Genomic DNA, 144,179 nt, shown 5'->3' with positions numbered 1-144,179 from the left:
AGAATCCAGATGCAAAATTTAATTGGTAGAATGTCCAATTTGAAAGTAAATTCTACTGGTCAAGTAAAATTAAATGGTTGAAATGCTCAAAGTCACCTATAATATTTACATACATCAGTGTTGAAATGTAGCCAATGGGAGAAAATAGTCAAAAATATGAACATGCCGTTAAGCTAAATGCTCATTTAGTAGGAGGTGAGTATTACAAGCAACTAACAAAAAACAGCACGGTATGTAGATAGATAGAAGAGGAATGGAATATTTTCTGTGCAATGTGTTGTGGCGTGTCTGCTAGCTAGGGCAGCTCATAAGGCGTGCAGATGGGAGGCACAATCTTGGAGATCGAGGAACCAACTGCCTGGGCCATCCATTGCAAGGGAATTTTACTTACAAAAATGTTCTTAGGGCAGAAGTAAAAATGATTGGTTAGAGAGATAAACAATCAGACTGTAGTGGAGGTGAGTCCAATCAGCTAGAGGAGGTGGGTCCAAGACATCTGATTGGTTGGTCCCGTGTCCTCTAGTTGCTTGGACCTTCCTTTTCTACAATCTGACTGGTTACCTCTCTGAACCAATCATTTTCCCTTTTGTCCTCAAAATATTTCTGTGCAAGTAAAACTCCCATGAGCATCTGCCTGTGGGGTAGTACGTCAGAAGGTTACTGCCCATTTGATGGTGACAGCCTCCTTTTCAGCTGTGGTGCATCTCAGCTTGACAGGGCTCCAGTCCTTCCTTTCTGCCATGACTTCAAATGTATCAAGATATGCTTCCTCACTCTTATCTGCTGTGTGTGGTGACGATACACTGGGCAACTTTTTGAGCAATATTCTCAGGCAATTGCCAGCCGGGTAAGTCAAAGGGCAACTCATCAAATGCTGGATGTAAACATGTATTATATGTTTGTGGGCTCTATTTACTAGACAAGTTAAGTGTTTTATATTCTAATTAATGCTGTCAGATGACTTCTACTTCAATTTAAAAAAAATCTACCTCTAATTGTATTTAAGAAGTTTAAGATCATCTGTGTTTTTCATTCCACACAACACAGAGACAGATGGTATGTCAAATTTGACATACCAGAACAACGGTGTGTAATGCGGGATATATTTTTAGGGTTGTAAATTGTCTTAGTAATGGAGACAGTAATTTCTCTGGCATGTTTACAGGAGACTCTGGCAGAATGAAACCCCTTCAAGGAACCCCTTCGTGTACATAAAATCAAATTGTTTTTAGTTTTAACCTGAAGGAACGAGTTAAATGACCTAATTGGGTTTCTAATTGCATCTTTCAGCAACTTGTTTTACCCCTAAAACCAGAGTATTTAAACATCTAAAGAAGGCTCTTTTGAAGTAATCAGGGCAGAGCAGGAAATTAGTCTGATTAAGAATGCGAAAAAGCTTGCTATCTCTATCATGATATGACAGCTAAAATCTCAGTTTGGGAGCACAGTAAAGTAAAACTGAAATGCCTTACTGCCTAGTAGTGTGGGCAGAAATTGAAGAAATATTTTCAGAAGATTGCTTTGGCCTTAACCCAATCTGTGAAATATTGCTCTGCTCAAGTGAAGGCAAAAAAAGTTTTTATATTACCAGTTATCATTGATGCCACAATCCACTATTTGAAATAAGTACAGTTTAATTTACATCACAGCCAGGGGCATACCGGAAATCTATGAGCCCAATGAGACGTGGCCCCTCCCATAATTGTGACATCATCAGCCCATTTAGAACTGTAGTCTATGTAATAGTGACAGGCAAAATTACTCTTTTTTTGAGACACGGTTCGTTTGATTTAGTTTACCCTAAAGATCTGTTCACCAGCTCGATCATTGGCACTTCCTGTTTGCACAAAATAGATCTGAAACGTGTTCCAATATGTCAAAATAATAGTCTATTATTTAGACTAAATAGCGCTAAGGAATAATGATGTAGTCAAGACCATCTAAACTGAGACCAAGTCATTACCAAGACCAGAGTGTATCAAGATGGAGACGAGATCAAGAACAAGGCAGTGTGAGACCGAGACAAGACTAAGACCAAGGCAGGGCTAGACCAAGTCAAGACCAGTAACAGACTAATGTCTATTTTTAGCCATTTTGATAAATTTTGAGGCGTTTTGATGAATGGCCTTGAAATAAAACCTAGAATCCTCTATGTCCGAGACCAAGACAAGACAGAGTCAAGAAAAAGAATCAATTCTGAAACAAGACCAAGACCCCAAAAAGTGGTCGAGACCAAAACCAGTATTGAGTACTGCAACACTACTAGGAGGAAGCTAAATAACACCAATAAGTCATGTGAGAAAAATAATACTTGTTATTGAATTATCAGAATCAGTTTATTCGCCAAATGCATAGTATACAAGAATTTGACCTGGTGAGACAGGGCAGTAAAAACTGAGGATTAGAAGGTTAAAAATAGGTAATCAAAAAGGTAAGAAAAAGAGCAATAAATAAAACAGCAACAACAGAAAAACAGCAACAATAAACAGAACATAAAATGGGGTTAACGGTGTGGATGTAGCACAGTGTATTGTAGTATTCATGCCAGACTATTGAGGAGGTTTATGACCTTCGGAATATAGCTATTAAGGTGCCTGGTGGTCCTGGTGCTGATTGAGCGGAACCTGCAGCCAGAAGGGAGCTGTCTAAAGGTGCGATGGGTCTGACACAATCCTGCTGGTCCACTACCTGGCTTTCACCTCATGCAGAACAATCACGGGCACCTGCTCCTGGGCCATGAACCTCCAGACTGTTCGCACAATAGGTCCTGTGTTTTATTGCAGTAGTGCATGATAGGTACCATACCTATCATGGTGAAGACGAGGTGAAGACGCTTTCAGTATTGGCTCTGTAGAAGTGGTTTGGACATTGGGAGAGATCTTACACTTCTGCTGCAGTCTGAGGATAAACATTATTTGGGGAGCTCGTTTGTTGATGCTGGTGGAGTGAGTCTCCCATCTGACGTCTCTGCTTATTGCTGTCTTGTTATTATCATTGTTATTCAGTACCATGGTGCCAGTACTCCCTTTGTTATTCAGTACCAGGTGCCGTTACTCCCCTTGTTATTCAGTACCAGGTGCCAGTTAACGGGAGCAAAGAAGTGAAAAGATATTTGCTATACTATACTAGGTCTGAAGAATACTGGAAATAATTGAAATACTGCAATGCGTTTCTGTTGTACTACATACGGAGATTTATAATTTATAAAGCAAAAAGTGACAAAGTAAGAATGCTTTTAGTGAAACTAAAACCCCCATGTGATAATGTATGTTCATTATAAAGGTATGAAAAAGCCTAATCTCAACTGGCTGACTGATGTGGTCCTTTTGATGTGAGAATTGCATGCACATAACATGTGATGTTGGTATTAATATCACACATAGCCCAGCCCTGTAATATACTACAGCCATTTTTAGAATTCGGTACAAAATACCCTGCCTCACTCTGTGATGTCATTCAGCACTGGTACCAGTTTTTATTCCAGTGGAAAACCAACCCGGATTACCGACCATGGTCTTTGGCTCTGCTTCCCCGTTACCTTGAACTGAAGCTGATCTGCATCCGTGTCTTGCATCCTGCATCTTCAGGCATTCACAACACTGGTACAGTGGAAACGCACCTAAGGAATTGCCAGTACTGTGTACCAGTAAGTACCAGCACACATCGAGGACCGGGTATGAGAACAACTCCTCATTTATCTTGCAGGTACTGGTGAGACTGGGCTGTCTAGCTGTACAGATACTGCTGAACTAAAGGCTTCTTCCCTGTGCTCTCATACCACTGGCAACTGCATCAAAATCTGGTCTTATATCTATATGTGGTTGATGATGGAATAGATGTAGGATACTTGGAATAGCCAAGAAAATGTGGGAATCCCGAGTAACCTGCATAGTCTCCGGAGAGGTGTGTCCAACACAGAGTAGGGCATGTGCAGGACCCCATGGACCCAGCTGGGACTCATGCACCTTCATACATCACCCACCAGATTATCCATTGTGGTGGTCTGATGGAGAAAATCACTTAACCATCAGTCTGTGGCCAGTAGACTGAGGGCCTCCAATGTATCATGTGCAGCAGCTGATGCAGAACCACCATCACAATGAAGATACAGTAAACGGGGTCCAAACGGAGGATCTCCTTGGTGATGGCCATGGAGGCGGCTGACCGAGGGGAGGATCTCCTTGGTGATGGCCATGGAGGCGGCTGACCGAGGGGAGGATCTCCTTGGTGATGGCCATGGAGGCGGCTGACCGAGGGGAGGATCTCCTTGGTGATGGCCATGGAGGCGGCTGACCGAGAGGAGGATCTCCTTGGTGATGGCCATGGAGGCGGCTGACCGAGAGGAGGATCTCCTTGGTGATGGCCATGGAGGCGGCTGACCGAGAGGAGGATCTCCTTGGTGATGGCCATGGAGACGGCTGACCGAGAGGAGGATCTCCTTGGTGATGGCCATGGAGACGGCTGACCGAGAGGAGGATCTCCTTGGTGATGGCCATGGAGGCGGCTGACCGAGGGGAGGATCTCCTTGGAGATGGCCATGGAGGCGGCTGACCGAGAGGAGGATCTCCTTGGCGTTGGCCATGGAGACAGCTGACCGAGAGGAGGATCTCCTTGGTGATGGCCATGGAGGTGACTTTTCATAAGGGGATGCCCTGGGGATATCCGGGGGTGCAGCCCACCATGCTGTGGCTAATTTTGCTAGAGGGCCCACTGTAGTTACACTATTGTTTTAGTGTTTTTATTACTCGTAAAATGTCATTTTTAGTCAACGAAAGAATTGTTTTTGAATTAGTTTTTGTAATAGTTTTCATTGACAATAACCTTGATGGTAGCCTGCCAATTGATAGATTTTTGTGCATAAGACTTAAAATAACATCATACATGGTTTCATTCTAAGCCACAGAGGTGTTCATGCTTCCACAATTCCACCTTCCCCAAGGCCACAATGGTATAGATCGGTCATTATTTAATCTTGAAATGATTTAGAGTAACAGATTACACTCTGACACCTAGTTATGACTCTGTTATGTGATATTTATGGTGCTCACAAGAAAGTTTTGGGTCGCTTGCTTAATTCTGTAAAAATGTTGTACATTAACTGGATTCATAACAAATGTCCATTCACGAACAATGTTTAAAATTTTTATTCAGTGTCATCATTTTTTTGAGCAACTCCAATTCTGTTCTGGCAATGTGTAATATACCTGCACATATCTTCCACAAACTTTTTATTTTTATTCAGTGTTCATTTTGCTATTAATTGCAATTGTAGTCACAGGCTCCCAAAGGGTTACTAAACACAATGTTTTATGTTATTGCAAAGGTAATTAAACCCCCCCCCCCCCGCATGAGACTGCTTGTCAATTAACTTTTTTACCCAGAATAGCTCTTTCAGAACTGTAATTTGGGTTTGGATTTATTGTTGCAAATAAAATGTTTATTTCAAGTAACTACTATTTGTTTCTAATGTAACATATATTTCTACTAAGCAAATGAATAAAGTTACGATTTTGTTATAAAACCAATAAATTTGCAATATTTTTACTGAACTAAAACCTAAGGCTTTCTGTGAGTACTGTATATATATATACACTGAATGTAGCTTACAGGTAAATTCTTGTTTTTGTCTCACCAACCTCAATGAAGGGACAGTGAACGTTTTTTTCTCAATGATTAATTGATTGACGTCACTTTCTTCCGGAATTGCCATAGCTTCTTGGGAACTACAATTTGTATTATTATGGAAAAATACTGTTTCCTGTCTTTGAAAAATAAATTAATTCTTATTATTGTTATTATTATTTTGTTGGCGTTCATACACTGGAATGCATAAAAAAATATTGATATTCTCTTGTCAAAAGTGTAAATTGCACAGAAATGAAATTATACAGTATATGCCGCATGGCATATTCTGCAAAGTAAATACACCTCTATAATATAGCTTTTCACTCTCCACATGCACGTGTGAAATTACTATGGGGCTTCATCTATATTAGTTTTATCCTTATTTTTAATAAGTTCACACGTAGCATAGCACATTGCTGATGAGATCATATATTATTTAAATCTCTCATATTTATGTGTTCTGTTGTTCTGCTGATTTACCGGAAGGCAGCCTACTACACCCTTTAGTGTGCTGCAATGTGCAATATCCATATACTCTGCTTTGTTCTTATATTTAGGATACCATTTATTAGTAATCACTCTTACTTTTGCTGTTAGTAGCACAAGGAATTCATGTGTGTGTGGTCTCAGGGCCTGGAAGGCGGACCCTTGGGGTAGGGTTACGTTTGCTCTGGGGCTTCTTTTTGTTTGCTTATTCCTCAGAAGCTGCGTCTCCAGCAGCAGTCCTGAGTTCCTGCGCAGGCACTGATCCAAACCATTTCTATTGAATTCTTAAAATCTCTTGATGATATCCATCATATTCAAAAGGATAACAAGAGAAAGGGGCATATTGCCATGACAGAGTATCTCTGAATGAGTTACGGATTTGCCCATCATGAGGAGCCCTTTCAGTGACTCCTATCGCTTTCGTGCAGCTGGGTACCAGTCAGTCTGGGTCCAAATTATGTTTCTCTCATTTGCACACTGGGCAAAGTGCCTGTTGATTTTCCCAGGTCTAGAATCTCAAGCTGAAAGTCATGATAAAAGTTCGACTAATAACTCACTGCAGAGGACGTTAAAATCATAGCCACGGTAAGCCACTAAAGTGTCGCACACATTCACACAGCTCCCTTAGGATTGGGACCAAAAAGTCAGGCGCACCGTTTCACTGAATACAGATTCCGAAAAACAATTCCATGCCAATGGCAGAGAGAACAATGCATTACTCTTTCATTTTAAACTATAAAAAAATATATATAAAAACACGTAGCTCATCTAAAAAAAAAAAAAAAAACCAAAATAGGAAAACATCCATGCGTACTTCAAGCATTGGGACAGTACAAAGGTCAGCAACTAGATCCCATTTACCATGGGAGTCTCATGGACGTCATTTTCCCCACCCTTACCGGATGAGTATTTGTACACAAGTTCCATTTGGACATCATTTTCCCTGCCCTTACTGGACCAGTTGTGGAGTTAATGGAAGCAAAGTGAAAGTTTTCATTAATCACAAGATTGGACCTGACCATCCAAGAAATCTTCAGAATTTTTATTCAGTTATGACAGGAGCAGTATGATGACTTTAAACTCCTATTCTTTGGCTTATTTTTAAGGTCTGAGTTTTAAGATTAAGTTTTACCCTTGGAGACAGAACAACAGCAAAAATTACATCACAGACTTTTAGATGAATACTCCTGCGAAAAAGCGAAATCAACTGTAGAGCCAAAAAAGTTAGGTTTGCTAGAAGCAGAAATACTGCTAGTTTTTTTTCCTCACCACCCTCTAAGAGAGAGGCTAATTTATGGCTCTGCTACAGCTGAGAACATCTGGCTCTCTCCAAATTCTGGCAGAAGCTGCTATGAAGACAGGTTAAATCATCCATCCTTCTTATCCCCCATCGTGCCGTTAGTGATGACTTGTAGGCTAAGACACTAACGATTGTGTGTGTGCGCGCTAAGTTGTCCTGGGTGAGAAACAAAAACAGGTTCTTGTGTTGGGGAAACATGCTTCCATGGTGTGGGATGGGGGCATGGAACGTGCGGCGGACTGAACGGCAGCCAGATGATTGCTGAGGGAGTGTGTGGTGCACAGGACATGCCACCTCGGCATGTGATTCGCCATCTGGATGCACTTTTTAACCCATAAGCACGCAAATCCTGCTTTGTGACATCACCAGCAAAAAGGCAGGTTTCCTTGGTGACCAAGGCATATCAAAAATGCATCACATGGGATCAGCTTATGCTCATGACAAATCAACTAGCAATTAATGGCTGTGGGGGGGGGGGGGAAACAGGCTAACTATGAAATTTGCTAAATTAATGCTGTAAAAATTAACCAATGATTTAATCCAAACAAAAGTTAAGGGAGGATCTGAGACAATGGTTGGCCAGTGTCCCTGCCACAATCCACAGGGGCCTTGCTCAAAGGCCCAATGGTGACATCATCCTGCCAACCAGGGAATCTGAATTGGAGACCTTCTGATCACAAGCACAGAGTCCTACCTCTGAGTTCTGCTTGTTAAATTCATGCAAGGATACAGGACCATATTTTTCACTTCTATATTATCTCTTGCAGCCATCAGTTTTTAAAGCTTAATTATCTATTTCTGGTTACACATTTTGTTCTTGACAAAGAGTGATTGACCTAAAATGAAGTTTTTTTTTTAAAAAAGTACAACAATATATTCAATAAATAGCAATGCAGTATTTAGGGGCTCATTTTGGGAAGCTGTACTGACCAAACTTTGAATGGTGACAAATTTCCAAATAATTGCAATTGCAAGCAGACTAAAGAAGAAAATCAGGACTGATTTTCACACTATTCACACAAAAATGGAGCAAACCTAAATTATAGTCTGGTTTATGAGCTCAGTAACTAAATGTCTATTTTATAAGCACGAAGGTGAACATTGAAATTTGTCAACTACGCCACCTAGGGGATAACTACCACCTAGGAATTCATTAAGTACACTGTCTACAGACCCCCTACAGATGCACAGATTGTGCTTCGTTACATAACGAACTTGTGAGCCCTGACAGGATTCTATAAAATGTATATTTACTTTGTTACACTGCACACACAAGAATAAGGACAGAGGACCACGAAGCTAACGAGATAGCCGCTTTAATTTTAAGGTCAACACAAACCCACCGTCCATTCCCACTCTTAAGGGGGTAAGGCACCACACTAAGATAATTAACCAGAGTGGCCCTTAACAGAAGGGGTCCCCTGTAACACCCACACCTCAACTGGTTTAGCTGGCAATTCAGTGCAGACAAGTACAAGTAAAGTCACACAGATACAGTAATATGGTAGTCACACCAGACACAGCAATATCCCACCACACACACACACACCATAAACGCCACAAAGCAGTGATACACAGCAGATGTTAAAGCGAAGTTACAGGCGTGGCGGCAAACTAGCCACCGGCGTGAGTTACAAAAAAATTAAAAATAAAAATACAATAACCAAGAAAGAAAAATAAAATAAGCCAAATAATTCAACACAAAACTGATTCCGCCCTGATAACCTGGCCGCACACACCGAGCCACACGAGCCGCTGCACATGGAAACAACGAGGTTTACGTCAGAATACGTGAAACAAAACAGCAGCACGGCATCAACTGGCGCCCAGGAAGCCGATCCAATCAATCACACGCAGCCTATAACCGCAATCCGGGGAAAGATCAAACTAGATCACCATATAGCCAGCAAATCACAATGAGGCCACACAGCCCTCGCTGTTCACCACGAGAAGGTATCAGTTCGGGACAGTCTCGGGCTGCTTCCAACGCAACTTTAACAGCAGCGCCCTACAACGGAGTGGCACTCCGTGCTCATCAGCTAGACCATGCCGCCAAAACGAAACCAGCAGGAACCCAATGCAGAGGGAGAAGATACGAAGGAACAAAGATACAGCCCTTAAACTTGCCACTCACCTCAACATCTCAGCCGACTTTATAAAATAGCCCCCAGACCAATTCACCGAATATCACGTGACTAAATTTGCCTCAGGTGTAGCGCAAATGCCGCGGCTCATCCTTAAAGAGACCTGCACCCCATTTCAACCTACTATATATATTAATCCCCCCACACTTCCCAACTCCTTCATCTCAGAATTCTCACATTTTCTTTCTGCCAATTTAAAGTGTGAAAAAGTTATTATTGTTGTGAACTTTAACATTCATGTTGATGATCCCAGTGACCCATTTGCGTGTGAATTTCTGAGTGTCAAATTCATTTAATTTTATTCAACAGGTGTCTGGCTCTCTCCATATTAAAGGTCATACGCTGGATTTTATCTTCTCCTTGAGTTTGTATACACAGAAGGCCTTTTCAATTCAGTTCGAAAATGCACTTTATTGAACTGTTTTTAACATGGGTAGTCTTCCAAAGCTTGAAATTCCCTCACGTATTCTTAATAATCATTGTGCAGACAAATTTTCCTCACTTTTGCAAGATTTATTCAGTACTCCACTTTCTGCTACTAATTGATCTTTTGGTTCACAATTTTATGGTCTTTGCAATTCTATTCCAGATAAAGATGCCCTTTTAAAATACACATTGCTCTTGCTATAAATCGTACTTCCTGGTGAAATGAAGACACCCACTGTTGTAAATGGCAGTGTAGAAAAGCAGAGCGTAGGTAAAGGTGTTAAGCTGCGTATCACTACCTCCACCTAAGTGACCTGTATCTCAGGTACAATAAGATGATTAAGGATACGAGGGTTGCATAATTTTCTTCTTTTATCTTTAAAAACAAATGTAACCTTAAGGTTCTATTTAATTCTAATAACAAAATGGCGTCTCCTGTACCACTTGCCATTTATTCTTCAACTGTAACCATTTCTTTTCCTACCAACAAGATTGCTGATATTAGGTCTGGGATTTTGCCCACACCATTCCTCCTCTTGATGACTAACCCGATACACATTTCCCTCCATGATCCCATAACAGTGGTTGAGAGAATATCTCTGTCCCACCCTCCCGATATAATTCCTACATCTCTTTTGAAAATCTGTTAGAGAGCCATTGGACCTTTTTTAACTTAGCATTATTAATTGTTCCCTTTCCCCTGGTTGTGTTTTGGCCAGTTTCAAAAGAACTACAGTTAATCTTCTCCTTTAAAACTCTCAACTTGACCGCTCCCTCCCAGAAAATCATAGACCTATTTCCAAAGTTCCATTAATATCCAAAGTTACAGAAAAATCTTTGGCAGGACAATTGTTAGGGGTCATGGGGGCTCGAGACATTTTTGACAAATTGCAGTGAGGTTCCACAAAAGTGTAGAACAGAACCTGCTCTTGTAAGCAGGGCCCTAGCCAGGATTTTTTAAATACCGGGGTCAGAAGTGTTAGCCCTTCCTAGGTGCCCCATAATGGATCATGGCTATTGGAGCTGCGGGAAAACAATCCTGAGGACTTGACCTCGGTGTCCTCAGTGGTAGGAACGGGCATAGCTTGTAAGGGTTGTTAATGAAATAAATGTGCTACTAGTGTCTGTACATCTATCTATCTATCTATCTATCTATCTATCTATCTATCTATCTATTTATTTATTTATTTATTGCTGTCCTGCTGCTAGAATACAGTATATGCCATACTGCTCTATCTGTAATAATACAGAAAATGCATTCAAATATCTATTCAAACAGCACAGTTATTACTTTGTCGATTGCACTGGATGTTGTCTTGTCCTGTGATTTGCACTTGTGTAGTCTTGTGTTGTTCTGTCCTTTCGTTTTTTTGTGTAACTTGGTCCTGGAGGAACAATGTTTTGTTTCACTGTATACTGTTTGTATGGCTGAAATAACAAGTCAAGTCAAGAGGTTTAGATAGATAGATAGATAGATAGATAGATAGATAGATAGATAGATAGATAGATAGATAGATAGATAGATAGATAGATAGAAAGAACTTTATTAATCCCTCGGGAAGGTTCCTCTGGGAAATTCTACTTTATTCGTCACATGCATAGTTGTACACATACAACATGTAGTGGAATGTAACCCTGGACACTCCGAGCAGCTGTGCATGATAAGAGAGTAACAAAATATAGAAAAAATAAAGAAAAATAATAAGATACAAAAATATATTAAATGTTCAGTTGTACATAATCTATACATAAGTGATAGGGAAGAGGTATTTTGTTGTGCAATTTAAGTGCAATGTGCAACCTTGACGTGATTTGACTTATTACTGCTGATTCTGGTCCCTATGACACTTGTAGACCTTAGTATGGACCACAGTATTCTGACTGAGAGGCTTAAGCATTGTGTGGTTTAGGTGGTACAGTGTTTCAGAGATTCTCTTCCTACTGTACCTTTCTGATTGGTGTGTTTCTGTTGCAATGGGTAACATATCGGTAATATATCTTCAGAAGCCTCTCTTTGCCGTGGGGTCCACCAAGGATCAATTGTAGGTTCACTTCTTTTTAGTACAAGAAACGTCTTACAGTTAAATTTTAATGAGACAGACGAGCTTCTTCTCAGCCCAGACAGTGTAACCTCTGAGGTACAGCTGAGTCCCGCTAAAAATCTGTGTTCACATTGACAGATATTTAAATTTTAAGGAACTTGTGAAATTACTGTCTCACTCGTGTTTTTGTCCTATTTACAAACACAAATTATGTTACACTGTCTTTCCTTCTAATCTTGTGTTCATAATTCATGTTTTCAATTAATATTTTTAGTTTATTGTAATTGTCTATTCACCTGCATCTCAAAATGTCAGCTTGGAAACTTCTTTTAGTTGACACAGCTGCCACTACACTATGAAGCAGAACCTGTTCTACAGCACATGTACATCTTTCCTGATTAGTTTCTCTATACCGGCTCCCAGTAAAATGCAGGAAAAAATTTACAATTCCATCATTTATTTATAAGATTCTAAACAATCAGGCACTCGCATACAGTACCAGTCCAAAGTATTTGCACACACTGAGATTTTCTACATTTGCATGTTACTCACCTAACATTTATTAAAAATACACTCAATATGCTTTGCTAACAAATTAATTTACAGTTCACCGTTTGAGTACCTTTATTAGCAAGAAAATGTGATATTGTTGATTAATCAAAATAACCTTCTCTAGCAGTTATAACAACAGAGAAAAATTGAGAAGGGACATTAAATCCTGCTCTGTTTCATGGGATAAAACAGGTAACTAGTGCATTTAAAGTTAAAGGACAGTCTAGAATGTGACTCTGCCATCACCACATAACCACTTAATAGGATGTCAGACATGCACTGTTACACACTCTTTGCATGTTATAAAGGAAACCTGTTTTATTTGACTTATATTTTCATTTATAGTTCTTTACTCAACTTTCCAAAACTTAACAAGGATAAAAAAAATCTGCAGTTTTTGAAATAAATGGAGAAGTGGTAAAAACCTGTAGTGTGCAAAACCTTTTGACTGGTGATGTACATCTGTGAGCTTTTGATCCCACACTCAACAAACAGGACCCTCAGGCTTTCTGATCAGGGCCTTCCCGTTACGCTGGATCCAAGTTTAAGACCAGGGGTGTCACAGCTTATGCCGTTCTTGGCCCAAGGCTGTGGAACGGCCTGTCCAAAGGCATTAGATCAGCCGACGGTGTGGACTCCTTTAAATGGCGTCTGTACAGACAGACCTTTTGATGTATGAATATCTTTCTTTTATTTTGTGTGATACACGTTGTTATATAACTAAGAATGAAAATATAATGGAAGCGTGGGTAGTACTGTACCCAGGAAACTGCCTGTACTCTTTGTTTTCTGGAATTTCCTCCTTTTTGGCTTGATTGTCTCTGTCATCAACCACAATTAACCCTAGATGACCTGAGTCTGCATGCTTCCCAACTCCTCCTCTATCATAGACCCCCCTTAAACAGTCATTTCATGGTTTTTTCTCCTCTAGCAATGTGATTAGTTGCTCATTAAACTTGATTTTTAAAAGTTAATCAATGTGGAAATGATAGTCGAAATAAACACAATTATCTGTCAGACTTTACGAGTAATTGTCTTCATCAATTGATTATTTAAGATTTCTGATTGCAGAAGCTTCAGGTTTTCATCTTCTAAATAATTTATGTGTTTTAAGGCACATTCTATTTGTGTTGTTTTTAATTTTTTTTTTACCTAAGCAGAGACTGTTCTTCTTACATTTTATTTTTTTATTTATTTTTTATCTCAAGGATGTAAGTGGAACCCGCATTGTGTTTTGGGGGCATCTCAGCTTAATCCCAGGCATTTTAGCTGTTATGTCAGCCTTGTTTTGTTAGTGAAATTTATTTGCTGTGGATTTAATATTCATGCATAATGAGTCACTATTTGCATGATTAGTCAGCAATAATTTCAAAAGGGGAACATTTTTATTTGACCAAATGTTTCATGACAGCTTGTCCTAATACCACATGTTAATAGTTATACTGTACATCTGTAAATATATTATATTTAATATATAGTTCTTTAGTCCATCTACCCATTTTTTTGACACAAAATCAGTTCCCAGGTTACAAATGAGATCCACTCCTTAAGGCTGCCTTTAAGTCCAATGTGTCAGTAACATGGAATAATAATAATAATAATAATAATAATAATAAACAATAATGATAATAATAATATGAATGTTTTCATGCACAATGTGTTCACGAGTGTCACAGTAGTACTGTATGTGTGTTCAACATAACAAACCATTGTATGTAACTGATGTAACTGACATGTTTAATATAATAGGTTTTATCGCACTGCGTTCATTAGTATGGGTTATCAGGAGGTGGGATGTTCTTAACCCAGGGGTTGTCTGTACTTATCCAGTGCAAGGTCACAGCTGGGGCTCAGAGTCCATCCCCACCCAAATGGGCTATGGGAGGGAACCTGAGATGTTGATGTAAATACCAGACAGTTAGATGGAAATGTGTGCACAAGGAAACAGTAGAATCTAAATTCACTAATTTGTTTCCACACAGCTATATGATTAAGGAGAACTGTAATCTGAAGCTTGGCCCCTGAAGATATCGTATAATGATTGCTAATTATTTGCACCTGTTTTTGTGCATCTAATGTACATTGCAGTTAGTTTAACAGATGATAAACTTAGGGGTGCAGTTACTTTTTCTAGCATAGGAAAGCACATTTCTGTTTAACTGCAATGTGCATTCTCTCACTGTAAAACCAGTTAGTGGACGAGTAGTTGGACCGAATTTCAGTTCTGCCACCCTCATTTTCACACATCACTCGTAAGCACAAAGATTATGTTCCTTTACTGTGTCTTTAATATTTATAATGTGTATCAAAGGCGCACAGAGACATTATGCACAGCATACTAAATGAAAGGAGTGCAATCTTTATCATAAGAACAGTGAGACGTGTCTGTTTGCTGTGATGAGAGTCGCAGTACTTTACTGCACCGTCAGCCTCCCTTAATACTTTCTTCTTCCAGCTATGCAGGCTCTTCTACATTTGTGTGTCTGGTTTGTGTTTGGGGCGTCTTCTATTTGGAGCAGCTTTTATTCAGAGCAGTTTCACTTAAGAACAATTTGAATTTAATTTAGAGACAATGATTCTAATTTGGAAAGAAATATGGCCATAATAGTGCTTCTTTTGAGGAAAAAAAAAAACCGGTGGTAAAAATTTCAGCCACTCTGACCCCTATCAGCATTCGCAGGGGTGTGACTGCAACTAATATGGGCCTCAGCAGGGTAATTTCCATAGCTGGGAGCAGAGGGTAATGCTCTGCTGTGCGCCTCTGTTGCCGACTACCTCCTGAGTAAGTACCATGCGGGTCAGCACTCCCCCACCAAAGTCATCCATCACAGCACCCCGGGACTCTGGCACTGCTGTCATCCAACCGTTCCTGACAGCAGATCTCTGGAATACAGCCAGTGTCTAAGTACAGCAGATGATAAAAAAAGGAATGTAATAATTGTGTTCTGACAAGGCGTAATTTCACAGTGACTGAACAGGAGCTGAAGTGGAGCAGGCAAATGCTGCTGTGCTTCATGTCTACAATGTATCTCTATATTCTATGCATTCTTTGCAGTAGAATACCTGCTCAGAGGGACAACATTCCATTAATAAAACATTCAATAATTAAGTAAGTAAATAAAGTTTATTTGGTAACAATATACTTGAGGGGGCACAAATAATGTAGCATTACATTCTTGCTCAATGTATTAAATTAACCAGATACTGTTAGTTGCCTACTGACCCGATGCTCCTTTACCATTAATCAATCATAAGAGTTCATGTACTTCATGCAGGTACTGTATTTGCTCATGATTTGTATTTGAGTAGCACCTGAGTAACTAAGTTACCTGTGCACCATCCAATAAAATGTCACCATTTATTTATATAGTGCATTTTTACAGACACACAGTACAAAGTGTTTTGCATGTTAAAAGCACATACTGCACTGTGCAAAAATCTTAGGGAATGAAATGTTTAAAGCTATTCATCTGGGTAGTAGGTGTGCATTTGCTCAGAGCAAAAATCACAATTTAACATGAGAACATATAATAATTCGAAATAGCTAGAAGATCACCACTCCTGTTCCCAAACCTTAGCCATTTCACACTTTGTTACATTTCACAAGCAGCTCACTTAATTCATTAATTAAAGTAGTACGAGGTCTGCTATTGGGTAAGTTAAATATACATGGGAGTGTTGAATGGTTGCTGTAAATACTGGGTTGATTTTAGTTGATTTTGATTTGGTTTCTCTAACACACTTTTGCAGACATAAAACCATAGTTTTACACCAACATGAAGATCATTTCAACGTTTTCTTTGACTACCTAAGACTTTTGCGCAGTGCTATAAGTAAAATAAAAACTAAAACCAGTAAAATAATAAAACATAGAGACAAAAAAATACTGTATGTAAAACATAGCATTCTAATCAGAGACGTGTCTAAATAAATGAGTTTTTATGCAGGCATCTAAAACTGGCGAGTCTGCATATCGCTGGGCCAGAGGAAGAGCAGTCTGGGTGCTTTGACCTCAGACGACATGGGGAGAAACCAGAGGAAACCCCGTGAGGGCATGGAAAATATGCAAACTTCACACACATGGAGCCATGGTGGAGACTCGAACCCTGGTCCCAGAGAGAGGAAACAGTGCTAATCCTTGCATTAATAATAGCATTAATAATAATAATATAGAGCTGGTAGAACTATTACAACAAGAAGAAAGTTGATAATTATCTTGGTGACTTTTAATACCCCCTTTTCTATAGGCAGATGTTTTACTAAAGTGGTTTGGCTTACAGCGAATGTAATGTCCCTGCTTTGGTTACCTGTAGGGGAATAAGCCACATAACGATGCTACCTTTTCACTGGTTATGTTCTAATCAGTACATTTGAGGAGAACGCACTGTCACAAAGCTGCACTATTACTCCACTAAGATCTTACATTAATCATATGGCAATACACATAAAATGAACCAACCTGAAACAAAATGGACCCAGTATGAGCATCGTGTCACAATACTAAAGCAAAATGGCGTTTATAGCGTTATAATGCAGCCATCCATCCGTTACAGTCAGGGCTGGGGGGGAGACCCGGTTCCTCCCCCGGGGTGTCAGCCAACACTATGACTCTCTCCGCCGCTATGCTCCCCTTTGCAGTATTTTCTTACCATTACATTAACCCAGGAGTGACAGCTGGTTGCTATGGTGACAATAAATGCAAATACTTAAAATGGTCAACAACTGGAGAAAAATAAAAATCATTCAGTGACTTAATGTCTTAATTAGGATGTTTATTTTCTCTCTCATTCACGTGTGAAATGTTTTTAAAGGCATTGGGTGCTGCACCCACCGCCTCTCTTAACAGGACAAATAATAATTGCATGTTTTTATCTCTGCTTATTTTTATTTTAGATCAGAAATGATTACAACAATCAATTACCATACACAAATCTTGGATTTTGGACCAGGTCAAGGAAGGAATTAATTATTTGCCTCGTAAACGACCTTCAGCTACCTCCTGGCTGGAATCTGCATTTTGATTCACATTGACTTAAACCTGAAAGTCACTGACAGTTCATAATAACATCATGTCACATAATAAATAAACCATTGTATAAATGTGCATTTTTTTGTGTGCATGGTACATTCTTAAGAATCGGCTGTTTAACCTAGTTGCAGGCATCAAAATATCTAGAATATCCTCTGAAAATGAGGAAAAACTTTGATGTCCCTTTTTTGTAGATCTGCTGTCTGCATGTCTTCCTTCATGGTGTGTAGGAAAGCATCACACAGAAAATGATAGCTTCAAAATAGTTAACAGTCCATGAGACAGGAAAGCTAGGTGACTGCTGTTTTGGTTCTTGATTAAGTTAATCTGTTCCTTGTTTCCCACATTGTGTATAAATTCATGTGTTGTGTTTTTATTAAGCAGACTGGAGTCCTGATAGAATACCCTGAGGATGAACTTCTTACTAGGAGGTGACTGCTGGTTTAAGCTTTAATCTTCGTTTGCATCTGTAACAAGAAAATCTATTGTAATTCTCCGTTCCCGTTTACAAGACTGCAGGCCTTCGACACTGCTCCTGATGAGTCAAGGCTCTCTATCTCTTCATCGTTTGCCTCCAAGGGCATGATGCGCAGCAAAAATGTATAATTAGGCTTTATATTCAATTTGCTCTGCATTAGGCTTATCCAACATTTTCTTATCTGAGTCACAGCAATTCTAACAACAGGAAGAGAGGGAAACCTTGAATAGAAGATAGAAGATAATTACTGCAATAAGCACTTTTGCAGCTACCAGCAGTATAAATCCCCACCAATTTACTCCCCATGATGATGACAACTCTGGCCCCCTACCTGAAGCACTGATCATGACCCTCCTTCTGTTAGCCTCCCATGGCTTACAGCACACATGCACTTATTTGCTCTGGGTTAAAAACGTCACATACTTTCCCCTGGGTAAACCCTCTATTAGGCGAGTTAAGAGTGTCTCTCTGCAGTGTAGCCTGTGCAGATTACCGGAAGTAAGATTGCTACGCATTGCAGTTAGAAGTTAACAAGTTGTTGAGAGTTCACATCCATATGTGCTCGGGCATTGGCAAAAAAAATTGGTAAAAAACACACACACACACAGTTTAAGATGTGGTGGGAAATAAATTCTTATGGTGCTTTTCGACTGGCATACAGGAACCAAGCTGCACCCGAGCTACACTGCGAAGATAGCCAGTTATATCACAGTTCCAGCTCGCTTTATCTTGCCACTGGAGAAGGGTCGGTTTGGTATAGGTGTTGCCAGGTTTGGAGAGTGACAGTGATGTAAAACCAAAGGGACACGTGTTAACTGTTCACATAGTGCACATCATGATTTACTATGTGCTAATTTCTGCTAGCAAGTCTGTGAAAATCGTCATGTTACGCAAACATCAAACGCTTGCAGAATTAGCATTCACTTGCATAAATTTGCTTAATGAATCCATTCCATTCAGTATGGATGGTGTTTCGGGACAATATTCAATAAACGAATATGTCATTTCAATGCGTATTTAAATTGTTATTTAAAATATTGTTTAAATGACCATTTGATACCAGCAACTATTTGTCTAAGTCACCCATCAAACTCTGTGGGCGGGCTCTAAACAAAACAACATTTGATTGGTTCCATTGCAAACTAGGCAGAACAGATGGATCTTGCCTAATCGGTTGAATTCTCATTTATAACTATGTTTTGTCTGTTCTGTCCTGGAGCTGCATGGATCCCAACTTCCCAAAATCCTAAATACGATCTCCTAATTTTAGGATAACAGTTAAGCTGTCCTAACTTTCACTGACCATCACAAAGTTTTAGCTTAAGCAGTTATTTAATCTGTATAATGTTAATTCTTTTACATTAAATGTTGGGAGCCTCGCTCATAATGATACATAATGATACAAATGACAAGCTATCAAGAGTACATCAATACATCATGTTGTGCGATACTACTAAGAATGAAAATGAACATCGTACAGAATATGTCCTTTTTTCCTTCAGATAATACATGTATATTGATGAACAACACCCATATCTGCATTATAGCCAATCAGATGGTGGTGATGCAAGCAGCTGGGTTGGGTCACGCTTTTGGGCCCTGCTAGTGAGCAGGGGCATGTTACTGCGGTTACGGCTCGGGTGAGGTTCGCATACTTTATAATTGAAAGACATCAGCTGGCGGTACAGCTCAGGTACGGCTCGGTTCCTTGTGGTGGTGTAAAAACGGCATTACAGGTATTCAGGGCTCACAAGGAAAGAAAAAGAACGTGCAGTTAGTTGGAATGGTGCCTCTAAATGAACCATATAACATGTGAGGTGCCTTACGATAGACTGACACAGACTGACATCCGCTGCCTTGTGCCCCAGGCTCCCCGCAACCCTGCACCAGATATGTGGTTATAGAAGATGCATGGTTGTACTTTTACAGTAACACTGGCACTCCTTAACTTGCTTATCTTTTGCTGACCACCAATATACAACTTACTGTGCGGTTACCAAAGTAACACACTGTCATGACCTGCGCGGCCAGTCCGCGTGTGAGCCACGCCCCCCGATCATCCGCATGTGCTTCCCCGATTGTGATCACCTGTTTCCTGTTATTTTCGGCTTGTCTTGTGTATTTCAGTCCGTGTCCAAGTCAGTTTCCCCAGGTCTGTCATTAATGTTATTTCGTCGCCACCTGCCCTGTGTTCCTCCCAATAAAACCTCATATCCTGCACCCGCTGTCCGCCAGCCTCGTCCTCACCCGCTGCCTGCCTGTTCACCGACCGGCAATCACAACACACACATTGCATTACATACCATTCTCCTTAAACAATCCTAACATGCTTCTTATATTTTGTTCGAAATGTGTAATAAATAAGTTTGTATCTTTCTATTGTATGGAATAGAGTATTTCATTTGGTTTAACAGCTGATCCACATACACTGAATAACACCGAGACCTTTTGTCATTGCCTTCTTCATCGTGTGTCTCGTGAAATGTGTCCCTGATAAAGAGACAACTTGGTCTGGGTACAGGAGTTCCTGTGCGCGTTACAAGTCCTCACCTTGTTTATTCAGGGCTAAAGTCATGCTCCACACCCATATGTATATCTATTGTCCATGTACTTTATGACCTTTTGACATTTATAATTTGATTCCATTGGACTTAATGAATCAAAGGCCAGGGCTCTGTCCTCTGGCAAATGCAAATTTGTCTTGCAATGCAACATTTAAGGGGCAAGTCTAGACTCTATTAGAAGTCTGCACAGATGGGTTATCCAGAAGAGCGGCTAAGCTGGATTCAGGGGTCATTACACAAGGTCAGCCGCAGTGTCAGTTTTGAGCCTCCGTATCTTTGTGGGCGGGGGCATCGGTTTCGGCAGTAAGGCTCATCCTTTGTCCAGTTACCACTATCTTCATTACGGTCTCAATAGTCACCCCACTGATGTGCTGCGATAGTAAACAATAGGCTTTCTTCTTTGTATTGGTCATAGTACTACTTCATTCCTTTAACTGCATTAAGGTGAATTTTCACATCTGAAATAAATAAAATCAATATTGTATATACCTGTGTATTGTAACTAAATCCCTCACTGATCTGTCTCAATGAGAATTGACTCCCTTCTGAGGTTTAATAGCACTTTAAATTTGATAGCTTTGATTCTCCAAGGATGTTTTTTTTTTTCTAATAGAATTTTTAGCATGCTCTGGGAAAGCAAAGATTTAATGCACAAAATAGCCAGTGAAATAACAGAGGCTTAGAAAAGGCCGAGACAATTAATAATGTTTAGCAAATTAAAAAGTATGACCCCGATGAATCAAATCTAATGCACTGCATTGTTAAGTACAGTTTATTAATCGCCAGATTTGTGAATATAGTAGTGATGCCTTCTCCAGATATCATTCACATACATTTATATACAAAACTCCAAACTGCAATATATTATGTTCCTTGTATTTCTGCATATTTTTAAACTGAATGTTATAACGTTAAACTGTTGACGAAAAAAATATTTTATACATCTTCCACTGACATCACTGTCTTTCTCCAAAGAGTAATTGGCCCCTTTCCATCAACAGCGGATTGTACAGCTTGGTCAGCACACACTACAGGCACCCAGTCATCACTGATATAGTCATTGTCAGCCTATTTCAATACTAGGCTGAGGTTTTGACTCTTGCATCACTTAAGTATTACGTCAGGTGGTCTATAACCGTAAACTCCTTCTTTAGAATATTGTAGCAATATTTCTCAGTCTTTCTACTTGAATTGAGCAAATTGACTTGCTAGTGTTGTTTGTAGAACAGCAAGATCCAGATACTCAATTTAGGGCTTCATATTCATTTAAAAGAAATGGCACTTTTATTGATCCCTGTGGGGGATCCCCTATTTGCCTGCCCCATCTTGCTCTGCCTGGCAGGCATGTAGGCGAGAGTAAACGTGGCAGCGAAGGGCAGCCAGCTGCAACAGCATCCACAGAGCTGGGGGTTGAGGGCCTCACTCAAGGGCCCATGCAGGGGAGACGTTCCATTCACAGGCACAGAGGCCTGGGCTGCTGACTCACACGCTATAGTGCATTTCAACATAAAACAAAACTCCTCCAAGTCCTGTAGCAGCTAACCATGCATCAGCAGTTATGACAAACAAATGATAACGAACCACAGATATGGCATATTCACAGTAACCCGATGGCCGGACAAACACAGGCCAAAAATATACTTCTGACTCACCTGTTTGTTATTCCTGAACTCTTGGTCATACAAATCATACAGGTATTTTTGGTGAATTCAGTTGTTTTTCTATATATTTTTCAGATGCAGAGGTCATTGACCTCAGCTGAAGCACAAAGGCAGACCCTGCTCCAGACCCTGCTATCTTACCCTGCTCCAAAAGACCTTCGTGCTTGCAGACAAAATGGCACCGCCCATAGTCCTATACAGTCCCAGAGCTGCATTTGTAATCCCCTCCAGACTGAGAGGCTTATTCTTTTCTTATTATTTTGGCTTGATGCACCTGTGGAAGGACCTTCAATCATGTGTTAAAGGACAAATTTAGTCAGGTTTATTTTCATAGGGTTGGCCCAATTAAGCTTGATTGTTTACCAAAATATTAAAAGATTAGCATATTCAAAAACTTATCACAGCAAGGTATACGCTGGATAACAATGTGACTGCAGCACATGATGTAGGGGGACAAGAGAAAACCCACACAAACACACGGAGATCAGGAACATACAATAAGCACAGAAGGAAAATACAGAGGGAATGAAAATGATCAAGATATTGGATGAAAAACTCCCACTGTCGTTGTTCTGGACGTACTGCGCTTCCTTGGGAGAAAAAAAAAAACAATATACTGGATAATGAACCAGCAAAAGAAAATGAATGAATAAAAGAGGGAAAATATTTATGTAGTCAACATATAAATCACTGTAAACTGGGGGTAGTAGATTGTAGCAATGTATTATGAGTATTAGTAATTAATATTCAACTGAAAAATACTGTTCATTTCATAAACTCAAACATCAGTGCTTAAGGCAGGTGTCTAATATTAGTCATAAACATTTCCATTTGAAGAAAATCTGATTTCAAGCTCATTCAAAATAGCCAATAATTATGAAAAGTAAAACTCAAAAACAGAATACAGGAAAAACAACAACTATATTTTACAGAAAAATTAAAAGTATACTGCTTTGGGAAATGGTTTTGAGAAAGAACCTCGCGAAAAGCAGAACCTAAGCAGTAAAAAGTGCCGTAGGACTGCTAATCATTATCATCGCTACTGTAGGTATAGTATGAGAGTCTCTGAAGAGAAGAAGTGTTAGTTTATTGAATTATGTTTATTGGAACATTAGAAAAAATAGTGCTTGACATGGGAATTTGGAGTTCTGTATTAATAGTAGATTAAATTACAAAGTTAGATCCAGAATTGGGCAGACAAGGGAAAGTGTCAAGTCTGGTATCAGAGACAATGTGGGCCTGTTTGTTCTCTAATGACACAGCAAATATCTCTTCACTAAACATTTATTTTATGAGAGACTACAGCCTCAGAGGTCTGTGATTATGAAAACCTACTCAAGCTTGCCATAAATTAAATATTAAATTGATATTATTTCCTCTTTCCCAGGTCCTCATGCTGACACATGACCTTGGGCTACATTCCAAGTCGCGTCTTGTCCTCTCCTACCCGCATTAAATGACAGCTTGCCTGATGCCAAAGGTTCATTATTTGCCTGCCTGTTTTTTAGGAAAGGAAAATATATAGAGGCATAGATAGAATGTTCAATAAATATATGTTGCCCTTTATGCTTAAATTACTTAAAAATTTGCTTAAAAGTTTTCTTTATGTGGTAAAAGATGTATGTGGTAAAAGATGGTAAAACAGCTCATTATGCCTGACTTGCTGCTCTGTAAATAAGATTTGGATTAGCACTTGCAGCATGGACTAAGGCATGTACAGTATCTGGCCTTAGAACTCAACTGCTCTATTAGGAAATGCCATAATTTCCCTATCTGTATACAATGTTTAAGGAATTTTAATAATATTTTGCCAAGTAGGCACTTTTGAGGGGATTTAGAACTTTACGCAGCACTAAACTGAAAGGATAACGTTCAGACTTTTATGAATTTCTATGAGAGAAAACAGAGAGTGCCTATACTGGCGATGACTTCTCAAGCACTGCACACACAAGTCCATCCCTCTTCATGATGATTACCTACTCAGTCTACCCACAGCTGACGTACAGAGAACCGTATCCGGAGTCAATCCCTGTAATTAATGCGGCCAAAGCAGACAACGTACCATGGACATGTGCCCAAGGACTGTGCTGAGCAGCTTTCAGACACCTTTAACATCTCCGCGGAGGATAGCGTGAGCCTGGCAGTCATTTCACCATGCTTCACCACCATACTGTACCATTGTGCTTCATACAGTTAATGACTATTGAAGACCTAACACCAGTCTTTATGTGCGGCGAGTTACTGCCCACCAGCACCCTTCCAATAAAAACCTTAATTCCTTTATTTGCCATTTTCACCAGTACAGTTGAACTTTGGAATGTTCCCTTACACATATCCCACATTGCTGTCCTTTGAAACATACACACATAATCATATTTTTAATAAAATCTGAATTTGTAAATCCTGGTTTAATCCTTTGTCTGCTGACAAAAGGCTATGTTGAACTGCAGGCTGCTTCCAAGTTCAAAATTTCTAAGACGGCAGTAAAGAAGAATAAGGTGAAGTAGGAGACATTGGGAACGAGCAGAAACCGGCCAGCAAAAGTGTGGAAGTGACTTTCTAATCCCAGAGATGACTGTTAACTTATCTGACAGCTTCTCATGAATCGTAGGATGACATCAAGTGACCTTCAAAAGGAATGGGAGACATTAAGTGCAGGTGAGAGGTGCACTGCTAGGACAGTTCGTATCAGGCTCATAGAAGCCGCACTGAAGTCCAATGAAGTAAGGAAGAAGCCCTTCATCAATGAGAAACAGACAAGAACCAGGCTGCAGTTTGCAAAAAAAAATATGCATTATTCACGGACGCAAACCCATAAACTGAGAATTATATATTGTGTGTGTGTGTATATATACGTGTCCTATACACATAAATACATACATACACATATATGCGGGGTTAGATAATGAAGTTGAAACACTTGGTTTAAACCACAATAATATATTATTATTAAGCTATGCTACAGTATGGTGGTACATGTAAATTTCATACTGTACGGGAAATTAAAACCAGTATGCTGGATGAACTGTTATACTGCCCAGCACTAATATACAGCTGAAAGCAGAGCTGGGATCTGAGTTCAGGCCATGAATCTAGGGTCCCGGTAGTATTGTTTGGGGTTAAGGGCCTTGCTCAAGTACTCAACAGAGATGCAACAATTCTGCCAAGGCTGAGGCTCAAACCAGCAACCTTCCAATCACGGGCTCAGACACTTAACCCGCTGAGTCACACAATTCCCCCTACATATCGCCCCAACCACTGAGGATGTCATGCCCTGTATTCCAGCCCACTTGTATAAAAAAATGAATGTTGCTCATTAACTTGAGTTCAGCATACAGTCATCCACCAGAACCTGACAGGGGACTTCAGCTTGCTGGGTTTTAACACCTTCTGCAACTGGATTTTGGACTTTGTGATGGAATGACCTCATCCATGGATTGGATTGGCAATAACATCTCCTGCACCACCACGCCGAGCACTGGAGCCCCCTGAGCTGTGTGCTCAGCCCACTGCTGTTACATTGCTGACTCACTGCTGCACCATCAAGTGCAGCTCAATGCACATCATCAAGTTTGCTGATGATACAGGAGCGAAGATCCTCATCAGTTGCAGCAACGAGTCACTGTGCTGTGTGCAGGCGGGATAGCTATCGGACTGCGACTAAAGCAACAATCTGCCTCTGACTGTCTGTGTAACAAGAGAGATGATTTTTGACTTCAGAAAGTGCTGTGCTGATCACTCTTCACTCTCTATCAACAGCTCTGCCACTGAGGCGTTCAGAAACGCCAAGAACCTTGCTGTTCAAATCACAGATGACCTCACCTCATCACTCAACACCACCTCTCTAGCCAAGAGTGCACAGCGGTGTCTCCATTTCCTGTGGTGACAGAGCAGAGCAATCCCTTCTCCCTCGTCCTCCCCATCTTCTGCAGGCGTATCAGAGACGGTATCCTGATCAACTGTATCACTATCTGATTTGGGAATTTCAACATCTCAAGCCACAAGTTCCTGCAGCAGATAGTGAATACAGCTGAATACATCACCAGAGTATCTTTCCTTCCATTCAGGACACTTATCACAAACACTGTACCCACAGGGCCTCCAGCATCCTGCGCAACAAATCCCCCATGGACTCAACCCCCCATGAGGAAAACAGTGCTACAACATCCAGAGCAGTTTCAGCAGACTCGACAACAGCTTCTTCCCCCAGGCCATCAGGCTCCGGGACACCCTGCTGTCCCCCCACCTCCCGCCACAACTTAATATACATAATTCAACCCCCCTGTTTGCAGTACCTGCTTTCTGCACTCCTTGTTTACATGAATTTATAAATATGTAGAAACATTTGTATGTTTTGTATGCTTCTATATACTCCCATGGATCCCATGGTAACATGCATGGTACCTGCATGCAGTCCATAATGAGGGAACGCTTATGAAGCAGTGACAGGTGTTTCAGGACAGTCCATAATGAGGGAACGCTTATGAAGCAGTGACACGTGTTTCAGGACAGTCCATAATGAGGGAACGCTTATGAAGCAGTGACAGGTGTTTCAGGACAGTCCATAATGAGGGAACGCTTATGAAGCAGTGACAGGTGTTTCAGGACAGTCCATAATAAGGGAACGCTGATGAAGCAGTGACAGGTGTTTCAGGACAGTCCATAATGAGGGAACGCTTATGAAGCAGTGACACGTGTTTCAGGACAGTCCATAATGAGGGAACGCTTATGAAGCAGTGACACGTGTTTCAGGACAGTCCATAATGAGGGAACGCTTATGAAGCAGTGACAGGTGTTTCAGGAGAGTCCATAATGAGGGAACGCTTATGAAGCAGTGACAGGTGTTTCAGGACAGTCCATAATGAGGGAACGCTTATGAAGCAGTGACAGGTGTTTCAGGACAGTCCATAACAGAGCCCTGAAGTTTAGTCTGTGTGCTGTTATAAGGAATTTTAGCGACTTGTCTGCACTCTCTAATTCTGTACTGTCAGTCAATGCAGATATACCAAATTCTAAAAATGAGTGTAGTTTTAAAATACTCTACAGAGACAATGATATATTAAATCATTCTCAATTGTTCACAATTTATTCAATTACTTGCGCATTTCTTTTTGTTTTTTAAAGGTAGCATGGACTGAGTTCATGATCCTTGTTTTTTGCAAAACAGTTTATTAAACAATTTATAATGAATAGAAATCAGTTTATAGTTACTCCGCCCTTAGTGTGAATAGAAATCAGTTTATAGTTGCACTGCCCTTTGTGTGAATAGAAATCAGTTTATAGTTACTCTGCCCTTTGTGTGAATAGAAATCAGTTTATAGTTACTCTGCCCTTTGTGTGAATAGAAATCAGTTTATAGTTACTCTGCCCTTTGTGTGAATAGAAATCAGTTTATAGTTACTCTGCCCTTTGTGTGACTTGGCCCAGGGCCCATTCCGACTTGTGACATGTACATGTCCAGAGAGGCTCTGGATTATCACAACCTTAAATGTAGTTACTGACATTCAGTTAGAATGGAGGAACTGAAAGGAAAGCATAAAAGGATAACCGTGATGGTATCTTTTATGTCTCAGGTAAAAATAAACTGAGAAAAGTAAAGCCGTTTTCAGAAAACCCAGTCATGGAAGTTATTTAGAAATAAAATCGAAAAAGTTTGAAGCGGCAGCCCGTGTCTTCTGTCTAGGCCGGCTAGTCTTACGTTTTACAGGCTGATTGCTTTGCCCCAGAGCACAGGTACAAAATGAAGACGTGCTAACTTGAAGGTTGCAGCTGGGGGTATTAGAAATAGCACCCCCTTGTGGCGGGAAGGGTGCTGCGTCTCGCCCTCATGAAGGAGGCATTGCTTTGTCCCACATCTTCCCACCCATACTGTGGTCTGATTAGTGCTCTTAGGAAGGTGTGGAAGGTTCCTTTCTCAGCTAGCCGAAGATGGTAGCCTAGCTTCCTGGCTAGCAGTTGGATATTTGGCTCCCCCCAGTGCTTATCTATTGCTGAATTAAGCCAGCTACTGTAGGAAAGCCCCCCATCTTCCCATCGCCATGCTCTGGAACCTTTGGAGTCTCCTTATTTCAAACAGATTTTCACCATTTCTAAACCGGGCTTTTAGTTTCTTGTGCTTCATTTCAAACTTTAGCCCTGGTTTCATCCTGCTGATTTCTCATTTATATTTATGAAGAATGTTATCCTGGCTCTCCCACCGATGTATAATGATTAATACCGGCACTCATGTTCTCAGCAATCTGTTTTTGCTTACGTTGGTAAAGGGCACAACTGGGATGAAGAAATGTGATTCTGTATCAGTTTTACAGAGCTTACAATATCATTACTTCATAGTTAACTTTCAATAAAAGGAATCATTAGTCTGTCCATTTCTAGTGTTAGTTTGCAATACTTTACAGTGGCACTTCTTAAAAAACACCTTGAAGTGCCAAGAGCAGTCAAAAAAAACTTTCATTTTAAACTTGAAAGAACCTTTTTGTGTTTTATGTTTCCATTTTTAGCAGCATATATATGGCAGCAGGCTATTTCAGCATTTTCAACCTTGCCCCCTAAAGGTAGCTGAAACCTTGCTTCTTAGATTCACATTGAATCTAGCTTAATTAGTGATTTGACTTTAGCTTGACTTTTTATGATGTTATTTTGGGTTTAAAGTGATGACCCCAAAAGGAATGATTAATAAATTATATTTTTCTTGTGCATGTCATAGGTGACCCCATCATTCAAGTGCCTGAGTTTATCTAATAAAAAATGAAAATGGGTGAGTTTACGGATTGACGTTTTTACAATGATTATCAGTTTTATCGTGCTTTGAAGAATTATATTAATATCATAAATAAACACCCTCCCTATGGCACGCATGGCAGACCAAGAAAAAGGGCGTAGATTTGAGTGTGGAAGGCAGAGACATGTTCCTTTGGATATTGTGTGAGAACCTGTTGGATTCAGAGCTGATTTGGTCCCCAGCGATGCTGAAATCAAACCTACTCCCACGGTCCCGAAATACAAGCTCCATCATCTTGCAATTTAAGATTCATGATTAAGGCTGCACTTTTCCCTCAGCAGATGATCCTGTAACCTAGGTGCCGTCTTAGATACAAGCCCAATTCAAATCACATGTGGATGCAGTATCGAAGGTATGCTTCCTACGGCTATATAACACTGCCAAAATACAATGATTCCCATACTATTCAATCCACAGAGAAACTGATACATGCTTTTGTATACAGTAGGTCAGACTGCTGTAATGCTGTTATTTGACAGCACACACTGCCCATTAAACACCTTGGGGCGTATTCAAAATGCAGCAGCTTAAATTGTCACCAGGAGCAGGAAGAACACATAACCCCTGTTTCCTATTAGGTTAAGGACTGACTTCAAAGTTCTCCTATTTCCAAATAAGGCATTTAAAGGTCTAGAGCCTGCCTTCCTCACAAAATTGCTTCACGTTTACAAGCCACAGCATCCACTCACATCACAGAATGCAGCTTCCTTTGTAATTCCTCATATAAAGAAAGCGACAGTTGGCAGTAAAGCAGTCTGCTACCGGGCCCCTATGTTATGGAATGGTTTACCAGTCTTTGTTCGGGATGCCAATTCAGTCTCAGTCTTTAAATCTCAACTGAAGATCTATTACATCAGTTTAACTTACCCCCAGCCTAACACCGTGACTGTAACATGCCATTTTAATCTACTGTGCTTCCCATTAATGGACACTATGCATGTTCTGAGCACCCTTCCTCTCTGCATTCCTCCCACATGTCCGGATGGTACCCGGGGGGGGGGGGGGGGGGGGGCACCATCTGAGCTGGAGTCCTGGTTCAGTCCCATGGAAGGATGACACTGTGGATGTGACTGACGAACAGTAACATCATGGGTGCAGCCTTCAATTCGGCCACCCTGCATTGATGGACTTTGGCTTTGACCTTGATCACAGTTTACACCTTGCTTTTAGCAAGCAAGCCCCCTCTTTTATTCTCCCATACAGTCGTCCCACCGCCGCTTCGCGCTTCGACTTTCATGGCTTCACTCTATCACGGTTTTTTGTATATTCATTAAAAAGTTTATGGAGATGGTGAAAATGATACATCGCTACGCGTTGAAAGCATCTTTGCTCTTCGTAATTAAATGTAAAATAATATTATGATATTTGTGCAATATGTCTCTTATTTTGTCTAATATATTGGGTAATAGGAGTGTAATTGTAATGACTTGCCTGTATGATCCTCTTGTGTGCCACGCCCCCTAATTAACCACGTGTGCAACCCCGATTGTGACCAGCTGTTTTCTGTCAGTTTGATTTGTCCGGTGTATTTAAGTCCGCATCAGAGTCTGGAACTGATTAATCGTGATAAATGAGGGCCGAATGTAATTCAATTCAGTTTATTTTTATATAGCGCCTTTCACAGTTCCAAGGTGCTTTACATGGATGTGTTGTGATTAGAGAGAGTAATGCATAATATTAGTCTGCCCAGGGGGAGGGGGGGGGTTGTGCAGGTGACCTTGGACCCCCAGAGGTGTTTTTTCTCCCCACTTGGGAGTTTTTGGTTCCTCTCCTCCGTTGTCATCTGACTTTCTTTCTTTCATTTCTTTATCTTCCTCTTCCATGTTTTTGAATAATTCTGTATAAATGATGCAGGAATGTATCACCACACCCCCATGTAAAGCTCTTCGGGGTGACTCTGTTGTGAAAGACTCTATATAAAAATAAATTGAATTGAATATGTAAACAGACCAGAAGAGACACTGAAACGTCCCGCCTTGGAGGTAGGAGGTGACAGTGCTACACAACAAGCCACAATGCCACCCGTTACCGTGGCTGTTTGTAGAAGCAAATGAGTTACAGCTGAGTGGGAATTTATTAATCAGTTTGATTATGTCAACCCAGGGTTCCAGTTTGAAAACAAAGGCGTTTTAGGTTAAATTCTTTTATTGAACACATATCATCTTTGCTCCTACATCTTTGACCTACGCTTTTACTAAAACAGTAATAGGTTTATAAAGATGCGATACTTTTCAAAGCTCTCCCAGTGAAAATGACATTTCTCCATACACGGCTTCCATGTATTCTCTGCAATAAACTGTTAACAGGTTTCAAATAACCTTTTTACATCCTGGAGTTTTTAGGAAGTCTCTAGTTTCGACACCTAGGTGCCTCAACAAAACACTATCACCTATGTAATGAATAAGAAGTGCGAGGCGCTGTAAACGGGTGGGAAAGGCATCTCATTTGTTTCTTAGAGTTTCAGCTTATGAATTACCGTAATATTATGGTAACTGTCACATGTTGCAGGACGAAGGAGAGGTAGGGCAGGCGATGAACAGGCTGGGGAGGAAACAGGAGGGGCAGAGTAATATCTGGCTAAAAAGTATGTCTGTAGGTGCAGTTGATGTTTTAATACTGTGGTCCTATCAAAAAATAAAATGCAGTAACTTTTAAGATCCATTGAACAAGTTTTAAAGAGTTCCCGAATATACATGATGCATAGCCATCCTTTCTTTTTGAGTATTTTTTAATGTATGTTCATTTGGATAAATTATGCAAATTATTACCCCTCTCACCATTGTGATCTGTCGTGTTTTATGTTGCACTTATGGTGATGGAGAACGATATGTCGTCTCACTGTATATCAACATATTATCAATAGATTAATACCAATATGTTGTTCGTATGACAATAATGCTCTACTTTTTTCAGTTCTTAAACACCACGAATCCACCCTCCACACCTGCTAGCCCTGTACCAGATGCTAGAGGCAGGGAAGAGCCGCCAAAGGGCACCGGTATCATTTACACCTACAGAGAACATGGCGATGTCAGTTCACTGCAGCTTGTTTTTGGGCGGTGGGGAAAAGGACACAGGGGGAAACTTATGGAGCTACGCCAGGAACTCAAACCCTGCTCCCAGAGGTGTGAGGCAATAGTGCTAACCACTGCAACACCGCATCACGTGTAACTCAACACTTGATTATTTTTAAATAGTGTTGTAGTAAAATGGGTGTCAATAAACTAGTTTGGATAACAAAAATTGTTCAATAATTTACAGCCAGCGCATGCTTCTTCAGGTGCAGAATAGTGCTTAATTTTCTCTTGCTCTCTCAAAGTCCCACTGTGGTCTAAAAGGAGGCTGCTAGTTTACCTGCATGTTTATACCTTACCTTCTTTTCAGATGATACCCAAAGCTCAGAAGAACTTTCATCTATTAACCTAGAGTCCACGAACTGTGGTGTGTAGCCATTTACATTTGAGAGGCATGGACAGGTGTGTATATTCATAACTCAAGTAAGTCATTTTGCCTTCTTTTATTCACCTTAGTCAATCTTGGATAGGACTGTGTCTCAAATTCTGGTGCATGCATGCAGACACACGACCACGCACACATTCATTCACAAGTTTACAGCTTATACCATATGTTGAACACAATAAAGTAAAATAATAATAATAATAATAAAAACTCTCAAAGTGAGCTGATTTATTTTGCCAATCAAGAGCAGTGTGGGTGCATAATACCACATGTGATAGCCCCTTCCAGTTGGCTCGCTGTTAACTGAGCTGCAAATACTGCAAAAGCATAGACACTGTGGCACTTCAAACTCAAATGAGGAGCTGAATCTAGCTAATACTCAGCATCCAGGGGAATATGGTTGAAAGGTTCATTTCGTTTCATTAGGAGATCTTTGTATACCATATCTATTCAAATTCAGCAAAATATGGATGCCATCATAATGGACATTATTAAACAAAAATGATAATTATGAATGGTAATTTAATCAGTGTTACAGCAATGCAGTAATACTACCAAATATCAGCATGTTGCCTGATTTTCTAGGGTTGAAAAGGTTGACATACTGAGTGGGGAAATTATATTTAAATGATTTATTTTACCATCATTCTTCCCTGAGAATCCCATATTTAGCTATTCAAATATTTAATAGGGGACATTCAAATGTGTTTGATAAATTAGCAGTTTATTGCCTTCAGAGGGAGAATATGGAGAATAATTACACAGATCAGACACATTTTTCATGCCACAGACTGCCCACAACCTCGCAATGACAACACTGAACAGGCAAGGCGTTTCGTCTCCTAATTGCTTTTCCTATAAAACTAAAGCAGTTATGATTGGTGGTGGTGCGTGGCTTTAGTGGATGAGGCTGCTATGCTTGTAATCATAAGGTCACTGGATCAAACTGTGTGGCCAGGGGGAAGATTCCACTGCTGGGCCCTTGATCAAGACCCTGAACTGCAGTAGCTGACCCTGCCTTCTCAATTGTGTATCTCTTTCTGCTAAATAAACATACAATATTAGAACTAAGCATCCTTTTCTTATGTTGCAAAATAAGGATTTAGTTCCTTTAGACCATGAAAAATACATTAAAATTAGAAGCAACAAAATACACCAATACACATTAGTATTTGAGAGGAATATTCAGTATGTAACATCATATTATCATCTCACACATCTCTTCACATTATTATCTCTGCACTATTTATTTACTGTCTGTTTGCACCTTGCACGCCCTGTTATTGTAATGTTAAGTGTACTATATGTTACTATATGTTGCACCTGGGCTATGGATAAACGTTGTTTCATCATTCTTTGTACATGTATGAAGCTGCTGATGACTATAACGTAACCTTGAACCTTGATATAAATGATAGGAAATTATTAACTGGGAAGCAGGTTACAAACTTAATTGTAGATACTGAACCCATAGCACAAAAAGCACAGTTAAGACATTTGGATGGAATGCAGCTGAGGAAATGTGAGTGGTAACAGTGCTCAGTGCTCACTTCAGTGCTCAGAGAATTTCAGCTCTACTCGCTGAAAGATGTCCAGCAATCTTCTATGACTGCAGAGAACCAGGACCTCGGTTTGACGTATCATCTGAAGGACAGTGGCATTTTTATAGCACAGTATTCCCATCACTGCACTGGTGCACTGGCATCCACAAAGACCACAGGATGGGCTCCCCTGCAGGCCACACCAACTCATATTCCAGCAGCAACCCAGCTTTCCTAGTTGGTTTCCTATCCAAGTATTGGCCTGGCCTAAACCTTCAAATATTCTTAGCTTCAGATGGATTGCCTACTCCGAACTGCAACTGGTACGGCTCCTAATGTCCCCAGGAATTTAAATGACTCAAACATAGAAACAGCCTGTGGAGATGCGATGAAATGATATCATTGAAGGCTGAATGGAAGTTCACAAGCACGATCCTGAGATATTTGTTGGGAAGTCCAATTCTTGGAGAATGTAGTGAAGGGACAGTTTGACTGTATCCTTCACACAGCACCTTGCTCTATATGCAGAGGATCAAGGAGGAGGTTTCTGAAGGATTTCAGATAGGGCAGCATCACGGATTCAAAAGCCTTCATAACTGCTGAGGTCACAGCAGTTGGCCTATAGTTGTTTGGTGCAGTGATCGTGCCTCTTGGCATCTGGGACTATAGTATCCACCTTACAGCAGTCTGGCACCCTACATGCATCCAGGGAATTATTGAAGATCCCAGTGAAGAGCTGTCTGCATACCGTACATCCTCAGTGTTCACAGAGAAAACAAGAATACCGGAAGTAGGGTTTTGGAGGTGAGCAAGGTTTGTCATCAGCCAGGTGAGAGGTGAGAAGTGCTGGTTATTGATTGTCAAACCAACAGTAAAACTCATTGAGCTTGTTACCTTCTTCCTTGTTACCAGTTCTGTAGGCATGGTGCGGCAAACCTCTATATCAGTGCATGTTTTTTACCTCTAATCAGTAAAGGTGTGAGGCATTTTAACACCACCAGAACTTTTTTTCTGGAACCAGAACCTTTTTATAGAACCAGCTGTTCACACTGCAGGAACTTGGCCCCATTGTAGTTCCTTGGAGGCAGTTCCAGAATCCTTTTTAGTACCTACTCCAAACTAGTTACTTTTCATTCAAACATGAACTACTGGGGATGACCTGCTGATTGACTGACCACAAGCTAAATTAGAAGTTACACTGCAGTTTCAGGAAAAGAGATGTAACGGAGCAGAAATTGAGCAGAATTATTTTTGTACCCCAATTACATTTAATGCATCAACTGATACGTCATTTGCTTGCGTCTCCATATTTCTGCATCAGAAAAATTCATTGATGAACAATATACTTTTGTCTAATAAGTTCCTGTAGTGTGGTGTGAAAGCCATACAATGCTATAAAAGTTCCAGTTTGAGACAGCCCAAGGACATGTAAACTGGGGCCAGTTTGAGTGGTGAAGATATCATGATGCGGGCAACAAGTTTTCGTTTTTAGCAGACTGTTTTATTGCGCAGTCCTTTAAAAGATAGCAGTCAAACAGTGAGTGAGAATAAACTCACTTACAGAGAGACAGGGCACCACGAGTCATACTCCGAAATCATTTTTGTTTGTTCGGCAGCCTATAAAAACTTCAAATTCAAAACAGATCTAAATAAATCCCAAAAAATTAATGTAGATTAACCTTCATTTTACGTTCACATCCACCCACATAGCATTTCTGTTCCGTTCTTTTTTTGAAACCGGTGGAAATGTGAGCAGGTCCTCAAAAGGCACCAAGCAAGAACCAGCACTGGGTCTGTCTTGGTGGAAACGAGGCATTTGTCACCATTTTGCCTAGTTCCTGTTTCACAGGCAAAGCGCCTATTACTCGCCATTATTATGGAAAAAAAATACTTTAAATAATCTTGCTGAATATACATTGTAGGGTTTATCATCAAATAACTTTTGCCATCCCTGTGTGAGCTCCATTATCTAACAGCAAATTAACCTTATTAACAAATCAGTCAGCTAAAATGTTAATTTAATAAGCCCTTTAAAGCTGTCATTAAAGACCAGACTTAGTTCACTCAAGGAGGAACATAATTTGTTTAATTTTCATAGTCATTAATCCATGTGACATAGCTAATACAGAAGAAATTTTGGTATATTGCTAATGTAAGGTTCATACACTTACTTAAAATATATGTCAATCATTTCCTGACCTATTTTAAGCAGGTTTAGTTGTATAGCCACCATTGAATCTTATCTGCATTTAATACATGTTTTGTGGCATTGCTGCCAACTTGATAAAATAAGATTTACCCAGATTCCCGTTATAACGTTTATAATGTTTATCTTGTTATTATAAAATACTTTCTTGTTATAATGAGATGCATTTCTTATTATTACAAGATAAGTATCTAGTTGTAATGAGAAAAATGGAACATGCTGGCTCAGTGATACGTATATACATGTGTTTACTATTGCAGTATATAGGTTTGAATGACTGTAAGATTCAGCTCAATTGTCAGTGTGCCAAATACAGGCAGAGAGCCAGTGAAATGCAGCTGACATCTAACCAGATGCAAATTAAAGACATATAAATACAATAAATTATAAAAAATAAATATTTCTTTGCAAAATATATGAAGTTGTCCGTGGCTTAAGGTTCAGACAGAACGATTGTGCTATGAAAGAAATATGACAAGTTGGAATGATACAAGTGCAAACCGGGGGGGGGGGGGGGGGGGGTCAACTCTGTAAATAAGCAGCTTTTTAGCACATTGACGGTTTTGGGGAAGAAGCAATTCCTCAGCCTAACCCCTAAATAACACCATAGAACTGGATGAAACTACTTGACTACTTGTTGGATATAGAATATCCTCGAGTTGGAATAGGACACAAATTATGCCTTTTTGCAAAGATTTCAGCGAACAAATTCACTACCGTACAACTAGAGGTAGTGTAGTGTAGTATTCACAAACAGCACACCATGTGTCTCATCCCCAGGATGAAGTAGATGATCAAATTATGTCAATGAATCAACCTAACATAACTACTACATTATAAGGATTAATATTTGATGTTTATTCAGCTCATTTAGGTTGTCATTTTAACCAGATAAATTAGTATAACATAACGCAAGCTTTTCTCCTTTTGACGAAATAATTCCGTAACTCATTAATGTAATGAGTACCATATCTCGTTATAACAAGATGCTTTCATATCTCGTTTTAACTAGGTGCTTTCGATTCTTGATATACTGAGGTACTTTCATATCTCATTTTAAAGCGATAATCTCTTATCTCAATATAATGCGATAATTCTCATGTTTTAACATTTTCTCGTTATAACGAGAAACTAGACAAATTTTATTTTGTCATGGTGGCTCCACTACGCTGCTATATGTTATATAAGGTATGATTCTGCTTGCAGTCCTAACTTGGTTTTGCATTTTTAAATTTTACCATTCAATACAAATGTATATTAAATATATATTACGTAAGAAACTCTTGCCATATTTGGAAGTTTCAAGCTTAGAACTTAGAAATAGTAAACTATGAAGAATAACAATTCCTTGACAATTGTCCTTGTCACACTAGAGCTAACATGAACAGCATTGCTTACTGACAGATTGTTATTGTGCCACAACACAGAAAATATTTTGGAAAAAATAGTTCTTTATTTAAAATAGAGGAAAGTGAAACTGGGATGTGTAATGAGGCCGCTCTGATTAAAGATCTCCAATGCTGCAACAGTCACAGCGGAATTTAAAAATGATAAATGGGTTTATTTGGGAGCTTGCTATGAACTACATAACATTTAACACAGTGAACGGCAGGAAAAAAATGCAAAAATACCCTATGAGGCTATTTTGTATGATATCTAGAAATGAAGCCAGTTGCCAGAAAGTAGATTACAGTTGTACTTGTACAAGAACTTCCTTGTAGAGTTCTTGCAAGTTAACCTCAAGTATCTATCCAGAAGTTTCTGAGTCTATTACCCATAATTGTAATTTTAACCTAACACAACATGGATAACGTAAGAAGTGGATAGTAGACTAAATGCTTGTTCCCATACTAGTATGTCATCTTAACAGGGGGGAACCAAATAAATTATTCATATACTTATATAAGTACCGATGAAATTTGTCCATTAAAAGCTTATTGTTTTAGACTGCAAAACATGTGTCACGACTCAGGAAGGAGGGAGGTGAAGGCAGGCATGAGGGAGAGCGGATGCGGCATTATTCCAACCAAAACACAATACAAAGGGTAAAAGGAAACAGACCTCGAGGGGTCAGAAGCAGGCTGGGAGAACAGGGGGGAAACGCAAGGCTCAGGGTAACCGGGGGGGTAGCACAGGCAGGCAGCAAGATCACACACGCAGCAATACACTGGACTAATGAGACACAACCAGAAACAGCTGGTAACAGGGGGATTCCACACGAGGTAGATTAGGGGGCGTGGCACACAGGAGGATCGGCACCATCAGGGCATGACAGCATGCTTTATTTACATGCCTTTTCTGCCTTCATGTCATCGCATAACCAGAATTTGCACAAGCATTTAAAGTTGAAGAAACGGGAGTGAGGCTCTCAATGGTTTTGGTAACAAGTAAGATGTGGAACATGGGCTATTTAATTTACATTGTGAACTTATTTAAAATCCACAGAAACCATGAAAATTAAAGCATGGCGTCAGCCTGCTATGCTTATACCTGGTTATTCTCATGAACATGACAGTCCTTCGAGAAAAACAAAATGTTACAGTGAAATACAGTATTTGAACTGTGCAGAACAATCGACATTACCTTACCTTAGTAGCTATATTAAAATAATGTCATTTATAGGTCTGATTTAATGATCCTTGAGCCATTTTCCCCAAATAGGTATTCTGCTCTTATCTGGCAGCGGCAGAAGGATGGACATTTCCGGGGGGTGGGACTGGATCACATGTCTGCCTGGGGGGTTGCCAGCCGGGATCCCAAGATGTTTCATTGTGTGCTGTGTGCAGCAAGGCATTACACCAGTGCATGCCCCCCACCCTGACCTGAGCTGTTGCAGTTCTAATATGAAATAACAATAAACTTTATACAGTGTTTTCCATTTTTTATGTTGTTGCTTGTAACCCACATTGGACAATGAATCATAATTCTTCAATTATTTTGCATTGTCAATTGTTTTACTCCACAACTGACTAACTACCCCAAAGGCAAAATTGACATTTTGCGCAAAAAAATGCTGCATAATGTGAGTCTTTCATCAAACTAATTAAAAATATTAAAGAAAACTGATATGTTAAGGTGATGAGTTTGTGAGAATGGCCTTTACTGTGTTTAAGAATGAATTCATATACTTTGGCTTTTTTCCCTCTTCTTGATTTGCCTACTAGGTATGTCGTCAAGTGATGTCACTTGAATCCTGCCTAACAGCAATATTGGCCTGTATGCTTACACACTATATTACCAAAAGTATTGGGACACTTGCCTTTACACATACATTAACTTTCATGACATCACATTCTTAATACATAGGCTTTAATATGGCGTTGGCCCACCCTTTGCAGCTATAACAGCTTCAACTCTTCTGAGAAGGTTGTCCACAGGGTTTAGGAGTGTGTTTATGGGAATTTTTGACCATTCTTCCAGAAGAGCATGTGTGAGGTCAAGCACTGATGTTGGACGCTAAGGCCTGGCTTGCAGTCTCCGCTCTAATTCATCCCATAGGTGTTCTATCGGGTTGAAGTGAGGGCTCTGTGCAGGTCAGTCAAGTTCCTCCACACCAGACTCACTCATCCATGTCCTTATGTACGATGTATGTGTGAGACTATGATGCTGTGTGTGAAACCGAGTATGAATTATCTCTCATGGAGCCTCCCAAACTGGACTTCTGGTCCCCCGCAATGTAATATATACACAACTACACATACTCTTTCTCTCTCTCTCTCCTTCTCTCAAACAGGCACAGCAGAGATGTGTGAATTAGAACTAGCACAGTACTTCGACTGTGATAATACAGATCTCCTCCTGACTTCTGGGGTAGGCTGAGAAATGGCTGAGAAATGGCTTATGACCTAATGCCTCTTCAGCATGACTGAATAACCAAACTTCTGATGGCAAACTCTGAAGAAGGTGGACAGGGTAACAAATGTGGCAGGTGGAAAAAATCCATCAGGCAGATATAGAAATGCCAATTCAAAAATCCCAGTCTTTCCATTTTAAACAAATGACCTTTTTGGGATTAACAGAGTATTAACCCAAAAATAAGCCATTTCATCAGGTCGCACTGTTGCCTCTAGGCATGTTTAGTTGGTAGATAGATTTTGCCTCTTTCCCCCTCTTCTGTTTGGGTTTCTGCTATCTGCGTGTATCTGCGTGTTGTTCCATAATCCAAAGACATGCATTTGTAGTGCTTGTAAATTTGTCCCCTTCAGTGAACTGGCATCCCATTCATGGTGTACCCTACCTTATGGGCTGTTATGTTTGCAGGTTCCAGAAAAATACCTTTATTTTTTATGCACTTCAGACATTGCAGAACTAAAACTCTCCTAATTTATTTATTTGTTTAGTGTATATTTACATTGTTTTCATTTACATCTTCATTGCTGCTACATCTTCCATACTGGAATTTATTATCACTTAAGTGTCAGGCTAAGAGGAGAGTAAGAGCATCACTCTATTTTGGGGGCTTTATACAGATGACAATAAATCCTAAATCTTTGAATCATTTTTGAATCATGCTGCTTAATGTTTCACTATAAATCTTAGGATAGATTATTTAAACAAGGATATTTTACTGAGTTAAGAAACAGACATTCACGGTTTCGCCTGAGAATCAATACAAACAGCTCTGGGCTGTGATACTTTCCTGTGCGAGCTGATATTCTTATGGCGCTCAGAAAATGTTTGGGAAAAGATTAGGGAGTTCACTGCACAAGATAACTATTGCACTTAGGGAAACCATGAATACATTATTTACAGCAGAGATCCATCCATTTCTCTCTTTCATACCAGTTATCCTGTGGGCAGCCTGGACTCGACCATAGGAAATACCAGGCATATAACTCGACACTCACAGACCTGGGCAATAAGAATCAAACCGAAATCCTGGAGATGTGAGCCACCTGCAGTAAACATTTTATTTATGTTACAGCTGTATCATTTCCCTTATATACTGTGATCTGTAATAACAAAATTGTATATTTCAGTTTTATTACTTTATATCAAAACTTAGAGAAATATTATTGGCAAATAGGTGCATCAGTGCTAAGGAAAACATAGTTAGTTTCATTAGCCATGTTTCTACCTCTAGGCCATGCTTTAGTGGTGGCCCAGTGGATAGACCCATGGCCTCACACCTCCAGGCAGTAGGCCACGGTTTAGTGGTGGCCCAGTAGATAGACCCATAGCCTCACACCTCCAGGCACTAGGCTACGCTTTAGTAGATGCACCCATTCCATTGGTCACCCTGCACACATTCCAGTGGTCACCCTGCACCCATTTCAGTGTTCTCCCTGCACCCATTCCAGTGGTCATCCTGCACCCATTCCAGTGTTCTCCCTGTACCTATGCCAGTGGTCACTCTGCACCATTTCCAGTGATCTCCCTGCAGTGTTTACCCTGGGATAGACTCATCGGCTCATAGGCTCATCATCATAGGCTCATCATCAGCCTGCACTGGTGGAAGGTGGAAGGTGAATGGATGCTCTGGATGTACAAGTTGAAAAGGACTATGCTTTTTTACTCCACGATCTGATTTGAGAAGTCATTGCCCCTAAATACGTTAGCTCTTATTGACACTTTGCTTCTCGAACTCTGGGTTCAATTTTGTATTAATTGAGCATAACGACGGCCTGCAGGATAACGCATTCAGAATCTCTCAGTGCCAAGAACCAGTGAACTTAGGAAAATAAATGAGTCGTGTGGGAACCGATGAGAATGAATTCCAGTCTTCTGTAGTTACAAGTTTGGGTCATTTGTAATAGAGTAGTGATTGTTTCTGATTCTGTTTTTTGTTCTTTCTCAACATACCTCATTATGCTAAAACAAAAGGGGGGATTTTCCATTGTCATATGAATTGCTAATAAGCCTGTATTTCCAAACAAAACAGACTTTAAAATTCATTACCATGTATTTAATATTCAGTTTCAAATCATGTGTTTAGTAATATAGCTAAACCTCCACCGAGTTATTACAGCACCTTACATCCCTTTTCATTTCTCCTGCTACATGCATTCATGTCTTGCGATGAATTTTTTATGGTATAAGAAAATTTAGCTTTGACATGGGAAAACATGATTGAAAAAAAACATCAATATCCGGATTGTGAACCTCAGTGTCCCAAGACGAGAAAACATGGCCTGACACCCTGGAATGTCATTACTCTGTCCCAGATATACGGTTTAACATCATTAAAAACATCACAGTTTCATCACCTCCTAATGCTGGGGTGAAGCCTCAATCGTCTATTCATTTATTGCTGAGAGGGTGGCAAGTGATTTCAGTTGAATTAAAAAGTAATGACCACACTGACATAAACGTTGTAACGGGCAGTTTACGTTATCAATATCCGCTTCAACCCATCACCGCTCATTGGTTTGCCTTGCGTTTGACATTAAATGCAGTAATTCACAGAAGTGATTAAGCTACGGCGTTTATGGTTTGAACTTAAGAAGATACAAAGGTTAAGCTGATGCAATATCCAGTCAGAGTTTGGGGAGTATGTGTCACAGAACGGCCAGCCAGGCACGGGTGAAGGAAAAGCCTGATGCATGCGCAGAGTCCTGATTGCTTATTGGGCAGTACAGGCGGAAGGTGAGCTCGCATAATAAATGATCAAGCTGCCAGACCGGACCTAAGACCTTGCAGGGTAAGACCCAGGTGCAACACATGTGGCCAATCGGGGTTGGATAGCTGCCAATTATGAGACACAGAAAGGAAACACTCTGACTGTATTGGCCTCCTAAGGCATGGTGAATGATGTAAAGCCCCTCCACCTAGCGGGCTACTCCTCAGGGCCAGTACAGACCATTACTTCCCGGGCTACCTGGGGTCTTGAGATTACTGGGCTATGATCGCCTCAGGACAGGAAACAAAACTGCACAAGTAACAAAACATTACCGACTACAGGGCTCTGCTACCTGACAGATACCCCAACCTAGGTGAAGCAAATGGGTTGGAACCTGGTTGGTGACCACGTGAGGTCCCCAGATTACTGGCCAGTATTGTGGCCCAGTTTACGTCTCCAGTCCAGTCCGCATCGCGGCCCTAGTTCCAGTCTCCAGTACTGTCATCAACGGCCCTGGGCCCAGGATGGGACTGGAGACAGAAACTAAGCCAGTGACGCATGAGGGCAATCAGGGCAGGATACTTGGCAATTATGAACACAATAAGCAAGCCTGACAGTACGAGTGATTCTCAAGGCCCATTTAAGCAAATTACAAGAATGTGTAGTGGCTATTAGACATTTTAATTGTTTATGCTTTTCACGGGCAGCACTTCTGACGAGCTTAATCAAACAGTATTATAGGCAGTATTGAACACAAACCCTGTTTAATGATGCAACAATGTATCAGATTCAGGATCGATAATCTGCTTTGTATTGAGCCAAGTGATCTGAAAGGCTTTAATGCTGTCCGAAAAGTATTCAAAGAAACTAAGCAGAAATGATTAGGTGCCACAGACTGCAGAAGACCTCCAAAGGTTGATAGATAAATATTTACATATACATACATACATACATCTATATATATGCAAATATATGTGATAACAGAAATTATCTAGATTTTCTGAATAATAAATACAGAGGCATCTTCATCAGAATTGTTGCGTATATTGTCATCATTATTTGATGGACAGAGAACTGAGAGATGTTGTAACCTAATCGTACAGTAACACTTATACCACATGTTAATTGGTTTCAGTTCAGACTAAGCTGGCTTGCTGAGAAAATGGCACCATGACACCTGCAGCATTTCCGTGCGACTTTGAGGGAAACCATCCCCTTTGTCTCATTTGGTGACATCGGGTCTGGGCCAAACGGACCATGCAGGGTCTTTCACTTCCTCCTAAATGGAGCACAAAAGAGCATAAGAACTGTGATTCACCAGCCCGGCTGTAGTCCATTCCCCACAGAGGCTGAAATGGCCAAAATGAGCAGTAATGAGCTTTAGAAATGTCTAAAGGTCACTTACACAATGGAGGCAGTCTGGAAGAGCAACAATCTGACGTAAATTAAAGATAGAAATATATTGCTATAGAAATTCAATCTGGGTCAAAAATGGAAAGACAGACTTCATCTTATGTACAGTATACTGCATGCATGTGAGCATATACTTGTCATAAAACAAAATTTCTCAGTTTCAACATTTGATTTGTTGTCTTTGTTGTATTCTCAGTTAAATATGGATTTCTATGAATTATAAATCATTGCAGTCTGTTTTTATTTTAAATACAACTGTTTGTAAGGAATTTTCTATTACCCCTATGAACTGTAAGAAATTATCATTCCCATTATCACGGGAAGGAATCTGGGCTACATGTTGCAGCAACACCCCCTAGGTGGGGTTTACAGATGGGAATAAATTAGCATAGCTGCCTGTATTTTCAATGGCTGTTGCAAAGGAAGCAGATGGAATTAAAGCCCTCAAATAACCAAATGCCAGTTAATAAATGTCACAGGCTATATATTTTGATAAAAGCCAAAGTAAAGAGATCCTCCTCTGAGATGTATAATGTCAAATAGGATTAAATAGCATAGAGCTAATCTTCAGTAAATTAATAGCCCTAAGAGTTCTGCAGGTTTAAGTGCTCCTAGGTCACCACTGGATTTGTGGTGCACTTTCGTACAGCAGCACCTTCCTGTCTCCTCTGTCACATGACCCTGTTTGGTGGATTCCTGGCCAACGGAAGTAAATGCAAATCCGAGATTCAACAGGAGAGACAATGAAAAGGACACTGGGTGTCAGAAGGAGACATAATTCTGTCGCTCTTATTCACTACATCTATTTGAAATATTTCACTAAATGTATTTAAAAGTGACTGCAGCAAGTTATAAGAACTTACTTTGGTATTCACTAAAACTGATTATACAAATCGTGGCCTTTCCAGTGTTACTCAAATAGGGAACAGAGGTCTTGGGTGCGATAGATCAGGTCTTGAATATGGTTGGTGTCTGATGAAAAACACATATCTCCAAAAATCCATTATTTCAGAAGAAAGAAAAAATACAAATTTTCTCAGAAACTACTTTACAAAGTAAACCTACAGCAATGCAATGAGACATTCTTAGCCCCCAAAAGGAAGCCTATCTTTACACCAATCGTCAGTGAACAGTTTAATATTTAAATGGACTTACATGGATTGTTGTCAGCAAAGCAAGTATACTAGCATCAACAAGATGCAAACTAATCTCGCTTTATATTCAACAATTAACAATGATGTTAGTTAGCTAGCTATCTAGCTAAGAACGCTAAGTTGTTAAAGTGAATGATATAAAGTAACCCATACAAACGACCATCATGAATACAAATGCTAACTAGAATAAACATAGGCACTAGGTAAATAGATGACTGCATAAAACATTTTTTCATTGGTCAATTCAATGTGAAATGCTACCAGTAGACAGAGGAGAATGGGTGCATTCCATGTATAGTAAAAAGCCACAATAATCAAGAAATGAACATATGTGGTTTTCATTGGGCAGAAATATTATTATTGTTATTATTTATTATTGTTTTTTTTTTCAAGTTTCATAATTCTGGGATCAACCATATTGCGTATGTAATATATAACCATGCAAACGTATTTATTGATTGCATTTCAGAAAATACAGTGTACTTCAAAGCACACTGAAATAACCGTATCAACAAGCAGCTAAAAAACTGCATACTGCTAGGCCCCTTTTCACCTTTTGTTACGTTATGTAACAAAATAAATTAAGGAGACAAACAAACAAACAAAATTTCAAACAACAAAATAAATTGAACAGAAAATATAAGCATTCTGTGCATGGTGTTCATTGTCCTGTATTCTCAGCTTCCTGGGATAACAATTATCACAATATACAGTTATGGAAAATGTACGCAATCCCAGATTAATACGTGATAACAGGTTAAACACTGACACATCATCCTTAAATCTTGTTAGTCTTTCTCCCCTTGTTTTTCCTTTTATAATATTGCAACTATCAAAACCTTATCAACAACTTGGTCTCCAGGCGTGGCCCTCTGCTAGAGAAAAAAACTCACCTTCAAACAGATGGCAGCTGTACTAGTAACCTAAATAGCAAGTTGCCAAATTAGCTTGTTTAATGACTAATTATTTGTTGATTTCTGAGTGGGGAAATAAATGGATCGCCCAATTTAACATACAAAATGGTCTCTGTGTCCTCTAAACAAAATATGTTTTGAAGGACACCTTCAAAAGTGCGCAATATATGTAGCACTTTAATACCCGCTAAGAATGGCAGTCAAATTCACAATGACTGTGACCATAGGCATATTTCACCACCCGGCTTCACTACTGCAATGCGCCGAGCAGAATCTGACAATGCAGACATCCTACATATTTAGCTACTGTATATGTTTATACACAGAGTAAAAATTTTGTTGGCTTTTTTAGGATGATTAGCCTAGAGAGAAATGATCTTTCAGTGTTGAGGGAACAATTCAGCATTTGGTTTTCATTCATCCATCTCACTGTTCACCCAATTACTGTTTCCTTGTTTAGCTTCTGCGTCTTTCATTCCGATTTTTGCATCAGTGTTTATTAGGTTGTTTAATTCGGTTGTTATTTCAGCACAGTAAATTAAAGTGTCACCTGACACCTCTGGGACTGAGGGATTCCTGGCTCTGCGTATGTGTGTGGAGTATCAATGTCCTCCTCATGTTTATGCAGGGTTCATCTTGCAATCTAAAAACATTCGCCCTCTAAATTGCCCATAGTGTGCCCTTTGATGGACCGGCACCTCAACCAGGATTGCCACTGCCTTACACCTCATAGACTAGGCCAGGGTTTCTCACTCCGAACTGGATAAGCAGTCACGGATGATGGATTATATTTTGGTGCGTTCTACTCTAGGCTGCATTAGTCAGTATTTTGTTTAGGCTACAGGCCTGTCGCACTAAACATAAGTTAATGTGAATACTGTGCGCATGGTGCGATGATCACCAGTTCAAGGTCTGTGGTTGGCAAAGTGATGTCAGCATTGGGCCCTTGAGCGAGGCCCTTAACTCCAATTGCTCCAGGAACCTGCTTTCCAACACATATGTCACGTTGGATAAAAGCACCAGCTAATACAAATGTAACATAACAAATGACTTGTGCATTAGTGGTGGACAATCATCGCTTTCATTATCTCCCTCTGGTATCACAAAATTTGGTGCTGATATGACTAATAATGTTAAACATTGACATGTTTGTTATGCTAATCATTTGTTGTAAGAGACAGGGACTCCAGAAGAAATGAAAGTTTCCATAATACATGCAAGTAAGTGACAGCTTCACTCGCCACGTGAAACGTTAGTGAGTCTGCAAAATGATGGCTTCAGCTTATCGTTGGCTCCATATTAATTGAGAATATAACAAAAGCCAAAGATTCCTGTTTGTTAGCAGATTCACTTCATACCCTCGTCTTTGAGGCTAATCTTGACATTTGAGTGGCCACATTAAAAGTTCATTGTTTGATTTCTTGGTCATTTGGGGCTCCTTTAGAAAAGCATTTCGACTGGGATTCCCAGTGGATCAGGATGAAATACCTCTTCTGTTTCTTTGAGATGCATGAATAGACAGAAACAGTCTCATATAAAGCTATTTTATGTTTATTAGGAAAGATAACTGTAAATAATACTGTAGAATGAATTTCCCCCTCAAAAACAGATACACTGTTTGTCAGTTGTTGAGACTGTGTACATCTTGCGTGCCAAATTTTCACTTTTAGAATCAATATTGGGAGTAAATGTTTTATATCTCACTCAGTTATGTCAGGAAATTAGAATGAAATTATCTCTGCTGGTGCCACATTTGATTCACGTCACTAGAATATAGCATCAAATTGAAGCTAATGCATTCAACTATGCCAAACTAATGAAAAAAGATCTTCAGGATCATTCTAGAGCATTTCCCCACAATCCTAAGCAGGATACGCATTTGGAAAATGGCTTTTTAATGTGCTTTTTAAATGCTATTCTATCAAGCTTTTTTTTTATTAAGTAAATGAAGGGTGGTACAGTAGCTCAGTGCACATCACTGTCCTGTAACACATCTCCAGGCGTATTTCTCATTCCCACATCCCAAGTATGCATCTGGAGTTTGCACATTCTCCCCATTTTTGCACAATTTTTTTGTAGATTTTTTATTTTTTTGAAACTGTAGGAATGAACTATGTGGTTATGTAAAGGGGTGTTTCTCATTGCATAACATCTGGTTCAGGATGTTCTCAGCAAAAAGCATTAGAGAAAAGGGGACTTTCATCTTCGTCTTCAATGCCTGAAATAGATTAGGGAATTGCATACATATGATGTGCTGAGTTCTTGCCCATACTTTATTTGCGGGTGAGTGTAGTCAACACAAAACTCTGGAACAGTTTAAGGCAAATATCTTTCCCAAAAACCTCAACAGTGAGTGGAGACAAAGCTTTTCGCCAATTTTTTAGTCACATAAATATGTTCTGGAGATATTACTTGAAATATACCTTCCCCTACAGATTGGGTTGGGTTAAATTCCATAATACCAGTTTTATAGCTGACTGCTATGAGTTTTTTAACACAAGTTTAAAAATTCATTTCAGATTAGGTTTCTTTCAACTTAGATTCAGTTGTGCAGTTTAGTTCTTTAAAATTTAAATCAAATCGCACTTCACAGTAGGTGCAGGCAGCTGTGAGATATTACATCAATCTGTGGCACATGAGACATTAATACTTTTACAATTAAAATAAATAAATAAATAACTCTGGAGAAAGTAAAGTATAAATAGCATGGAAATTTGTTTTTGGGAGTGACTCAGACATGTATATTTCCTGATTATGTACCAGATTTGCTGGATTGTGGCATCGCTCTCAGCTGCCAGAAAGCCCTTCTGTACCTGCTCCTGCTTCTAGCCTATGCAGATTCTCACCGTCGAGTGTCGTCTTTCTTACGGTAAAGCGTTTGCCCAGCAGTATTACAGGCTAACGCTGCCCAGTATCTTTTCTCTTCTGCACTCATGCAGTCTGGAGTATTTAAGCGGAGACCAAGCTGGTTGAAAGTTTGCATTTGGTTTCTGTCAAATGTTTCATGGACAAAATGCCTTGAAAAGAATGAGCGCATTGCATGATGTGCCAGAACAACATGTAAGCTGCTTTTATTTACATTTACACTGCAGCCTGCTTGCCTCACAGGACCAGCTGTGTGTGACTTTGCATTTTCTACCCCTAAGCTGGTTCCCTCCAACAGACCAAAATCCAAAAAAATATATATAAACTGGCATCTCTATATTTCCCTACAACAGCTTAACATCTGTGTGTGTGTGTCTTATAACAAACTAATGTGTGTGTGTATGTGTGACCTACAGCAGACTAACATCTGTGCGTGTGCGTCCTGCGAGAGAGTAATGTGTGTTTGTGTGTGTATGTGTGTGTGTTTTGTGCATGTGTGTGTGTGTGTCCTACAGCAGACTAACATGTTGCACTGGGCTGGCTCCCAAGCAGAGAGATCCCTTTTCTTTGTGTCTAGACTCAAAACGAGTCTGTGTCGGATAAGTGGTTATAAAAAATGGATGATAATTAAAATTTTTCATTTTCATTACAAAGAAGCAATTGTACTATCATTTATTACACAACTGCTTACTGCAATTCCATACACCCATCCCTCAATGCATTTGACCCATACAGCTTCCATACTTGAGTACTTCTTTGCATTATCCCATAGTCATTCATTTTTCCTAGACCTGATATACCTGTCATTGACCAATAATAGGGTTTGCAATGAACCTAGAAATCACAGTTATCAGGGTTGCAGTCTATCATTGGTCACACACTATAGGGGCAGTTAACATTTCCGAAACTGCAGAAACGCACAGAGAACATAGATATACCCACACACAGACCGAGGGCTGGTGCAATGAGGTCAAATTACCATTGTGCTTTTTTGTATTCCGGTTTCTCAAAATAGAACAATTGCACAGCTCTTGTTAATTGTTCATTCATCAACCTTAGCACCCACTTTACAGGTTTTTTCTGGGCTCCTGTCTCTGGATGTGACACTGTGGTTTTCCACACTGCACGTCACCAAGCATTTCAGCTTCTCCTGCAACTCTAACTGAAATTTACTGACCTTTAAAGTGAGCAATGGAAGCCGCACAGAACTTGGGTTCACTGCACATCTCTATAGAGGCCATTAACATAATAATGTCATTCAAGTGTATTAGTGCACAGTCAACTGCAATCCTTACCAAAGGCTGTAAGATGAACTGAAAATGCTTGAGATGACTATGCAATCAATTCCCCCAAGAGTCTGATATTAAGACCCAGATATTAAGAGCTTAGAAGCCAGAGGCAGAGACAGAAGCTGACACTTTTGACACATGTGGAGGCTATGATGCCATCAAAGGCTTCGCAGTTTAAGCTCAGCTATAACACATGGACTAAACTGTGACAATAAGAAATAATTGCAGTACAGGAATCACCATGTAAATTATATATTTTGATTAAACTTGCCACATAACACATATAGCTTATAATGTGCCTATTCTTTGGTATTAATTAATTCAGTAATCCCTTGACCTTTTAGTGTCTCCAGTGTTTTCTTTTCTTTTTTTAATGAACAATTAGCTAAAGTAGAGACTCCAAATTAAAACTGACTTTCTTCACCTACATGACGTGATACCATTTGTCACACACATTTACTATTATTTTTTTCTTTGTGCAGTGTAGTCAATTAGTTCATTCTTAAACCACTCTAGAAGTATTTTTTAAATCATCCAACTCAGTTGAGCTGAATTAATTGAGCTCAACTCAAGATCTAAAATATTTAAGTCTATGAACTGCATTAATATTTAAAGGGACACAGTTGATACAAATAGGAATTATATTTAAAATCTCGACCTAATCTACATGGCTGAATGGGTATATCAGATCCTTTCTGCTATTAATAACACCGTTATAAAAAATATGAATTACTGAAAAAAGTTTATATTGCACTCATGGAGTTTCTAACTTACAATATCATACTAGCAACAGAGAGTAAATCCTGAGAGAATGGGAATGTAGTTACTAGCGAACATCAACTTGCACATACAATTTAACATTAAACTTTCTTTTAAATCTACTGCAAACAAACCATCATGAAGAGGTACGAAGTGTGCGCTGATCGGCGTGTTGCCACACCCACCACATGCCGACCCCCCCCCGGGATGAGAGCCCAAGTGCAGCTGTGCAGTGGCTGATACTTCACCACACTACCTCGAATGGAATGGAACAGTGAAGAGTTTTTTTCTGGTGGCTGGAGTGCCAGTCCTGCCACCAACCCCCAAATTCTCCCTGAAGGTTGGAAGACTGGATGTTGGGCTGGATGTAGGTTACTGTCATGACCAGGACAACACAATTGCAGGTTAAGGGCCTTGTTCAAGGGCCCAGCAGAGTGGAATCCCTTCTGGCATTCGTGGAATTCAAACCAGGAACTGTAGTGCTGGTTCTGAGGCTGACCTCTTCACCTTCATTATGGAACTAGTTTGAAAAATCCAGTGTAGACTGGGTGGCGGAAGGAGTAGTAGAGGTGCTGGACTTTATTACACTCTGGAATTGTCCTTGATGAGAAGCGCCGAGTAGGTGTGGGTCACTCTAGTGATGTGACAATAAAAGTGATTTGATTTGATGTGAGCATTGTCTGAAACCTAAAACCAGGCCTAGTCAGTCAGCCCAATCAGAAGCAGCGTGGTGTCATTAAAGTGAAGAGTCTGTGGGAATGGGATCTGATAATCAATCACCATGGAAACCCATGGGACCACCCATCCCCATATCATCGCCGCGCTTCCTGCTGCTTCACCAAATGCTGCATGAAATTTAGACACGACTCCCACAAACTGCTCTCACAGCCTACAGCATTTACGGTATCGTGAAGCCATAATAATTTATTAGAAAAAAAATTGTTTTTATAGTCAGACATGTCTACCTTTGTAATACAAGCTTTACAAATAATGTAATTTATAAAGATCTAGATTTCTTGTGAAATTCCAGGGGAAATGCAGTACAAAAAAATAACAGGAAATGATTACAGCAAATAAAAATAGCAGAACACCTGCTGTCACAGTTTAGTGAAAGGGTCCGTTTTCACTCTGCAGTCAGAAAGGAAGTGATGGAAGCTCTGAGAAGCACAGTGCAGAGCCTTGCTTGGCAATATGCAGTGACCTAAATCTCCAGCATCAAATCCTGAGTTTAAAGACTTAAGCCTAAACAGTAGCTGGATTCCAGGTAATTTTGCTACTTATAGGTTTCCTGTAATATTTTACATAAAGTAACCCAACACATCTAATACATTTATTGTGCTTTGATACTGGGATATGTCACGCCCGGCTTGTCCGCTCCTCCTGTGTGCCACGCCCCCTACTTACCCGCGTGTGTTTCCCGAATTGTACCCAGCTGTTTCCTTTTGCTTTCAATCAGTCTTGTGTATTTAAGTCCTGGTCTCCCCAGTTTGCTTTGTCTGTCATTGATGTTAGTTGGCGTTACATGTCTCCTGCTCCCCGTTACTTATTAAAACCCCGTTTTCCCCGTATCCCGCTTGCCTGCCTGCTCCTTGCCCGCACGATCGCCGCTCTGCTCGCGATCGCTGCCCACGACCCGTGACAGGATAGATCTATGACTTTTGCAATTGGTTGAATGTACCACAAATTATGTTTATTTAATTCCACTTAGAATACAACCTGTAATATGCTTTGCTATCTCTTAGTGTTTTCTAGCAAAGCTATTTCACATGAACTTCTGCCAGACTTGATAGGTTTTACCCCTGATTAACAGGAAATCAGCGGGGCAAAAAAAAGAGAAAAAAAAACTATGGAAATACATGAAACATAAGAATTTCTTAAGCTTTTTTTAAAAATTAATAGAAGAAGTTAGAAGACTGCACTACAAGCAGCAGTAATAGTGAGTTGATCACATTCATGCTGGCTGGGTTACATCTGAGATTTGGAATTCCTGGTGAGATAAGACTGTACTACAAGGAGCAGTAATAGTGAGTTGATCACATTCATGCTGGCTTCTAACGGACAGCCGACATTCGGTACTCGTAGTCGATGTGATGCATATAGAGGAAATAGAGTGTTAAAGACTTAAATGACTTTGCATTAGAACATCTCTGAAACTGCAAGGCTTGTGGGGTCCCCACGGTCACCCGTGGAGAGAGTGGTCCAAGGAGGGGAAAACCACAATCCACTGTCAAGATGTTGGGTGGCTAAGGCTTGTTGATGCAAAATGTGAACAAAGGCTGTCCTGTGTGGTACAAACCTACAAAAGGGCTACTATGGTACAAATTGAAGATTTTAATGATGGTCATGGGAGTAATGTGTCATAAAACAGGGCATCAAGGCCTTCTGCATATCCGGCTACCTAGCTGTGGATTGGACTTGTTGGTCTCATCAGATCATGCCACCTTCTTCCATTGATCCATGGTCTAGTTCTGACACTCATGTGCCCATTTTTGGCACTTTCGGTGGTGGCCAGGGATCATCAGCACTCTGACCAGCATGCAGCTATGCAGCCCCAATTAGCAAGCAGGATGAAATTCAGCCATCTCACTCTCCCATGAGACACACACACTCACAGGCACAGACAAATGAGAGCAATGACAGCAGTTTATCTGAAGCCCAGAACAGTTGAGCTTAAGGGCCTTGCTCATGCGTCTAATGGCAATAAGATTTGAACCAACAACCTTCTGGAGACAGACGTCAGCGACTTATTTTCAAGTATTTTTTGTATGTTTTTTTTAAACCAAAAACATTCCATCCATCCATCCATCCAGTTTCCAAACCGCTTATCCTACTGGGTCGCAGGGCAAAAACATTCCTTATAATTCAATTTCAATTTCAATCCAGTTTTGCATTCAGTACCCCAGGATTAAAGAGTAAATTATAATTTCTGCGAGCCTGTTGAGACATGAGGATTACACTTTACGAACTGAAACACAATGTTTAGATTCACATTCACAGTTAACTCCCTTAGCATCCTATTGCATGTATTTGCCCCTTTGAATCTCTCCACTCATGGGACTTCTGCAGTCGGGTTTGTTAGAAATTTAACATCCTTATGTAATACCATAGCTGCCACTGCAATGAAATTCACTGGGGACCCAGGACGAAAGGAAACCTGGTCTACTGTAAATTCATCTGCTTCATGTATTTACAGACTCTGGAATTGCAGGTCGTCACCGCCAGCCGAATCATTCCAGGGCAGCACTTTAGGTGAATAGCTTTAGTGTTTTGTCCTGCTCTTCTTCCAGCATTAACATGCACTTATTCATGGTCAGTCACTGTACAGTAAGTGCTGAGCAGCACTGCCACCTCAGCTGGCTCCTTGACTGCAGTACACTTGTGATGTATGATCTGCAGTGGGCATCAGAAATGGGGGGCCAGGGGGACCCATGGGGGAGACCCACCCCTCCCCTCTTCCAGAAATAAATAAATGAGTTTGTGTTTCTTACTTTTCATCAGGAAACCATGTGTTACTCAGGCCAATTCACTGTGCATGCAGAGCGCGAGGATGAAACATATATCTAACAAACAACCTAAGAAACATATACCTAACATACATATACCTAACAAACATATACCTAACAAACATATACCTAACATACATATACCTAAGAAACATATACCTAACATACATATACCTAACAAACATATACCTAACATACATATACCTAGCAAACATTTAACTAACATACATATACCTAACATACATATACCTAACATACATATACCTAGCAAACATATACCTAACAAACATATACCTAGCAAACATATACCTAACAAACATATACCTAACATACATATACCTAGCAAACATATACCTAACAAATACTGCAGTGCCGTATCTCATTTTATCATTTGGATCGATAATTTTTTTTCTGTGAAACTCCATCGTAAACAGTATCTTATTTAAAGCCAGTAACTGTATAAACTTAGTCTCTTATTTAAAATTATGAAATCTTTATTATTCTAAAAATATTTTACAATCTTCCTTTCATTGCTTCCTTTCATGATATGACGACTGCATTTATGCGTTGCCCCCAGCCCCTTCCACAAGGCCAAACTCCTTCTGACGCCACTGATTATCTGTCTCATGTGTACATGATTATCTCTCTCATGTGTACATCGCTTTGGGAAAAGATGTCTCCTAAATAGATAAAATGTTAAATACCTTTTGCTTATGGCCAGTCACTGCAAACTGGTATCTACCACCCTGTTTGCTCTCATTAGCTACAGATGTCTTACACAAATGAGATATTAAGGCAAAGGTGAATAACGGTATGTGGAATTCATATGCTGTTAGTTATATATGAAAAATAGGTTATCGCAGAATCTCATACTTCCTTATTGAGCCTGGTATCCAACCATAGGAGGGCCACACTGGAGACCTGGATCCTGGGCAAAGCACACGAGACTGAGCTACACTTTGGACGGAATGCCAGTCCATTGCAGCTGAACCGTAAATGTCAAACTCAATCTCTGTCTGGTATATAGAGTCAGGTCAAACATACAGAATGAAACTAAAGTGAGGTATATAACAGTCATTATGCTCACTGCACATCTCTTTGCACCTTTTGGAACTTATTTCTGAAAAATGTCACTTTTATTTTTGAGCTTTAATAATTCATAATCAAAATAAAATAACCACATCAAACTGTACAATGAATAATGAAAGTGATAACTGTCCCTCTATTATGTGTGTGTGTAAAAAACGTTCTTTTTATATTGTGGGGACATTTTTCTGGTCTTTTCTCTGGTATTTCTGTGTGTGCCTGTTTGTGTGTGTGTCTGTGTGTGTGAGAGAGAGTGTGTGTGTTTGTATGTGGTGAGAATGCCAATCAGTTACACTGACAAAATCTGAAGCCTGAAATTGTAAGCACATGTTGCAATAGTTATTGCAAAAATGTGTTTGTGGGAAAAGATTTCTCAGTATTAAGCTATACTGCACACATTGCAGACACCAAGGGAAATGTTAACAAAGCAAGTACCTTGCATACTTATTCCTGTCCTAATTTTGATATTCAAATTATATCTGTAAATTGAATTACACCTTTTTGTTGTTTTTCCCCCTGCATAGAATCTAATTATTTTATCCTGTTTTGAGGCATGCTGGCTAAATGACATTTAATTAAATACGGTTTAATACTTATATATTCATTACCATGTGTTTTTTTTTAGCTCGCGTAATTTGCTGTGAAATAGCTTTCTTAAAATTCATCCTGTTGTGCCTAGACCATTTAAATAAGTCCTAATTTATTTTTGAGAACAACATTAGCGTCATTCAAACAGGCTGCTCCCAAAAAACACATGAAGGAAACTACAAACCCTTAAAGTTAACATGTCACCCAGCAGAGGGCAGCTAGATGTGGCCCCCCCTTGTGCTCTGCCCATCCTGCCTGGGAAGATCAGAGGAACTCCACTTAAGTCAGCAGGAGGAATACATATGGAAAGGGGCAGGAAATGAGAAACAGAGGATTCTGAGCTCTGCATCCCATTGGGCAGCTGTTTTTCCCCTCTGCCTGTGCAGTGCATCTGCCAGAGAGTCTCACATGGAGCCCCTGTTAGCCCTGCTGCCTCTCACCCTGCTCCACGCTACCATCGTCTCCGGGGCCATGGACTCCTGTTACGATGACCGGGGTTCTGCCACCCGCTGCATGCCCAGGTTTGAGAACGCTGCCTTTGAGAGGACAGTGTTGGCCTCCAATGTGTGCGGCACCCCGCCGGAGGATTACTGCACGCAGGCCGGCTCGTCGCGCTCCTGCAGCCACTGCGACGCTTCTGACCCCCGCTGGCACCACAACGTCACCTTCCTGACGGACTTCCACAGCGACGAGGAGCCCAGCTGGTGGCAGAGCCAGTCTATGTTCTACGGGGTTCAGTACCCTCAGTCCGTCAATCTCACCCTCCACCTGGGTAAGAATATCCACTCTTGTATGACAAATCGCAAATAATCAGTTATCGGGCTTTTAGATTCAATTTGCTTGTCAGGTTCTAGCAGTAACTTACACTATTCGACGGTGAAATTCTCAGAGACCAGCCTCTTTGTGAAGCAGCTTTTCCTTTAAATGTCTGTTGAGCTTTTTATGCTTTTGCATGTTCAAAACCACATAAGTCACAGAAGTAGTTTAAAAGTCTTATTATCAAAGTCACTGAAAATGCTGTCACGCTCTCATATCATTGATGTCAAGCCAAACGAATAAAGAGAGAAAGGTTCTGAAAAATCAGGTATAAAACATGCATGTTTGTTTATTTTCACTGAACTATTGTCTTCAAGATTTTCTAAGAAACAGTCGGTAAAGCAGAGGAGACAAAGTACTTAAAACATTAATTGCTTTTTAATTCAAGTGCAATAATAGAAAAATTACAGGATACAGCTCCATCTGGCTGCAATTCAGACTGGCAGTTCTACAAGTCAGTATGGTATCGCTTGTTTTGGCAAGTATTTTTCATTCAAAAGGATTCCAATTCGCTTACCGTTCCACTCAGAAGTTAAGCCAAAAACAGCCAATTGAACAATTCAGGAAATTGTGTTCCGAATAAAATTTCACCATTGTTGTTTTTACCCCATTATCTGGGTCACACTTCTGCTCTCATTTTATAATCACAAGGAGTGAAACCCATGTCTCACTAAGATATGGCTTTTTGACATACAATGTTAGAGCAGTATGAACCCAAAAAAGTAAAACTGAATATGTTCTGAATTATATGCAGCCGATTTCAGGAGGTTAACACTAACTAGTCAGTTAACACTAGTCGGTCAGAGGCTGAGGCAGTAGTGCTGTACTTCATATGACTCTGATTTCTAGAAAATATTTCCAAATGATTGTTAACAGTAACAGAGAGATGCGAGTTGCAGATTTCTTCCATGTCAGGCTGAGACACTTGCTTCCTGGGTGTTACTTTCTTCCTTTTCCATGTACAACGGCCCGAAAATGCAGAGGAGAAACTTTATGATGGCACATATGCACAGACATATACAAAGAGCTGCAGGCGCAGACAGTCTTCAGGTCAAGAATGTGTTGGGCAAACAAACAAAAACACAGCAAAGGAAATAAATGGTGGGCGGTCTGTCCGCTCGGATTTAGGGTCAGGGTTTTCCCAGACACACACCAGGCGAGTGCATCTGGTTTCAATTCGGTGGCGTTAAATGAAAGGACTTCCTGTCTGGGATGAAAGAAGCGAAGGAAGATGTTGTTACAGGGAAACGGAGTTTCATGCCTACGCAGGCTAGTGATGTCCCATTTCTGCTGTTGGAGAAGTCTGCCTGTGTTTCGTTAAGCCAATAAATTAACTTTGCGAACTTGGAAATCATAAATCAAACATCCTCAAAGTACAAAATATTTCAGCCCTAGGAAAGCCTGGTTCGTTTAAAGCAACAGCAATACCTATTTATCATCCGCAAATCACGTGTCTAGCAGTATGATTTCTATGTATTACTTTTTAAGTTTCTTACAAACATTGCAAGTAATTCATAATTAATATGTCCATCCATCCATCTTCTAACTGCCTATCTTAGACGGGGCTGTGGGGGATTGTAGCAACACAGGACACAAGGTTTACAACACACATAGCCGCATACTACAAGCAATTTATACATGCCAACTTACTTATCTGAATGTCTTTAGACTGAGAGAGGAGAGGAAAGTAGTAAGAGAACCCCCCCCCCCCCACACACACACACACACACACACACACACACACACACACACACACACAGGCAGAACATTGAAGATTCTCCAAGGTATGCTCTCCCTAGATATAGCTCAATAAATATTTTGATTACAAGCTAAATCTTGTGCTTTTCTAAAGACGAAATTACAGCAGTGCAAATATCTGCACTCTTGTGTACAGTCTGGCAACCTGAAAAGTACATCGTGTTTACAGTTCTAAACCTGCAGAGCTCTATTTACACCCAAATGATGTTGGCCACGGCATTTATGTATATAAATCCATGAATGGGATGTTGTATGGCTTCTTACGTTCATGGACGGTGAAGGGTTGGTGTTTTTTATCTGTCATTTTTATCGGATTGTCATCATGAGTATCAGAGACACTTCACTTGTTATCAGCAGTTTCAGCACCAATTAATGGTTAAGAGTCGTCTATGAATTTAGATGAAGTGTGCATGTGTATTTATTGTGTTTCACTACAGAAATGTGGACAATCTCTCTATCCATCACTACTCATCCAGCACAGGGTCAGAGGGGAGTCTGCAGGCTATACGAGGCAGCACAGAACTCATCCAGCACAGGGTCAGAGGGGAGTCTGCAGGCTATACGAGGCAGCACAGTACTCATCCAGCACAGGGTCAGAGGGGAGTCTGCAGGCTATACGAGGCAGCACAGTACTCATCCAGCACAGGGTCAGAGGGGAGTCTGAAGGATATACGAGGCAGCACCGTACTCATCCAGCACAGGGTGAGAGGGGAGTCTGCAGGCTATACGAGGCAGCACAGTACTCATCCAGCACAGGGTCAGAGGGGAGTCTGCAGGCTATACGAGGCAGCACAGTACTCATCCAGCACAGGGTCAGAGGGGAGTCTGCAGGCTATACGAGGCAGCACCGTACTCATCCAGCACAGGGTCAGAGGGGAGTCTGCAGGCTATACGAGGCAGCACAGTACTCATCCAGCACAGGGTCAGAGGGGAGTCTGCAGGCTATACGAGGCAGCACAGTACTCATCCAGCACAGGGTCAGAGGGGAGTCTGCAGGCTATACGAGGCAGCACAGTACTCATCCAGCACAGGGTCAGAGGGGAGTCTGCAGGCTATACGAGGCAGCACAGTACTCATCCAGCACAGGGTCAGAGGGAAGTCTGCAGGCTATACGAGGCAGCACCGTACTCATCCAGCACTCAATACAGGTCTTAACGAGGTCGTTTTTTGCAAGAGCTCCAAAAAAATCCACGTTTTGTCTTCATTAGCAGGACTACAGTCGAAGGCTCATATCTGCAATGTGTATTTTTTCATTTGGCATATTTTTATAGTACAATGTAGGATAATATGAGAATTGTATGAAAAGGCTCACTTTGTGCCAAAGCCACTTAGAGTCAGATTCACAACTTGACCTTTAGACGTCCTCAAGAATATAGTGTTACTTCCAGAAACATTGCAAGTGATCACTGAATTTACAATTTAGAGTTATATCCTTTCTTTGTCTATTTGTGTTATTCATATCCATCCAGCTCCGTCGTGGGAAGGAGCCAGAAGCTACAGCCGCAGCACAGGCTGGGCTTCAGGCTGGGCTTCAGGCTGGCCTTCAGGCTGGCCTTCAGGCTGGGTTTCAGACTGGGCTTCAGGCTGGGCTTCAGGCTGGGTTTCAGGCTGGGCTTCAGGCTGGGCTTCAGGCTGGGCTTCAGACTGGGCTTCAGACTGGGCCTGATTCCAGTCCACACACACAGCCATACTCTATAGCTACAGGTTTTTATACTATGCTAAGATGCATCAGTATGATCATGCAGGCAATATGTAATGATTTACCTGTCATTTCAAGGTTATTTCAAATTCCTGTTGTACAGGATTATGTGCTGTTATTACACTTTTATATTGTTATAGCAATATTATAATTTCATTTCATAAGTAACTGCATAGTTACTTGATTTGACGAACAGTTGGATGTAGGATGTGAAAAAAATAACTTTTTTCTAGGTTACCAGAGTAATAAAAAAAAAATAGACAAAACTTCTAGCTTTTTTCCCTGTAAAACCTGAATGTTCTTATATAAAAATCAGAAAAAGCAACAGATTAAGGGAGAGCAGCAGCATTTCTCTGCACGGGTCACTTCTGGCAGCGTCGTGTCCTTCTACATCATTTCCCACCATTTAAATCAATTTGCTTCTGCATCATTTAATCTCCGAATGAAGTCAAGTGGGCAGGTACCGATAAAAGAACTGACATCAATAAAATTATGCATTTAAAATATGTCCCGGTTGCAAAACTTTAGTTTATTACTTTGAATCTCTGAAGAATGTGTACTGGGCAAAGCATTCAGTGAGTTTTTAACAAGATAAATATTAAATAAAACAGTTATTTAGCCTTTACAGCATCTTTCTGTTCGTATTCACTTCTAACATTTATGGTTTACCCTGGGTGCACATGGCGGCCCTGTGCTTAATGTAGTCACCTCCCACCCCTGGAGACCAGCGTGTGCAGTACTGTATGGATGCTATGTTCTCTCCATGTCGTCCTGGGCCTTCCTACAGGCTCCCTCTATGTTTTAACAGCAGGTCAAGTTGTTAATATGTCTGGAAATGAATGGTACTTTGGCACAAAGTGAGCATTTTCATAAAAGTCTCATATTATAATCGATACTTTATTGATCCCCGTAGGGAAATTGTCTTTACGCCTCCCACAACTTCCTCTTTTTTTTCATAGAGGAGGTTGTCTGCGAAGGGCTGCCACCCATAGGGGCCCCCAGGGAGCTGGGGGTTAAGGGCCTCGCTCAAGGGTTTGAACCTGCGACCTTCTGATTACATGCACACAGGCTTAGCCCACAGAGCCACACGCTGCTCCCCCAAATGTATTATCAATACATGTATTATCCTACCATTACCAATACCAATACCAATACCAATGTATTATCCTACATTGTACTATAAAAATATGCCAAATAAGAAATACACATTGCAGGTATGAGCCTTCGACTGTAGTCCTGCTAATGAAGACAAAACGTGTGTCTTTTCAGAGCCCTTGCAAAGAGCGACCTCCTTAAGACCTACACTGAGGTTGCTGATCACTTTATGTGCTGCAGAACTAACATGTATTACAAGACTCCCTTCCACTGTACCCTTCACTTCGAAGGAAAATACACTGTTATTCCAGCTTTTCTCTGTCTTTAAGGAGCTCCTTTGGGATTATCCAGTAAGTCTTGCCCTCAATTTAGAACAAGGTTAATCTATATTTATTGCAAACTTCTCAATTTGCACTGTGATTACAAGGTAGGAGAATAACATTTTTTTTTCCAGATACAGCCCCCAAGACCGTAGTTCTCTAGTTTTTTATGAAACTCCCTTGGCTCCATCGCAGTAGCCCAGCACCCAGAATATTTTTCTTTGATGTCCGGAAACTAAATTTTCATGTTCCAGTTTGCAAATGTTGAATGAAAGAACAATGGGAAACATCACCGCTACCTGCCTAGAAAAGAGAGATTCCCTCAGAAAAAAATACTTGTGCCATTCTCTTGCTTTTCTCTTTCTTGACAAGAAATACCAATTAAAGTTAACTATAACTTTATATTAATTATTTACATGAATTTATGAAGAGGCAAACTAAATAAAAGATGCACTGGAGAATCGCTCATAAGCAAAAGATCCTGTGACCCTTACTGTATAATCATTTACATGCATCTGCTTTTTCCTGTAGGTAAGGCTTTCGAAATAACATACATCCGGCTGAAGTTTCATACCAGCCGCCCCGAGAGTTTTGCCATCTATAAAAGGAGCCAGGAGGCGGGACCTTGGCTCCCGTACCAGTACTACAGCGGCTCCTGTCAGAGGACTTATGAGGAGGCCGCTAAGGGATACCTTCAGCCCGGTGATGACGAGAGGACAGCCCTGTGCACGGACGAGTTCAGTGACATCTCCCCTCTGACGGGGGGCAACGTGGCTTTCTCCACCCTGGAAGGCCGTCCGAGTGCCTACAACTTCGACCAGAGCCCAGTGCTTCAGGTGAAAAACACTGCGTGTTTGTGTTGGCATACGTTGGCTTTTCCTGTCCTCCTGGGGAAGAGTACTGTAGAAGTTTCACTCCAAAAGGAGACGTGCTTTGCGTCCTTAAAGAACAAAAGTTCTGACTGTTTCCATGTTGTTAATGTTCGTTCACGTTTCAGGTGGGAACTTCATTAGTGAGTGTGTGTGTCTGTGTATGTGTGAGTGCCTTTGTGAAAGCACTATCAGAGTTCGAATTATAAGCAGGATTGCTGGGTGGGGGGATAGGGGGTCTGACCCCCTTAATTAAACCTTAAAATCCCCCAAAAGGTAGAAACAACATTTCAGAGGGGATTGACACATTTATACAGCCATCTCACCTGTAATTGAAAATCAGTGCCCCTGCACCTTACAGTACAGTACAGTGCACTAAACATCAACATTTTTTCAGCCACTACTGAATTCTTTAATCATGTACAAACATTATGCATAGGATATTTATTTGTTTGTTTGTGTGACCCATAATCGCTCAAAACTGACCTATCAAAAACCAGGTACGATGTACGCTGACTGTATTACAATACATTTCCCATATTCATGCCTTTAAGAATCTTGTAATGTGATTTGAGATACCCCTCAAGCGTGGCTGTGGTGGTTTAGTTAGTTTTTTGCCTTTTTAATATTAGCTTTTATAATAGACATTCCCTTTCACTTTAGGAGTTTTACCTGGTTGGGTATTTGAACAGAATTAAAGTCTGTGTGTGCTGAAGGATGAGTAATTGTATTAGTTAAAAAACTACTTCATTGAACTCAAATAGATTTCATTAAGGGATAAATGGAGATATCTGGCACTTTTTGGTGCTAAAAAAGAATAAGCTGAAACTTGTAAGAATGAGGACTTAGAGAAGATAATACAGCCTGTATTTTCTGTGGCTGTCATTAAGGCTTAATATTGAGCAGGATGTGTTAGTGAGCTTCACATTTATGTGCTGTTATATTAAGAAAGCAGAGGGAGGTCAGGAGTAGGTCAGGAGGACAGTCAGCAGGCAGGAGTAGGTCAGTGAAAATTCAGGAGGAATTATGTTAGAGTTATGGACAATGCTAATTGATCTCATCTGCTGTTCCAATACTTTTGGAGAAGACTGTATAATATTATTATTTAGTAAAAACACTGCTAGTAAGTAATTTTGTATTCCAAACACTTTATTAATGTTTAACTCTGCTGGGAGAAAGAATACATACACTCACCGGCCACTTCATTAGGCACACCTTGCTAGTACCGGATTGGACCCCCTTTTGCCTTCAGAACTGCCTTAATCCTTCGTGGCATAGATTCAACAAGGTACTGGAAACGTTCCTCAGAGATATTGGCCCATATTGACATGATAGCATCATGCAGTTGCTGCAGATTTGTCGGCTGCACATCCATGATGCGAATCTCCTGTTCCACCACATCCTAAAGGTGCTCTATTGGATTGAGATCTGGTGACTGTGGAGGCCATTTGAGTACAGTGAACTCATTGTCATGTTCAAGAAACCAGTCAGATGATTCGAGCTTTATGATATGGTGCATTAGCCTGCTGGAAGTAGCCATCAGAAGATGGGTACACTGTTGCCTTCCTATCAGCTCGAACCACTCTGGCCATTCTCCTCTGACCTCTGGCATCAACAAGGCATTTTCGCCCACAGAACTGCCGCCCACTGGATGTTTTCCCTTTTTCAGACCATTCTCTGTAAACCCTAGAGATGGTTGTGCGTGACAATCCCAGAAGATCAGCAGTTTCTGCAATACTCAGACCAGCCCGTCTGGCACCAACAACCATGCCACGTTCAAAGTCACTTAAATCACCTTTCTTCCCCATTCTGAAGCTCGGTTTGCAGCGGTTCATCTTGACCATGTCAACATGCCTAAATGCATTGAGTTGCCACCATGTGATTGGCTGATCAGTAATTTGCGTCAACAAGCAGTTGGACAGGTGTGCCTAATAAAGTGGCCGGTGAGTGTAGTTTATCCTGTGTCGGTGAACTGAGTTGCCCTGCAAAGCTCCTGCAAGCCGTAGTTACCATATTTTACAGATACTCGTGTGTTTTATGAAAGCGTTTTCCCATTGTCTGTGTATGTTACTGCTCAAAGGAAACAGTGCACAGTAGCAATTGGGAATTTGATTATGTGAATTACTTAATTATATCTCAAGGTAGCGGAAAAAGCTAGGGGATAGTGAATGAGTACTGAGGCTAAAAAGAGGTAACAAGAAAAATTGCTTCTTGTATATCAGATTCCATATCCTTTGTTTATACATTTTAGGTATTTTTGGTCCTTAAGTCTCTTCACTTTGTAGGCTTGCAGTACAGCCTCTCTGTTCCATCTTCAAAATCGTTGTATCCTTAAGATTCATTATCAATACAGGAGGAAGCATTTTTTTACAATATACATTCAGTGGCGTCACTTTTGACCCAGGTTGCTGTAGTTGATGTAAGGCTGTTATTCAGCCGCTTCTAATCTGCTATATTAATATTTGGAGCTAATATTTCATCTGTACCCGTCTCTCCAGTGTTTGACGGAGTAGAGATTAATAATTAACAGGGATGACTTCAATTATCTTTCTGTCATTTGACATAGATTAACAGACATAAAATTGTAATGCATTTATAAGGAACCATCAAGGGAAAATTGTCACTGTTCCCTTGAAACATTGTCAGGTCCATCCAGGTCAGTTTAATTTCCTAAATAACAGCTGACATGCCACCGATAACATTAAAGTTTTATAGCAAGTATTAGCTGTTGAAAATGAAATGATCCTCTGCTGCACCATCGTTAAGCCTAATTGGATATATTTAGTATCTGGACTGCCATGTGTCGTAGCTTAACTACGTCTACAATGATTACATCATGACATTTAAGAACCAGAAGTTGAGTATTTATATACTGCATCACCATTGTGAAGTCCGTCCGTTTGTCCATCCATCCACTCTCTGCACTCGCTTGTCCTATTCAGGGTTGTGGGGGGCTACGAGCACACTGCAAAACCTCATTCTAAGGTGAACTAGCTAGCATAGGTAAATCCATATGCCTCTGAAATACAGGTTGAGCATTTTCCATTAACTTGGCCAGATATGCAAATGATAATGTGGGAGGGAAATGGTAGTGCAGACATTATGAATATTCCAGTATGTCCAACATGATGTTCGAGGACTGAAAGCTGAAATTCTGATCATTGATATTTTTATAGACTGTATTTATGTGGCATCTCTTGCCAAAAGTTTGTAAGTTTGCAAGCAAAAATGGCAAATCCAATTAGTATGGCCCCACCAAAGACACATTTTGCTATGTCCCTCTGAGTTGAAGTTCTATAGAATAAAGGTTTAAAAATTCATGCCAAAGCCTTCAAATCAAAAGAAGTAAAAATGGAATGACAATGAATCTATCATCAGCATTTTTGATGGGATCCCGGTACAAACTGATTTATTGAAACAATGAAAAGTGCATGAATGAGTTTCAAATCACAAAATTGATTACTAATTACGTAATTTTCAGATTGAAAGTATGATAGCTATGTGCATCTTCCATATTTAATAAATCTGTAATTTGATTGATGCCTATAATTTTGCTTATGATCATTCTAAAGAAATATGATAGTAAAGCATAAGAAGCTTCCCTTTGAAGCATGTCATTTTTTGCAGTTTGTAAAACATTTTTTTATCAAAAGATAATGACAACCATTTTATGAATCCAAATTGAATTTGTTCAGTCATCCATTAAAATGGTTCAGCTCGCTCTTATTTTAGGTGAAGCAGGAAAGCTGTGTTTTAAATTAGATTTCTAGTCCTGAATGAAAATGAGGGAAACCGAGGGCATGATGAAGTTCAACAATCAAATTAATAAGCCATAATAAGAGACTCGTTTTGGAGTCGCAAGGAGGAACCTGCCGTCTGAGACGAGATTTTGCCACTGAAAAGAAGAAGTGCACAGTGTGCCTTCATCACGGAAGAGGAGTGTATTAGTCAGGGCATGCTGTCGCTGCAGAAATCAGACTGCTCCGTAATGAACACGTGACTCTGGCAATCACTGCACTGGCTCAGGGAAACCTCACTTTGCATAAAAAGAGCTTCATGATTTATGCATGTGCCGGACTACATGACATGATCTTGAACTATGCATCCATTTTCCAGAACTGCTTCTTCTATACAGGTTCTGTATAACAGGTCCACGGCCTATCGCAGGAAGCACTGAGCATGCCCTGGACAGAACTAGTCCATCACTCGACAAATATATACATATCAAGGCCAATTCTGTAGAGGACAGCATCAACTTTCTGTTATTCAACCATGAAAGAAATGCTTTAGGCACACAGGGAAGCCGTGATAATTCATCATATACTGAGGGGGTGTAAAAACATGGACTTTCTGGGGGTCAGCGAGGACTGGGTTGAGAAACAGGGATCTAGAGAATGTTAAGAGACAAAGTCTAAACATAATGTACAAAAAAAAACCATCCAGTAGTGTCAAGTAAGTCACTTAAGCAGAATGAAGGTTGAGACATTCCTGAAAGAGATGAATTTTCGCAATTTCTGAAGGCTGTGAGGGTCTCGACACTGTATATTTTTTACCGAATCACTCCACCTTCCAGGTTTTATGCATGTAAAACAACCAGCATAAGACTAACTTCCACATAGTAGTGAAATCACAGACAATCTTCACCTGCTGATTGTAAAAGGTGGGATGGAAGAAAAGTCCTGAACTTTATGCACCTCTAGGGAACTAATGGAAAAGGGCAGGTGCAATGTGTGTACATGCTGGTGTCCCTGCCCTTTACCGTATCCACGGGTACTGTATCCACGGGTACTGTATCCACGGGTTCTACATTTGCAGATGCAATCAACCATGGATTGGCAAAGGCATTCAGACATTGGCTGCTGTATTTTCCCTTGTTATTTGAGTTGTATAAGGTATTATAAGTAATCAAGAGATGATTTGAAGTATATATAAAGCATGAAGGCTGTATGTAAATACAAAACCAATTCATATAAAGGGACATCCATCGATTTTGGTACCAATCCATTATGGAAACTGTGGGCCGATTGTCATCTAGTCTTGAGATGACAGGTGCCTGGATTTTGACAGGTAGGATTTTCCTCAAAATAAAGATGAAGTGATCCTACTTGATCTGGTGATTTCCGCAATGCTGTTAAGGTTAGCTGTTCAATTACCACTTTTCCTAAGCTCCTAGGAAACCTCGACAACAATAATGACTATGATCCATGCTGGACAGTAATGTCATGTTGAAGAATAGGGCTTTGAAAGGTTGATTGGTAGGTGGCATTCACTCGTAGAGGCTGTGATGTCCGTGAGGCATGTGGAAAGGCAGAGATTGTGGTTTCCTTTGGAGGAACACTGGGGTTTACATGGATGGCCTTGAAACAGCCTTGTTTTGGTAGGAGAACCCATTTGACTGGATGATGTGACCTAGGAAGGAGGGTACCTAGCTGTGAGGCAATTCCAGAATGATCCCTGTGATGATCTGAGAGGAAGTATACAGGAGAATGTGATTTTCCAAGGCTGCAAGTAGGTCCAGAAGGATCTGGGGCAATTGACAAGCTAAAATGTTAAAGACAGGAAACTGCTCTGTAGTTTTCAGCTGGTAATGGGTTGAATGTTGGCTTTTTAATCTGTGGATTTACTTGAGCCTGTTTGAATGCAGGGCATAATGTGCTGTCAGAGGCGTACAAAGTGTGCGAAGATGATGTAAATGCATTTGCTGATGAACTAAAATTTTAAATTGTGTGAATGCCATTTCACTAAACTAATTAAGTTCTCAAAAAAGTTAAGTTAGGGAACTTACCGTAATTAAGCTAACTAATGAGCCGTGACTAGAAATCAGAAAAGTAGGAAAATATTCCCAAAGCGACATGATTTATGAACCGTCAACAAAATAAATTTGTTGATATTACATGGAATGGAGTTTCTCCTAAACTTCCTATTTAGCCAGCCAAGTGCTAAAAGGTTACTCAAAGCAAGCACTGTGAATAACCATAATGACATTTCAGTGTTTTTAAGTTATTGTTGACTGAGTAGCCAGGCTGCATTGTACGCAAGTTGAATTTCAATAATATGTTGTAAGAAACATCTATTGTGTTTCCATTAAAAGCCAAGCGTGACTGCAGATAGTCAAGAAATAATACAAGTTATGTATTCCATTGTTGCCCGGGACCTGTCTCGGTTGTTTGACCGCAAGCTGTCCTGGAGAAACAAACTCATCACTTTGTTGGTAAGATGGAAGTTTTAAAGTAGATCTGTAGCTTTTATTACCTAATTATATTGTAACATTCAGTACATTGGAATACTAGAGGATATTTATGATTTCCCATTAGGCAAGTCTGGAGCACAGCCTACTTTACTTCTAATGGCTCATTGGAATAAAATTAGTTCATAGAATAGGGTGCAAAAAGAAGTCAATCAGTGTGACATCAGATTTTTTGGAAGTAGACCCTCATCAATAATCTCAAGGGGAAGACACAAATTATCCTTGGGCTGCATTTTTATATAACTGGCAGCAGCTCAGCAGTGTTCTTGATAAATATTCTGCAGAGATGGGACTGTGATCATTCTGTCTATAACATTTCATTACTGGCTGCTGCAAAGCTCCTGTTTGATTTGTAAGGGGCAGATTACTGATCACATGGCCGGAGCCATTATCGCTGCCATGAATCTCAAGAAGGTGGCAGCACTGAATCCTTCACATAGAAACCAATAAAAACTCTCCACTTGAAGCGCTGCATTCATTTGTCATTATGATTCATGCAGAGGCCTTTAATTTTTTCTTTACCGGTGGGTGTACCAGGCATAGTTTGGATCACGAAAGGACTCGAAAGGAGTTTTTTGCACTCTGGTAGTTGGTACTAGGTGGTTGAGAAGCTTAATTGTTTCACAGTACACTTGGAAGAATATGTGTCTTGCACGCATAAGCCCAGATGTCAATATAATTTGTGCCGAATCTTATAAATTCACTCAAAACCACAAACTTAACAAAGCTAATCAATTTTCAGTCATCACTTCAGGATGAGGACTCTTTCTCAGAATCCCCATCTCTCCCATATTTGTATTACAGGAATTATCCTGCTTTTTGATTGCATCACTTACGTTCTCCTTATTCTCCGAGTATTTCACCCCATTTCAGCAGATGTGTTAAAGCACAATTAGGTCCCCGGTGTAGTCTTTAAAACGGTGACACCAGACATGACTGTAGTGTTGCTTTCCTACTCCGTACATTATTCATATTTGTGTGACCCCTCAGCACATTTCGAAGAGTTATTTGTATTTGACTAGAGAATAATGTGTTGCATAGTTCCCGTTATATTTTATTTCTTCCAGTCATTAGTCTTAACCTCCTTTTGTCTGAAAGCCCTGGGAGACATAAAGAAACCAATGCAACAGCATGCTGCCCTTCTGTTACTGTCTACGCCTTTGTTGTACGCATATCTTCTAAATAAAAGGGGAGAATGCTTCGTCAGCTTCACCCGTGCAAGTCCTCCTGCACCAATAACGCCCCCCCCCCCCTTTGCAATGTTCCAGGAGTGGGTCACAGCCACGGATCTCCTCATCTCGCTGGTCAGGCTCAATACCTTCGGCGATGAATTCTTCAAAGACTCAAAGGTCCTCCGTTCCTACTACTACGCCATCTCCGATTTCTCCGTGGGTGGCAGGTAAAGCACTCGGGGCAGGTGCTCTTTGCCCAAAGCTTCCTTGAGTTGCTTGTGCACTTTTACTTTACAGGCCAAACTGTGGAGAAGCAATTCCTCACCTAAGATAAGTAACTGTCTGTTTTTAATGAGCAAAATTGCTTTAGTAATGTTTGTGTAATTTATGTAGATTATGTTTGGAATTCTAGGATACTTCTGCAATTTCTATCATTTGCATCATGTTCAGACTAGTTACTTTCAGTCATGGTGCAATTACTTTAAGGTGAGGTGTTTTAAGGTAACTTAAAACTAAATGCAGGTAGTTGAAGTAGGATTTGAAATGACAATGTTGGAGTTATGTGGTTGATTATTCCAATTAGTCTGATTTATTGAATTTAAACACTGGGTCCATCAACCGTATTCCAACAGCTTATCCAGACTTTTGGGACAGTGGCCCTTATCCGAGGCAGCAGGGGTGAACTGTGGATGGATAGCTAGTCTATCACAGTAGACACACACACACACATACACACACACTACAGCAATTTGGAAATGTGAGCTCGGTGCACCACTGAAAGGAACTAGAGAACCCCAGAATCCCACATCGTGTAGGGTAAGCAAAGCGGGATTCAAACCCTCCAGCCCTAAAGGTGAAACCACAGAGTTCATTCCCACAGCTCCCCTTTGCCACCTGTCAAACACTGGCCACTGGTGCATCAAGTGCTGACAAGTTCCACCAACAAAAGTAGGATTCAGCTTGCTTCTTCCCAGTGAGAAATGTTATGCAAATAATAGCTGCCTTTAATTTCAGAATTTCAGACATTCAGGGGAAAATTACAGTAAAATAATTACATGATTTTCTTTCCAGCCTCACTAACAGGAACATTTACACAGGAATTATTCAGCCCACTTGTTTTTCATGCGTTTTGAATTTTGCTCCTCAACCAAGATGCTTTAAACATTTTCCTCCCCAGATGTATCTTGATAAGCACTTTGACTTACTTTTTATTCTGCTCTTACTGCAGCCCTCAAGCGGCTGCAGTCCTTGTCAACTCCTTCGTGTTTTTCCAATAGCCTGCAAGAAACTTCTTTCTCCTTTGTGTCTTGTATTTAGAAGCAGAAACCTTATGTGAATGACAAATTAGACCACTGGAAGCCACTATACCTTATACTGCCTTGAAAATTATTTGATAATTATTATTTATTAGTTTATAATTTTTATTTTTTTTTCTACTGTGATCGATTTATAACAAACCTTGTTACATCATAGAGTGAGAGGTCATATTCCTGAACCTGAAAATCTGGTGTCGATTATCCTTGAGCCTTTAAGTTTGATTTTATATATATATATATATATATATATATATATATATATATATATATATATACATATAAATATAACTTCTCTATTTAAACTAATGTCACCCTCTCACTCTGTATCAAGGAGGTTATTCTTTGAAAAAGAGCCGGGAATCACGCCCATTCAGACCATGAGCAATGGGCATCGCTGCAGCTGAATGACAGAGGCTCTCTCCCTGTCTCGGACCAGGTGTAAATGCAACGGTCACGCCAGTGAGTGCGTGCAAGGGGAGCACGGGAAGGTGGCCTGTGCCTGCGAGCATCACACGACGGGCACGGACTGCCAGGAGTGTCAGCCTTTCTACCAGGACAGGCCCTGGGCTCGAGCCACAGCTGATTCAGCCAATGAGTGCCAGTGTACGTGTGTGGGCAGCCTCCAATAACGTCCAATTCCCAGTCAGTCAGTTCCCATAACAGCCAATCACCAGTCAGTTAGTTCCCATAATGGCCAATCCCCAGTCACCTTCCTAGACAGTTTTTTTTTTTTTTTTTTTATCTCCCAGAGGTGTATTTTCATACCAAACCTGCCATTACTTACAGATACTTAATGTATTGTAGGTTCTTACTATACTATCTATTAATGTTATATTACAAGGCTAATTGTAAATTATTTGTGATAATTAACCATGTTTATTTTTATTGGATGGACAGTTAAGTGGATTAAATGTAAAATACATACTCAAAAAGCTGCTGCCTTTAAAGGCAAAAGTAATGAAAAAAATAACTTGAAATAAAAACCCACACAAAATGCCCAGAGCACCAGAAAGTAGGAAAGGGATCTGACAAATCTATTCAGTAAATGAAATTACTCATTCTACATTGTGTAGTCTACACACTTTATGTGATATACTCATATTATACACAGAATCAGAACGCATGGGTTACTGAAAGGTACGAGAAGAAAAATGAAATTTAAGCGACGGTACGAAAGCACAAAGCAGTATCCCGTGTTAATGGCTTTACGCCCCAATCTATTAGGGAGCGAGCTTTTTAATTACTGCTGCTCACTGAATTAAACAGATGGCTTGTTGAGGGAAAAAATCTGAAACTGAAAGAAATTAATACACATAATCCCTCTAGCCAATAAAAAGCGATTTGAGCCACTTGCAGTGCAAGCCGTTTGATTTGAGGAGCTTTTACATAATGCTGCCCCATATGGCTCCTTTGTTATGGCAGGTGAAGGCAGGTGAGGGCAAGTGAAGGCAGATGAAGGCAGGTGAGGGCAGGTGAAGGCAGATGAGGGCAAGTGAAGGCAGGTGAGGGCAAGTGAAGGCAGATGAGGGCAAGTGAAGGCAGGTGAGGGCAGGTGAAGGCAGATGAGGGCAAGTGAAGGCAGGTGAGGGCAGGTGAGGGCAGATGAGGGCAAGTGAAGGCAGGTGAGGGCAGGTGAAGGCAGATGAGGGCAAGTGAAGGCAGGTGAAGGCAGATGAGGGCAAGTGAAGGCAGATGAGGGCAAGTGAAGGCAGGTGAAGGCAGATGAGGGCAAGTGAAGGCAGGTGAGGGCAAGTGAAGGCAGATGAGGGCAAGTGAAGGCAGGTGAGGGCAGGTGAAGGCAAGTGAAGGCAGATGAGGGCAAGTGAAGGCAGGTGAGGGCAGGCGCTCCCAGTGTTCACGGGAAGATTGCAGCACTAATATTCTCAGCATTCTCTCTTCAGAAAGTTGCAAACTTTTGACATTGGGAGTTTGATGTTTTAATAATATAAAATAATGATGACATCAGAATCTGATGGTGCGATACCTTCATAATCCTTCCTAAGCACTCAGGGGAAGGTCTGATTCAGGCAGTCCAGAACTCTGGAACAGATTTAAGGACAGATTTGCATATTTTTAATGCCTACTGATGTCAAAGAAGATTCCCCTTGAAAACACACCAGCACAAAAATTAAAAATAAAAAATATGCAGGAATAAAGCATCCAGTTTGGAATTTAGTCATGGAATCAAGTCAAATCAAAGATGCGGTTTATATAATGATGTGTCTTTTTAAAGCACCTCTGCACACACTGTTCCCCAAAGAACAGATTCTGAACTGCTTTGATGCCAAACACACCAGAGAAGATACGCATAATATCTCAATTCAAGCGTACATTTATAAAACCCAATGCACCACCTGGAAAAGGTGCAAAGTTAATAAAGAAGTAGATTTACACACACAGCAGTTATGGTGTGGGAAATATTACCTATCCTTAATTTGTGATTTTTCATTTCAAGTCTTGTGATTTCTTGGTTCTCTTAACCCCCCTCCTCATTTCGATCCCCAGTGTGTAACTGCAGTGGCCGAGCAGATCAATGTGTATTTGATGCTGAGCTGTACCGCAGCACGGGCAGCGGGGGGCGCTGTGTGGGGTGTCAAGACAACACTGACGGGCCGCACTGCGAGCGCTGCCGGGAGAATTTTCACCGTGACTCTCCACAGGACGACTGCCATCCCTGCAACTGTAATGCGCTGGGTAAGGTGCAGCAGGTTCCTCACTGCACCGGATTAGCATAAAAGCAAAAGCAACATGCGTTACTGAATTAATCCATCAGCCCATCTAGCACTGACCCAGGACAAGGCTGTTACGAGACTGGAGCCTTCATGGGGAAGTACAAGGCACAAGCCAGGCGGGATGCCAGTTCATTAAAATGAATAAATGAATGTTCAAGCTAATTGAGAGAACGAGAACATTTACAGTTCGCTATGGAACCTCAGTGAAGTGTGAAATCCTGTGAGCCTTTTTGATGTTTTAATCCACCGCATTTTTAAGAGCAGTGGCGAAGCGGACAGTGGGGACATGTGTGCCCTTATATCTAATTTGGAGTCATTCATCCCCATCAATATCAAACTCTGTCCTACCCTGTTACTTAAGGGTACATGGCATATTGCATAAGGTTGCATAACGGCACATGGTACGCATATTGAATAAGGGTGCATAAAGGTACCTGGTATATTGCATAAGAATGCATAAGGGTTCATGAGATATCGCATAAAAGTTCGTAATGGCATATGGTATATTACATAAGGGTTCATAAGGGTACATGCTATATTGCATGAGGGTGCATAAGGGTATATGCTATATTGCAAAAGGGTGCATAAGGGTATATTCTATATTGCATAAGGGTGCATAAGGGTATATTCTATATTGTATAACAGTGCATAAGGGTTCATTAGATATTGTTTAACAGTTCATAATGGCATATGGTATAATGTATAAGGGTGCATCAGGGTACATGCCAATATCCATAGCTTCTGTCAAAGGTGCTGTGAATTCCTACTGCAGTTACATATACCTGGCCAATGAAATTATTCTTATTCTGTTTCCCTCATGACCTGAAGCATAACAGATGGTTGAATTGCTGAATCGTCTCTGGTATGTTTTCATGGTGGCTCCGGAGCACAGAAATGTAAATGTTATGTCAATACACAAACCTTGACTTGCATTTTAAGAAGCCTGAAATGCATTACTTCAAATCCCATGACCATGACTATAGATGATTTGTTTTTTTTTCTCGAAAAGACTGTAGCTGATTGGCTGCCAGCAGCTGCTATTTCATACAGCACCCATCCTGAATGGTGTCTTGGGTCATGTGATCGCATTGATGAAAGTCTCACCCTGACTGTTCGCTGTTCCTTTTAAGTATGAGATATTTGGGCCCATCTGGATTCTCAGGAAGTACAACTTGCTTTGCCCCCCCCCCCCCCACCGTTTTTTATGTTTTCAAAAGCCTCTCCACCCATCTGAGCCACCCCAGCGTATTACCATCACAACGGGGCAGCCTTTGAAAGGCCCAGGAACAGCCTAGAATGAATGCGGGGGCCTTGGGCATCAAGCCCTGACCGCCACCCCTTTATGCTCCTTCCCTTCCCCCCATGTAGGATCACTGAGCCTGCAGTGCACCCCTGACGGCCGCTGTCCCTGCAGGCACACTGTCTCTGGGGAGAAATGCGACATCTGTCAGCCCGGGTTCCACACGCTCGGGGTCGCTGGTTGCAGGTAAGGCAGCAGTGCATGTCTAAGTCGATCTTACTCCTCGCCCGTTGACCCACCTGCGGCGAAGCTGGAAAAGAAATGGTTATGAACTGAGCTACTATCGGGCTGCGGACAGGACCATCTATCACCTTCATGAAATGGGAGCCACCGTGATGAATACTTTGAGTTATGAATTGCGGCGTTATTACGATGCCAGGGTCTAATTGCAGAGCCATTGCCTTTCTTTGTACTGCAGACAGCCCCATGCCATTGGTATAAGCCTCTGTGATCTGACCATCTTAAATCCATTAATTCTTGCTGACCCTGCCAGCTCTGCGAATATTAATGAGAAGTGACAGAAATTAACACCAAAATCTTGAAATCACTAATCAAAACACTGCCCCCCCCTAGGAAATCCAGGTCATGCAAATATGTTTGATCGATCCATCCTGTCGATAACTTACTCGGCCGTGCCGAGAGGTGGCACACGTGAACGTCAACCCAAAACTGCCGCTCTGAACAGTAACAAAGGAACACGTGAGGTGCTGAGCCTGTATGCCTGTTCGTGATGGAGGCTGAATTATTCAATCCAACAGAGCGGAACACACAAAGTGGAGAAGGGATCATTTGAATTCCTTTTTAATTGCACTCCCCTTAATACATTGATTGCACGATACAACTCTTTGAGAATGCATGTGGCGGATGAAAGGGATCAAGCATGTTTACTATGGGGGAGCAAGAGAACAAAGCACAGGCCATAAGGTCTTACACTGAATGAAAGCAAGACCCCAGCACAGCACCCCAGCCCTTCTGAAGAGGGTGCTGACCTCCAGTCAGGCGCCACCCCCCATGATTTCTCTTCCTTTCTTTTAACCTCCGGGGCAGTCGGAGAGAGACGCAGGCAGTAGGCTGACTTTTTAACTTTGTCATCTCGATGTTTGTGCTTGGAGAGGGCACCACGGTGTGGGGGGAGGGAGGCAGCGGAGGGCTGGGGATGATGGTACAGGAATAGAGGTCTGTAAGGAGTGCTGCGTAATAGAGAGGGCTCTGTCACTCGCAGGCCATGTGAGTGCCACCCAGAGGGCAGTGTGGGCATCTGCACCCCGCAGGATGGGAGGTGTCACTGCAAAGTCAACGTGGAGGGACAGGCCTGTGACAGGTGACTTCCCTGCTCTGTCCTCCTTCTTTCTGCTGCACAGAAGACCGCAGCTCCACCAGCTTCCATCACAGATTCTCACAGTTGCTCTCTGCTTCTCTATTTTTCTTTCCACAATTTAATTTATTCTGTTTACTTTTTTCGATGAATATGTTTAGATGCTTTTTAATTGTATCAGAAGGTTGCTAATAATCTACAATCCTAAATTGTTTTCTTTCCTAGATACTTCAGTGTGATTATTTTAGCATCTATTAATCTGTGCTGCATTAACTGCACTTACGGAATGCGTGGTTTATGCATGTTTGTTAATGTGCTTTCTAATTTATGCCGTATCTTGTATGTAAATCGCAGCCATAGACTTACTTGATGCACCACACAAATGAGTTTTCTAAATGCACTTTTGCGATCTAAAAAGCATTTTTCAGATTCAGTGAACTTTATGAGAAGAGTAAGGAGCCACGTGTAAACATTGTTCACTCTGTGAACATGTTGGTTTTTCAGTATAGCTTATTGTTCTTTATAGAATGGGGGGGTAATCAGTGGAGTCAGCTGGGACTTGCATTGACAGGGCTTCTTCTGTCAAGGTGCAAGCCAGGTTTCTTTAATTTGGATGCCCAGAACCCAAAGGGCTGCGAATCCTGCTTCTGCTTCGGCCATTCCGTGGCGTGCTCCTCTGCACCGCGATACTCTGAGATCAGCATCACGTCAGACTTCCATAACGGTAATTATAATCTGCCCACGCATTCGCTTTCACTGACAACATTATGGTTAATGTGGAGGAAGCTCTTAGCGTAGCCGCCAAACATCGTGAACTTGGAATCATGGATAGTTCAGGTCCATAGAAGGACACAGCTCAAGTACACTTAGGTAAATCGTAAGCAAGATATTTTACCTCAGTTGGTCTAGTATATTATCCAGCTATGTTACTGGGTAAACTGCATGGTCTCTTATTTTGTAAATGTTTCTTGCAGTCCAAAGGCATGCAACTAGACAATTTCGTATCTCTAACTTGTGCCCTGTGATGGACTGGCATCCCGTCCAGGGTGTCCCCTGCCATGTACCCTGTGATGGACTGGCATCCCCTACAGGGTGTCCCCTGCCATGTACCCTGTCATGGACTGGCATCCCGTCCAGGGTGTCCCCTGCCATGTACCCTGTGATGCACTGGCATCCTGTACAGGCTGCACTCATTCGCTCTGGTGTCTAAGACGGGCTCCAAGGCTCCTATCTAAACCATTCTGCATTCTAATCTCTGAACACATCACTGATTAACTGTATTAATAGTAATTTAAGTTATTTGGCTGGAAATCTTATCCCAAGAGACACACACATCATACGATTTTATGCTTTATCGACTAGAACCAGCTGGATATTCCGCTGAAGCAATTTAGGTGAGCGTTTACCAGCAGGGCTTCTTTGGTAATGCATGGCTTTTGGTGTGGAAAAATAAAGCCTCTAAACTATGCTGCCCTTTTAAGTGTCTTTAAGCAGCACTAAATACAAAACAAGGCAGAGGTTTATCACCGGCATGGCGATGAATGATAATGTGGAATGAATACAGCATAGACAAGATAGTGGACCTCTGTCATCTGTGTGACAGACCCAGATGGATGGACCGGGGAGTTCCTGGAGGGCCAGGCATCCCCTCTGCTCTGGAAAGAAGGGGAGGTGTACCTACTGCCCTACACTGAAGACGACCTCGGCTTCTACGTAGCGCCAGGTAAGTTTTATCACCAGTATGATTTGTAAAACTAGGTCAACTTAAGTCAATATCATAAAAATTCAAATGATTTTAATCGAATAGCTGTGTGTTATCCTCCTAGTTATAGGACATTGTAAGACTTGCTTCCATTGGATGGTGAACAAATTATTATGATGCCGGGTGGCAGGATGGAATGGGAAATTTTATTAAGGGTTTTACAGCTTTAAACCATGAAACAGGAATTTTGTCTTTAGCATTATGGATGCACTCAAGGACAGGAAATGTAGAATTTGGGAAGGTTTATTAGGCAGGTCTGGCTGTTTGGGGAAAGAGAAACAATAAAGTCTTATACATATCAGGAATAAAATGGGTGTAAGTTTCACCTCACTGATTTTGCGTTGTGAGTCACTGATTCTAATGTAATTTAAGATGAAACGTCAAAGAAAGATGGAGGCGACTTTATTGTTCTGAAGAATAGCAAGTAAATGAGATTCGTGGCCATGATACGGAGCCAAATAAGCTAGGCGATTATGCAATAATGTTAAAAATACTGGGAATGAGGACTTGAGTAAAATATAATATGCATTCATGCAACATATTAAAAACATGACTTTATAGCATTAATTTGATTATGAAATATGCCTACATGGGTATCATGCATCAGTCCTACCTCTTTCTACACATTTATGCAGAGTCTCATATATAAATCAGGCAACAGGAAAGAGGCAGAGGCACAAAGGGCAGAGAACCGACGGGGGAGCAAGGTGGAGGATTCCAAAGGCCAGCTGTAACGTCACTGTTACTGGATAGTAAAGCTGCATCGCTCTGATTGGCCAAATCTACAACGGGACCCGCCCTCCCGGTCTATCGAGAGTATAAGACAAGAGTGACATGAGTAGTAGCTGCATAAAAGTAACTGGTAACAATACCCAGATTAGCCCATAACACTTTACTTGAGGACAAAATAACACAGTAGTACCTTCTTACTTAATGTATTAATTAACCAGAAACTGTTGCCTACTGATCCCATGTTCGTTCATCATTGATCAATGATGATGGTTACTGTATTCCATACAGTTACTATATTTGTTCATGATTTGTACTTGAGTGGTAACTAGGTTACTAAGTTACTTGAGCCTCCTCAAGTAAAGCGTTACCATACATTTTAAAGGTGACAGCATGTTGTACAACCTAGGAAATTAGCAATGATTGCATGTTTTACAACAAAATATAGTTATTTTTTTCCCCAAGCAGCACTTTTTTTCGTAAAAAGTATCTCTTTGTGAGGGTGTGGACATCAGTACCAATCAGGCCTTTGTGTGTTTGGCTCCCACAGCAAACAGAATCATCCCTTGCAGATGGCATCTGCCGTCTTTTCGGCGTAATCTTTGTTTACACTACAGCCTTTGCAGTAAATTAAATAAACGGTGCGACGGAATAGGTTAGCTGTCTGTCGGGCTGCCCTGTACACTGCCTGCTGCAAAGGTGGGACGCCAGTGAGAAAGCCATTGGCTTTGATGGGGTATAAGAGCACGCGGAACAGCTAGGGGGAAGAACCAGGAGCCGAAGAGCCTGTGGAGCTTAGCCACTGAACCAGGGAAATAGCATTACAAGGCTCAGGCCTCAGCTTTTAATGCTGGCCTTCATGCTAGCTATGCTGGGAGGGACTCCTTTTGTCTCCTGATCAAGCTAAAGCCACATTATACTGCGTGCGGCTGGTGCCTGTTGTCCTTATAATGATTTTCCAAAGTGTCCATGCTGACCAGCAGTTATTCCGATGGCTGTCGACCACATGAATTAATTATGTCCTCCAATTTTACTCCTACAAACTTTTTTGTTTATGAGAAATTTAAATATATTTTTTAGGTTATATATTAAAAATAAAAAATGCATTTCTATTTTTTTCTATTACAAATGTATGTCAAACCTATTTTATATATGTATATTTTCCCCCCTTTAGAAATTGTTGGTATTATTACAATACTCCCATTAAGCAGGTGAGGGGTGTGGCTAAGACAGTGAGGGGTGTGGCTAAGCTGGTGAGGACACTGTGCCTTTGATTTGGAAAGTTGCCAGTAGAAATCCGGTGGTCGGCAGACTAATTTCATCACCCTTGAGCGAGGTCCTTAACCCCCTATTGCTCCAGCGACTGGCTGACCCCGTTTTCTCAAATCACTTTGGATAAAAGCATCTGCCAAAAATAAATGTAAACCTCTGATCAGGTTACAGTAGGCGCACGAGTAGTCAAGGTAACTGAGAGGAAGCACTAGTTCGGCTGTTCACTGCTTCTGCAAGAAGGTGGATATATAACATTACAGTGTCAACGAAACAAAATACAGGCAGTCTAAGAACTTGTACTAATCTGTACTCCTTGATTACTTCATTTGACTCCGCTCCCAGTTCTGGTAACGTGTTAGGATCCATCCAGAGTATTATCCGCACTTCTGACTCATGGGGTCATTAGCTGCAGTCCTCTGAATTTAAGCATCCCTAAATCGGAAACCTAAGAACAAAGTGCAGAGAGAATTTCCCAGCAGCTAAACTGAGTTGGTTTCTGCTTGATTTTTACACATTTGAATTATAAAATTCAAGCAGCTGGACATACTTCTGAAGCCGGGTGCTGTGCTGAGGGGCCCAGCAGCGAAGTCCTTCCCGAGGCGTAAGGCGCAGCTTCGCCCAGGCCCCTTAAACCCTGTATTACCTTAAGTATTACCTTAAGGGTTACCTTAAGGGTTACCTTAAGGGCACCTGCAACACATGAGTCAGACAGGGCGAGAATTATATATGTAAATGTACGGAGTCTTTCACTCCATATTTGGAACGTTCTATTGCCAATAAATGAGTAAGAGAGCAGCTGGTTTGCTGAGATTCCAGAATTATAGTTTGCAATGACCCCATGTTCATAACTTTTGTCCATCCTGCCAATCCAGAGGCTAACTGTTCAGTTTTCATTGGCCTAAAATCGGAAAATTCACTTAAGTTGTCATTGAATGTATTTTAATTATCAGCTATAGTGGAGTAGCATTGCCATGCCACCATTAGGGGTTCGAATCCACCCTCTGTTCTGTGTGGGTTTGCATGTTGGCTATTCCAGTCCCTTTCTGCTTCATGGATTTGGGTGAGCTGCCGTTTCCAAATTGCACATGGTGTATGAGCGCGTGCCCTGCCGTAGACTGGTGTTGTGTCCAGGATGTGCTCCAGCCATGTTTCTTCTGCTGTCTCGGATGGAATCCAGGTGCCTTGCAGGTCCAACCAGGAAAAGCAGCAATGGATGGATGAAACTTAACTGTAATAAGTATAGTGGATTTTATCTGATTTTCACAGGATATTGGGTTTCATTTTTCACAAGGCTCAGTCTGTAAAATCTAATTGTCTCACAATCACAGAGCATGGACACGCCGTGGGTTAAGCTGAGTCATCAGTATGGAGTAGGCCGTGCCTAACAGATCAGAAACAAGGGGCTTCAGTAAATATTCCAAGTGCTTAATGGTGGAAAAATGTAATGGTCCCAAGGCATTATAAATGGAACAGATTGGAAGGCATTGGAAGACAGTAAAAGACTTTTACAGCTGTAATTGTCTTTATCACCGTCATGAAGCATGGGCTCAATATTTACAAGAAGCTGAACTACAGGACACAGGCACTACAGGAACTACAGGCAGCATACAACACCGTGTGGCTTCTGCTGTGGGCTGTATACCAGCAGGAGCAACATTTGTTGACTAATGCTTTAGGCTCTTATGAGAACCCTGGGAGTAATTATATTCAAGTTTATAAATGCTATTTTATATGTGCTGTATATGCTGATGCAGCTTTCTAAGGTATTATGTTATACAAAGGTATTATTCTCCAGTACAGCCTTATGGCTGGCAATCTTCAAAATGGGCATGAATAAGACACAGAAAGATCCTTCTTTGATTCAGCACAGTAAAATGTGAAGGCCTGTCCCTATAAAGACTGCCGCCTGAATCATGGCTCCTTCTGCCAGAGCCCAAGCCCTCATCGGACTATTTACTGTCATGAGGGTCTCTGTGTTAGCAGCTGTGCAGCAGTCATTGCCTGCTTAACATCCTACTGCTGGGATCTCCAGGCTCGTCTCCCCATAACTGCGCAGACCAGTCAGTTTGGGGAGTATTTGGGAATGTGATATTTCTGTCGAAGACCACTTCTCTTTATGTCTCCCCTTCCCCCCGCAGAGAAGTTTCTAGGGAACCGTCTGCTCAGCTACGGACAGCTGCTGTCACTCAACTTTGTGGCCGAGTCGCCGGAGCTTCTGCCACAGCAGGTCACTCTTGTTCTAGAAGGATCCAGCACGTCCATCTTGGCTGAACTTCTCCCCGAATCCTCGCTGCATACTGCCATTCCAGAGCACACCTTCACTTTGAGGTGAGGCCTCGAATCCTTTTTATTCTACAGTTATGTAGTTACCAAGATCTTTATGTTCACCCTGAGGTTTTTAGTCACTCTTATGTTTATTGATTAGTATTCACAAAGTTCAGGAAATGGTTAATTATTTATCGTTTTAGCTGTTGGACTTTCAGGGATTTTGAAGGCAAGTTTGATCTTCAATGAGGCAAAAAGCAGATCTGAACAGTAATATTATAATGCTGCTAATGCTTTTGATGTATCGTCGGCATTACTTGGACAAAAGCATTGTAATTATTTCATAGTCATTAGAAAAGACACACATAATGCAAGCAGCCAGTTTGCCTATTGCATGAGGGCCCAGGAGGAAGGCTACTGTCAGTGATTGATTTCTGGTTTGTTCAGCTGGAACTTGATTGGGTGATCTAGTCCATATATTGCCTACCTGATTCTCAGATACCCATAGAGGGCCATTTGTCAAACTGTTTAAATTCCTGGAAATTTCAGTTAGATAAAGGTTCTTAGTGCATGAAAATAGGTGTGTAAATATAGGTTGTAGTAATATATGGCCACATTTTCCACATTTATGCTTTTTGATACCAGTTATCAGTGTGGGCGCTTTATAGCCTCCAGAACACTGAAAAGATGCTATCTTGCTTTTGAAGTCATACAAGGACACCTGTCAGTCTGTGCTTCCAGTGCGACACAGTAGGAATGTTAACAGTAGGATATATATTATACAGGGTGGGAGAGAGGGTTCAACTGACAATGGATATCACCCTTTGTGTCCTTTGAAAAGAAAAGGTTTGCTTTTCTGTAAATAGCAGTTCACGCTTGAAATAGTGTCATCACAACCAGATGGCAGTGAAAGGAGATATGCTGTAGACATCTATCGAGATTTACATATCACCCCAGAACCAGTCAGAAAGCACGAAAGTCTGACACACTAACACTGTTCTTTAAGGCAGCCATGGTGCTGAATTTAAGAGTCTGTTTCCTGCCTGATGTCAGCCCCTCCACCTGTCACTTTGACGCTTCGTGGATTTTAACCGGGAATCGGGTGAATGGGACCTAATCCAGAATGACCATTCATTTTTGTGTGTATGAGGGTTTGTGCACATGTGTGTGTTCATGAGTGAATGTGAATTAAGTGGAGGGTTTCGATACTGTCACGATTATGACAGCGCAGAAAGCGAAAAAATATATGTGTACCAGCAGGTATCGCAGACTCCTTGTCAGAAATTTGTGGGGAAATATAAATAAGCACAGAAGGACTTTTTGTACAAGGCTCCTTGTTGACAGATTCTCTAATTAACGTGAGTCATGGGGAATACGTTAACCTTGGTCACCGAAGTCTGCACTAATTCCAGAATGTGGATTAACATTATCCCAAAGCCCCGATAAGAGGGAGTGTACCCTGTGACATAAGACTTCATCTCCCAGAACTCTCAGATGGCTAATGAGGAGCCGAGAAAAAACTTGTTTAAATTAGTACGGCCACGGTATGAATAGCGAGGTGAGAAATTAGCTCACAGTGGGTGGGATTACTATACGCTGCCGCTCACTGACTGCTGTAACCAGGTTCTCATTAGTTACTTCATTGGTTCACATTGGGTTAAATAAAGTAGTGATTGACAGGACCTGATAATCCCACACATGGTGGGTTTCAAAGCCGTAGTTCACTTTCCCACGTGTATATCCTGCAGTGCATATGGAAGCTGTAATATGGCATATGCTCAACCTGTGCTGGAAATAAGATGAAGATTTGATAATGACTCCTGCAGGAAAGCGCTGGCCGTCTTGCGGGCAGCAGCTAGTGTGTTGGGTGGGCTGTGCTTTCCCTGACAAGCCACACTGCCAGATCTCATTAATTCCCCCTTCGCTGTGTTGAGGCGCTGAGCTGTGTCTTTAACAAAAGCCCTCTTTTTTCTGTTTCGGCATGATTAAAGGGACACTGGGCTGCCAGAGGGACTGCATGGTGTAAGGCGTGCTCAGAGCCTGACACAGCTGCAGTGCACTGTCAAGCCATCTGGCGGTAACAATAATAATAATAATAATAATAATAATAGCCCCTTGTCCAATTGACGGGGAGTCCGGAGCCTATCCTTGAGGTTATAAGCACATACAAGAACAACAATAACAATAATAACAATAATAATAATAATAATACTAAGTACTAAGAACTAGGATGCTGGGAGTTCGCACGCTACGCTGCTGCGTGGTGGGAGTAGCGTTCAGAAGTCGTACTGTGAGAATTGATGTTGTGGACAGAAAATGGGAGCCCAACAAACACAATTTGTTCGTAAGTAGAGGAAATACGTTCGTATGTCTGAAAGTTGTTAAGTTGAAAGTTCGTAAGTAGTAGAGCATCTATATTTGGTTTTGCATGTTTATTTACTTCGCAGAAGCTGTAACACAGACTGACTGCACTCTCTGAGAGTATCAAAGTACTGTCTAGCCGGGAGATAGAAGCTGTAACACTGACTGACTGCACTCTCTGAGAGTATCAAAGTACTCTCTAGCTGGGAGATAGAAGCTGTAACACTGACTGACCGCACTCTCTGAGAGTATCACAGTATACTCTAACCGGGAGATAGAAGCTGTAACACTGACTGACTGCACTCACTGAGAGTACTGTATCACAGTATACTCTAACCGGGAGATAGAAGCTGTAACACTGACTGACTGCACTCTCTGAGCGTATCACAATGCTCTCTAATCGTGAGATTGTGCATCTGAAAATAAACTGCTGTATGTACAATTTCATTGCTCTAGACTCCACGAGGAGGAAGGAAGACTGAGGCCGTCATTGTCCTCATCGCAGCTCCGGAGCCTCCTGTACAATGTCACGGCCCTCAAGATTAGTAATGCTGGAGGATTGAACTGTAAGTAGCATTGCAACATTATGGAACTCCATGTTATCCATGCATGTCTGTCTCATATAAAGCACTATCCTTTTGATTCTTCTTCTGTCAGAACGTTGCCTCTGTCAGGTTCACTGGATGCGGGCTGTAATCGGGATTTTTCAACGAGAACCTTATCACCATGCACTGGATTAAGCAGACTGAAGTTTGCTTTTTTTCTTCCATCAGAAAGGCTAGAGGAGGAAGCCATTTTATCTGCTAGCCCTTGTCCAGTGTTATATTTAGGCAGGAAGCAATTTTTGACTTAGTGTCAGAGGAGTTTGTTTGAGGTTGACCTGCTTCCTATGCTGGGGGGCTTAAGATATGCAGTGTACATGAGGAAGCTGCAGCTCGCTTCCTGAGACCCAAAACACTGTTGTTCACATCATACTCACTGTTTTTCCTACATCTAAGATAATTAACTTCAGTAGCTACATTAGGGGACAGACACTGCATGAAGAGAGCATTTGCGCTTTGTCTCACTGCGTGCATTACAGTGCGTATCCAAAGTCTGCGCACCCTAAACTAATCACAAGCATTGCAGTTGAACACAGATGGAATCTAATTAGCTTCTTGTGTCATCTGGACAGCAACTGGTCAGACCTGTTTTTATTTGAGGGGCCATAGATTTATTCAGCAGATACAAGTCTGTTAAACTATTATTTTTTATTAACGTTCTGGTTGTATTGACCAGTGGATTTGTACGTGAATACTGTTGCTCCAGACATAAATTTAGGCAAAACGAATCGGACATATTATGCTTAAGTGTCAAATGAATGACTCTGTATTCCAGGTGTGCAGATCTGTATGTCGTCTTCTTACAAAAGCAGCTACACACAAAAGCTGTTTAACGAATCATTCATTCCGCCCTTTCCTAGTGTTTCGTGTTTTTAGTGAGGATTCCTTAACCCCCCCCCCCCCCCCTTTCATTTGTTAGCTTTCTGTCCGAGTGCTTTGCCTACACAGGTCATTGCCGGGATGTTTACAGAAGTACAGTTAGGAGTAACTGAAGGCGGTACATTTTCTCAGTAGCACTCTTCCTGTCCTGCTCGTCACTAAAGAGCTCCAGCTAGTGCTAATGAATTCCAGGCAGCCCCGCACTCCGTAGCTGCACTCATGAATATTCAGGAGCAGACAGACCCGCAACGTGGTTTCATCCAAAACCGACAGTGAGCAGAATGACAATCGCGACATCCTCACTGCTGGCAAATGCCATACTCAGAAGCAGTTAGCCTCACCAGAAGCAGGCCATGTTCAGCGAGTCCCTTACTGGGGTGGGGAGTGGGGTCGCTGGTTGGAGAGCTGCAGTTTGCATTCTTCTTTGCAGAAAGTGAGTATTTTATAATTTTTTTGGGATCATATTCAGGGAGGCTATCAATTAAGGTGGTGTTTGTAGGCCCAACATGTTTGAATTCATTCTCTTAAATCAAAATAAGGTTACTATTACACGTACCATATCTGAACATACCAACAATACGAAAGGTATGATATTATATCAAAGTCATTCCTGTTGTTTGTGGCACAGCGGTTAGTACTGTGACATTAAACTCCCACGGTTCCTCTCTGGAAACCTGTGTGTGTGTGTGGAGTTCATCTACCGGCGTTTGTGTAGATTTGCTCCCCGTTCTCTGGTGTGCCTCTGCTGTCCAAAAGCATGCACTTTGGTGAACTCTTCTCTCTAAATTGTCTCTAGAGTGCATGACCGGCGATTAACTGGAATCTGGTCCAGGATGTCCTGGGCCTTCTGCTTTCTGGAATAGGCTCCAGGCTCACAGCCATCCTGTCCTGAATGAGCTGAATAGAAAATGTTTGCAATATCAGTTGTGTGGTAGTTATTTCAAAATACAATTTACTTTTCAGTATTTTCTTTGAAAATCAGTTTGATGTTTCCATTAATAAATTCCAATGGGTTTAATGACCAAAAGTATATGGTGACAAACTGGAGAAATGCAGCTTCTCCATGCGATTCCCGGCTCACTCTGCCTGATAAGATGAGAAGTTGCGCGATCCAGGGAGACCTCGAAACAGAGCTGCTGCTCCTCTAGGTTGAAAGGAGTCAACTGAGGTATTTCAGGCATCTGAAAAGGATGTTTTGAACTCAGGGGAGCTGATCCAAGCATGTCCCACTAGGCAGAGACCCTGGGACAGCCCCAGGACATACTGCAGGACCTGTATCTTCTAGCTGTCTTGGGAAGGATTCCCACAGAAGCTGTGTAATGGAGGGCCGGTCTGCCCAGCTTGGCGTGTTGACAGGCTGCCCTCGCCAGGAAAGACTCCCTGAACAACAACAAGTATATGAAATCTGTTTGGTTATCACCCTGGTGACATGCAAGATTTAGTTAAAATGGTGACATTTTGGTGAGCATATTGACCAAAGCTTTGGTCTCAGAAATGCAGGGTCTGTTTATTTTTCTTTCATGCTTCATGAAGTCGATGTCATTTTAGTTAGGAGAAGAGCTGGAGTATGGTGTCATTTCTGCGTGCTCTGTGTTACTTGGATTTATTACTTCTCAAATGATATTTTGGCAGTGCTACCAGATCCCGTTGTCTAACATCCTGTGAGTCGACTAGATCACTTGAGGACTTTGTTGCTGTATTGTTGAACTTGCCATGGTCTGTAACATGAATTTACCTGGTAGATTAGCAGTGCTAATAATAAAAGGCCTTCAATAATTCAAATTAGGTTTTTAAATAAGTTTTTGTAGGCTGATTTTTAAATAGTAACTAGCCAGGTGTGGTGATACGTCACATTGTCTGTTGTCAGAGCTCTGCCTTGCATGGGCTGCCGTCTCGCCCTCTCACTGCCTTCATATTCAAGGCCACGCCATCTGCCAGTCACCGTTCATGCGTTCATGCGTTGAGCCAGGAGAACATTAATTCACCGTTACTCTGAGTCTTTCATTCCTTATTGATTTATTGAGCTGTTTTATTGAAGGTGCTTCAAGCAGAAGGGAGGGCAAGGGATGAAGATACACCGGCTGCCAGAGTTAACGTCGGGACTGATGAGTGCCATTCAAGTAGCAGGCCTGCTTAATGAGGCCATAGACAGAGACAGCCATTGGTGTTAATAAGCTGTGGGGCTCATACGGTGTTAGAGTCAAGCTGTCTGTGACCAGCCTGCTGCTGATTTTCTGATCCTCATGAGCAGAATTCCATGACCTTTAGCTTGACAATAAGGACCAGCTCAGTTACACTAGAGAGAATCACAACTCTCAACCATCTTGGCTTTCCCCTGATACATATGCCGGCCAATCAGAGAGTGTTCGCTCTGTTTTTCTCTCTCCAGATACCTCCCAGCTGTCCAGGGTCAGCCTGGCTTCTGCGGCCCCCTCTTCCGCCCCCTCTGCTCCTGTGTCCTGGGTGGAAATGTGCAGCTGCCCTCAGGGCTTCGAGGGTCAGCATTGTGAGCGCTGTGCTCGAGGTTACAGGAGGGAGGTGCCCAGTGAGGCCGTCCTCTCCCGCTGTGTTCCCTGCACCTGCAACCAGCATGGACACTGCCACGCAGAGTCAGGTAAAGCGAGCCGCAACGCTCCCCCATCGCCGGCCACCCCTCCCCCTTTCGGCCGGCTTGTTCCTCAGCCGCTCGTCGCTCCTCCTCACTTACAATGCCGGCATGGCCGTAAGTGGCGGGGAATTCGGAATTTCAGACGTTTCAGAGGCGTGTCTTCTCCTCCTTTGTTATTTTCATCTACCTCACTCGGGTCAGATCCGCGGTGCTTGTCAGCAGTTTGAGTGTTGGGCACTGGGGCTTGCTGTGAGGGGGGCGGGAGAGAGCAGAGCCTGCTATCAAATTATTTTAAATGAGCAAATAAATTTAGCAATGATAGATCTGTCTTCAGTGTCTGGATTTATGACCCATTTAACTGTAAGAACTGCAAGCACCTGCTAGTGCCCCAATCCATAGGAGGCCCAGGCACAGGCAGTGTCTGTGTTGGGGGGGGGGCAGTCATTCATTAGCTATAATTTTCTTAATAGATCTTTTCCTAGTTTACATGAACCTGGCAAGACATTTCATCCATTCACAGACCCAAGCAGGCCTCGAATGCTACAGGGTATTAGGTGTATTGTCAGCTTTTTAAGTGATATAGAAGATTAAGAGGCAGTGTAGAGGAAAAGAAGGGAATAGCTCCGCAACATTTGTGTTTATTAATTATAATGTTTCTCCATATGATGCAAATAAATTGCCAGTCCATCGCAGGGCACAGGACAGGGAGCACTCTGGACGGGATGCCAGTCCATCATAGGGCACGGGACAGGGAGCATTCTGGATAGGATGCCAGTCCATCGCAGGGCACAGGACAGGGAGCACTCTGGATGGGATGCCAGTCCATCGCAGGGCACAGGACAGGGAGCACTCTGGATGGGATGCCAGTCCATCGCAGGGCACAAGACAGGGAGCACTCTGGATGGGTGCCAGTCCATCGCAGGGCACAGGACAGGGAGCACTCTGGATGGGATGCCAGTCCATCATAGGGCACAGGACAGGGAGCACTCTGGATGCAACTATAACCATAACATTTGACTCTGTTTTGGCACTAAATGGATGGAAGTTAATGACCATTTGTGCTTCCTGCTTGCACTGGGCAGGCCAGGTGGTGTCTGAAAATGCAGCCGTCAACGATGGCTGGACAACAAAGGGGATGCTACGAGATTTAGATTTTAGTTGTAGCTTTCATGGTGGTAAAAAATGGATTAGAGAGGAAGGTGTTTGATCTTCCCTCTTCTGGAATCCACAGGCATTCTCTGGGAACAATTGGGCATCAAAAATAAACAGCTGTTAAGGGACTGTGTTGACTTTTGATTTTTTTTTTTCATTCCCATTGGCTTGCTGAGTAGTGATGGTGTTGTGTAGCCAAGCTGTTCTTTGTGTTCTGCTTAAACTGCCTGTGATTAAATGGCTATGTGCTTACAAATGTATAATTCGTCCCCAGTGCTCAAGAAGTTACATATGTTGTACACAGTCAAGGTGATATGGAGGTTGGAATTATAGCTGCACATCTCTTACACTGTAGGTTCGATTCCCAGTATGTGTGTGTGAAATGGAGGTTGGCATTATAGCTGCACATCTCTGACACTGTAGGTTTGATTCCCAGTATGTGTGCGTGAAATGGAGGTTGGCATTATAGCTGCACATCTCTGACACTGTAGGTTTGATTCCCAATGTGTATGATATTGTGGTTAGCATTATACCTGTAGCTGCACATCTCTGACACTGTAGGTTCCATTCCCAGTGTGTGTGGTTCTCCACTTGCCCAAATGTGTTTCCACTTGGTTCTCACACATTCAAGTCGGTGCCTCTAAAGTACCATTATTGTGCAGCGATTTACCGAGTGAAGGGCTGGCATCCTGTCTGTGGTATCCCATGCGTTCTGTGACAGACTCCAGGTTAACTGAGGCGGTACTGCCTAAGCACTTTGGGAAATGGATGGCTCTTCAAAAATCGGATGATTATTTTAATCATTATAAAAAACATGAATTAATTTGAAAGGCAATATGGTTATTTTTTCATTTTAATTCAGCATTAGTAGAGAAACTGCAAGCTCAGCATAACATTTTCAAGACATTATACATATACGAATTAACTGGTGCCAACTAAGTTCTGGAAGAATCTCCAGTCTGTTTAAAACGGTTATTGTCTGTTGTGTTATAGGCCATATGCAACCGCGTTTCTGAACTTTATTTGCATTCATTCAGAGTAACGGCATGATAGATGGCTATAAGTTACTTTGTGTGCCTGAAATAAGTTTACATTGTCTGCATGGTTGGTCAGAAGCACCGGAGCTTCATAATCGTGATGTATTAATGCTCAGCATCTCTTTGCCATTGCTGTTTATTGCAGTGTAACCAAACAGACTGGAAATGTTAATATTCGCAGCTTAAGAATGAATTTGTTTTGTAGAGAGGTGCACTTCGGGGCTAATGATGTCTAGCATATGTCCGTCTTTTACACGCCCTCCATTAAAATGCAAACCAAATGAGGCCAGCTATCTTCGCGGGTGGGGGGCCATATTAACAAATAAATAACCATAGGAACAAATCTCCCAGGACTGCAGACTTTAGTGGATGAGGAGCGATTAATCACCTAAATAAATTAAACGCGTAATTACCGCAGTAGTTCCTGTGCGTCACTTACAGCTGCTAATAGTACCTCTTGTTTTGAAGAGGCTAAACCACATGTCAAACAGAGCAATAATGCACACAGCAAGCGCAAAACATTCTCAAACAATTTATTGTCACACAATACAAATGTCAGCATACATGCAAACAAGACGAGGTGGTCTGTCCCAACAAAGAACATCCTGTTAACATCAAAACATCTATTTGCCTTGTGAACAGTCTAGACATATTTTTTTCCATAATTTACAATTGAACGTTTTGACAAAATTATACATTTATATAAATAACCGCAAAAAGTCAAATCTATAATTACTCCTAGTTTGAAATAGACAGAGAAGAGGCAGAGAAAGAGGGAACTAAGGAGGAAGAGACTCCCAGCACGACCAGTCCCAGTCACTCCGCATTCTCTGATGGGAAATATCTTTATATACATTTGAATGCTGCCTGATACTGTTCATACTGTATTTCAAAGGGCCTGTCTGCTCTCTTCTTTGACTGAGTAAGTCCAGGGTGCCTGAACCCCTAAATTCACTTAATTTCATCGTGTGTCACTTATGTTTCTGTTAATTCATGCTGGCTTTTTAAAGCCTGCCCTGGGCTTCTGAAACACATGTTCATGATGCAAGGAAGATTTGCGCTTCTAATACACTGGGCCTTGTGTCTGACCTCCGCCAGCTGCACTGCTAAATCAAGAGGATCTTTCATCAGGGGGCTCTTACATCAACCATGTTCTAGAAGGAGATTCTATGCCTATAATTTTATGTGGTCTGTTTATTGAAGATAAGCTTTTCCAAAATAATCTGTACCAATACACATGTAGTAAGTAAGCGAATCAGCTTACTTGAAATCCTCCGAGCATATGTGCTCAGTGAGATTAACATATCTGGCTCACTTTGAAACTGAAGCTAAGGAGCACTAGCAGCAGGTTAGAGGTGCGAGCTGAAAGGCAGATAGTGTTACAAACCCCGTCTTTGTTAAGTCTTATTTCCCTCAAAGTCTTCCTTCGGTTTGAATGCTTGCAAGTGTATCTTCATCAGATTGCTGTAAGTACAGGTTTTTGTCATTTAAAAGTATAATGGCGAGAGAGGCAGAGATCAAAAATGAAACTGAATTAGTCCAGCGGCGCTTCGGTAATACACAGTCAAGCTGAGCATGCCATTGTTGTATGGAAATCACAGCAATTAGTTTGTAACTTGTGGCTGCAAAGGGCCCCCTAGGAGAGAAACAGAGGAAATGAAGGGGCTTTCACCGGAGGGCACCTCATTTCCTCACTCTGCTTCAGATATGGATCTTTTGCTTAGTCTATTTACATAAAGACTTAGACTGTGCATTTTTTCAGAAATGTCTGGTATCCCTGGACCTCCTGGGGTGAAACTAAATGATTTGGGAGTGTTTCTAAATTGAATTTTGGAGAATAAATAAACTAAAGGAATGACAAAAAACATATCCTGGAGGAACCGTTAATTCTGTTCCCTCATCTAACCAATCAAAATAGCTAGAAAAGGCTAACATTGCTGTCTTCTGCATGCCTGATCCAAAAATGGCATCAATAGAGATAATGCTTTCAAATCAGCCTGACTTTATTTATGAGGGTATTTGTAAACATAGTCTTGGGAAACGAACAGAGGAATTGCCCAATGCAATAATATCTCGGGTCTCTTCAGAGAATGGAAGAATGATTTCGGTCGCTGTGATTTTTATGATTAAAGTCAGCATGTCCTCACCTAAAAATACAAAATCAGAATCTTTGTGTGAGGTGTCAGGCTTCGAGCCAAAGAGCACATGTTCTCTTGTGTGGCAACATTTAACAAAAGGTTGTCCTCAGTAAGGACAGAAAGGCCCAACTTTTTGTGATGGTTGCTGGGTTTCAGGGCATATTTTAAAAGTCACAGGAGACTCTATATCAAAGTGTTTCATATAGAAGAAATGTTCTTGAAACTCCAGTTCCAAAACCTTAAAGCTTTTAATATCTTCATGGTTATATCTGCCATGTGGAAATGTTTGAGACATTCTTAATCAGGACATCACAGTGTTACATAACTGGTAAATATATTCAGCTATTGTTAGTGGAATTGTCAATGACTGATTATGACTTTATTTCATTCTGTGTCTCACCATCAGTCTTTTAAATGCCCAATGTTTATGTGAAACAAATTCTATGAAATAGTTTGTAGTCAGGTCAAGTCATTTTATGTACATAGCAATGTTAAAAACAACCAGTGGATGACCAAAGTGCTTTACATCAATAAAAACGATATGCAGACAAAGCGAGGGGGAAAACCAAATTACACAAAACAAAATAAAATGTAAAATATAATAAAACAAACATTACAGTTACAAAAATTGTAATAGATCACACAGCACACTTATCTAAATGCCTTGGCAAATAAATGAGTTTTTAGCCATTCAATGGTGGGGGCAGATCGGAAATGGAGAGGGAGTTTGTGCCTCAACATGGGCCTGGCTACGGAGAAAGCGCAGTCACATTTCCTCCTCAAACGGCTGGTTGGTACAAAGAGCAGCAGCTGATCACATGACCTCAGGGCACTCGGTGGACAGTATGGATGTATGAGGTCACTGATATAGGCTTTAAAAATGAACAATAAAATTTTTAACTCCACTCGAAGTTTCATCCGCAACCAGTGTAACGGGATTAAAATCAGAGTGATGTGGCGTGATTTTTTTGGATTTGGCAGTGTAGGGGAGCACACTACATAGTACAAAATGTTACTGTGACAGGTCAGTGCCCTCTTTCTAAGGAACTTTTCAACCTCTTTTTACCTCTTTTAAGGCTTTTCTCCACAGTTGCAATTACAAAACATAACCAAAACTAAAATAGATTCAGAGCTCTTTTAAAACACCAAAATAAAATGTCCAATCTACCCGGGTAGCATATTTTTGCTTTGAAGGTGAAATGAGTTCTCAGAGCTTATCTGCAATGTGGGACGGAAAGGTCCGCTTCGGTCAGCAGGCGCTCCTCTTCAACCTTATTCTCCATCCAATCGACAGTTTCGATCCAATGAAAAAAACCAACCTGCATAGCAGTGTAATACCCAATCATTCCCTCAAAAATTAAACTACCAGACCTGGAGAAACTAGGGCTGCAGCTATCGATTATTTTAGTAATTGAGTATTCTGTTGATTATTCCATCGATTAATCGGATAGAAAAAAATACTCGTCTTATTAAAGAGCAATAATAACTATTCAAAAAAGAAAAAACAGACAGGTCTCTAAAAATGAACAACTCATGGATTTCCTTTTAGGAACATTTGATTGAACTCCATACAACAACTGACAAAAGAACTAAACCCTTTTAGGGCATTTATGTACATATTTGTTTTTTTTTTTTTTTTTTAAAAGAACATAAAATAATGTGAAATAAAATTACTGAAAAAGACAGGAAATAATAATTCAGTGTCTCAGAGCTTTACTGGCCCAAGGGTGTTGGGGGAGGGCGGGTAATTTTTATATTATTATGTTTAAATTATATTATTTATATTATTATAATTATGTAATATTATTCATATTAATCTAAATCTGCAGAATAATATTACTAAAGCCCTGAAATCGATCTAGTTGAGTACGCCCCATGCTCCCATTTAGACTCACCCCTGCTTCCTGCAGGTATCATTGTGACAAAGTGTGACGGCTGCTGTCAGCCTGCTGCAAGTTGCCAAATTTAAATATTGTGTCAAACTAAGCTAACAGTTTATCTGCATACAAACAGCTTCTATTTTAACTTGTATAGCCTAACTGTAGGTTTGCCGCTATGGAAGACAAACGGCGGTGGATGGGAGCAGCTGAAAACATCGCTTTTCTTCACCTTTCAGCTTGTTGAACAGCTGGTTTGGTTAAGGACTCTCGCCAGCTCTGAATCTCGTTATACTTTTTTATTCACACATATGCCCATAAATACGTTTCTATCGCAGGTCTATATTTAGCCGCTGAGGTGAGTGACACGCTCACGCTCACCTTGTACGGGTTCCGCTCTGTGGACTGGATGCATAGACTGGGTGCTTTCTGTTAAGATGTTGAATCATTGACGTTGTGCTATTGTGGTAAGCTAATTCGGTTTTACAATGGACACATAGACAGGAGAGTCTCGAACCTGTTTAACAACCACGTATGTGGTTTCACTCCACCGGTCAGCAATCTTATGCTTCCCCCTGATATCGACATTCCTCACAAGTACTCGGTCTCCTGCTGCTAGTGTGGACTCTCTCACTTTACTATCAAATCTCTGCTTGTTTTGTGAAGCACTCTTCAAACTGCGTTCGGCGGCCAATCAATAGCTTTCGGTTAGGTTCTGTGTCAGCCGTTTCACATATTCTGAGTGGGACAGCTTTCTATTCCCTCCAGAGTCTAGTCCGAATGCTATGTCAAATGGAACCCTCGGTTGACGACCAAACATCAGCTGATATGGTGAATACCTGGTAGCGTCACTTTTGGTACAATTATACGTGTGGACAAAAGGCTGTACTTTGTCTCCCTCTTCAAGTGTCCCGAGCATCTCGAGAAGCGTCCGGTTGAATGGCTCCACAAGATTCCCACATGGGTGGTAAGGCGTTGTTCTCATCTTTTTATGCCAAGTAAAACACAAAGGTCTTTGATCAGTGCCGATTCAAAATCGCGGCCTTGGTCACTGTGCAACCTCTCTGGGAATCCGCAATGAATGAAAAATTATTCCACAGGGCCCTTGCTACAGTCTTAGCTTTCTGGTCTGCCGTTGGAACCGCCACTGCATATTTGGTAAAGTGGTCCATTATGACCAAGATATTCTTTGTTCCTTTCCCATCAGGCTCCAGAGAAAGATAGTCCATACATACCAACTCCAAAGGACGGCTGGTCTTTATATTCACCAGCGGAGCACTTCTTTCAGCTTGTGCCTTTCTCTGTAAACATCTCTCACAAGTTCTGATCTTTTCACTGACATCCATGGCCATACGGGGCCAATAGAACCAGGCACGGACCAAGTTCAGTGTCCTATCGATGCCCATATGTCCAACAGCATCATGGAGGCTCTCCAATGCAGTCTTCCTGTATTCCTTTGGGAGGACTAGCTGATGGAAAGGCTCACCCTGGTTCATGTGTTTCCGATACAAGACTCCATTTGAGAAGACCAACTGGTCCATCACTCTCAACATCAACTGAATTTCTCTATCTTCCTGATGCCTTAATCTGTATGAGAGTCGCTTTCCAGCCTTCACCATATCCATTACCCTACTAATGGCTGGATTCCATCTCTGCTCACTTTCCCAATCTTCCAGTGATATTCATGGCAATGTATTTGACCCAAACATGTCAGCTTGACAGAACTCTACAGGAATGGCAGAAACCTTAATTGCCAAACATTCAACCAGTGTGGGCGGATAAGCTGCTCCTGGCCCTGCTATTAAAACGTGTTGGTGTCTATGGCACACTACCATCACAGCGTCAGACGGGAACTGAGCAATGAACTACCGGATGCAATCACCCTCATCCTGGGAAGGGGAGTCAGACTGGTGCTGGCCACCAGGGTGTGGACGCCTGGATAGACCATCTGCATCCTGGTTCCTCTTTCCAGCTCTATACCGGATACTAAAATCAAAGCTCGAAAGAGACGCAAGCCAGCGATGACCTGCTGCGTCAAGTTTAGCAGACGTCAATACGTATGTCAGTGGGTTATTGTCTGTCACAACCGTAAACTTTGCCCCATAAAGATAGTCGAAAAACCTTTCTGTGACAGCCCACTTTAAAGAAAGAAATTCGAGCTTGCGTGCAGGGTGTCATACCCGGCTCGTCCGCTCCTCGTGTGTGCCACGCCCCCTGATTACCCACGTGTATTTCCCTGATTGTCTCCAGCTTTGTCTAGTTACTTTGATTAGTCCTGTGTATTTAAGTCCTGGTCTCCCCGGTTTCCCTTGTCCGTCATTGATGTTCTTGATGTTGGTGAGCGTCTTGCCCCCGTGTTCCGTCTTGCCCGTTCCCGTCTCCGTAATAAACTCCCGTTTTCCCCGTATCCCGCTTGCCTGCCTGCTCCTTACCCGCACGATCGCCGCTCTGCCGTTACCTCCGCGAGCGATCGTGACACAGGGTCTCTCTGATCACAGCGACTAAGCCCTCGGCACCCATAAGCTATTGCCCTCAGCTGGTCTTCCTGCTCTTAGTATAAAGCGGCACCCAAACCCTGAGTGCTTGCGTCTGTGTACACAACATAAGGCTCCTTCGGATCTGCAAACCCAAGAACCAGAGCTGTTGTGAGCTTTTGAATGAGGGTCCTAAATATGTCTTCACAGACTGATGTCCATTTCTCATTGAAAGGTTTCCCATAACCTACACTCGTGGGATGGGTTGAACCATTGTGAGAAGAGACTTTCTCTTTGGAGGTAGGTACCCAGCTGTCAAGTCATTTACAGGTTGTGCTATTTTGGAGTAATCCTTTATGAATCTCCGGTAATATCCAGCAAATCCAAGGAAAGACTTCAGCTCTTGATGTTATTAGGCCTCAGCCATATCGTTAGAGCCTCTATCTTTGCAGGGTCGGTCTCCACCCCTTTCGTAGACACCACATGCCCAAGGTATTTAACAGATGTCCTAAATAATTTACATTTTTCAGGAGAAAAAGTTTCAAGCCAAATTTCTTCAACCTGTTGAGACCACGGAGTAATCGGACCTCATATTCTTCAAGCATAGCCGAGAAAACAATGACATCAAGAAAAACTATGACTTCTCGTAAATTCATCCCACCCATACACTCCTCCATCACTCTCTGGAAAGTACTAGGGGCATTGGTAACTCCCTGTGGCATTCGATTAAACTCCCAGAATCCCATAGGTGTCACAAATGCAGTTTTACATTTGTCTTCCTCCTCCATTTCTACCTAATAGCCTGACTTGAGGTCCATAATGGAGATCCACTTTGACCCTGTTAGGACTGAAAAAGCTTCTTCTATATTGGGTTTGTCTGTTCAATTTTCAGTAATCTATGCATAGCCTGATATCACCATTCTTTTTCTTGACCACAACAATTGGGGAAGCAAAAGGACTTTCAGATTCGTGTATAATGCCATCATCTTGAAGTTCCTTCAAATGACATCTTACTGCCTCGAAGTCAGAAGGATGGATCGGCCTGGGCCTCTGCTTAAAAGGAAATGGATCTGACAGACATATTCTATGTTTTATCTCTGTCGTATGGCCAAAATCAAGGTCACTAAATGCAAAAACTTCTGACATTGAACATAACTTCTTGGTAATTCTCTCCTTCCATTCTTCAGAAAAGGGAGAGTCCGCAAAGTCAAAGGCGAGGTTACCCGAATCAGATACCTGCATGGAGGTGCATGATGTAAAAGATGAAGATGAACAGGTTTACTCCCTCCAACCTTGGCGCCATGAGCAGGCAAGAGTGACACTGTTTTAGGCAAGGAAAGTCTTGCAATATTATGACCTCTGGATATTCTATCATGTGCAGTCTCATTTTTGACTAAGACAGGCACCTTTGATGAAGAAGATGTATGGCTCGTCATAACATAGCTACAGAACAAGAGACCAACAGGTAAACCTGACCGAGAGGGGTCCACTAAGAGAGTCATATCGGCCAGTACTGGGATATGTCTTGCATATCCTTTTAACCCCCCGAAGTCTGAGGCTTCTCAGCCACTGTCAGGGAAGTCTGACATGCCTTGACGTTTTAAAATATTTCACCTAAAAAACATTTATTTAAAATGCTTACATGTGCTTTTATTCAGCACAAACAGCACCATTAATCTGAGACCACTTAGAATGTTATTCTATTTTTGTTAAAATCAACTTTAAACATATACTTTTCAAAAGCCTATTTCAGACATGCTGAAAAATTGTAAAAAATCACATTACGAACATTTCTAGCCAAAACGTTTGAGCTCTGAAGCTTATAGACACAGGGATTGGCTACACATAGGTGAATAAGACATTCTGAAATTTTATGTGGTTTGATTACTTAAGTGTTAGAACTTTGGAGTGACACTCTTTCTCAAAGTCAGTGGCCTACACAATGAATATGGATAAGATAGGTGTCCCCACACCTGTAGGTGTTTGCATACTGTCAATGGCCCATCAGTCTGGAATGTCACTGCACCCCACACCCATCACTTTGGAAAGGCAGTTTGAAACGTAACAAAAGTAGCAACAATAAAATCCCTTTCACAGTTTATTGGTAGATGGAATGAAAAATGAAAAACGGTGCTATAGAAAGCGATTAATATGATGCCGCGCCTAATGCAGAATTAACAGAAATAAAATAATTCACTATCATTAAAGCTTTGCGGATAAGGGCATCGTCGACCGCATATCTTTCTCGTGTATTTCGGTTCATATCTCGATGAAATCTTTATGTAGAATCATGATTAAAAAACTGACTAAATCCGTAATCTGTCTTTTCAAAACGTCCATTGTCGCAAGTATTAAAGTTTTTGAAAATTAGGTTAAATCGGCAAAAACGTAGATGTCACCTTTCTTTGTTTTATCTGCATGGGGGTTTGTAGTGACGCTTTCACCTGAAGATCGCTATATACGTTCTAAATAGCCGCATTGCTGCGTATTCAACTCGCATTCGCACGCGACCTAACAGCACTACAATGTACATAGGCATGAGATTCGCTGCGGAAAGTTTCGATCAAATGAAAAAAACCAACCTGCATAGCAGTGTAATACCCAATCATTCCCTCAAAAATTAAACTAGCTGGAGAAACTTGAAAACTCATATTCGTACAATACACAGTAGTTTGAAATTGCCATTTACTAAACCTTAATCGCTACATACTAGCATAGCATTTCGCTCAGTAACACGGCTTCAACATAGCTTCCCGTAGCGCAATAGTTAACCTAAATTCCAAACAAAACTCCGATTTTTTTTCTAATGCTTTCCTCATTTATACAATAGTCAAGAGTCAACAACAAAATTAGCAATGAAAACATCATAATATACATAATGTTTATCCTTTTCATGCTACGCAACATGTAACTTAAAACCATGATGGCTAATGTTGCACACGGCAAACAGCAAATGAATTTAACGGAGAAAAGAAAATATCCCTGTCCAACTTTCTACCTCTGCTTAGTGCTTATAAAACAAGAAAAAATTCACTATTAACCCTCTCAATTACTTATCAACCTAACTTCCAGCTCATTAATGTTCTGCCGCTCACGGTCGTCTCCTCTTATCTGTTTGCTCGTAACCACAAAAAACGTCTTCCCTCGGCACGACACACTGCCATCTACCGGACGGAAGATTTGAACAACCTAAAATCAACATAGGATTCGGGTATAAACTAAAATGAGTTAACCCCCCTTTTTCCCCAGCCTGCTTTCAGTGGGTTACAACAGCATTTTGCACCAGCTGCAGACGATACAGCGCAGTCTGACTGACCCCAAAATAAAGTGCATTACAATAGTCCAGGCGTGAGGAAATAAAAGCATGGATCAGCATCATGTAGTAATATTCAAATTCTTTTATTAATAATACTGAATGCTTGAACAACTGGGATTTTTTTAATTGAGTAATTCAAGTATGACACACATTCATTATTGTTATGGTTTCAGCACTTTCGCTTACTTGTTTGTTAGTGGAGTCTCTTGACTACTGAGCTCCTCCCGATTGGTCTGTATGTTTGAAATACATGTGAATGATATATGGCAAGAAGGCCTTATTGGTTATATTTGAACCTTTCCCTGTAGGAAAAGTCTTGCAACAACCTTGAAAAAACGTAATCTGCAGAATTAAGTAGTTTCTTCGGAGAAGCAATGAAACAGAATGTCCTTCAGAACACTGCATTATGGGCACTATGAAATACTGCTGGTCATGTGCGGTTAACAACAGCAGCACTTAAGTTAGACATTCAGAACTGAACGTGGCCAGTCCTCTACTAAATTGTTCTGTTGTCAAGGTACAGGGTTTCTCTGCTGCTGCTGTACTTCCAGACCTGAGTATCCAGTTAGCATCATACTGGTAAATTCTGTAGTGTCTACTAAGTCATTTATTCATTTTTGATGCATATGTGACCTGTTAATGGTTTAATTTAGAAAGTATGATGTTTAGTTTTTGAATTGTGTAGTCCTTGGAATTAGAAATGAATTTTTTTCCAGTCTGTATTTTTTCAGTGTCTCCTAGTGCAATTTCTGGTGCCATTAACAATGTTATGGAAAAACAATCTGTGTTTTTTCTCTCTGTATAAAAGGTAAAGTGTGGCGCCCTGAAGGCCTAGAAAACATCGCCACCTGCTGGATGAATAATAGAGTGCAGATTTTGTCCTTATCTGATGGGAAATGATTTCTGTGTTTCTGAGTCATTGTGTGCTTCCCTATGCATGATGAATATAAATGGACACAATGTCATTCATAAGCTAGACAGCACATGTCATTTTTGTGAAATTTTAATTGCTGCTTTCTGAAAGCAGCTGCAGTGTCTCCTGGGAAGTAAGGCCTTTCACTGTCTGCTGTTCTTTGCTCAAAATCAGCCGCTCTAATGCCCAAGCCATTTATCTGTTTCCAGGTGTATGTCAATGTACAGACTTCACCACAGGGGCCTCCTGTGAGCGCTGCTTGGATGGTTACTATGGAAACGCCCTGATGGGCAGCCCCAGCGACTGCCAGCCGTGTCCCTGCCCAGAGCAGACAAGCTGTGCTCAGGTGCCTGAGACCGGGGAGGTGATCTGCACAAACTGCCCAGCTGGACGTAGGGGTAAGAGGGTCTGCATGTGAATCTGCAATGACCGTTAACACTGCAGACCGATCAGCTACTCGTACGGATAAGCGGGTCTGCGTGTGAATCTGCAGTGACTGTTAACACTGCACAGACTGGCCAGCTGGACGTAGGGGTAAGTGGGTCTGTGTGTGAATCTGCAGTGACCGTTAACACTGCACAGACTGTTCTGCTACTTGTAGGGGTAAGCAGGTCTGCATGTGAATCTGCAGTGACCGTTAACACTGTACAGACTGCTCAGATACTCATAGGGGTAAGCAGGACTGCATGTAAATTTGCAGTGACCGTTAGCGTTGCACAAACTGCTCAGCTGTTCGTAGGGGTAAGTGGGTCTGTGTGTGAATCTGCAGTGATCGTTAACACTGCACAGACTGTTCAGCTACTCATAGGGGTAAGCAGGTTTGTGCATGAATCTGCAGTGACCGTTAACACTGCACAGACTATCCAGTTACACATAGGGGTAAGCAGGTCTGCGTGTGAATCTGCAGTGACTATTAATACTGCACAGACTGCCCAGCTGCTTGGAGGGATAAGCCATTTTGCTTGTGAATTTGCAGTGACCATTAACACGGCACATACTGGCCAGATGCTTGTAGGAATAGGCCTGTCTGCACGTAAATCTGAAATGACCATAAACACTGCACAGACTTGCCAGCTGCTTGGAGGGGTAAGCCATGCTGCATGTGACTCTGCAGTGACCGTTAACACTGCACAGACTGCTCAGTTGCTCGTAGGGGAAAGCGGGTCTGTGTGTGAATCTGCAGTGACTATTAACACTGCACAGGCTGCTCAGCTGCTTGTAGTGGTAAGTTGGTCTGCATGTGAATCTGCAGTGACCATTAATATTGCACAGACTATTCAGCTACTCATAAGGGTAAGCAGGTCTGTGCATAAATCTGCAGTGACCATTAACACTGCACAGACACCAGCTCCTCATAGGAGTAAGCCAGTCCATGTGTGACTCTGCAGTGACCGTTAACACTGCAGGCCTTTAACACCGAATTATGAACATGTATACTTGCTGTTTGCCATGGAGGATGGATAATAATTTCTCGGCAACACAATGAAGTCTGTTCTCATATCATTTGTCCTTCATGCCTCAGTACTTTATCCTTTCTACTTTCTTTGTAGTTTCTTTTGTCTTATAGACACTGCTAGCCTCATAAGCTAAAGCATCTCTGTTCCGTTACAGCATCTGTAATGTACACTGGAACTTAAGACATCGCACCTCAGCAAGGCTGTGTCACATAACTGTGCTGCCCTGTATTGTATTGACGTTTGTCCTGTTGTCCCCCCATGCATCTTCTACCCTGCAACTGTGGCATAACAATTTCACTGTGCTCCTCTGATCAAATCACAATGAAACGCCAAACTGAAAGTGATACATCATCACGCTGAAATCTGATGCCCATTCCGATCCACCACTGGCTTTACAGGAACCAGATGTGAGATGTGTGATGACGGATTCTACGGTGACCCCCTGGGGAGGTATGGCCCCCTGCGGCCCTGCACCTCCTGCGAGTGCCACGGCAACGCAGACTACAACGCTGTGGGGGTTTGCGACCACCTGAGCGGCCGGTGCCTGAAGTGCCTACACCACACCGAGGGTGACCACTGCGAGAGATGTCGTCGTGGTTACTACGGCAACGCCATGGCCCAGAGCTCTGCCGACAAGTGTAAACGTGGGTGTCTGCACCAGTGAGCGCCCTTTTATGGTGGGAAAATACAGAAATGCAGTCTTGGGCGTTGTCACAATCTTTGGGATTGTGGACTGGGGAGGTGGGGTAAGAATTGTCAAGGTCAAAAACATGGAAAAGGAAAAGCGATGTTCAAATGGACATACTATAAGATTGTCAGATAGATCCCAGAAGGTCCACTTTAGAAGAAGGGAATGGAAGAAACATTTTAAAAAAAGGATTTGAAAAAAATAATTAAATTGCTCTTAAGGAACTCGTGCGCCCGCAAAAATAGCATCATTTTAATTTCTTGCGCAGGTCCTTTCAGGGGCTCTGTACTTTTCTGTATCCAGCATGTTATCTACCCTCCTATGGAGTGCACACATTAATGTATGTACAGCAGACAGCATAAAGTATGGAGTGAATCTTGAACATAAATGGTTGCACTGAGCTGCATTCTTTCTTTCAGTGGTTCTATCTACATCTCATACATTAAACATCTTGTTTTTCTATTTTTCCAACTATTGTCATTGCATGCTGGGTGCCCTGTTGTTGTCACGGTGATGAAGGGGACAGTTAGTCTGCTGCCTCTCTGTTGAATCACAGTAGGCTGGGGGGGGGTCACTTCAGGATGAATGCTGTAAGGTATGACGTGAACCTGAGTCCCTTCGGGCCTGAATCGTGTCTCACCCCAAGGAGAACAGCCAGATTGGCACAGAGCAGCCTGGACTCATTGAATTACTCAGGAATATATCAGAGCCACCACAGCTCTGCGAGCGAGTGCTGGCCCACAAAGCCACTCTCACAGGCTTCCTCCGTGACCTTTTCTCCTAGAGCTGGACCACAGCAAGTCCATGCGGAGCACTTAGATGTGAGAGAGGCTGATTTATGTGACTGCAGGTGCTGCACATCTTTCTGTTTGGTCTCATATGAATGACATCAGTCTCAGACTAATACATACAGTATATATTTATAATAATATAAGATAAGCAGGTCTTGCCTTATTGGGCAGCTTTGCCCTTTTTATGTAGCAAAAAAACTGTTGTTAATTTTCCAACTGGCCATCTGACTGAACAATGGATGGATGGATGGATGGATGGATGGATGATTGGATGGATGGATAGGTATCCGAGTATTTCACAGTATAGGCTCCAGGCTTGACTACATTGCATAAGTTGGTGGACCGATGGTATCATGTCACTCTTCTGTTAAAGAGGACATTCGGTAAGAGAAATGAATCCCTGCAGTGCATTTCTCGTGCTCTCCTGTCATGCAGCTTGCCTCTGTAACCCCGAGGGCACTGCTGGCTCCCCTGACGACTGCCACCCCTCTACGGGCCAGTGTCTCTGTCTGGATCATGTCAGCGGTAGGGACTGCACACACTGTCAGATGGGCTACTTCAATCTGAAGCCCGGCGTAGGATGTGAGCGGTGAGTAAGCATGACTAGAAGACTGAAAGGTGATATTAATGACATTGCGAAAGAGCATTCAGTCAGCACAGGTTTCACATCCTGAATCATTTGGTCTACATACTTGTATTACTCTTTTAGCCAATCGGGCCTCATTTTGTCTGTTTGTCCCCAGATGTACATGCAGCCCAACTGGTTCTTCCTCTGCAGCATGCCACCCAATCACAGGGCAGTGCGTGTGTCGGCCTGGGGTGGAGGGCCTGTCATGTGATTCCTGTCGCACGGGATTCTTCGGGCTCTCCACCATGGGATGCAGAGGTATGGGATGTGCAGGGGTACAAGGTGAAGGGAAATGCATATAAACGTAGGAAAAACCTTGGAAACAATGTCCAGAGCTTTGAGCAAAATACTTCAGTAAGTCTTCGGTAAATATTCAGTTTTATAAAAAGGGTAAAGTGTAAGTATTGAAATTTGCTTTGCATTAGGGTGCCTGCTATGCACCTAAATAATAACCCTACAATCTTGTCCAACAAAGAGCTACTTAATAATATATTCATATGCAGTTGGCTGAAGTGTAGAGATCGGGGGTGAGGGTAGTTGTGGTGCTGGAATCCTTATCTGAGCTGCTGTGAGCTCATTCTTTGGCTTGAAGGAAATCGAAGCTGCCATTTTTATAAGGTCCCCAGGAGCTGAGCAGCATCGGGGCAGGTGGAGTGGGACGGATGCTGCTAACCGCTCATGCTTGTCTGGAATGAATTTTCAGCTATTTTTGTGCACCTTGCATAGGTCTGACTTCTTAGGGGCTGCGTAAAAACTTCACTCCCACATCTTGATTAAAACTCCACCGGTTATGTCAGCTGTAAACAGGTATAATATGCTATATAATGTTCTATTTGGGACAGATTTATTGCGAGTGGTGGGGCTAGTAGCGACTGGGCCTTACACCTCCATGCCTGGGGTTTGAGTCTTTGCTAGGCCCTTGAACAAGGCCCCTAACCCCAATGGCTACAAGGGAATGGGATACTCCCCAACTACAGGCTTTCCTCACTGGCATTTCACTTTGGACAAAAGCATCTGCTAAATAAATAAATCTAATGCCCAGAGTGTGCGAGTAACTGTTAATGTAACCGTAACTTGTATGCCTTTTGACGCCCTGCCATCTCACCCAGTGTGTCTTTTATCTTATGCCCTGTGCTCTCTGGAGGGAAGCCCTCGGGTGTCACGATTACCCTGTAATGGGTCAGGCAAAGGGAAGCATGGAAGAACATACTGAGTAATACTGTCTTCACTTCTTTTGCACAGCATGTAACTGTTACCCCATGGGCTCAGTCACCATGCAGTGCTACAACAACGGGACCTGCAGCTGTCGAGAAGGATTCATGGGCTACAAGTGTGACCAGTGTGAGCCCAACTACTTCCACAACAGAGCCACTCATCAGTGTGAAGAGTGTCCCATTTGCTACAGCCTCGTCAGGGACCAGGTGATGATCACATGGGGGGGGGCTTGCAGACAAACAGTGACTTCCAGGTGTTTTTATCACATGCAGAAAAGGTTAACATTTGGTCTACAGACCTGTGAGACAGCAGCTAATCACTTATTGTAGTGTTGTCAACATCATATTTCATGGAGGACATGTCCTTTTCAGTGCAAACCCCATCATAGTACACTACTTGACTAAGTCATAATTACTTTGATGACTAATTTAACTGCCATAGTGGATAAATTTGATTCAGGGTGTCTAATTACTTTGAAATCTCTGCTCACCCATTAATGAGAAGAATAGTCGATCATTATTAATGCCAGTTTTTCATAGTGAATTGTCTCATTAATGACAGGAGTGTTGTAGATGTCAAGCTGAAAATAAGTCATTAGTATGCTACATACTTAAAGGCATTCACTTTGATGCTCTGCCTTGACAGCAGTCATTACTTGGATTGTGTAATGATTCTTCAGTTTTTGGCAAATCACACTGAACCAGCAGCACCAAAGAAATCAAATAGCTTGCAGAAGAAAAGAGCATCAGCTTTCCCCAAATAAATAAATAGCTAGTGGTGAATAAATCATGTTTAGTAGCAAAACCTTTATAAAGAGATGTTAACCTCCTACCCGACTAGGACGAATGTAACTAAACCTTCTGGTGCTGCTCATTGACCCTTGGTCACCTGGTGTTGACACCATCAGGCCAAGAAACTGAAGGAAAGGCTGCAAGACCTGGAGAAGCTGCTGTCACGCTACAACTGTGGGAACCGGCGGGCTCTTCAATACCAGTCCGTGCAAGGAGAGGACGCGCTTCCCAATATGATCATGGAGCTCCTGGCAGTCCAAGGTGACACCCCTGATCCCTCCCTGGATGGTCACGTTCTGCAATGCCCACCTCAGGTCCTGACTGTACCACACTGTATGGCTCAACATTGGTGTGTCATTACATACTCTTCAAATCTGGAGCTGCCAAAATGCTTCAGTCTTTCAGTGTTTGCTATATTGAATCACTTTGTTTTGCATTTTGACATTAAACTGCCGGGACTACATTTATAGTTTCCTGAGGAAAATGTAAAGCTTTCAATACATTTCAAGGTTTTGGTGCAATACTCTATAGGTCAGGGGAGCCACGCTCCTGCAGATCTGATTCCCTGCAACCCTAATGTAGCACTTCTGTTACTGAAAATCAGGCACATCAGCAGCGTCTCAGTGTTAGAGAAAGCTATTCTGAAGCTAAGCTGGCTCTGATACTGAGGTGGTACTGAAGTGTGTGATCCAGTTTACAATCTAGGGCATTTTTGTCACAAGCCAAACCCAGGAGACCTGACACCAACAGTCAACACATGATGACTTTATTTTGTTTGCATATGGATACAAATGGGAATCCTGATAGCTGTAATTAGAGAATGTTTATCATTAGCATGAACAATGACTGTAACACAGTGTAATGTCCCAAATCCGACTCAAAGAAATCTCATGGCAACAGGAGGTAGCAACTCAAAGCACCTAAAATAACATTGACCACTAACCACTTATGTTTCATGCCCCAACTTTTCCCTCCTTTTGTTATTTGCAGATGCCAAGGAGGGCTTTGTTAGTCAGTTCACGCAGCTGGAGACCTCTGCGCAGCTCTTGGAGCTCCAGCTGCACAACATCAGGACTGCGATGAACTGTAGCCATGGCTTGGAGGCGGAGGAAGAAAGAGAGGCCCCACATAGGTCATGTAGGGCTCTCGTCATCTCCGCCACTGCGGTTGGTGGGGCCCTCAAGCGGCTGGGGCAGGTGGCGCAAACCTTGGACAAAATGGTAAGGTCACCCATTTGCTCAGATTTAATAGACAAAAGTAATAATTCGATGGGCTGTATCCCTGGTATCTCAGGAGAGAAAAAACGAAACACAAGAGCACTTCATGTCCTTGGACCGGGGATCCTTGTAGTGTGAATGCAGCTTTATAACTGCTTCCATTCAGACATGCAGCTTTGCATAACAGGTCGACATAGATAAAAGCCTGAATAATGCAACACTTTATTCATTATAATCAAAGCACACATCAATAAACTACAGTGCAGAAAGAGGCTGCTGGTTCCTCATAGTCACACGACAGCATGCATTGTTTGCGTGATGTGCAAAATTATCTATAATGCATGGACTAGCAATGAATTAATGTTTTGCAGCACACTCTTGTCCAGTAAAATCACAGCAATTTTATTACATTATTAAGTGCTTTTTCCTGACTTCCTCTCATAGCCCCTCATATTTTGGTTCAGTAACCATTTTTAAACATTTACCCAGGTGAACAGAATGATTACTTAAAATAAGACCTCCATAACTGCCCCCTTAGGGGTGTTAATCTAAAAAAGCAATTTGATTTTCTATAAAATACATACATATGCAATGTTCATCTTTCATGATGATGACCTTTAAGACAAGCCAATGATTAGATGTCAGACAAATGTCTCTGCATGCTGACAGTTGCTGCTTTTTACAGTTCGAGTCAAACAGGAAGCAAATTATCCTGATTGCCGGTTGTAGCTGTAAATTTAGTAGTAGATGCAATGATGCTCAAGCTGCAACGGATGGCTATAGATTGTCCTTCGTGTGTGACAAGGAAAGAGGCTTCCGTCAGTTACAAATTTAGAATGATCTATGCTTATTGAAAAAGGGTGAATGGAAAATAGCCAATAGAATTGGTCTTGTTAAGTTCACCTCAGTACACTCTTGGATGAAAAGCATTGTCCATCTGAAGTGAACGTTTCATTGCACAATTTGTAACCAGTTACAGTCTATTCAGCCTCAAATAACCAAAGGAGTTAGGATCTCAAGAGGGCGTCGGCTACTAGATTGCTGGCACCTTTCTTATGTCTGATTTCTAAATTGAAAGTACAATCAGCTCCAACCGCATGAGGCACTGGTTCGTGTTACACATATGGGACAGGAAAAAGGAAAAGGATTATGGTCAGTATATACGACCACCGGATTAGCGCAATCTCCCACATAAACCTCAAAATGTTGTAAGGCCAAATGAAGAGCTAGAGCCTCCTTTTCAATTGTGCAATATGCTAGCTGGTGTTTTACAAATTTTTTTGAAAAATAACATACAGGATGGTCCAAACCATGATCGTCTTCTTGAAGGATAACTGCATCGGCACCTAAACCGCTAGCATCCACTTCTAATTTAAACGGACGAGAAAAATCGGGAGCAGCTAAAACAGGGGAGCTACTGAGTAATATTTTTACTGAATCAAATGCAGTTTGACAGGCTGGGGACCAGACAAACGGTACACCTTTTCGACATAGATGGGTCAGCGGGATCACAACATCAGAGAAATTACGACAGAAATATCGATAATACCCGGCCATCCCCAAGAACCTCTTCCATTCACACGGCATTTGCGGGATGGGGAATGACCGGATAGCCTGGACTTTGGCATCCAGTGGCCAAACCACACCATGTCCCACTAATTTACCCAAGTAACTAACAGTACCCTGTCCGAAATCAAATTTTTACAACAACTAACGAAGCATCCTGTAAATGAGCGAAAACTATTCTAGGGACTGCATATGATGTTCCCATGAATCAGAATAAATGACAATGTCATCTAAATACGCCTCACAACATGGGACATCACCCAGCACTTTCTGCATGAGCCGCTGAAAAGTGGCCGGGGCATTACGTAACCCAAACGGCATAACAGTGTACTGAAGGAACACATCAGGGGTCACAAAAGCGGAAATTTCAGAAGCTTTGTGAGAAGGCTGAGAGGAACCTGCCAATAACCTTTTAATATATCTAACTTTGTCACATATTTGGCACACCTGATCCAATCTACGCGATCTTCCATGTGTGGAAGTGGAAAGGCATCTGGCTTGGTCACAGCGTTTACTTTTCGGGACGTTGCAAAACAACATCCCAAACTAAGCTAACTCTAAAGGTAATGAAAACAAGAGAAAATGAAATGACAAACACTAAATCTAACTCCCTAACCAAAACTACAGTAAACACCACGTATGCATAAACGAAAAGGCAGTCACTCATTTACATTTACATTTACACTCCTTACGCACCTAACAGACATGTATAGAAAACACGCAGGCCAAAACATAGTATCCAATGGGGCGAAGCAAAGAGAGCAGTCAGGAGCTAAGCAAGAGGTCAAAACCAGAAGACAAACAAACCAAAGGCAAAGGTACAAAAAGGGGCGAAGCAGAAAACCAGAAACCAAACAATCAGAACCGTCATACACAAGAAGTCAATCAGAAACAGCAAACCAACACAAGCAATAGCAAAAGCTTGAGCAAGAGCTCGAGCTGGATGCGATCAGCAGGCTTTATTGTGCCTTCGATTATTTCTCTCCATCTCGGAACTCAGACGAAAACGTCATGAAACGTCATAAAAAACGTCTCTTCCCGTCGGAAACACGCCTCTTTTATGACGTTGATATCGGACAGAATTTTTGCCCCTGTGACGTAATTTCAACATGGTGGCTTAAACACTCAACAGTAATTCTATATTGCAAATATTTAAAAATGTTTATTTTGTTAAATGTATTCATAATTATAAATGTTCGATTAAGAGAATACCATATCGTGACCGTAAGCAGTTTCCTAGTATGCAATATCAGATTTTTACCAGACTTGTTAGGGTTTTGGGTTTGAAGACTGAGGTGTCCTGTAGACATATCCAAAACTCTTATGGCACGTAACAGCTGGAAGACAGATGGATGGGTGGGTGGGTGGGTGGATGAAGGATGGATAGATGGATGGATAGATGGATGATGGATAGGCCAATCTATCAGTTAATATTCTAGATTTTTAAGTGAATTTCTTTTTCATCTGTTTTTTTTTTCAAAAATTTCTTTAACTTGCAAATGTTTTGTTTTTCTTCATTGATCTATGAATCCGATGGTATTTTTCAGATATAAATTTTAAGATTATAAACTGTGTAGAACTTTTCTGGTTAAGAAGCATTTTTAGTTAAACTCAAGGTTTATGTATGTTTATGTATGTTTTTTCAATGCTGTATTAATTTCAGTAAATCATTATTTTAGTACCAACAGTTAATGAATTAGGGCAATGAGAAACTGAACTGAGATTATTCTGTGACAGAGAAATCTACGGATACGAAATGTAATTATGTTATGCATATTTTATTTGTTTAGCGAAGACAATCAATTTTGAGCAATTTCGTTCTACCAGATTAGCCAGTGGTAGAAAGTGCTGTGAAAAACGCATTCGATGTACATTTTACTAGTGCAGTTTGTTGTTATATCAGACAATGCCATCGTGCACAATAACACGTTGTTGAAAAACCTACTATTAATGGATAAAAAAAATTCTTCAGATAATTTCTGAATTTGAAACCATCCAGCCACTTTCAGATCTTATACCCCTTAAGTCTTTTGACTGACATTTCTTTGATTGTGTCCATCTTAGTTTCCCGCTTCCATGTTTTCGTAATTTGTTGTCAGTCTATTGTCTAAGTATTGTCTTCCATATGGCTCCAACATAAATTGCTAAGCTGCATGAAATAAATGAAATCTGTCCATAGCCTGCATGGCAGTGGCAGGGAGCTTTATTCCATCATCATCCGAAATACACCTCAGCTTTTTCAGAGAGCCTGTTTTTCACCAACTGTTTTACAGCAACACGTTATAATTAGTCCCTGTTGTATACTTGGCTGCCAGGGTTGATTATCAAATGACAGCTAAGGGGGTGCCTGGGGGCACCTTGAGGAAAACTGCATCTTAGTCTTCTGACTGATGAACAGTTGAGAGTTTGGTTGTGTTTATTTCCAATTCCAGGAGATTCCAAAAAAGTTGGCATATTGGTTATAGAACAATTAAATGTCTGTAAGCCCTAGGAGAGAGTGCAGCAGAAAAGGCTGTTAACTATATGCATTTATATCGATAAATGTTCCAACCACAGAAATGCTCCCGTAACTTTGTAAATATGCTTATATTTATAATAGTTATCTTTGTGATCATAAATACCATTACAGTGCATTTCCCTGCGTGGGCAGCAGTTATTAAAACTCTTCAGTGTATGGAATTCCAAACATAAACCCAACCCAAAGGCCCCAAATGGACTCTGATATTAATACATCTCTAGTTAATCCTACATGTAATCCATCATGATTGCTCCAGTGGAAAATTCAGCTCTCTAAAGGGAAAAGTTTGGGGGAAAAGGACAGCTGAACGATTGATTTTACGCAATGTAAAGGCAATGAAAATATGTGTATATTGTATTGTAATAGCATCCATATGACGCACACGGAAATCAATTCAAGAGATGAATTAGTTGTATTTATATAGTGCCTTTTATACACTCAAGGACACTTTACAACATGTTTTCAACAGAAAACACATTTAATAAGACAGTACAAGATACAAACAAGAAGACTGTCACGTCTCCATCATTCTGATCCTCCTGTGTGCCACGCTCCCTTGTTTACCTCACATGGAATCCTCTTGTTATCAGCTCTTTCTAGTTGTGTTTAATCCGTTTGGTGTATTTAAGTGTGTGTCAGGGTATGTTTTGCTAGTCCGGTCATTGACGTTGTTCCGTGCTCCTGAGTGTGTCTATTCCGAATAAACCTCGACTCACCCGACTCCTGTATCAGCTTCCTCACTCTGTGCCCGCGTGTTTATGACAAAGACAAATGGTCATTCATTGAATAGATGTGTTTTTAACAGGAGCTGGTAAATGCATGATAGATTTTTCTTAGCAAAGGCCATAAGGAAGTGCATTCTGAGTTTTAGATAGCACTATTATTACACCAAATGCTCTGCCACCCATAGGTGATACTCACTGTACCTAAGCACAGGGTAAGTTAGCATCAGATGATCTTAGTGCGTGGGCTAGAGTGTAAGGAAGCCAGACAGTCAGAGGCTAAACCATGCAGGGCTTTAAAGATGAGTATTATTTTATATTTGAATCTTGAAGAAACTGGCAACCAATCACAGAGGAGAGGAGTGAGGTCAGCAGATTTGTTAGTGTGAAAACGAGCAACAGACTTCTGAACATACTGTAATTTATTGATATATTTAGTAGGAAGGCCTTCAAATTATGCTTTACAATAGTCCAGGTGGGTAGTGATGAGAGCAGGAAATGAGCCAGTCACATCTATGGCATCATCAAGTTTACAAATAAAAGCATTTCAGTCCATGCATACTTTGCAAGTCTGAGAACTCAATTTTTCTGTTGTGTAACATATGTGCTTTTGGAAAAACCGCGTTCTTTGATTGACATCGCTCAGAGCTAATCACAAAGAGGCAGCACCCAGGGGGCCAATCAAACCCCCCACATTGTTACAGTAGCTCTATATCTGCATGTTTACTAAGCAAGCTTGATCTTTATGACCACAGTGTGAGAGTGATTACTGGGGTGGTCCATAATTATCAAAGTGCTCTTAAATCATCCATGAATAAACATTAAGACATAAATTGCTTTTTAGGTGATTCCATTTGACATCCCAAAAGAACCAAACCAATGGGCACAACTGGTGAACAAATCTCATGTTCTAGGAAAAGGGTATGTGGTCCAATTCATAACAAACCCTAAATACGGGCTATTGACAATTGCAGCTCATGTTTTATGATATTTTTGTCTTGACTATTTTGTTTCTCTCTTTCAGTCATGAAGAAGTTGCTGGGCATATCGAGAACGTGACTAAGAAGGCTTTAGAGACATCAAACCAGGCCTTCAATGACTTGATGATGCTTCTTGAGGATAATTCAACAGAGCAGTTCATGAATAACTTAACACAGCAGTAAGTACAGACTTACGGTTGCTGTGACCAGACACATCTGCAAAGGAGGGTAAAAGTCCAGACCAAGACTTTGTTTCAACCAACCAGTTGAGGCCTCGTTGACTGTTTATACACAGCTGTTCAGTGACTGTTTATACACAGCTGTTTCGGTGACTGTTTATACACAGCTGTTCGGTGACTGTTTATACACAGCTGTTTCGGTGACTGTTTATACACAGCTGTTCGGTGACTGTTTATACACAGCTGTTTCGGTGACTGTTTATACACAGCTGTTCGGTGGACACAAAATCTTGGTCTGGACTTTGATTCTCTGGACCTGAACTACTCACCACTGCACGTCTGTAGCAGTGCTTCCTTAATGATGCTCAACTGGAGTTAAACCAAAGGATTCAATATCTTCAGTTAATTTGAAACTTTAGATGCAGGACAGACAAAAATGATAAATGTTTTCAGGGATGTTTGTGCAGTATGGTAATGACAGTAGAATTCAATTAAGCCAGTGTCAAAACAGTACTGAACCTTATGAATTTAATGATATCTGTAATGTTCTTAGAGTGGTGCAGTGGTGCAGTGGTTAGCACTGTTGCTTCACACCTCTGGAATGGGGTTCTCCCCCAAGTCTCTGTCCTGGCTCTGTGTCTCCAGAATACAACAAGTGGGTACAGAAGATGGATGGATGTAATGTTTTCATTATTTTATGGGATTGTACATTTCTTTGTTGTAGTTGTTTATAAAGCGCAGGTCAAATGACATGCAGGACAGGAAGCGTCTTAAGGCGCACACACAATCGCATATTAATGGAAACTTGGCGACAGCAAGGCAGCTAAGCCACCTGCCTTCAAAGGCAGAAAACCCTCACAAGCACAAGAAGAACATGCAGAATCTATATACACACAAAGCTGGAGAAGAATCCAACCCACAGCCCAACATGCATGAAGCAGAACATCCTCAGTGTGCTAGTACTGTAATTACAGGTGTCCCATTTCTCCCTTGGCTTCACTTAGATACTAGCATTCATGTAATAGCATTACTTGAGACTTTAAGGATGCTGTTATATTTGATGTAATATTTGTGCTCGGCTGTGTTTTGACAACTAGAACGTAAAACATTTCTCTGTCTGACCATCTGCTGTGTGCCGATTTCTCACCTCCTCCTCTCCTATGTTATTAAATAATGCTAAGAATGATTATAACAGCTTGGGTAAAACCCCCAGTTACTCAAGATATTCAAGCTTATTCTGGCAGTCTTTTAAAACAGAGTGTTATGTTGCGCTACTACATATCAACTGTTTTACTTAAAAATTTAAATGCTGGGAACAGGAAACTATTTGTGTAAGGATAATACAATAAGGGATTTAATTGCAGAAGCACTAGTTTTATTTCCAAATTGCAATTTGAAAAACGTAATCCAAAACAGAGGTAATGGGTAGTAGAGATGGTAACTGAAAACAAAGAACCAAAACTAAATCCAAAATCTGTACAGTATTCCATGCACAGTCACTGGGCCGATAAGTACAGAGCAGAAAAAAATCACAAATCCAAAACACAAGATAAAGAGCTAGAAAACCAGTAGGTCACATTGAGGTCACATACAGAACAACAACAGCCACAGAGTTACTCACAAGGTGAATAAAACTGAGGCCCTAATAAACCAGGAGATTGTGTCCATTAGTCACAGCTGGGGGCGGAGCATGACCAGATTGGGCGTGGCTGCACTCAACACTGAGAACTATAGTGAGACTTTAGAAAGAAATACTGTCATAAACAGAACAGTATATACAATTCGAATATGGAGTAAAATTTTCTTTTCTTCGTAAGAGCCAAAAAAAGCACCAGTGTTAAACATGAAGGCTTACAGTGCTTTGTCTCCTGCCCAGGTTCCTAGAAATGCAGCTAGCTAAAGAAAACCTGACCGCAGGGGTTAATGATACTCTGACAGATGCCAAGGCTGCTGACAACTCTGTCCAGGCCCAAATGGAAGAGACAGCAAGCTCCCTGTCCAATCTCACCTCCTCTGTTCTGCCACACTGGCACGCAAAGGTACATTTTTCATTCATTTAAATGCTTTTCAGATGCTTTTATCTAAAGTGGCATTGTTCAGCATAATAAAGCGTTAGGTTTACAGCGCCAGCTCTGGCTGTCTGAGCAGCCTAACCTCTGTCATCTCCCTGTGAAAGGTGAATGATGAACATAAGAGCAAATGTGTGTCTGAACATTATAACAAATGCTGCTCATGCCCGCTGAAGGTCGTTTGACCTCAAGGGTGACGTGTCAGGCCAGGTAGCAGCTGTACACCAGGGGGGCAACACCAGGGCAAGGCACATGGCCTGTTACTTAGAGCTTAAATCTGGCAGCCAAGACCCTGAGTTGCTCTCCTCCTTCAGGAAGTAGATCTAGGAAACAGAACTCAGGAGCTGCAACTCCTGGACCAGTCCAAGGATGAGCTGGTGACCAAAATAAGGGAAGAGCTTGAACCTTCCATAAGCGGTATGGAGACACACTTGGAAACCATCCAGCAGTTTGACCAGGTAAACTGCGACTCCTTGTCTCAACCACTGAGTCCTTCTTTCCTTCTATAGCTAGTTCGCAGAGACCTTAATTCAGTGTTTTCTAGATTAAGTACTTCTGGTTCCAGTCAGCCCAAGTACCTGAAGCTCATATCACTCCTAAATGAGTGTTTTCAAGATCCTGACCCGGGATCTCCTCTCCTGAAGGTAGCTGACAGACATGGATTCACAGTTTCCCATCAAAATGAAACTAGCTTGTCAGGGAGGCCACTACAGTGTTTTGTTTTGCTTTTATTTATATGTTTTGATTCCACTGAATTTTTCGATTTATATGCATAGATGAATACATGAATGTTTTATAAATAATACACTATCCTTGAATTGTTTTGTGCTCTGCATGCATTGATACTGTGAAGTGCTATATGAAAATCCCAAGTAAATAACAGCGTAGAGGCAGAAATATGCTTTGCTAAATGATGACGGTTCCTTTGTGTTTCACGTTTCCTGGTTCTGTTTGCATTGTCTGCATCCAGCTGACAGCCCAGGTCCGAGAGGCAAAGCTCACAGCTCTGTCTGCCATCGTGGAGGCAAAGGAAAGCGACTCTGAAGCTATCACACTCCTGAAACGCTTGGATGGTGCCCTTTTGCTCTACTATTGATTTAACACGATTGAGCATGATTTATACAAATAAGAATGTCATATATAACTGTAACATATAACAATTAATGCAAATGACAAAAGTAAAACAGCAATCTTAGAATATCCCAAAGTGAATTTTAGTGCAAACAGTTTCCTACCCTATTACTCATATTATATATGAAGATGTAGTAAATTTATTATGATGTTATGATGATAGCAAGATAATATGTAAAGCTATTTTACTATTTCATTTTACAGAAGTAAACAGCTTGAGTAGTACAGGCCTGCAGATTTTTTTGGTCTCTAAGTAGCTAAGTAGGCTTTATGATATTGGTGCCTGTATTATTGTCTGTAATAATTGATATAATTAAGATCAGGCTTAAATAAAATAGAAAATAAGTACTATACTCATCTCCTGTACTGCTTCTCTGCATTTTCCTAATGCAGCCATACAGAAAGAATGGCCAGAAGCTTTGGCACAGGCACAAACCTTCTCAACAAAGGAGAAGATGGTAGAAGAGAAGCTTCTGGCAGACGCCAGCAAGAAGGTGAGCCAGGCGGAGAGAATGCTGAAGCCAGCTCTGGAAAACACCAGCGCCTGCAGTAACACAGCTGCTGAGGCCAGGGACGCCGCGAGCTCGGCCTCCAAGGTGAGTCCCAGGGCGTGTCTCAGGGCGAGTCCCAGGGCTCTGCTGCTCGCACAGCTCACCCTCACCTTTTCTTATTGTACACGATGCTGCACATTTCACTTACGATGATTTTAAGTGATTCACGTCTTCCCTTTATATAATACATTTTTTTGTTTGATATTTTCTTATTTATTATCTGCTGTTTCGTGGCATAATTGGTTGCATAGTCACCTTGCACCTCCACGGTTGTGGGTTCAAATACCCCCTGCTCTGCATTTGACGAATTGGATGTTTTTACCATGTCGCGTGGGTACCCTGTGATGGACTGTCATCCTGTATAGGGTGTCCCCTGCCTTGTACCCTGTGATGGACTGTCATCCTGTATAGGGTGTCCCCTGCCTTGTACCCTGTGATGGACTGTCATCCTGTATAGGGTGTCCCCCCCTGTGATTGACTGTCATCCTGTACAGGGTGTCCCCTGCCTTTTACCCTGTGATGGACTGTCATCCTGTATAGGGTGTCCCCTGCCTTGTGCCCTGTGATAGACTGGCATCCAGTACAGGGTGTCCCCTGCCTTGTACCCTGTGATAGACTGTCATCTCGCCCAGGGTGTCCCCTGCCTTGTACCCTGTGATGGACTGTCATCCTGTATAGGGTGTCCCCTGCCTTGTACCCTGTGATTGACTGTCATCCCGTACAGGGTGTCCCCTGCCTTTTACCCTGTGATGGACTGTCATCCTGTATAGGATGTCCCCTGTCTTGTACCCTGTGATTGACTGTCATCCCGTACAGGGTGTCCCCTGCCTTTTACCCTGTGATGGACTGTCATCCTGTATAGGATGTCCCCTGCCTTGTACCCTGTGATGGACTGTCATCCCGTATAGGGTGTCCCTTGCCTTGTACCCTGTGATGGACTGTCATCCCGTATAGGGTGTCCCCTGCCTTGTACCCTGTAATGGACTGTCATCCCGTATAGGGTGTCTCCTGCCTTGTACCCTGTGATGGACTGTCATCCCGTATAGGGTGTCTCCTGCCTTGTACCCTGTGATTGACTGTCATCCCGTACAGGGTGTCCCCTGCCTATTACCCTGTGATGGACTGTCATCCTGTATAGGGTGTCCCCTGCCTTGTACCCTGTGATTGACTGTCATCCCGTATAGGGTGTCCCCTGCCTTGTACCCTGTGATTGACTGTCATCCCGTACAGGGTGTCCCCTGCCTTTTACCCTGTGATGGACTGTCATCCTGTATAGAATGTCCCCTGCCTTGTACCCTGTGATGGACTGTCATCCCATATAGGGTGTCCCTTGCCTTGTACCCTGTGATGGACTGTCATCCCGTATAGGGTGTCCCCTGCCTTGTACCCTGTAATGGACTGTCATCCCGTATAGGGTGTCTCCTGCCTTGTACCCTGTGATGGACTGTCATCCTGTATACGGTGTCCCCTGCCTTGTACCCTGTGATGGATCCCAGCTAGGGTGTTATATAACCCCTGAGACCCCCTTAAATGTATGGAGACCCCACTCCCCCCCCCCCCCCCCGCTTGAATGCCCAACCCAAGGTTATGCCCCCGGGAAGATATATGAATGGAGCTGTCTGAGTGGTATTTTTAAAGGGCACCATGATCTGAGACTGGGAAAAATGATATTGGGGAGGGGGGTGGGGGAGTTAGACACTGATTGGATTTTCCGTCAGAGATGGTCTAGCCTTAGTGCGACATGTTACAAACAGAAGTGAGGGACACGGGATGTTCAGCGATGCCTTTGCTGCCAGGTCGGCTGTGTGGAAATGCAGTTACGGTACTTGATGCCGAAGGAAGAAAGCAGCTCCGGAGCGCAGTGTATGTAAGGCTAGGACTCATTCTGAATATGGTAACATTTATACATACTGGTTCTCTTCAGACTAGTTTTCTAAAGTTTGGATGATTACTGCTTAAAAGTTTTATATCTGTACTCCTTTGTATATATTGTACTGCCGACTTGTACTTTTTCACTAGAAATGGTTAGTTGGGGTATGCAGTGATATTTTAATGATTGATTTCTTTATTGTGTTTTGGCAACGTATTTGCACAATTTCGGTTCCTTTTAGTGGAAGTTGTTACTGAATAAAACATAAAAGCATAAAATCATGTGTAAATCATGTTGGCCGTGGATTTCTTCCTGTAGAGGAGCGGCGTAGCTTCTGTTTGAGCAACATGACCATGACATCTTAGCGTACGCAAATAATGCTGCTACAACACTAAATGCAAATAGTCTGCCATGTTAACTGAAATGTATGATACAAATATCCCATTCAATGCTTAGTGCTTGATAAAGAGGAAAAAATATCGTATTGGCATCGGCAGATACTCAGAATTTTAATATTGGTATCAGGATGAGGAGAACACATATTGTGTAATCTCTAGTTACGATGATTAATCCAACACAAGGCAGCATGCTGACCCTCATACACACTGATTTAATCATCACTGGTGTGTCGTGATGAATGTTGTTTCCTTTGAGTGTAGGAGGCTAAGGATTTGCTGCACAAAACAAGGCGCACAGGAAGTTCCTCTGCACAGCTGAGCTCCTCTGTGGACACGGTGTTACTGCAGCTGGAGATACAGGAGTACAGGGCTGCACAGATCCATATGGAAGATTCCAGTCAGGTAAATACTATAGCCATTTTATTAGAAGCTAAATGTGCTTGTGTAAGTTCTTAATGTCTCCTGAGTTCAATATTTTGAGTATAAACTATGGATGTCCTGAGAGGACACTTATACATTTTTCTTCCTGGTATCTCAAAATAACAGGATATTTTTCTTGTGATCTCAACATATCGAAAGTTATCTCAACATCACAACTTATATTTTTTGTTTTCCTGAAGTAGTTACGTAGATGCCTGTCACTGTCACTGTGCATGCCAGCGTCTGGACACAGGACGATGCTGTAGAATCAACTTCCTGTTTGAACCACATCAATGGCGTAGCAGAGAATTTAAGGAGGGCACTACTTATTTATTTGGTAACACTTTACATTAACTGCATAATTTACATTAACTTGCATACCTTTATAATGCATTGGTAGAACATTCAGTGCACCTTCATAATGCATTCATAGAATGAAGATTCATAAGTAGCATAGTAAATGCATTATGAAGGTGCAGTTAATGTAAATCATTACCAATCATTTAAATCCAAAGGCCAGTTTATTGGGGGGATGAATGAAGCCAAATTAAATATTATGGGGACACCCCCCCCCCCCCCAGTTCCTATGCTCCTAAACCCCATAATGAAGACTAATTGTCAATCTTACTAAGAATGTATTGTTTCTGTCCATTATTGATGTTAATTATCTAATACGCTACATCTAGTGAGTAGTAATCAGGCTACCTAGCAGTCTGTGATTATGTCCTTTCAATTACGGATCAAAAGTTGGAATTCTTTAATAGCTCAGCGTTATCTCATCCTTTTAGTAGAAATTCAAAGCTGTGATTTAATTGTCCTTCAACAAAATTCATGACAAACATGAATATGATGATTGTGTAGCACTGACAGACCTACTGCTATTTCTGCTTGCGACAGTCCATGATCAAATAAAATTATTGGTTCACGATGATGACGTTTAGCCAGCTAAGCTGCTAAACCTGTCACAAGATCACAGGCGAAAAAGTTCTCTCATAATGACAAGAAATATCAGTCGTGATCTCGATATAACGGGAAGAAAAAAATGATAATGATAAATGTCCTCTCTGGACTTCTGTAGTTAACTGTCTTACATTTTTGTTTAATTTCATTCTTTTTCAAAAGACAGTTTTAAAAACATCGTCAATGACAGAGGAAAAAAGAACAAATAACTTTTGCTCTAGTCTTAAATGATAATGATCAACTGAATTTGAATAGCTGTAATGAGTTTTGGTACTTTTACTGCATATTAATTTTCTAATATCAGATTGAAGGTATTGAGGGTGACATGAAAGCAGCCATTGAATCTGCAAAAGCCCAGCTGGAAACACACACACACATGCTGACTGACCTGCTGCAAAAAATCGGTGAGAGAGCCAGATTTTATCGGCATTTTCAAATGTTCTTAATGGATCCTATGTGTTAAAAGGATTTGTTATTCAGTACTGGCTGTGACCAAGTCAGAATTTAAAGGGTGTCAGATTTATGTAATCACTGGTCTGTAGATGAACATTCGCTTTGCACCCCCACAAGCAGAAGAGAATGACACCGTCCAGAAGTTTGACGTCATTTTAAACGAGACAGCCATCCGGCTGGGCATCCTGAGGCATACCATGGAGAGCCCAGCGCTGGGCGTTAAGATCCAGGCCTTGCGTGACGCGGCGAGTGACCAGCGGGCCCAGCTGGAGCAGGTTGAGCGCAGCGTCAGAGAGATCACTGAGGAGAAGCAAAGCCTGCTGGATATTGCGCTTCACCTGCCCCAGCGATGCCCAGAGGAGTCAAAGATCAGCAGGCCTTAGGAAGGATGCTGGGTGTCCCGGGGAGCAGAAATGGAGGACCTCTGAGCTCAGGGAGTGATTGTCTGCCTTTCCAGCATCTTCTCCTTCGGACATGAGACAAAGAATAGCTGTAATGTCTCCCCTGGCTGGAATCACGAGACCTGGCGTTCTAAGACAGAAACATGCCCACTGACTGACCCACTGCCATCTGCTCCCACCCACTGGGGCTTCGGTTCCCCTAAAAAGGCCAGAACCAAAGTGGCCCAGTAGTCTGAATATTCCAGCACATCCCTAACGGTATATTGCTTTTCATTGCTGTATGTAGTGATTTAGCTGACACAAATGCAATTAAAAACCGTATTAAGCCAAAGATTTCAATGCATGGAGTCGAGATCAAATTATGTTTAAAGGGATTATCATTAAGGGATTATTATTGTTATTAAGGTTTAATTGGGAATCAAGTAATCATTACGAGCTTAACTGGAAATTAGTCCTACGGCATTATTAAAATTCGCACCTCGCTCTGCTTAGTTGAAATGCACAGCCGTGTGTTTTCTCATCCTCACTTTACAGTCCTTTATTCAATTACATTCTGAATTAAAAAGTTGCCAGCTATGTGTCAGAGTTTAATAGCAGATAATGCTGATGAATAATGGAATTGTGCTGATGGGTCCACTCTCCGTCATCTGCCACGGGGCTCCCTCGTCAGCCTATTTGGTTTTGCTCAATAATGGAATTCTGTCAAAGCCCATGATTTAATTAAAAGTCTATAATGGTATTGAGGAATGGCTTTGGGAATGTTGAGCAAGGGAAAATGGAGAGTTCTGCACTTCCATGTCAGAAATGATTTAAGCCTGCTTTCTATCATTGTTCTAGTTTTGATTTTTACAACGTGTTCCTGATATTCATATTGTCCACATGGTGGTGCTGTTCATTTCTGGTGAATGAAATCACAGTATTTAAGATTTTCTAAGGTACAGTCAACAAGTGCAGAAAGACATGATCTGGCAGCCAGACGTCATTTTTCTTCCAAAGTTAATTACACATAATAAATGTTGTTCCTTATGCTAATAATTGCAGCAGAGGTACATTTTAATATGTCATAACTGTAGCCAATTTTTCCAGAAATTGCTAATTACCAGTTTAGTCATATTAATCAATGTATATATATGTGCTAAAGTATAGAACCGTAAAATCATGTTTCAGCTGGTGATAGATGAAATATTTATTTTTGTGTGTTTTATTAAGCAAAATGTAATTTGGTTCTTCATGTTTAGTTCGCAGTGGAATTGCATGCCTTGCTGTTATTTGCGTTCATTCATTCTATTTGTTTTAAATTTGATTGTAGTTAGAGTGTTTTTATGACTATTTGTCTTACATTTTTTTTTATTTTGGGCACTTTCTGAATGTAATATAAGGAAATGTGAGGTTTGATAGAACCAAATAAATAAATCACTTATATTTCTGGGTCACGATATTTCGGAAGGTGACATGCAGCATGTCTAAAATGTTCAGTGGCAGCCTTTATCGAAATATAATGAAACATTATAATCAAACAATTAATCAAACGAAACAGTGTATTTTCATAACAATAAAATGTTAGCATACAATATAAATAAATTTATTGTGATTCATTTTGAAAGTACAAATACTATAATTATGGAGTTATATCTGGAGTTAATGATCTTTCTTTGTCCCTGAATATGCCTTGTGTGATCTACATTTGATTTGTCTCGAGTGATATGCAGCTTACACTACATGGCCACCACACTGATACCTGCACACCTAAATGCATCTCCTGATTATTGTTTCATAATTATTTGTATTTTACCATTAATACGTAAGACTTCTGGGCAGGCTGGCGAACAGAAACACACCAAGCTGGACTGAAGGTAACAATGCAGAGATGGTTTGAGAGTGAAGATGGTTTAACTCAACAAGGAAGAGGAATGGAAACCAAACAGTTACTTTGACTTTGGAAAATGCCATATAAAAAATGCCATTCTCAAAAATTAACGAATAAACCTTGTTTTCTTAAAAAATCATTGCTGGATAATACAGAGCCTCCAAGAAAAGAGTGAGGTAAAGCCCATATGGCACCTTCTGTCACAAATTAGGTCATCATTTATTCATCCATGTATCAATTATGTATCCCCACAAGGCGTCCTCATTCATTCATGTTTCATGTTCACATTGTTCTCTCTCATGTTGCATTTTCATTACCTGAACGAATGTAATGTTTTAAATGCCACAGACACGCTACATACAATCGTGGGTTTGCCTTAAATAAATTATTATTTAAATAAATTATTAGCCATGACTTATAAGTTGGCTGATTTACAAGCTTCGGACCTTCATAGGTCTGGATATTTTTCTTTTAAGACGTGCAGGTTCATGTGCGCAGGAGTGCTGCAGCAGTTTTCCCTTTTAAGTCTGTGTCAGCATTATGGGATAACACAAACAGATCACAGACCACAAACAGACCACAAACAGACCAGAAACAGATAGAAACGCTTTCTCTTTTTTGCCTTTTCCATCAAATTAAAAAATGTATAGGAAAATTTCACTACACAGCATGGTACCCTCCTCTTAATTAGCTCGCCGAGTTTCCATTATAAATGCATTTGCATTCATTATTTCATGAACATGCTTTGTTTCTCGTTGGATGCATGAGGTCAGATCAAGGGAGCTGTTCCACAAAGCAGGACATCTCAGTTAGCTGGGCTAACTTAAGCTAGAAGTCATAATTGTCCAATAGGAATGCTCCTTACCTAAACTCCTACTGGACAATCATTACTTCTAACTTAAGTTAACCAGCTAACTGAGAAATCCTGCTTTGTGGAAAAGCCCACAAATCCTAGAGTTAAGCTTTTTCAGTACGATTCTCGCTGTACTAAATATGCCAAGTCATGCTAAGCCATGGCCCATTATTTATGTTTGCCAAAATGTTGCTATTGTAATATTAACAAATTAATTAATATTCATATTTAGTAATATTAAATTACATACATAGAAACAGATTTTACAGTAATATACAGCATATGCTGGTAAACAGTCATTCCTAATCCCTGTATAAGTATGAGTGACTACCCATGAATGGCTACATTGATCAATTGACAAATTGAAGTTTGTTTTATATGTCTACATACATCAACTTATCAATCTTACTACCGCAAATAAGATTATTAAGTAGTACTGTTAAGAGTACAGTCCTAAATCTTATAAAATACGAGTTAGATCTTACCACTAGGGGGCAGCATCAATGACCAGGCTTCAGGAGGTATGAGACTGAGAAATGCATGTGATAGTGAGCTAAAAAAAAAAAAAGCTGAAGTGGGAGATCATTCCTCTGAACCTGCATCTGAATATCTAGGTCCTGATGGTTACGTGGGAGAGTGGAGTGAGACTAGGATGAAGTCATTGCATGTAAGGTTTGTTATAACAGTAAAGAACAACGGAAATTGCACTCCCACATAGATCAGCTGTCAGAACACGATGTGACTCACTAAAAACTTTGAAGCAATCAAGCTAACTTCATTAAATGAGAGTATAAATAGCACCTCAATTTTGTGTGACCTCAATCTTCTCCATTTCTCTGGATTTTTAAAATACTACTAAAATAATGGAGCCCCATTATACCGTCTCCAGCTTTTACTCAGCAAGTCTCCCTGTGCTATTCTTAGATGTCGCAAATATACTTCTTCCTTTAGTTCCACTTCATTCCTTAAATTCTTCTGCCAAATATGTTACCACAGCTACATTTAGATGTGGTAAGTACACTACTACTCTTACTTGGTTTGGTACACCAACATATCACTAAGCAAAACCCCAGAACTGCATTAAGGGTAGACAAATTGTTGCATTCAGATAAGCCTTTCTGTGCACTAATGTAGTACTGAGCTGTTGTTTTTGTACTTGTGGTCTTCCTGACAGCTTTAACGAGTCTGGCCATATTCCTCCGACCTCTCACAGGAGTGTGTGTGTGTCTGTGTGTGTCCATTTGTGTGTCTACAGTATATGTGTGTGTGTTACTCCTTTTCTATATTTCATAGCCATTACTTCGGCACATTTGTTGTTCTTTCTCTGCCTTCCATTGCTCTTGTAATCTGTCATTTTTCGGTCATATTGACAGTGACACACAATCTGTTTCTGAATGTACAGCCTTTTCTGTATTTCTGCAGCAGTCTGATAAGCTGCTGTTGACACAGCAATCACTGCATGCTCTGCGCTCTGCTGTGATGTTGTTTACAAAGGAAGATGGCCTCATTCTGCTGACATTGTGTCCGACCAAATGTCTATTTTTCTTCATATACAAGGAGTGCTGCTGATGTAACATCACATGAACGTCCCAGGTTATGTCAAAGTATGGCTTTTTTAAGAATATCCTCCATAAATCTCTTGGCCCCAAATTACAGAAAGCTTGGTATGTTTTGTCTGCAGTTTAAACTCTATAACAAAATTAAGACAGCAAACATGGCATGAACAAATTGAAAGAAATGTGCTAAAATGACATTATAATTGTTACACGGCCATATTTATGTAGCAGTATAATTCATATTCAACATATTACTGTGAGAAGAATTATTTTTCCATTTTCATTTCTATAAATGACATACTATGCTCCCTAACCACAATTTAATCTTTTGGAGAATGGTACGTTTCTTTTGTTAGGTTTGACCTTGCCTTTACAGAGAACGCATGGAATATATAGTCAAATGGAAAACGTCTAGCACTACTGTTATGAGGCCTGCCTGTTATGAGGCCTGTCTGCTATGAGGCCTGTCTGCTATGAGGCCTGTGCATACAATGTGGTGTCCACTCCCCTGCTTGGTGCGGATTCTTTGTTCATTAACAACATGCTGGTGGACGTAAAACAATTCAGGATTTTTCCACCCGGTGGACAGTCATCCATTTTTTCAAAGGTTGACCTAGTGTATGGCTACCATCAAGTCCCTGTGCATCTCAAACAAACACTGCAGTCATCACTCCATTTTGGCTTTTTGAATGTCTGAGGATGCCCTTTGGGCTTAAAAATGTTTCCTAGTCTTTCCAGAGGCTCATGGACAGTGACCTGCCTTTCTTGTTTGTCCATCTGGATGACAATCTGCTGGCCAGTAATTCCAGGGCTGACCATTTGGTGCACCTTGGACCCTTATTCAGCGTCTGAGCAGCCATGGGCTGATCATCAACCCACAAAAATTCCACGTTGGCTTGTCCTCCATTGTTTTCCTTGCCCATCGTATCTTAGAAGATGGGGTGATCCCACTGCCTTCCAAAGTGGAGGCTATCTCTGCATTTCTGCAGCCTGATATGGCCAGAGCCCTGCAGGATTTTGGGTTTCCATCTGATATCTGACTGAGTGGTCTGTGCCACCTTGTCCGTGGCTTACTTGTAACCTCTGTTATAGCCAACCCCATGTACTGACAGCTGGACCCTCCTTATACCTGGACTTTTATACCTGGACTGAACGCAATTCTACTTTATAAACTGGGACTTGTTATTTTCAATTTCCTCTGCCAGCTCCTGGAGGATGGACCCCCCCGTTTGAGTTGCTTCCAAGGTTTCTTCCTTCTCGGAAGTTTTCCCTTTACATTGCCACCTCACCAGGGGCTTTGGGAAGGGATCATTTAAAGCACTTGGAAACTATGTAATGTTGTCAAAATATGTTGTACAAGTAAAACTGAATTGAATTGAACACACTTAGAATGGATTTTTTTTTAATAGTTCTGTAGTTTAACCCAGGGACGGATTATGGGTTGTGTGCCCCCCCCCCTCACCACCACCAGTACCACCACCACAACCACCACAATTCAAGGGCCCTTGGCAGCCAAACGCCCTCCCTATAGGGTCAGGGGCCCTTGTAGGCAGATGATCAAAGAATGTAGGCCCTCTAAAATAGACAAACAAAAATACATTGTTGATAAGCATTGCAGATTGTTTTGGGCTAGGGGCCCCATGGGCCCCCTGCACCCCAAGGGCCCCTGGGCAGCGGCCCCGCTTGCCCGATCCGTGATCCGTCCCTGGTTTAACCAAAGAAGAATATCAAGCCCAGTCTATACTTGTATTATGATGATTTAGTAATATCTGGCATTGGCTATGACAAAAAGAGTACCAACTGTCTGTATGCATTTTTAAAGATAGGAAGCAAATAACATAATGCTTTTAAATGGTTAATTTACCCCAGTCAGTGTTGTGGCCTGCGAGCATGACAGACAGCATTCCTTGGAAATGAAGAGTCTTGTCTGCACCCCCAGCTCTCCAGGGGTATGGTCATTTCTGTGATGACGGGATTCATGCACCTTGTTACTGGTTCTCCTCTTTTACATCATCTTTCCCAGTACATTGGATCTTTTCTTAATATACCCAAAATAATATTTCTTTCTATCCATGATTCGCTTAAAATGTCTCACCAGCACCAAAGTTTAAAGACTACTGAGATTTTTTGGCCTTGACTGGGGTATTTATGACACTGAAGACACTGCCTCTGATGTTATGTTTTTCACGTGACTATATCCCTATATAATGACAGGGTAAACCAATGAAAAAATACCTCTATAAGTGCAGATAGGTTTTGATGCTTTTAAATATTTTTGTTAGCCTATTTACTGTGTTATTATAATAAATACTGTTTTGTGCTTTTATGCAAAATGCACTTTCTAGATGGCAAATTTTTATTTACAACTACACATATAAAGTACATTTCTGTGCGTTATGTTAATGAATACTCTGAATAGGAACGAGTAGACGTACAATTCTGTCTAAATGTAAATAATTACATTTGGAAAAAAATAAAGAGATTTAAACAGGGTTTGTCATCTCACTTTACTAATGAAAATTGACTATATAAGTCGAAACCTTCCACGGAAACATATCAATATCCGGTTTATGAAGGTCCAAACCAATGGCAAATTATATAAAACGTAATGATACTGGATACTGAGATATCGATTCTTTCGATCTGAATATTAAATTTATAATAATTAAATTTTTAGAAACAATCTAAAAACTGTTACTCCGTTGACCCCCCCCCCCCCAACCTTATAATTTTGTTTAATTTATGTTTATATTTATGTTTATAAAGGTAGCACAACATGCAATTGTCATAGGAAGCACGACCACCCATTTCGTTGTCAACACCTCGTTCCCACTCCCGGCAGGACACCAGTATCGGTATCAGTGACACCAGCTTTGCGACTGGTCGAATTGGATCGAACAGAAAATCTGTGGTATCGCCCATCCCACCACGCGCTGGGAGGGTGGACTCTGCACGCGCTCCCATTATGGAGGCTGGTTTCTCTTGCAGTTTCGTTTTGCTTCGCAGGGGGCGCGCCTGCGCGCCGCCGCTCCGTCACGCTCATAAAGGCTTCGGCGGCGCCTTCGGTCCGGCCGGTTACTGCGGCAGCCTTGTGCTCTGCATTAGTGTGTTACTCTCCTCTCAAATTAACTAAAGCAGCCGGAGATGCCTTCAAACCAGAACATGCAGGGTAATTCAAATCGGCATAGGAATATATAGTTTAATGAATATGTATACGCATTGTTTTGTTGCACTGGTTTCATTAATATGCTTTATTCTTAAAAATGTTATTCGAGGTTCGTGGGGGGTGGTGATGGTTATTCCCGATCGTCTCCCCCCCCTTTTGGCGGTTTTGTTCATAATGTCGATTTCTTATTCCAGGAGGGAAAGCATTTGGGTTATTAAAAGCTCAGCAAAGAGAGAAGCTGGAAGAAATTAATAAGGTACGTCATCCGTGCGCTTTATATATGAACGTGCGCCCCTCTGTTTGCGACGTGAGATCAGGCGCGCGGCCGCCCGTACCGCCACAGTCCCAGTTATTAAATGATGCCGCGACGGCGCTGCATGGGGCGAAGGGAAGTGCCGCTTACTTCCAGTGCGTTTCCCATGTTTTCTGCTTTTTAAACGCAGATGGGGGGACATGGTGTGTGGTTGGTAGTCAGCAGGGTCACTGTACGGGGAGTTCTGTCCCGAGCAAAATTGCAAAGATGGGCAAGCAGCTACTTGTTGCATACTAGTCATGTCTTTCAGTCTTTGGCAGAGCGGCGTGATTTTGATCTTAAAAATAAGGAGATACGTGCCCGGGAGAAGCAGCCGTCTGCAGCCGCCTCTTCGTGGCAAATCGCACTTCTAGGTGCCTGACCTGTAATCGCCTTTTTCTGTAATATTACTGTAATATTAGGCGACGATGTGCCGAGGATGTGGTGTGAAGGTCAGTTAGCGCCCATAATGCTTTGGAAACCGTTGCGTGAATGCGCACAAGAATAGCACGTATCAGGAATGGTATTAAAAATGTACATGTCCAGTGATGACAGGATTTAAAGATACTTTACATGCGCGTTCCCACGCCTTGGTCGTCCTCTGGAGTCCCTGTGAGCCGGTGTGTCCGCGGAAGGACGATGTCTGGTGTGAATCTGATCATTAGTTTATCCCAGATCTGTTTTATGTGGCAATTGTATGATAAAGCAGTAACCCATGAGAACTTGGATGTACAGTATTCTGTTTTATTGGTTAGCAAAGTGCCCCAGGCTGTGAAACCAGCGTCTGAAGGTCAAATTAATATCACCTGAGTGTGTAGGAGGCTTGAAAAGTCACTTCATGCAGAACAGAAGCGAAATTAGCTGCTCCCAGTGTGATTAGTGGCATATTTAAATATGGGCTGCCGTCTGAAACCTCCATCTCTGCTCCATTTTCTGTCCGTCTTTGGCAGGAAGTTCAGCACCATCCCCTGGGTCACTTGGGACACAGTGTCCAATCTCTCGGTCATGCCGAATGATCTTGCGTGTACTGTGTCCATTCTGGCTAAATGCTTGATTACATCCGGGTGATGATTTTATTTTCTCTCCTCTACTATATCCTCTGTGTTTGCATGTGAGAACATCTTGCCACAGTCATCCTATATTTGGTCTAATTTGAACTGATTTCAGTGCAGAGGAATTAAATATTCTGATGAACTTTTCCTTGTCTGTTTCTTTGAAATAACAGATTCATGATTTGCAGTATAACAGCTCAATACCACTGTGCTCTGAAGTCATGAAGTGATTTTTTTGGTCCTCTGTTATTGAGTTTCCTAAGTATGGATGTTAGTCTGTCACTTACTGTTAATGTCCATCCCCCCAATGATTTGCTCCAGAAACAGGAGGGGTGGCATTAGTTGTGAATTTCAGGCTGTTGAACATGTTTTACTTGAATTGTTGAAATAACATCACTATGGGATGGCTTTATTGCCCCCCGCCCCCCCCATGTCCAGATGCTTGTCACATGCCGTCATCCTCACACTCCTTCACACTCACGCCACTGCACGTTCGTATGGGCGTAGCAGGCCTCTCCATTCCTTGCAGCTGTGACTTTAGTGCATCTGCTCAGATTTGAAATCCTCTGAGTGTAAAAATAAACTGGTTCTTTGGGTGCACATTTAGTGGAAGCTTCTGTCTAAAGCTGTTTGATAAGCAGCTTGATTTGTGCTTTACCTCTATATTGGAATCGGCTATTTTATTAAAACCGGTTAAGCGATGGTCATGTTGATTTGCTATTCAAGAAAAACCTGCCTGGTATGTAAATGAATGATTGTTTGGCTATCACTTTCGTTATTGCAAAGCTGCATGCTGATACCTGTGCCAGATACCTTCTGCTTGCTCTTGCTGGTGCGTTGACAAAGTCAAGTACAGCCCCTCCACCCCCCCCCCCCCCCCACACACACACAAACACATTCAAAAGTCCAAGGATCAAAGTTAACACTGAACAATGACTCAGAACACAGTTCTTGAAGTTGAATCTATCAGCTGTTGTCTGCTTATAAATTCTGCTCTGTCAGCAGCTTTTCTTAAGTTTTATGATGTCTGCATCCATAATTAAATCCCTTTTTACCGGGCTGCTTGTCTTTAATCCTGTCCATATGCATGATATGATATGTCTTTAAGACACAGATTTCCAGGGTCATCCTTATATTTTATTCAAATATGTATTTTTTTTTCTTATGAAGCAGGATCATGATATTATCTGTTTTGTTTTTAAGTGTATTTTGCAAGTTACTGAACAGTACAACCAAATTAATCCCCCTGTTTAAAAAACCAAAACCCTATATGATAACAGAATTTGAAAGAAATATTATCAATATCAATTCTTCTTGGGGACCAATTTCTCCATGTAATTCATGCTGGTGTGATGCACAAAAGGGGAATTTGTTGCATGTCTTGCATTGCATGAGACGAGGAGGGGAGAGGAAGAAGTCGAAGGCAGCACTACCTACTGTTTGCTATTGGCACTTTACTGCTGTGTTGGAATGGATTTGGATACGTGTTTGAGCCATAGTACTGTAACTGATATAATGTGCCCTGTAGGTGGATACCAATAATCTCTCCGTAAAGACAGATCGTGGAGACAACTTAATTGTTCGTAATGTAATATTGGCAAATCGCACACCCCTAGTTTGTGACACACTAATTCCTACCGTCTGTGGGTTTGGAAGTCCTATTTTCCAAGTTCAGATATTAATTGCTTCATTAAGGAGCTAGCTGTAATTGAAATGTTTTGTCCATTTTGTTACTGTCTAGAGCCTTGGTCAGTGACTGTTAGCACTGGCTTAGCCTGGCAGCTTCTGCATAGATACTATTCCATTTGTTTCTAACCTTTCTGTGTTATATCAGTAATCTGACTGTTGGCACTGACCCCAGCTTGTTTCTTATTTCCTGAAGGGTCATCAATTAAATTTATTGCATACAGCAGGATATTTTTTGAAGGATGGCGTCTTGGATGTCCTGAGCTGAGGTCAGCAAAAATGATGTACTTCTGTTTTATCCTCTTTGCAGGAATATCTCGAGGACCAGAAATACAGTGATGAGGAAGACCTGGCAGAGAAGTTGGATTCCTTTAAAAGTAATGTTTGTTCTGCAAAGTGTGCTGAATTTCCCAGAATGCCTTCTCTTCTGCTCCTCCTTTTATGGTGTGGAGTCTCTTTGCTGTGAGAATCATCTGAATGTGTTTTCATATCAAATAACGAGCCTTAATGGTAGTACTTCACACATTTTGCCCCCACAACAAAAGAACTAGCTAAATAATTAGGTCTGTGACTGTTTAGTCCTTTTTCTGTACTTTTGAATCACTTCATTTGAATATCTATTCTTCTTGTTGGCTGCATGCGTCTGTCAATGCAAAGGCCACCGGTGGCAGTTGGCAATGTCAAATGTTGCAGTGGAATGTGGAGGAATGTCTGACAGAATTCCGCATCCTGTTTGTCCTAGAGGCCACGATCTGCTGAGAATGTGACACACAGAGGTTTGAATTCCATGCAAAGTAGCGCTGTGGTTTTAGGCACGCCGCTAATTCTTCCCAAGGTATTTTGCTGCCACTAGCTTCATTGCAGCTGTTGTTGCCTGGGAACGGTCATGCACCAAGGGACCCTGAGCTTCTGCTGTTCATTTAAGTATTCCCTGGCAGAGGGAGCTGTGTGACGCGATGGCCCCTCGCATCCTGTAATTCTGCCATAGCCTTGTCGTCACCCTGAAAGTACCGTGTTTGTTTGCTTTGCTTTTATCGTAAAATTTTTGTTTTTGCCGCAATCAGTACTCGGTCTTTTGGCGTGGAGTGAGTTGTAAGTCTGAGCCTGATGGGCTGAACACTCCCGCCCCTCCCCCAAAGTCGAAGGCCAAGTTTGTGGAGAGAAAGAGGTTTTTGTTTGTGTTGAAAAGACGTAAACTGCACTCGCAGCCCCCAGCCAGCCTAGTCCAGCAGGCCGACCTCTGAATGATGAGTTTGTGCCAGCCAGGGCGATGCTCATGGCAGTCTTCACCTTCAGATGTAACCAGGGGAGCCATGTGAGGGGCAGAACGAGCCCAGCAGGGACCCCCTTCCAGCCATCCCCACTAGCCTGGGACGAGGCACTGGGGGTGCGTTTCTCAGGAGCATAGTATGCTAACTGTGCCATTGAATTGGTCCAGCCTTTTAAGCTGGTAATGGGAGCATTTAGGAAACGCACCCCAGGACGGTTCTATGCAAATGGGGGGAGCGATTGAGGTAGGGACTGACACACACACACACACACACACACACAAAGCATTCTTGTGACAGGACAGGGAGAAATTTGGGAGCCCGGTGCCTGGAGTTCAATAACAACATTGTCATTGTTCTCCTTTACTCACACGGTGACACAGTTACAGAGCTCAAGTCAGCCCAGATACAGTCTACCTTTTGTGACAGGGACGAGGCTGGGTTAGTCTGGGGACTAACTGTACAGCTCCAGTCTCAGGAGACCTGAATCTTCTACAGCTGATCTCAGATTAATGTACCATGCATTTACCAAGATTTTTTTTAATAGTAATTTTTACGTTTTTTTTTTTCCTTTGGTATTGTAATCTCTTTCCAGAAATAAAAAGTAACCAAATGGAAGTATTAAAAACAAAATTCTGTGGTAGGACTTAGTTTTGTTGTAAACAACCAGAATTTCCTCAAGATGCATCCATGAGGTGTCATTTTATTAAAAGCTAAATGTCAACCTTGGTTTCAGAGATTGACCTAAGCAATTAAAACTTTTTAATTAGCTGAATCAGAGTATGCATGTTGCTGCACTCACATCTCTAGAGTCAGTGTTTTGTTCCCCTGTAATTGTTAATTATTTTAGGCTGGAAATACTTTGTAGGGCAGCTCATGTTCTGTTTTATATTGGCGTTTAATGGGTTTGTTAGGGTTTATTTTTATACGAGTGACTGGGGCATTTCATGAAGCAGGTGACATGGCAAGCTGTGCAGTTCGTAGCCTTCAGAGATAGCTGTAAAGCCCACGTCCGCTAGCCCTTGTGTGAACGGCAGGCCGACCCGGCTGTAAAGCCCACGTCCGCTAGCCCTTGTGTGAACGGCAGGCCGACCCGGCTGTAAAGCCGACGTCCGCTAGCCCTTGTGTGAACGGCAGGCCGACCCGGCTGTAAAGCCCACGTCCGCTAGCCCTTGTGTGAACGGCAGGCCGACCCGGCTGTAAAGCCCACGTCCGCTAGCCCTTGTGTGAACGGCAGGCCGATCCGGCTGTAGAGCCCACGTCCGCTAGCCCTTGTGTGAACGGCAGGCCGACCCGGCTGTAAAGCCCACGTCCGCTAGCCCTTGTGTGAACGGCAGGCCGACCCGGCTGTAAAGCCCACGTCCGCTAGCCCTTGTGTGAACGGCAGGCCGATCCGGCTGTAGAGCCCACGTCCGCTAGCCCTTGTGTGAACGGCAGGCCGACCCGGCTGTAAAGCCCACGTCCGCTAGCCCTTGTGTGAACGGCAGGCCGACCCGGCTGTAAAGCCCACGTCCGCTAGCCCTTGTGTGAACGGCAGGCTGATCCGGCTGTAGAGCCCACGTCCGCTAGCCCTTGTGTGAACGGCAGGCCGATCTGGCTGTAGAGCCCACGTCCGCTAGCCCTTGTGTGAACGGCAGGCCGATCCGGCTGTAGAGCCCACGTCCGCTAGCCCTTGTGTGAACGGCAGGCCGACCCGGCTGTAAAGCCCACGTCCGCTAGCCCTTGTGTGAACGGCAGGCCGACCCGGCTGTAGAGCCCACGTCCGCTAGCCCTTGTGTGAACGGCAGGCCGACCCGGCTGTAAAGCCCACGTCCGCTAGCCCTTGTGTGAACGGCAGGCCGATCCGGCTGTAGAGCCCACGTCCGCTAGCCCTTGTGTGAACGGCAGGCCGACCCGGCTGTAAAGCCCACGTCCGCTAGCCCTTGTGTGAACAGCAGGCCGACCCGGCTGTAGAGCCCACGTCCGCTAGCCCTTGTGTGAACGGCAGGCCGATCCGGCTGTAGAGCCCACGTTACGCTAGCCCTTGTGTGAACGGCAGGCCGATCCGGCTGTAGAGCCCACGTCCGCTAGCCCTTGTGTGAACGGCAGGCCGATCCGGCTGTAGAGCCCACGTCCGCTAGCCCTTGTGTGAACAGCAGGCCGACCCGGCTGTAGAGCCCACGTCCGCTAGCCCTTGTGTGAACGGCAGGCTGATCCGGCTCGCTGGCTCCGTTACAGATGCTCTTCGGGGACGCTCGCTCTCACGTTACTCGCTGCTGTCTAAGCAGGTCACTTTTTTTAATTCCCCTTCCTCCCCATGGATTTGGAAGCCCTTTCCTTATCTGCTGTTACCATCAGGCTTTGTCTGCTGTGCATAACCAAGGTCTGCAGAAGACACAGCTGTTCCCACGCAGGCTGGCTGCTCCAAGCACCTGTCTGCCTTCTGCATGCTGGCCTGAACAAGTGCGCCACTTTTCCCAGCTAAGCTGTTCAAGCTGACTTTCCCTGGAGACTGCATTTGATACAATTTCACAAGAAACTCCACAAAGATCTCCTAAGTCAAATGGCTGTAGCGCATAACCAGCAATCAGTGTTTTACATGGAAGGCGGCTGTGTGTAGCCGGGACAGTCTTTGGAGAGAGATCGTGTTCCCTGGGCCAGAGACTCTGCTCTTCCTGATAGTCTGTTGAATTTTCATTGTGGAGGAAATTTGATTGTAGATACGCTGTGGTATAATTAGACAATGTTTGATGTTGGGTGATTTGTGATTTCCCCTCTCTCTCTCTGTTTACCCAGACAAATATGCCGAATTTGACCTAAATGACCAGGGAGAAATCGGTGAGTAGATGTTTATAAACAACTTTTGAAAAAGTATAGCTTTCTACTTATTTAGAGCTAGTTCTTTTTTCCTTTTGGGTATACTAAGAGTGCTAGGAGCTGTTAAGAATTAATTGCATACTTTTGAAACATGAATGAGTGATGTTACTGATGCCGTCAGAACATGTTAGTCTGTTCCGGGCCTTTCACACACAGCAGTGTTTGTGCCGTGCTGGCCACTGGGTTCGGCACAAGATGCCTCCTTCTTTTGGCCCTGCTGGTATTCGCCACAGTGTGCAGCTGTCTAAGTTCAGAGTTCACACATGAGGTCGCCACACAACGCTGCCACATGAGGTGTGCAGAATGTCAGCAGTTCAGAAGCCTGATGGCTTGTGGGTAGAAACTGTCTCTGTGTCTGCTGGTGCGGGTGCTGGTATGGGTCTTCCTTAAAAAGAAGGAAAGGGAAACTGTTGGCTGGAAGCGGAATCGAGGCAGGTGTGTGTGAGAGGTGAAGCGTGTATTTGCACATGCGGCATTTACAGGTGTGCTTCTGCATCAGATATGATGGCATTGAAGAGGATGATGGAGAAGCTGGGGGTGCCCAAGACCCACCTGGAGATGAAGAAAATGATCTCGGAGGTTACCGGGGGCAGCAGCGACACAATCAACTACCGGGACTTTGTGAAGATGATGCTGGGGAAGCGCTCAGCCGTGCTCAAACTGTGAGTGGTGGAGGGGGTGCGAGGGGGGGGGGGTTTGCTGGGTCTGACGGAATGAATGGCTTTCTGAGAATCGCTCTGAGGTGACACTGCCCCAGACCTTTACTGCTTCATCAGCTTTTTAAAGGGGCAGAGTTATAAATCACTGACTTTGATTTATCGTTGTATCCCACAAACTTCGACCTACAGCTGCCACTAATGACTCTTTTTATATGGATGAATCTATCGACTATTTTACCAATTGGTCAATTAATTTAAATGATTAATTTTCCTCCAGAAAATTAAATAGGCGGTTTATTTTTTTGACAACAAACTGTATGTCATTGCAGGGCTTTACATAATGGACTCCGGCTTTTCAGCACTACACACAATTCGCTAAGCAAATTAGCAGTATTCCTAAAATATTAAGAGATGCGTTTTGTGATGCCCAAAAGTTAGTAATTCAATGGAGATTCTAAGGTAGCAGGTAGACAACTTTATGGTTTTAGTAATGAGTGTAGCTACATGCTACATGGCTCTCCGTACTAACGGTAAATTAATAAACATTAATAGACGGCCTTATGGTGCTTTCGCTTATTCTGACGGTCCATCATCCAGAATAGCGCCTGTGCGAGTCCTCTTCAGGTGCCTGTGCATAGGTGATGTATTTTCAGTGTTGATACCATCAACTACGTCGGCCAGCCGCGGCAGCCCAGCCCAGCAAGCGGACCAGTCCAGCTCTTGCAGTCTATCTCACCATGGCGTGTAGTTCCATATCCAGGGTCGGTGCATGTCAGTGCATTGCCTTTACTGTGCAAATGTTGTTTGTGCCCTATTTAGGCACCTTCGGCCCTCCTCCCCAGCAGTGTCCTGATTGAATTACCTATTGGGGGGAGGGAGTTTGCGTTATTGAGGAGTGCTGGGGTATTCAGTGGGACCGTTAATTAGGGTCTTGAGTCCCCCCCCACTCAGAGACTGGCACCACACCAGCCTCCCCTCCCAAGGCATCACATGATATCACATTGTTTTCTGCGGGGGGGGGGGGGTTCTCTCTGCAGTGAGTAATGGTCATCTTCTCTAGCACTGGGATTTTTGCAGTATTGTGTCAGCATTTAGGAATCTAAAAAAAAAGTTCTGCAGTCATTTAATACTGACAAATCTGCTTCCAGTCCTAAGCACTGGTCCTCCTTAGCAATACAGATGGTTTCTTCCACCCATTAGTATGATCATGTTAAGATTTCCGTCATGGAGAGTGGGTATTTTAGTGGGTATTAGTGCAGATTGAAGGCAGTTTAGGTAATCCGAATGAAATGTGCTAATGTGAAGTCAGATAAAATACTGAACTCATCAGAAAGCATACGTGTCATTTTTGTAGTAAAAGACATGATAGCTTTCTGTAAGTTCTACTTCACAGTTGTTATAAACTGCAGGACATGATTTTTCATCTTTTAGGAATTCTGCTCCTTCTTATTTGCCGTCACCATCACTTTGAGCGGTTGGCTAACTATCTTGGAAGAATCTTTGTCCCATTTTGCCAACATTGTCCAGCAAAATGCATTTTATTGTGTGTTTTTTCTCCCCCCAGTATGAGCTAGGTAGCACACATTCTAGGCTTTTAATTTGGGGCACAGTGAAATCTGCTGTAATTACTGGAGTAATTTGGCCTACACACATGCAGTGAGTGCTTGGAAGTGGAGTGCTGCCCTCGATCGTGCAGTGCCGCAGCTCAGGGCAGGGGCACTGCATGCGTCAGTTTGCACGTGCAGCATTGCAGATGCCAAGGGCGCAGGCCCGGGGGTGGTAGGCTGCAACAGCAGTTATCATGTCACATGGAAGGTGACTCCCTACAGGGAGAGTTGCTGTAATAAACAGGAATTGTGAATGTGATAAAACGTGTGGCTATAAGAGTTCCAGTTAGCTCAGTCCCTGCTACAGAGTAATTTCACCATATTGTATCATTGAGTGCTTTTCATCAAGGGAGGTTCTACTTGCCTTTCCAGTAAAAAATGAAGTATATAAATCCACTGGTTAGTTTTCTGAATGCTGCCCAAGATTTACTTTTTCCACTATCTGGCCAAAAAAAAAAAACCTTGGAATGAAATGCTTGTGAACAGCTAAACTGTATTATAATACGTTTTAATTATCTTTTGCCGGTGGACTTGGCAGCCGAAATCAGACGAGCTGTGGGCTTGATAGGAATGCAGATTAATGAGCCGTTTTTGTGTGGTTCACTCCCAAACCTTTTGTGTTTGGCTCTGTCATCCTCACAGGCAGCAGGGCTTAAAGAGGAGGCTGCAAAAGCCCCCTCCTCCATTTGTAACCCCCCCTTCCGCAATATTCTGAACACCATAGGAATATGCAGACACGCTTAGCACTTGTGAGGTTAATTAATACTTGTTTGGCCAGAAGGTATGAGAGCGTCTCTCTGAATCATAGTCAACCGCGGGTAACTGGGGTAACTTCTGGCCCTCTGACGGGGTTTCATTTTGCCACCAGTTTAACCATTGGGATTTCTGATTAGCTCTTAATGGTTCAGGAGGTTGCATTCTAGGGAGTAAAATTAGTCCAGTTTTTGGCTCATGTTTTAATAAATACCTTAATTATCTTAATGGATGTTCTGTATTTTGTCCTGGTTTCTTTGCTATCTTCTGAGCAGCATCCTTCATCTCTCCTCTTCCTCACAGCCCTCTCTCACTTCCCTGCGTGACTGCTGTCTCTCTCTCTCCCTCCCCCAGGGTTATGATGTTTGAGGACAAGGCCAATGGTGCAAGCTGCAAGCCGGACGGGCCCCCACCCAAGCGAGACATAGCCAGCCTGCCGTAGATGGGGGGTGGGATTGTGGGAGGGATTGGAAGCACCTTGGTTATCCACTGGTCCACTCATTGTCTTTCTTCTGAGAATGTAAATAGCCTTATTGCGAGTCAGACTTTGAGACTGAAGGAGAATCTTTGTAGACTGTGAGATTTCATTTCCATTTAAAAAGTGGGGAAAACTATATTTGCTGTGAAAAAGTAATGGCAGTAGTTTTTATATGAGTAAATAAATGTATATATTTGTATTAAAAATGAAATAACAGGGTTAATATTTTTAATTGCCACTCCAGCTCACCTTAAACCACAGGAAACTGAAGACCATTTATTTCTTAAAATAGCAGATGCAGTGTTTTTCTTCCTTCTTTAATTTTTGAAGGGGCTTAAAATCCCATTTTCTTCAGGTGTAGGAAAGGCTGGCGCTAACTGCAGGTATCCATCAGGAGTCACTTCCCACATGTAGCATTAAATCCAGCTCAGTCTAGACAGGCTTCCCCATTGGCCAGCCTGAATTTCACAGTTCTGTGCTGTTGATGTGGCTTATCTGAGGAGCAGGAGATGGAGATCTTGCTGTCAGAGCGTGTGACAGCCTGTTATTGTAGGGGAGCTTGGCCTGGCTGAGGCTTTCAGCAGCTGTCTAGGTGCTGCCTTCCGCTCTTTCAAGGTTTCTGGGAGGTCCATGTTTCCAGTTATCTTGGTCATATAGTTGGTATGGAAGGCACAACAGATAAAAGCATATTTTCCATTCCAGACCCTAGTCATTCTACTGCAGCTATATGTTTGCTACAGGCTAGCATATGTATCACACTAAGAGCATTTCTGTGTTCCAGTCCGCCGTTTTATCCCTTAAGAATTTCATTTAATGCAGAAATATTTCTCAGTATGAAAGGGAGGGTATTTTATTTTACTTTCTAAGTGATTGAACAGAGCTCAAACTGAAAGGTCCATTTTGGAAAGTCTGCTTTGATATTTGGATGCTTTCTGTTCCCATGACAACCATAGGAGTACCCTCATTGCATGGCTCAGAAATTCACACGAGTCCACCAGTTGAGTATAACAATGTTAAGACTGTATATTTTTTTAACCTAATAGTAGCATAACAGATCATTTGTGTCAATGCTATAAACAGCCAGAGATGAGATTGTCAGAATTCTTTTTTTTTGTTTTTCCTTAGAAGTGTGTGTGTGTGTGTGTGGGGGGGGGGGTTCTTGTTTCTTTTAAATTCTTGGATATGGATTGGGTTGTTCTGAGAGACATTTTCAGAACAACTACTTTTTAGAATGAGATTGTGTTGTCCGTAAGAGAAGATCAGTCTAAATGGTGTTGGTACTGCCTGGGGGAACCTGCCCACTGAAGCACCCTTTTGTGTCCTTATTTCCAACCTAATGTATCAAAACATTTTTTTTGTTCTCCAAGTGCCCCTCTTGTCACTTCTGTTAAACACTAAACACTGTCTGTAACTTTGTAACTTATTAACTGCATTTTTTTAGCTTTGTTTCTGGATAATTTAAGTTTTATTGGAAGTTTAGCAGCTTGTATTTTCTGAAAACACCAAAGGAATTAAAGTTCTTACAGTAATGCTGATGTGTGCAGGTACTGTTTCTATTATGCTTATTATGTATTATTATCTACATAATGTCTTATTTTTCTTATTTTATGGGATAAAGAGCTTAGAGACTTTAAATTGCACCTTTCAGTAAAGTATATTTTAGACTGTGCAGTATGCATTAGTATAAGGAGCTGTAGGGGAGAGACGTTTTTATGGGTTAATGCATTCCTGTAATGCCAATAAAAGGTACATTGTTTTACCTTCGTAAGAGAGAGCATTAAAATAATAAAAATAATAGCATGTACTAGCAGTTCATTTAAAAATGCAGACTGCACCATAAAGAGGCTTTACCATATATGAAGTACAGTATGATGCACAAACATATATGAGCATTTTTATTTATCTTGTTCTAATTTTACATGGGAATTAATGTGGAAAGGAGCTGTACTGCATCAACTGAATGATTTGTATTATTGTAGGCTGATCTTTTAGTAAATCTTTCAAATACACACGCAGAGCAGGCGCTGGTGCATTCCTCATCTGAGTAACCCTCGCGATTTTGCAGTGTTCTTCCTTATGAATCTGCCTAATTAAATGTGTTATATTAAGCAATGTCCTGTTGCTTCCTCCTTTTGAAAGGATGGCATCGCAAACATTGCAGAAATCCATTGGGCTACTTTGAGTTTCCAGAATTTCCACATGACTGAAATCTTGATAGTTTGCAGCTTCGAGCTGCGTGCCTCAGGCTTACTGGAGTGTGTGATTGAATCTGTGCAACCGACGTAAATGGGGCAAACCCGGGAAATTAAATCGATTGGGGTTTGGTGGTCTACACTGATCTGGGGTTGGCTGCAGGGGTAGCAGTCTAAGTAGAGATGTCCAGATCTCCCTCTCACCAGCCAGCTCCTCCGAGGAATACCAAGGCGTTCCCAGGCCGGCCGAGATATAAAATCTCTCTCTGACCTCTTACTGTAAAACTGACCTGCAACTTCATAAATAAGTGTAACCACATGAAACAGCATAAGCTCATTGATGCCAACAGCCAACTACAGGACAAGATCTCTTCCTGTCATGATAAACGCCTGGAGGCCTATTGCCATACATAATAGCAATGTGCTTGTCTGATGGGTCAA

General features: G+C 41.7%; 2 protein-coding genes across 3 annotated transcripts; both read left to right on the top strand.

Moving 5' to 3' along the window:
* Positions 1-56,688: 56,688 nt before the first annotated feature.
* Positions 56,689-124,875, top strand: lamc3 (laminin, gamma 3). 2 transcript variants are annotated; one of them, XM_049020905.1, is made up of 28 exons: positions 56,689-57,196; positions 62,644-62,948; positions 70,497-70,627; positions 72,153-72,319; positions 74,222-74,410; positions 75,817-75,934; positions 76,971-77,069; positions 77,651-77,787; positions 78,667-78,786; positions 82,965-83,154; positions 85,909-86,018; positions 89,323-89,547; positions 102,658-102,846; positions 104,304-104,549; positions 105,820-105,973; positions 106,128-106,270; positions 107,255-107,433; positions 108,135-108,279; positions 109,009-109,238; positions 114,886-114,962; positions 115,066-115,200; positions 117,077-117,239; positions 117,584-117,727; positions 118,240-118,342; positions 118,794-118,996; positions 121,481-121,621; positions 122,904-123,003; positions 123,173-124,875. In XM_049020905.1, the coding sequence occupies exons 1-28, from the start codon at positions 56,833-56,835 to the stop codon at positions 123,433-123,435; spliced, it is 4,770 nt and encodes a 1,589-aa protein (XP_048876862.1). In that variant the 5' UTR covers positions 56,689-56,832; the 3' UTR covers positions 123,436-124,875. The 2 variants fall into 2 exon arrangements, with proteins under 2 accessions (XP_048876862.1, XP_048876861.1); XM_049020904.1 differs by having other exon boundaries at positions 123,170-124,875.
* A 5,872-nt stretch (positions 124,876-130,747) lies between these two features.
* On the top strand, positions 130,748-143,075 carry aif1l (allograft inflammatory factor 1-like). Its single transcript, XM_049020739.1, has 6 exons — positions 130,748-130,898; positions 131,090-131,151; positions 134,236-134,302; positions 137,969-138,010; positions 138,549-138,711; positions 141,423-143,075. The coding sequence occupies exons 1-6, from the start codon at positions 130,874-130,876 to the stop codon at positions 141,508-141,510; spliced, it is 447 nt and encodes a 148-aa protein (XP_048876696.1). The 5' UTR covers positions 130,748-130,873; the 3' UTR covers positions 141,511-143,075.
* The last annotated feature ends 1,104 nt before the right edge of the window (positions 143,076-144,179 follow it).

The sequence above is a fragment of the Brienomyrus brachyistius genome, chromosome 7 (assembly GCF_023856365.1).
Source record: "Brienomyrus brachyistius isolate T26 chromosome 7, BBRACH_0.4, whole genome shotgun sequence".
NCBI lineage: Eukaryota > Metazoa > Chordata > Actinopteri > Osteoglossiformes > Mormyridae > Brienomyrus > Brienomyrus brachyistius.
The sequence above is the reverse complement of the archived record's forward strand: the minus strand, read 5'-3'. Positions and strand labels throughout refer to the sequence as shown.

Coding starts and splice junctions, on each gene's coding strand:
- aif1l (XM_049020739.1), top strand. CDS start 130,874: ATGCCTTCAAACCAGAACATGCAGG. Junction 131,152..134,235: donor AGCTGGAAGAAATTAATAAG/GTACGTCATCCG, acceptor TCCTCTTTGCAG/GAATATCTCGAGGACCAGAA. Junction 134,303..137,968: donor GAAGTTGGATTCCTTTAAAA/GTAATGTTTGTT, acceptor CTGTTTACCCAG/ACAAATATGCCGAATTTGAC.
- lamc3 (XM_049020904.1), top strand. CDS start 56,833: ATGGAGCCCCTGTTAGCCCTGCTGCCTCTCACCCTGCTCCACGCTACC. Junction 75,935..76,970: donor CTCGGGGTCGCTGGTTGCAG/GTAAGGCAGCAG, acceptor TGTCACTCGCAG/GCCATGTGAGTGCCACCCAG. Junction 83,155..85,908: donor GAGCACACCTTCACTTTGAG/GTGAGGCCTCGA, acceptor TCATTGCTCTAG/ACTCCACGAGGAGGAAGGAA.